General features: G+C 42.1%; 6 protein-coding genes across 10 annotated transcripts; 3 read left to right on the forward strand and 3 right to left on the reverse strand.

Moving 5' to 3' along the window:
- The first annotated feature begins 19,613 nt into the window (after positions 1-19,613).
- Gdf11 (growth differentiation factor 11) lies at positions 19,614-29,351 on the forward strand. 2 transcript variants are annotated; one of them, XM_063254899.1, is made up of 4 exons: positions 19,614-20,129; positions 25,182-25,258; positions 25,412-25,579; positions 26,084-29,351. In XM_063254899.1, exons 1-4 carry the CDS (start codon positions 19,652-19,654, stop codon positions 26,462-26,464), a joined length of 1,104 nt encoding a protein of 367 aa, XP_063110969.1. In that variant the 5' UTR covers positions 19,614-19,651; the 3' UTR covers positions 26,465-29,351. The 2 variants fall into 2 exon arrangements, with proteins under 2 accessions (XP_063110969.1, XP_063110968.1); XM_063254898.1 differs by having other exon boundaries at positions 19,619-20,129; positions 25,182-25,579.
- Positions 29,352-35,581: 6,230 nt separating this feature from the next.
- On the reverse strand, positions 35,582-89,669 carry Sarnp (SAP domain containing ribonucleoprotein). Its single transcript, XM_003475975.5, has 11 exons — positions 89,527-89,669; positions 78,308-78,407; positions 73,065-73,111; positions 72,683-72,750; positions 69,153-69,204; positions 68,163-68,236; positions 67,692-67,720; positions 64,765-64,790; positions 63,580-63,648; positions 38,671-38,760; positions 35,582-35,869 (listed from the first exon to the last, which is right to left on the reverse strand). Exons 1-11 carry the CDS (start codon positions 89,560-89,562, stop codon positions 35,828-35,830), a joined length of 633 nt encoding a protein of 210 aa, XP_003476023.1. The 5' UTR covers positions 89,563-89,669; the 3' UTR covers positions 35,582-35,827.
- Positions 89,670-89,819: 150 nt separating this feature from the next.
- Ormdl2 (ORMDL sphingolipid biosynthesis regulator 2) lies at positions 89,820-92,511 on the forward strand. The gene is made up of 4 exons (XM_005006424.4): positions 89,820-89,971; positions 90,745-91,002; positions 91,150-91,301; positions 92,024-92,511. The coding sequence occupies exons 2-4, from the start codon at positions 90,829-90,831 to the stop codon at positions 92,157-92,159; spliced, it is 462 nt and encodes a 153-aa protein (XP_005006481.1). The 5' UTR covers positions 89,820-89,971; positions 90,745-90,828; the 3' UTR covers positions 92,160-92,511.
- Positions 92,512-93,054: 543 nt separating this feature from the next.
- On the reverse strand, positions 93,055-102,672 carry Dnajc14 (DnaJ heat shock protein family (Hsp40) member C14). Of its 2 annotated transcripts, none has more exons than XM_005006423.4 (7): positions 102,538-102,672; positions 100,673-102,459; positions 96,173-96,279; positions 95,855-95,974; positions 95,370-95,530; positions 94,882-94,984; positions 93,055-94,012 (listed from the first exon to the last, which is right to left on the reverse strand). In XM_005006423.4, exons 2-7 carry the CDS (start codon positions 102,074-102,076, stop codon positions 93,802-93,804), a joined length of 2,106 nt encoding a protein of 701 aa, XP_005006480.1. In that variant the 5' UTR covers positions 102,077-102,459; positions 102,538-102,672; the 3' UTR covers positions 93,055-93,801. The 2 variants fall into 2 exon arrangements, with proteins under 2 accessions (XP_005006480.1, XP_003476256.1); XM_003476208.5 differs by having other exon boundaries at positions 100,673-102,125; positions 102,538-102,666.
- A 1,191-nt stretch (positions 102,673-103,863) lies between these two features.
- LOC100722191 (transmembrane protein 198-like) lies at positions 103,864-108,221 on the forward strand. 2 transcript variants are annotated; one of them, XM_003475974.5, is made up of 5 exons: positions 103,865-104,095; positions 105,071-105,338; positions 105,897-106,478; positions 106,858-107,015; positions 107,137-108,221. In XM_003475974.5, exons 2-5 carry the CDS (start codon positions 105,143-105,145, stop codon positions 107,272-107,274), a joined length of 1,074 nt encoding a protein of 357 aa, XP_003476022.2. In that variant the 5' UTR covers positions 103,865-104,095; positions 105,071-105,142; the 3' UTR covers positions 107,275-108,221. The 2 variants fall into 2 exon arrangements, with proteins under 2 accessions (XP_005006479.1, XP_003476022.2); XM_005006422.4 differs by lacking the exon at positions 106,858-107,015 and having other exon boundaries at positions 103,864-104,095.
- A 177-nt stretch (positions 108,222-108,398) lies between these two features.
- On the reverse strand, positions 108,399-114,472 carry Mmp19 (matrix metallopeptidase 19). 2 transcript variants are annotated; one of them, XM_063254903.1, is made up of 9 exons: positions 114,251-114,472; positions 113,871-113,956; positions 112,679-112,809; positions 112,212-112,427; positions 111,530-111,775; positions 110,981-111,103; positions 109,988-110,152; positions 109,638-109,702; positions 108,399-109,425 (listed from the first exon to the last, which is right to left on the reverse strand). In XM_063254903.1, the coding sequence occupies exons 1-9, from the start codon at positions 114,338-114,340 to the stop codon at positions 109,048-109,050; spliced, it is 1,500 nt and encodes a 499-aa protein (XP_063110973.1). In that variant the 5' UTR covers positions 114,341-114,472; the 3' UTR covers positions 108,399-109,047. The 2 variants fall into 2 exon arrangements, with proteins under 2 accessions (XP_063110973.1, XP_003476021.2); XM_003475973.4 differs by having other exon boundaries at positions 109,575-109,702; positions 114,251-114,470.
- Positions 114,473-121,896: the final 7,424 nt, after the last annotated feature.

The raw sequence follows: 121,896 nt of genomic DNA on the forward strand, positions 1-121,896 counted from the left end.
AATGTAAAATGTTTTGCCTATAAACTTTCTTTGAACGCTCTCAACCTTTATTTTAAGATCAGTTTCATGCCCTTTATCAATTAAGCTAAATTATGAACCTATAATGTTACAAGCAGCTGAGTTAGAAATATTATAGGCAGTCAGGGCTGAGCCCTCAAAGGAGCCAGTACAGAAGTTCAGTGACTGCTGAGGAGACAGTCACCCCCTGCTGTGAGCCAGATTTCAAGACAAAAGGCAAAGTCAGTACAACCACATCCTAAGGATGACAGTCCAGATAGTTCTCTGTCAGCCCCAAGGAAGTCAGGAGTCAGCATGCCAACACCTACAAGAAGGGTCACAGTTGTTAAGCATGCCCGATTACTACGTGACAGCTCCCCCTATTTGTTCCTGATTTAATCAATTTTACCTTAGTGATTAATCTTATTGGTTGGCCACAATTCTGTCCTACCTTATGCCCACCTTGTGAATTCCCATTTTTCTCTACCTTGAACCCATCTCAACCCATGATTTTACCTAGAAAAGTCCCCAGAAAAGACAGAGTCCTTGGCAACCCACTTGGGACCGGTTCAGTCCCTCAGACAGAAACTTTCTTTCTCTCAATAAGTATATTTTGTTCTTAATCTCTGTTGTTCCATCCCACCAGCCACTGGTGATTCCCAGTGGTTCACCATAGGACCAGCCTCCACACTCCCAGGCTGAACCCCACCCCTTAGGTTCTTAAAGTCCTGACTCTAAGCCACTTCCTGAGTCTTGGGACTATGTGCACAAAGAAAGGAGGAGACTGTAAAGGCGTAGGGGAGGTGATCTGGGCTGGGCTGAGAACTGGTTTCTAGGAATGCACTTTCCAGCAGAGTACACTAAGCTCTTTCTGGGCCTTACTCCCCTTTATCTGGCAGACAGGCTGTGGAGGAGGAGTCAAGACGCCAAAGAAAGAAGTATTCATCCGCTTCCTTTCATTGCTGCCACTAGATGCCACACATGTGCTTGGCACGGGGACAGCAAGGAGAAAGGCAATGGCCTGCCTTCTATGGGGAGCAACCAGGTTCTGTCCACATTAAAAAAAAGGGTGGGGGGATACAGAAGCTCCTGGTAGCCACCAAAGGAGCTCAGAGGAAGGGACAACAGAGGAAAGTGGACTTTTCAAAGATGGGAATGGGGTTTTCTTCCTAAGTGACCTTGAAGAATAAACTGACAAGTTTTCAGTAGCAGGGATAAGAACAGCGAACCATAAAAAAAAAACAGCATTTTAAAAAAGCTCGGGAGGCTAAGACAGGAGGATCAATACAAGTTCAAAACCAGCCTACGTTACAAAGTGAGCTCAAGGCCAGCTTGAACTACATAGCCAGACCCTGCCTCAAAAAGACAAAAAAAAAAAAAAAAAAAAAAGCATATGGCAGGCAGGGGTTGGCTGGCTCTGGAGGGCTTGGGAAAAGATGAGGCAAGGACTGTAGGGAAGCTGATCAGAAGATGTAGACTGGCAGACCTGGGTTGGAGGTGCAGTGAGTGGTAGAGTGCTTGCCTGTCATGCTTCAGGCCCTGAGGTCCTCCTCAGTACCAAGGGGGAAAAAAAAAAAAAAGATTGTCAGATCTGATATACCAAACACAGGAGTATAATATCTGTTTCTTTGATTGGACTTTTGACCAAACCAGCTGTAAAACACATTTTGGGAACAAGTGAGGAAATGTGAATACGGAACATGAGTCAGACATGAGGCCAGGCGTGGTGGCACATTCCTGTAATCCCAACCTATGGGAGACTGAACCAGGAGGATCACCATGAGTTCCTGGCCAGCGGGGGCTGCAAAGTGAGTTCAAGTCCACCCTGAACTGCATAGTAAAACTTCTCTCAAAAAAACAAACAAAAAGATGTAACAAAATTATGTTGTTGGGCTAGGGTCGGATACTTTGCAACTGTGGGTAAACAAGCACTGTCACTGAAGTCAGACAAATGCACTCACATAATTCTTAAGGATAAACAACAGTCACTGAGATTCTAAATAGGTATCATCACCTTGAGAAAGCCAGGAAAAGCCACTGACCCAACACCTCCAGAAAAGCCCCTGTTCTTTTTCATCCCAGCTTGCTAGGTGATCCACTTCCCCATATGATCCCGATTTAATCAATATGACCTGAGCAATTATGCTCCTGATCTTATTGGTTGACCATAATTTTGTCCCACCTCAAGACTATCTTGTGATTTCTTATTTTTCCTCACCTTGGACCTGCCTCACCTCATGGTTTTGCTCTATAAAAATTTCCAGAGAAGGGCTGGGGATATAGCTCAGCAGCACAGCACCTGGCTAGCAAGCACAAGGTACTGAGTTTAATTCCCAGTACGAAAGAAAAAAAATTCTTAGGAAAGGCAGGGTCCTCAGCACCCTCTCGAGACCACTTATCTCTCTCAGAAGCTTTCTTTCTCCAATAAATATATTATTCTTAGAATATTATTCTAAAATTCATTGTTTGATTTTAGAAAACACACACCAGACATCTAGCAGGTTAGAAGTTTCTTTCCTTTATATCAGTATGATCATGTAGGGAAATTTCTGTATTTCTTTAAAGATGCATCCTAAAATATTGAAAGGTGGGGCCAAGAATACAGCTCAGCAGCATAGCGCCTACCTGGCAAGCAGGAGGTTGTAAGTTTGATTCCTGGTACCAAAAAATAAAATAAAATACTGAAAGGTGAAATGTCATGTGTGTAATGTGGAACACTTTCCAAAACAATAGATGAAGCAGAAATAAGGTGGCTAGGTAACAGGAGCCCTGTGGGGTATGTTCTGTAGACATGGGGGAGGGGGAACACTTTTGAGAAGGAAGCAGGATCCTGGCGCTGGCCCTCCTTTGAAATGAGGACTTAACCCAAAAGACAGCTGATATCATGCTCTGGGGAAAGAGGGTAGGAGCCACTACCCAGGAAAGCATGAGGTAGTCACCCAAGGCAAGAAGCACATGAGGGACATTCAGGTAAGACATTCTACATGCACCTGGGGTGTTAAACTCAGGAGAGAAGAGGCAGAGAAGATGAAAGTGACACCTAAAGCTGAGCCTGGTGATGTGCAACTGTAGTTCTAGTACTTTAGGAGGCTAAGGCACGCAGACTTCTTGAGCGCTAGGACTGGAGGTCAGCTTGGGTAATGTAAGGAGATCTTGTCTCTTTAAAGAAAAAAAAAGTGATGGGCTGGGTATACAGCTCAGTGGTAAAGCACCTGCCTGGCAAGTGCAAGGTCCTGAGTTCAATTCTCAGTACAAAAAAAAAAAAACCTGGTATCTAAATCCATGGATGGAAGCCAGGTGTGGTGGTACACAGTGTAGTCTTAGCTACTCAGAAAATAGAGGTAGGAGGATCCTATAAGTCCAGGAGTTCATGACTAGCCTGGACAAAGTAGCAAAACTTATTTCTTAAAAATTAACTAATTAGTTAATACATCAACAGGTGGGTGAGAGCCAAAGAAAGGGGAAAAAAGAAAACTTCAGGGAACCTTTATGTTTAAGAAATATGGAGTTAATGAATATAATTGTTATGTATCACAAAAAATACACTAATTTTATAAAATAAAAAGAAGTATGGGGGCCAGGCATAGTGGCACATACTTGTAATCCCAGCACTGGGGAGGCTGAGGTAGAAGGATCACCATGAGTTCAAGGGCAGCCTGAGCTACAAAGTGAGACCCCCACCTTGAAAAAAAAATGGGTGTCAGTGCTGAGTGTGGTGTTGCATGTATGTAATCCCAGATGCTCAGAAGGCTGAGGTAGGAGAACCACAAGGTCAAGTCCATACTGGGCAACTTAGTGAGACCCTGTGCCAAAATAAAAAGGGCTGGAGATTGGGCTGGGTAGCTTCTGAGTTGACTCCCCAGTACCATCAAAAAGAGAGGGAGAGAGGGAGAGAGAAAAAGACAGACGCAGAGACAGAGACAGAACAAAGAGGACAGGAGGGGAGGGAAATAATGAATGAAAAAAAAATGGAAAGAAAAGGAATGGGATGGAATGAAATACGGGGGCCCAGTAGCCAGTAAAGAGGCTGAAAGGGAAGGAGCCGTAGCAGCTAGGCCTCTACTAGGCCAGGCACTATGCTGAGCACCTATCTCCATTAGCTCAGGACTAAATTTCAGCCAGGAATTTAGCTCAGCCGCACAGCACAGTGTCTGCCAGGCAAGCATGAGGTTGTGTTTGGTCTCTGGTACCAAATCAATCAATAAATAAATCTCACAACAATCCTATAAGATCAGCATTATTTTCCCTGTTTTGTTGCAGTTTTTTGTTTATTTTTAGTATTGGAAAATGAACCCAGGACCTTCATCTTCAGTCTTTCTTTCTTTCTTTCTTTTTTTTTTTTTTTTTTTTTTTTTTTGAGATAGGGTCTAAGAAGCTAAATTGCAAGGCTGGGCTTGAATTTGAACTTCAAATCCTTCTGCCTCAGCCTCCCAGAGTTCTGGGATTTCAAGCATGCACCATTATGCCCAGTTTGGTTTTCCTGTTTTACAGATAAGTGAGCTGAGGCTTAGAAATGAGGAGTAATATGCCCAGCCACTAAGAAGTGAACTTAGCATCTAAACACAGGTCCATGGGGGTTTCCAAACTCCATGCTTTAGCAGAGCATGGTGGCACATACCTGAAATCCCAGCACTCGGGAAACTGAAGCAGAAGAATAGCTGCAAGTTTAAAGGCCAGTCTGGGCTACATAGTGAGACCCTGTCTCTCAAAAAACCAAAAAATATAGGGGCTGGGGGTTTAGCTCAGCGACGTAAGCACCTGCCTTACCAGCAAGCAGTTGTGAGTTTGATCCCTGGTACCGATAAAAATGAAAAAGACCAAAAAAAATTCACCAAAAAAAAAAAAAAAGAAAGAAAGAAAGAAAAAACCAAAAAATAAAATAAAATAAAAATTAAAGTCAATAATATGTCTTTATACTTAACTATCTTATAATTCAATTTGTCCATTGTATATTGCAACCAACATATTAAATGTGTTTCAATGGCTGACAATATTTTTTTTTAAGGCAAGGTCTCACTGTAGCCCAGGTGGACCTTGAACTTTACGTAGCTCAGGTTGACTGCTAAGTTGTAGTGATCCTCCTGAGTGACAGGATTACAGGCTTGCCCTACTATGTCCTGCCCTTGACTGGCAGTCCTGAGGTTTATTTTAGGGATACAGTTTATATTATAAGCATCCTGAAAAATCATGCTAGTGCTTATTTCCTGGTTAAGTCTTATTTTGGAGAAAATACATTAACAAAAAAACCTTCCAAACTTGAGAAAAAAATTTAACATACAGATAAGTGAAGCACATAGAACCCCAAATACCAATGATTAGAAAAGAGTACTCCAGGGGCTGGGGATTTAGCTCAGTGGCATAAGCACTTGCCTTGAAAGCAGGCAGTTGTGAGTTCGATCCCTGGTACCGATAAAAACGAAAAAAAGCCAAAAAAAAAAAAAAAAAAAAAAGAAAAGAGCACTCTCCAACACATAGTAGTCAAAATACCAGAAATCTAACATAACAACACAATCTTCAAAGCTGTTAGCCAAAAGTGATCACTTACTCATAAACAAAAACTCATCAGAATTACACCCAACTTCTTAAAATAAACCTTAGTCAAAGTGAGGTTTAAGTGAAGTGTGCAAGTCCTAAGAAAAAACAACTTCCAACCCAGACTAATACATCCTGCAAAGTTATCTTTCAAAATTGATGGAGAAACTAGCTATTTCTATGATAAAGATCACCCTAAGAAATTTATATTACACAGCTACAGTGATAAAACACACACACACACACAACAGAGTTCTGGCACAAAAATAGAAATGAATATTAATGAAACATAATAGAGGATGCAAAAATAAAGCCAAGCATGTTCAACTATTTGGTCTTTGAAAAAGGCACCAAAAACATACACAGGAAAAAAGATAGCTTCTTTAACAACTGGTGCTGGGAAAACTGAGTATGTGCATGCCAAAGACTGAATCTAGAACCATAAATCTCACCATGTACTGAACTAAAATCAAAATGAATCAAAGATATAAATGTTAAAATGTAATCACTTAATCTGATGGAAGATAAAATAAGTAAAACTCTTGAAGCCATAGACATAGGCAAGGATTGGGGGGGGGGGGTGCCAAGGTTTTGCCATGTAGTTCTGGTTGGCCTTGATCCTACTATGTAATCCAGGATCGTCTCAAACTTGAGGGAATCCTCCTGCCTTTGCCTCCTAACGGCTGGGATTATAAACCTGGGCTACCAAGTACCATTCTATTTTTTAGTAGAATACTGGTGGCGCACGGAATAAAACTGAGATTCAACAAATGGGATCATATCAAAGTAAAAAATTTATGCAAATCAAAAAGGTAAGCCAACAGAGTAAACAGACAACATACAGAATGGGAAATAATTTTTGCCAACTATTCTTCAAACAAAGGGCTAACATCAAGAACACATAAAGAACTCAAAAAAATTAGACTTCCTCAAAATGAAAGACCCAATCAAAAAACTGGCAACCAAAATGAACAGATATTTCTTAACGTACTGGTAGCCAATAAATACATGAAAAAATGTTCATCATCATTAGCCATTAGAGGAATGCAAATTAAAAAAACACTGGGATATCACTTTACTCCAGAAAGAATGGCTATCACCTTTAATCAAATAACAGAGCTAGGGGTGGCACATGCCTGTAGTTCCAACATTGGAGAGGCTGAGGCAGGAGGATCACCACAAGTTTAAGGCCACCCTGGGCTACATAGTGAGTTTAAGTCCAGGTTGAACTGCATAGAAAGAAGAAAGAGGGGCCGGGGAATTTAGTTCAACGGCATAAGCAAGCACACAGTTTTGAGTTCAATCCACGGTACAAAAAAAAAAAAGAAAGAAAGAAAGAAAGGGAGAAAGAAGGAAAGAAAGAAAGAAAGAAAGAAAGAAAGAAAGAAAGAAAGAGAGAAAGAAAGAAAGAAAGAAAGAAAGAAAGAAAGAAAGAGAAAGAGAGAAAAAAATTCAAATAACAACATAACAACAAATGGCAGAACAGGGGAGAACCCATCTTCATTGCTGGCAAGAATGTAAATTAGCACAACAACTGTGGAGATTCTCAAAATACCAAAAATAGAAATTTCACTCAATCCAGCTATCCTCTTCTAGAAATCTTGAAAGAGTTCAAGTCATCATATCACAGTGATCCATGCATACCCATTTTTATAGTAGCAAAATTTATAATAACTAAATCTTTTGTTTGTTTGTTTTTAAGTTGTCTTGTTTTGTTTTGTTTTGTTTTGTTGAGACAGGGCCTTACTATGGAGTTCTGGCTGGCCTTGAGCTCACTTTGTAACCCAGGCTGGTCACAAATTTACAACAATCCTCCAACCTCAGCCTCCTGAGTGCTGGGATTACAGGCATGCACCACTATACTTGGCTACAACAGTGTATTTTGGAAGCAGCCTGTATGTCCATCAACAGATGAAAGGATAAAGCAAATATGGTATTCATTCATTCGTGGAATACTAATCTGCCATAAAGAGGATAAATTTGAAGCATTTGTGAGTAAATGGATCCACCTTGAGACCATAATGTTTAGTGTAATAAATAAGACACACTAATCTATTTTTATTTATTTATTTGTTGGTTGGTTTTGGTACCAGGAATCAAACTTCAGGACTTCGCATTGCTAGGCAGGCACTTACGCACCTGAGCTAAATTCCTGGCCCAAAACACACTATTTTAAATATCACATGGCTTTTTTATATGAGAAAACAAAAATATAAAGAGCAATATATATGAAATAGAAATATATGTATTATATAAATAAATAAATATATATATGAAATAGAAAATAAGGATGTGTTTTTCTTTTTTTTTTTTTTGTCTTTTTCATTTTTACTGGAACCAGGGATCAAACTCACGACTGCCTGCTTGCAAGGCAGGCACTTATGCCGCTGAGCTAAATCCCCAGCCCCAGGATGTGTTTTTCAAATGAGAAGGGGAACAAGACATGAGGGGAGGGAAGGAAGGGGGAAAAGGTTGTAAAAAAAGAATCAAATACAAAATGGAAATAGAGCTTTTCCAATGAGAAGGGAAACAAGAGTTGGAGAGGATTAAAGGGGAAAGGGACAAAAAAGAATTAATGTGGATCAAGTATGGTGGCACACACTTGTGATCCTAGCACTCAAGAGGCTGAGACAAGACTGCTGCAATTTTGAGGCCAGCCTGGGCTACATAGTGAGTTCAAGACCAGCCCAAACTATTCAGTAAGACTCTATCTCTAAAAATAAAAGCAGAACAAAACAAAAAAAGAGTAAGATGTGTTACAAACATTCACAAACTCACCACAATAAATGTAATCACTAATAAGCTGCAAATATGTACTAACAAAAAAACAAAATTAAAAATTAGTTAAAATGGTAGATTTCATGTTCTATGTATTTTACCATAATAATGAATAATAATAATAACAGAACACTCCAGTCTTCCAGCCTGGGAAGTCAACACAGAACCCTGGCTAAGTGGGAGCAGCCGAGCTCAGACCTGGTCCCTCATACCACGTCCTTTAGAGCCTCCAGCACCTGCCTGCCTCCCTGACATGCCACCTGGCACGTGGAGAGCAAGATGGAGCAAGGATCTCTGTTCCTCTCCTCAAAGCAAAGCGAGGCCTCCCTAAAGCTCTGCCAGTCTCCACCCAGGGCAACAAGCAAGGCACACAGCAGGTTGCAAGTGTCCCCAGAAAAGGTGCCACCTTCTGACAGCCCATAGGCATTGACCTGATGCAGGGCCAGCATCCCAGGCCTCCTGAAGGCCAGACAGAGGCAAGGAGTTAGGGGCTTGCTGCACAGACACCTTGTCCTCTCCACTCAGTGGAGCTTGGGACACCTACATGTGCCCTGAAGTAGGTGTAGGGACAGTCCAGGCCTGAGGATTGGGTGGCAATGGAGAGCAGTGAGAAAAGGAAGAAATGGGGAGGGGAGAGAAAGGGTAGAGAAACAGAAAAGAGAGAATTTGAGGGATGGGGTGGATAAGGAGACCCAGGGGAAGCAGAGGGGGTAGGGGCACAGGGAAGGTAGAGAGATGGGGAGAGAAGGCACAAGGAGGTGGAAAATGGGGAAGGAAAGGGAGACACAGCTGGGAGTGAGGAGGAAGCAAGGTTGCATCAGTAGCAAGGCCATTACCCCAGTACAGAGGGCAAGAAGACACTGGCTACAACTTAAGGTCAACAGAGTAGAGTCTGAGCCTGGAAGTCCCCAGTTTGGCAAATGAGGAAAGCAATGATGCTTGATGCAAGACTCCAGGCTTAGGTCAAACAAGGGTGAAGGAAGGAATCTCCGTTGGGTCTGCAGGTCTTTCTGGGAGAAAGACTCACAGACCACAAGGCTCCCTAGGGAGTGTCTCAGCCTTCAGCACCAGCGCTGAGTGCAGCCCCAAAAGGAAGAGACTGAGCCCTGGCTCCTAGCAACGCCACAGTGACATACAGTGTCTGGGGTGGCAGTGTCTGGGGGCATGAAAGGGAAGGGCGGCCAACTCTCACTGTCCCCCATTGTCTAGGGAGGCCACACATTTCATGCGGGCAAGATTAGGTCACTATAACAGGGCATGGTGGTGAGGCTGAGGCAGAATGATCATTGTGAGTTCAAGGTCAGCCTGGACTGCATAATGAGATTCTGTCTCAAAAAACAAACAAAAGGGGGCTGGGGATTTAGTTAATCAGCATAATTGCCTGTCTGGCAAGTGCATGAGTTCGATCCCCAGTACCAAAAAAGCAAACAATCAAAAAATTATAGATCACTGTAGCACCCATCAGTACACTGCCAAAGTGTCTGCCATGCCATGAAACTGAAACTCAGCCAGCTGTGGTACACACGTGTAATACCAGCAGTCTGGGAGGCTGAGGCAGAATTTTAAATTCCTGCCCAGGTTGTACAATTTAGCAGTTCAAGGAAATCCTGTCTGAAAATAAAAAATGGACTGAGGATGTGGTTCAATGAGCTCTGGGTTCAGCCCTGGGTTCAGTCCCCAATAGGGAAAAGAGGGAGGGAGAAAGAGAGCAGGGTCTGGAGGGGAAGAGCCAGGCATGATAGCTCATGCCTATAATCCTAGCACTTGGGAGGCTGAGGCAGGACGATTATCACAAATTGAGGACAGCCAGGCCTCTTAAAAAAAAAAAAAAAAAAAAGCAGAAAAAGGAAGGAAGGAAGGTAAGCTTAAAGAGATGAAGTCACTTATTCAGGATCCACCTGCAGGTAAGAGGCAGGGCCTGACACCCAGCCTCAGTGCTGAGTTCTTACATTGGCCCTAGCAAGAGGCTCTCAAAGTAGATGCCATGGGGTGACCTGGTTCTGCCAATTTGCCAGTGAATGATCTTGGTTAATCCTCGCTTTCCCTGAGTCTCAACTCTTTCCCAGTAGAACAGGAGGAAAAGAACCCCTTCTTCATCTCACAGGACAGTTATGAAGACCACAGAGGAAATGAAAGGGATTGGTTTACTTACCTGAAAAATGATGATGGTGGGGACCAGGATGTAGCAGCACAGTGCCTACCTAAAAAGCATGAAGTGGAGTTTAATTCCTGGTACCTACCCCCTCCCAGTCAAAAAAAAATGATAATGGTAATACCACTTACCGAAGTGTACACTTAAAAATGATTAAAGTAGCTGGGAATTTAGCTCAGCGGCATAAGCGCCTACCTTGCAAGCGCATAGTCATGAGTTCGATCCCTGGTACTGATTTAAAAAAATGATTAAAGCAATAAATTTTATTTATGCATATTTTTCCACAACAAAAAAAATCACATACAAAAATAAAATGATAATGGTAGCTGGGTATGGAGCACGCTCCTGTAAATCCCAGCACTCAGGATGCTGAGGTAAGAGAATTGCTGTGAGAGTTTAAGGCCAGCATGCACTATATAGCAAGACCTTGCAGGGTTTTTGGGGTTTTTTTGTTGTTGTTGTTTTGTTTTTAGATAGGGTTGTGTTTGGGGTTTTTTTTGTCTTTTTCCTTTTTATCCGTACCGGGGATCGAACTCACGACTGCCTGCTTGCAAGGCAGGTGCTTATGCCACTGAGCTAAACCTCCAGCCCCTTAGATAGGTTTTTGCTATGTAATGCAAACCTACTTTGAACTTGTTACGTAGCCCATGCCAGCCTCAAACTCACAGCAATCCTCCTGTGTTAGCCTCCCAAGTGCTGGGATTACAACCATGCATCACCACACCTGGTAAGACCTTGTTTCAAAAAGCAAACAAAACAACCAGGAGTTTTTCCCTTTCAAATACTCCTTATTTGGGGATGGGGATTTAGCTCAGCGGCATAAGCGCCTACCTTGCAAGCAGTCAGTCATGAGTTCAATCCCTGATACCGATAAAAAAAAAAAAAATACTCCCTATTCATCCAAAGTAGCTGCCCACCATATCTCTGCTCTTCATCTTTCTCTCTCTGTCTCCCTCTGTCTCTCTGTCTGTCTCTTTCTCTCCTCCCTTTCCTCACCTTCAAATAAGGTGTCTTCTGCTTTAATTTAAAAAAAAAAAAAAGGTTTAGGCTGGGTCTATAACTCAGTAATATGTGCTTGCCTTGTTTTTGATCCCCTAAAAAATATGATTCGGGTTGATTATACTCTGTGTTTAGACTCATGGAACTTAGAAGGATTTGGGCTTTGAGAAGTACTAAACATCCCAACAGAGGGATGTTGGAGACCACAACAAAGCAGCTCTGAGCAGAATTTAAAATTAACTAATTAGGGTCGGGGATTTAGCTCAGGGCATAAGTGCCTGCCTTGCAAGTGCAAGGTCATGAGTTTGATCCCCAGCACAAAAAAAAAAAAAAAAATGGAGGTCAGGGTTAGCTCAGCGGTGTAAGTATCTGCTTGGCAAACTCGAGGTTGTGAGTTCAATCCCCAGTACCAAAAAAATTAAATTAAATTAACTAATTGGCTTCCTATGTTTACCTGTGAGTCTGACTTAGGCCTCAGCCCGTTGTCTGGCGATGAAAGCTGATTCATAGTAAGTGAATCTCTATGAATCACTGGTCCTGGCTCAGGCCTATAGTGAGGCCAGAGATACCTCAAAGGGCAAGATAAGGCCACAACTGTGGACACTTGGCTCCAACACTAATTAAGTAAATACAACTGCAGCTGTAATAATTACTCCTACTGTCTCACTTCTACCATGTCTTCATGGTAAGACAGTTCTACTAAATTGACTTGATTCATTACTTGGAGACATCCTTAAAGTGACTCCAAGGTGCTGCTCATTGCCTTGGCTTTCCTCAGTTTCCCTGCCCTTTGTTGTTAGACCTAATAAAATGTATGGTCCAGAGAAGTCTTTGTTTTAGCTCTCAGAGTCTCGAGCTCAGCTGAAGGGTTTTGACCCTCCTGGAGCCCTGAAATCATACCACTTGTCTCATTTTATTTAAGCCTTTGCCATACACTCATTTGAGAGATCTAGGTCAAGACCCGATAGGGGTAGCCAAGGTATAGGTTAGGAGGGACAACTCAGCCTCTTTCTGCCTCTCCCACCTACCTTGGCCTTGGCCTAAAGCCCCAATTCAAGCCCTAAAGGCCCAGTTCCTATCCCAAACTCACCTGCCACCCTAACCAATCACCACCAGAAGGTCCTTACAAACTCATCTCCATTCCTCTCTAGTCCTGGACCCCCAGCCCTTGACTTCTGACTCCACATTCCCCCATCTTCCTGGTTCCTGTCACCTCCATTAACACAGACAAATTCCAATGCACAGCTGGGAAGCAGGCAGGGTGGGCAGCTCTGGAAACTCCAGGTAGGATCCTAGCCAGGCTCAGGCTCCCTGCACACCACCTGGGTCAGAACCCGAGTGCCAGATGGTTCTGGTCCAGGACTTGGTGCAGGAGCAGAGCAGTGTTCACCTAAGGCACAGAGCCTCACAACTAAGGTTTCCACTGAGGTAAAACAGAGACAAATGTAGAAGAAATGAGAAAAACGAGATAGTAGAAGTCTGGAATTACCTCACATGTCTGTCCCTTGGAACTGAAAAGCCTAGGAGGGAATTGCAGAAGAGTTCATTCACTTATTCATCCATGTAGTGGAAGCCTAACTATGTCAGGCACTAGAACTACATGAAGATGAGCATAACACTGCTCCTGTCTTCAAAAATGCTTACAACCAGGGCTGGGGGTTTAGCTCAGCAGCATAAGCACCTGCCTTGCAAGCAGGTGGTCGTGAGTTTGATCCCTGGTACCTATAAAAAATGAAAACATGAAAAATGCTTACAAACTTAATCCAGGTATGATGGGGCACTCTGTAATCCCAGCACTTGGCAGACTGAGGCACAAGGATCACTGTGAGTTCAAAGCCAGCCTGTCTCAATTTTTAAAAAATGCTTACAACCTTTTAGGCAAAAGGGGGATGAAGTTGAGGCAGGAGGATTGCAAGTTTGAGCTCAAACTGGCCATTTAATGATTTAGCAAGACTCTTTCAAAATAAACCAGGCATGGTGCCACACACCTATAATCCTAGTACTCAGGAGGCTGAGGCAGGCGGTTTGTCTCGAGTTTGAGACCAGCCTGGGCTACAAAGTGAGCCCAACGTGAACTACATAGTGAGACCCTGTCTCAAAAAAAAAAAAAAAAAAGGCTTTCAAAAAGGCATGAAGATGTAGCTCAATGCAAAAGTCCTGGGTTCAATCCCAGATAGTTGGGGGGCAGAAAGTGAGGTGAAGGCTATAATAAACACAAGCTCTGGATGCTGCCCTGTGTTAACTTCCCTCTGATTGGATTTCCTCCCAGGACTTCCACCTCTAGCTGCCCTCGGCTGTTTCCAGCTTCCTTCACCTGGCCTCGGGAGGGCAACCTCTGTCACCTCCCGGAACTGCCCAACTGCCAGGATGTCTCCGAAGAAGCAAACATTGTGCGCACACCCTTTCTTCTCCTTGACCAGCAGCTGGAATATGGCGCCTCCTGCTGGCATGCTGAGAGGTGCAATCGGTTGTAGCCACGGCCCCAACCACCTTAGACCAGAGGAAGCAACAGGAAAGGCTTGGGAGATGGGAAAGAGATGGGAACACCTGGGAAACCAAAAGCGAAGGGAGGAAAGAGCTCCTCCCCGCGGAGTTAGGGCTGCCCTTTCCTCCTTAAGAGGGCGAGAGGGGACTGACTGGAGGTAGAGCAGGCATTTTTCAGGGAGGCCAAAGCAAAGAAGTGAGCCCAAATAATGTTTAGAGTCCCCTAGCAACACTTCTTTCACTATTGCCACGCCACGACAGCCCCAAATACAAGTTCTTTGACACTTTTCTCCCAACTTGTCTTAGAGGGCCTTGGGGGCAAAGAGGTTAACAGGGCTGGCAAGAGACCCAGGCAAGATGATTACAGTTTAGAATATGGTGTGGGAGAGGATGATAATTATACAGTGAGAGCTTCTCAGGCGTGCGCTGCACGGTTTGTGGGCAGGAAGCCTGCGAAGGGTCTATTTTACCAACATTCGTACCTCCCCTGTCCCAGAAAACCTCCCCAGTCCCGAAAGACACATGGGGGTCTCCAGGGAGGCTCCTACTACAGCCTCACCAGCCGGCCCCCTCCAGCCTGAGAAAGCCCCACAGTGCCAAGGCGTCGCTGGCCTCGAACTTTGGCGTCGGGCCTCCCAAGAGGGTAATAAACTCTCCACCTAAGGACACCAAGCCAGCACCCCGTGTCCTCAGTCCTGGCACGTCCTGAACTTCACCCCCTCCCCCTGGAACACTACCTCCTTCCCCACAGCGCATCCTTCAAACCTAAATGTCTCCCTTAGGCCCCGACCCACATTTGCTACGAACCAGTCAGGACCTTGAAGGAGGCAGGCCTTAAGGTTGCCTGGGTAACGCCGGGAAAGGGGCACTGCAGGCTAGAAGACAGTTGCCTGGGAGACCAGGACAGTGGGCGGGACCCCAAGCCACAGCACCCACCGGGATGAGTCAAGATCTTAATGTCAAACCGTCTTGCAACTCCTTTTCTGAAAAGCCACCCCGCTCAGAACTGGGTCTGGGGCAGCTGCAGTCCTGAAGCTCCTAAAAGAAACCTCGGGTTTAGTTCCTGCAACTCAGGGGAACCCACCACGATCAAGCCAAGGGACCTCAAGAGACAAAGTCTAGAAGAAATTAAAGAAAGGACAAGGTTTAGTGCATTATGATCCAGAATTTTTCCGGCCGAGTGTGTAACTCAAAGGCAGAGTGCTTCCCTAGCATGCTCGAGGTCCTGGGATCTTATCACCAGATACTTCTCAGACTAGAAATGTAAAATGAAAAATAAGGTATAAAGTATAAGCGGAAAACCCACTGTGTGTTTATTTTACCGCTAGATGGCAGTCTTGTCTTCCCATTGGATTGTCTTTAATCCTAAAAACTGCGGAGAAAACCAGATGGAAATCCTTTGGGGTCTCACAAGTTGTTCCTTGTGTTAACTTCCTGGTATTTGGCAAACGACAGTAACACTTCATGGACACAAAAATACAATTTTCTCTTCCCCACCCAGCTCTAACTAGGTGCTCTTAGTAAAGTCCAGCTCTGTCTGACTTGGTGCATTTACCAAAGCCCCCCCACACACACACACCCACTGGCCCTGAACCTTGGCAACATATCCTCTGTCAAACTTTCAATCCTTCTGCCTCAATCTCCAGAGCAGCCAGGATTACAAGAGTGCACTGCCACATCTATTTGATGATTCTTTATTCAAGGCAGCTGAGAAAAACTGTGGTGAAAAATTTCCTGCTTTATAAGGGTCTCATAGTGAGAGTTATAAATCTCAGTGAGACTAATGACATTGTTTAGAATGGTGTGTCAAAGATAGGTGTGGCAGTGTACATTGTAATCCCAGGATTCTGGGAGGCTGAGCACCAAGCTTTCAAATTTGAAACCAGCCTAGGCTCAGTGACTTAGCAAGACTTTACCTAAAAATAAAAATTAAAAAATAAATAAATAAATAAAATAAAAAATAAAATAAAAAGGAGCCAGGCATGGTGGCTCATGCCTGTAATCCCAGCACTCAGGAGGCTGAGGTGGGAGGGTTGTTGTGAGTTTGAGACCAGCCTGTGAGACCAGTGAGCTCAAGGCCAGCCTGAACTGCATAGCGAGACCCCGTCTCAAAAAAGACTAAATAAATAAATAAATAAATAAATAAAAAGGGTGAGGATGTAGCTCAGTATGAAAGCCTGGGTTCAAGTCTCAGTAGGACAGAAAAGCAGAAGAGAAGAATGGTGTGTTGGAACAAAGGCCTGTGTGGCAAGTACAAGGTCCTGAGTGCAATTACGGGTACCCCACCCCCCAAAAAAGAATGGTGTGCTGGGATTTAACCCTCACAGCCCCATGAAATGGGTACAATATTTTATCTCTGTTTTACAAATGAAGAATCTGAGGTATAAAGTGACTTAATAATTTGCCTGAAGCCAGGTGTGGTGTCACACGCCTGTATCCCAGGACTCAGGAGGCTGAGGCAGGAAGATTGCTGCAAAGGGAGTTCAAAGTCAGCCTAAACTACATAGTGAGACTCTGTCTCAAAAAGACAAAAAATAGTAATAATAAAAATAATTTGGTCAAGCTTGCACAACCAAAGGATGAGATTCCTGGGACTTAAAGCCAGACAGCCTAATTCTAATCAAAAAGCTAACCACAGGAAAGGACTCCTGGATAGCATTTCTAAAATCTCATCTATACTGAGGCACAAAAAAAATAATAAATTTAGCCAAGATGCTGGGCATAGTGGTGCATGGCTATAATCTCAGTATTTGGGAGGCTGAGGCAGGAAGATTGCCACAAGTTCAAAGTCAGCGTGGGCTGTATAGTGAGTTCAAAGCAGGTTTGAACTATACAGTGAGACTCTACCTAAAAAATCAATTTAACCAAAAGATTGCAGAGTGGGAGTAGGGTACTGGGGATCAAACCTGGGACTTCACTTGTTACATATTCGCTATACCATGACTGCTACCCTGAGCCAAGGAGTTGTTCTAGAAAGAAAAAATAAACCATGCAAAGGATTCAGAGATGATGAGAGAACCAGGAGATCAGAAAGAAACATTCAAAGAATGATTGTTATTCACTGAATGAAAAACGCCAAGGTGGGGCACATTTTAGGGGATAAAAAGATCCTAGGTTATCATCAAGATGGAGACACTATGACCTGGAGTTTGGGCTGGTACTGTTTGCATATGGTCTCATCCAGTCTACGTGTTCCCTAAGAAAAGGACCTGGGTCTTATGTATCTTTGCTTTTAATTTCTCTTTGTACCTGCCACAGGCAGTGAAGGATGGGATACCTGTCCTAAAGGAGTAGACACAGGTGACACTGCCTCTGTCTGAGAAACATTTTAGAGGCTAGGACACACCAGAATATGAAGTGAAGACAATCAGTGTTCTGGGACATCTGAAGGAAAGAAGAAGCATCTTGAAGAGAGGCCTATGATTGATTGATTTATATGTAATCCTCACAACCATTTGAGGATTAGGTAATGTGATCCCATATTAAAGATAAAGACAAGAAAATACTGAGATACCCATGTCTTGGTCTAAAGCAAGGAAGGGAACTATCTGTCTTGAGTTTTGGTTTCTGTTGTTACTATTGTTGCTTTCTAAGTTCCTGTTCTCTGTGGGAATGTATCACCTACTCAAAGCTCCACAATTTACACCCAATTTTCTCACCTCACACCTGGACCTTCAGTTTTGTTGTTTCTTGTTCCACATTAGCTTCCTGCCTCAGCTCTGTTTTTAAGCTTATTTCAAGCCAACACTAAGATATTTTGTTGAGCTCTAATTCCAGAGAGGAAACCAGTGCCTCTCTGTTTGATCTGAGATGCCCAATAATGAAAGACTTCCATTTACTCAGTACATGCCAGGAAATGAGCAAAATCTGACCCTTCAAATATTTTCAATTTGTCTAGTGACCTCTAGGGACTTAGGATGGAAAAGAAATAAGCCTGGGGCTGGGGATTTAGCTCAGGCAGCATAAGTGCCTGCCTTTGCAAGCAGGCGATTGTAAGTTTGATCCCCGGTACCTATAAAAAGGAAAAAGACAAAAAAAAAAAAAAAAAGAAAAGAAAAGAAATAAACCTGAGGAAACTTGTTCCTAGAGATATATCTAGCACCAGAAGTTAATCATCTTTAAAGCAGTTTGATTATTGATTGATTTAGACAAAGTCTTACTATGTAGTAAAGACTAGCCTTGAACTCACTATGTATGTAGCCCAGGGTGGCCTCAAACTGGTGGCAATCCTGATCCTCCTGCTTTAGCCTCCCGAGTGCTGGGATTACAGGTGTGCATGACTTTCTACTCTGTCCTCTGACCGTGTTCAGGGTCATTCTTCATAACTAAGGCTGGTTCCACACCTGAATTTCTCCTTTTGCAATTTGTCATCTTGAGCTCAGGCATCTTCTCTCCCATCCCCACCCCTGTAGCTTCATTCTCAGAATCTAAGACCCTGCAGATCTAAAGACATAGCTAGAAATCTAGCAGTAGAGATTTCTCTCTATGCACAGTGGTCTCCAGCCTTGCCTATCAAGGCTCCTCCCCACCATGGTCACCAGGTCCCACCTTTTCCAACCTGCTGATTCCCTCTGCTCTCTTACACCCCAACTTCAAGCTCACAGCCATCCCAGCTGCAAGTCTTTCTATTGCCTCAAGGTTTCCTGTCTCCTCTGTACCTTCTCAGGTTGCCCCTGGCTTCTTTCAGAATCTCTCTGATTCCTCTAATAAGCCAGCCAGATGCTTCCTCCAGGGCTTCCTTAAACACCTTGCAACTTATTTCAATAGCTGGTGCTCCTCTGAGCCCAAGTCACCCTTACACACTCCCAACATGACCCCATCAAGGATGACTGTATGCTTATGCCTTCCCTCAAGAGCCTCTTCCTTCACCACACGTGACCCTCCGCATCTGCTTCCTTAGGGGCTTCTTGGTGTCTTCTGTCCCTGTCCCTCTGCCTTTCTCAAGATACTGGTCTCCTCCCATCTGTTCCTCAGCCCTGTTCCCACTCTATCTACTCCCCAACCCCATCTCTCCAGGTCTGCTCTGTAGAACTCAGTCATCCACCTAGGTCTAATTCTCTGGTCTCTGACACTCTCTCCCTCTCGGTCTCTCTCTCTATTCTGACTCTCCCAGCCTTTTCCCTTCTTTCTTGGTCTCTTTGCTGACTCTCTCCTCTGTCTTCCCCCTTCTGATTCTTCTTTTCCCTCCTTTGTCTTGCCTTCTCTCCTAGTCCAATCTCGGGCTCTCTGGGTCTCTCTTCCCCCTTTCCTCTCTGTCTCTTCTGGGTCTGACTCTGGACTTTTTCCTCGGTAGCTTCCCCCCTCCAGTTCTCGGTTGGTCCCTTCATTTCTTCATCTTTCTCTGGGCCCGGGTTCCCTCGCTCCCTCCCTCTTCCTCTCTTCCTTGGCTCTCTCCGGCTCCCTCTCTCGCCTCGGATGACAGCGCTACCTCTTTTGTTGGCTCCGCAGCCAATCGCAGCCGCTTACGACACGGGGGCCGGGGCTATAAAGGGCCTGGCCCGGGCTCGGCCCCCCCAGCCGCCCGCCCCGGCCGCTCGCCCGCCCCGCCCGCGCGCCCGCCGCCCCCGGCCCCCCCGGCCCCCCCTCGGCCGGGCAGCCCCCAATCCCGCGCCGCCCGGACCCCCTCCTCCTCCCTCCCTCCTCCCTCCGCCCCCTCCCCGCGGGACTCCGGCGTCCCCGCCCCCCAGTCCTCCTCCCCTCCCCTCCAGCATGGTGCTCGCGGCCCCGCTGCTGCTGGGCTTCCTGCTCCTCGCCCTGGAGCTGCGGCCCCGGGGGGAGGCGGCCGAGGGCCCCGCGGCAGCGGCGGCGGCGGCAGCGGCGGCGGCGGCGGCGGTCGGGGCCGGGGCCGGGGCCGGGGCCGGGGCCGGGGTTGGGGGGGAGCGCGCCAGCCGGTCGGCCCCGTCCGCGGCGCCCGAGCCGGACGGCTGCCCCGTGTGCGTGTGGCGGCAGCACAGCCGCGAGCTGCGCCTGGAGAGCATCAAGTCGCAGATCCTGAGCAAACTGCGGCTCAAGGAGGCGCCCAACATCAGCCGCGAGGTGGTGAAGCAGCTGCTGCCGAAGGCGCCGCCGCTGCAGCAGATCCTGGACCTGCACGACTTCCAAGGCGACGCGCTGCAGCCCGAAGACTTCCTGGAGGAAGACGAGTACCACGCCACCACCGAGACCGTCATTAGCATGGCCCAGGAGAGTAAGTGGGCAGCGGGACGCGAGCGGTGCGGTGCTGGCGCGGCTCTGGGAAAGGCGCCTCTCGCTTCCTAGCGGGGCGCTCCTGGCTGCCCTCGCCCGAAACCCTTACTTCGAAAACTTGATGGATTGGGGAGCGGGGGCTACTTCACAGAACTTTTCCCGAGCGGTGAAGACGGGCGGCGGAGTTCTGTGTACGCTGGGTTCCCGGAGGTGGGATGAGGCAAACGGGGCGGGACGTGAGACATTGCCTCTTCTGCCCGTTGTGTGTTAAAGTGTTGAAGGAGCCCGGGGGAGCTGGGACCCGCGACCAAGGGAACCGGGCAGCGACTGTGCCCTGAAGGGTTCAGAAGGGGAGGCTGGAGAACAGAATCAGCGCCTGGACCCCCAGTCCCAGCTGACCCGCAGTGCTCTCTGCCTCCCCACTGCCCTGGCAACCCGCTTCCCGACCCGCGTCCGAAACGCACCCGCCCGACTGCAGGGAACTGAGTGCTCCTTTTCCAGTCCCAGCACCCCGTGTCCCTCCTAGCAAGCACAGCTGGCTTTCTGCATCCTGAGCCTTGTGACTCTCACTGGGTATGCCACGGGCTCAGAAAAGCTGCGCCTTCTTGGTACCGACCAGGCTCAGATAATTCAACCCCCTTTCCCTAGGCGTTAAGGGCAACCATTTGACTACTCAAACCTTAGTGTTTCTTCGTTTATTCAGTTTATTCACCCTCTGTACCATCTTTTAAGAGAAAGAACTAGGTGGGGATGCTTAGGGTTCCCGGCATCCAAGCCCCCGGCCAAACGGAAAATGAACATGTTCATAGACATGAGCTACTTTGAAATTTTATGGCCTGGAAAATCCAGGCCAATACTACTACCCCCACCCCAGCTCTCTCTAGGGTCAGGTGACTTTCCCTTCCCCCACGGGTCCCCCCCCCCACTCTTCAACACTGGGGAACCAGGTTACTCCTATTCCCTAGTGGTTTGGCAAGGTCCCCTTCCATGGTTTGGTTTTATGACTTTGAACAGAAGGGGGGGGGCGTTTATTGGCAGATGGGTCATAAAAAGCCTGGGCTGAAGGGAGTCCTCGTGGCCCACCCCTGAGGAGAGGCATAGAAACTCAGGTGTGCTTCTGGGAGGAGACCCTGATACTGCCACTCATATTTCTGCAGAACTCACTCCACAGTACTTTGTCAAGACTATAAAGAAAACTCAAAAGAACCAGGAAACTAATTGGATATATTTCCAGTGTGTGGGAAGGATCGTGGGTGTGGGTGTATGAAGAAATGGGGATTTGTCTTGAGTTCCTCAGTCTCCCCTCTGTACTTAGGACTGCTACTTCATGGAAGCTAGGGTCAGTCTGAGATTGACCGAAGGCAAGGGTGGGGGGTGGGGATTTTAGGAAACCGTAGTATGGGAATTCTGACTGAGTTTGCTGGGAAAAGCATGAAGGGTACGGTGCGTAGAAGGATACTCCCAGGTCTGTGTGGTGCACTATGAGGATTTCCTGGATGGGTGATCCAGCTGTGGACTTGCCCTGACTCCTCCATATCCCTAGCATCCCTTAACCATAAGACAGTAGAGCCGAATTAGCTCTAGTTATGGGGATGCAGGAGAAGGGACTCCAACATGCATGTTTGGGGCAGAACAGGTTAGGTCTGGTGAGGGGCACCAGCAGGTGGAGATCTCATGCCAAGTTCCACCTCTGTGCCACACCAGTATTTGGGTAACTAGGGAACAGGGTCTTCAGCCAGGTATTGTACGTCCCCTTTAAGAGCTAGCTGAGCTCTTAAGACCAGGAGGGGGAGTAAAGGGGAGGGGAGGGAGAGAGGGGAAAAGCAAAAAGAGACTTTTATAGTCTAATCCCCAGGGACCCGCTTTAATAAGAGACTTGTGCTCTGCTAATCGGGGGAGGTGTTTGTCAGCAGAGATGGCCTCTGCTCCCCTCCCCCTGCCTCCCCTCCCCCAGCCCTCCACCCTGGACCCCAGCCCCCACCACTCCTAGGCTGCTGTACAGCCTGCCCTAGTTCCCTCTACCCTCTCAGTCTTTCCCACCCCAGGCTTCATCCTGGGAACCCAGCCCCCTGCCCTTCAGGGAGCCAAGCCCAGCCCCTCAGTTTGTCTCTCCTCCCTACTCTGTGAGGCCCCTGCCCTCGCAGCCCAACCTCCAGCCCCTAGGCCTTCCAGCTAAGGTTGGAGGGGGGGGGGCTGACAGGGGAGGCAGAGGCTGTGGTGAGTAGGAGGGGGTTGGGCTTTTGCTGAAAATAGTGCAATGACCTCTCTCCCCAACCAGCACCGCCTACTAAACCTGACCTGCTGCCTGCCACCAACCAGATCAATCCAACACAGATGTGGCCCCTTCCCCTCCCCAATGGAGCTGGGCCTGTGTGTGCTGGCGACTCTCTCAAGCCCAGTTTCCCTCTGTAGATATACCTGCTTCTTTGTTCCTCGTTCTATATCCCCTTCTTTTTCTTCCTTCCCCTGCTAGGTTTAGTTCTTTCCCACCTCTTTCTCTCACCCCCTGCCACACACTCCTTTCCACCTAATTTTGATGTTTTCCAACTCCCAAACTTAATTCTCTCCATGGCGTGATCTTCCCACTAACTCCCCATTCCTCTGCTTATCTCGTCTTCATTCCTGTCTCTTCTCCATTCATCCCTGACCATCTCCAAACTCTTTTTCTCTATCCTTTCACTTTGTCCTTATATCCTGTCTCCTACTAGCAGACTGTTACCATGTCCTCTGAGGGAAAAGTGTATGAAGATTCCCTATGATAAGGATGGGGGAACTTTTGTCTAAAGGAACCGAAGATTTAGAGCACTGACACCAATCCTTCAAAGCTTTCAAAGACATCAACGCCCTGCTGCAGCACACGTGCCACAGGCTTACTAACACTGACTTAGAGGGATGGTGTCCATCCTTCACCTCCAGAGTCTAGGTTAGCTTAGCAGTGAGGTACATTTAGAATTTAGAAAACAAACCAATCAGCCTTCATTGAAAACCTCTACTGTTTTCACATTATTTAATGCTCATTTAATGTTCCCATGGATAAAGAATTACCTTATTGGGGGGCTGGGGATTTAGCTCAGCGGCATAAGTGCCTGTCTTGCAGGCAGGCAGTTGTGAGTTCAATCCCTCACGGGATTGAAAAGGAAAAAGGAAAAAGACAAAAAAAAAAAAAAATTACTTTATTGGGCCAGGGATATAGCTCAGTGGCACAGCACCTGCCTGGCTAGTGCAAGGTCCTGGGTTTGATTCCCAGTACAAAAAAAAAAAAGAAAGAATTACCTTATCACATTGCTAAGTCTGATATTGGTAGCCAACAAGGTCACGTATAGGTTAATGAGGAGTCAAGAAGCAGTCAAATCTAGTTCAACTATAGGCAAATAACACTTTGGGAAGAACTCTCAGGCAGTTGCCTGGGTAATTTTAAAACTATGAGTTCATTCAGATTGTATTTAATTAAGTATTGCTTAGCAAGGAAGCACTCAATGGTCAGCAAAGTAAACAAGTTATCAACAGTGTCCACCCTCAAGATGAATATCTAATGGCAAGAAAGTCAATTCCTATACTGAAATTAGGCATAATGTGTCATTTTTTTTGTTTTGTTATTTGTTGTTTTTTTTTTAACAATATATCATTTGGATTGTTGTTTGTCATTCCTGATCTCCCCAGTAGCTTTTCTACCCCAGCTCCTCTCTTAATCTTTCTCTCAATTTTCACTTCAAAAACCCTAATCCATTGCACTACCACTGAAGTTTCAGCCAGTGGGGTAACTTGAGAGGACTACCACAGCATTGGGGTCTCAAAGAACCAAGAAAAAATATGCTGCACAAGGACTCTGTACGGTGTCCTGAATACATAAAGATGACTAAGCACTTTCCTCCTTCCTACTTCTTTTGGAGGTTCTCTGTGTCCTGAGGTGGGATGGAGTGATGATGGGAAACATTCTAAGTCCTCCATGACTGTGCTGTACAAGAGACCAGTGCATGATACACAAGGACCTAGACTTCTCAGCAAACTTACAGAACTCTGGAAGCTCATTCCAGATTCTTCCTATATAGAATGAGGATGAATATTCCTATCCAGAGGAGACATGATTTAGGGCATTTCTCAACTAATTTAAGAGATTAGGAAGGGGAACTGGGAGGAGCTGGAACCAAAGCAGAGGGATATATTGAGAATCACTGTTCAGACCTAAGGGACAAGATACAGACAAGAATATGGAGGTGGGGGTCAAAATGTATAGTTGGGATGCTGAACCTTTGTGAACACTTACTGGCTGTGGGATGAGAAACCAAAAGAAAGCTCTGAGGAGAAAAAACTGACCACAGTTGACTTGGTGTGTTGAACGTTATTTCTGATACTTTGAGCATCAGATGTTTTTTGCTTTCTCAAAAGCTAAGGTGTTAATGGTGAGGAAACAAGTTTTTCTTAGGAGAGAATGGAGAGTCAGATGTACAGAAAACAGTTTAGTAGTTCATTCTGGAGGGTGTGCTCCTAGGAATGAGACAAGAAGCCTAAATCTAAATCCTGGTTTACTTTCTGAGATTAGACCACTCTCCTCTGGACCTTGAGTTATTTTCTTCGATGCCATCTTGCTTTGAGGGCAGGCTTACCTATCCAACAAACAAATCAAGAGTATTCTGGGGCAAGGTGACCTAAGGAAAGCAGATATGATGAAAGATATGTTAATGTAAAGAACATTAAAGATTCAGAAAAAGTCTAAGCCTTATATGCTGGGAAACATTGGGAAAAAAGGATGCAGGTGGAAGGAGGATTCAGGTAACTGTCTTTGCAGATTATCTGGTAAACAAGAACTTACACATTACAGTAAGTGGACTAGGGAATGGGTACGGATCAGGAAGAATTGATCAAGACATTATCCTATAGAAAAGTGACACTGTTTGGTTATCAAAGACACAGTAACATAGCCAACCATACAGGCATGGGAGAAGGGTAAAGAACTGGAAAACAGCCCGAATCCAAACTGCCAATGCCTCCCAGTGCTATTGATCCCCTCTACAAACACCCTTTGCTGATGCTCTGCCCCCTTCTCTCTTATCAGCGGACCCCGCAGTGCAGACAGATGGCAGCCCTCTCTGTTGCCATTTCCACTTCAGCCCCAAGGTGATGTTCACAAAGGTACTGAAGGCCCAGCTGTGGGTGTACCTTCGGCCCGTGCCCCGCCCAGCCACAGTCTACCTGCAGATCTTGCGACTGAAACCCCTAACTGGGGAAGGGACCGCAGGGGGAGGGGGTGGAGGCCGGCGTCACATCCGTATCCGTTCACTCAAGATTGAGCTGCACTCACGCTCCGGCCACTGGCAGAGCATCGACTTCAAGCAAGTGCTACACAGCTGGTTCCGCCAGCCACAGAGCAACTGGGGCATCGAGATCAACGCCTTTGATCCCAGTGGCACAGACCTGGCTGTCACCTCCCTGGGGCCAGGAGCTGAGGGGCTGGTGAGCAGGGGGCCTGAAGTGGTGGTGGATATGTATAACCTGCCCTGAGGAGGTGGGGAATGTTAGTAGACCAGAAATCTGAAGGGGGCTGGGGACCAGTGTCATTTTTCTCGGACCAAGAACTGATTCTAGAGGAGGTGGTGGGGATGGGTGGCAACTATCACTTTTCAGGGGTTCAAGCCAGGCAACAGCTGAAAACAATTTGGGGTGAAGGTGTCAGTTAATTGGAGATCCGTGAGAGCACAAAAACTGGCTATTGATGAGGCCCTGGGCCAAGGGACTGTTAAGGGTCAGGTTGCCAGGTAAGAATTAGAGAAGGTGAGTTGAAGGACAGATGGTTAGATAGCAAGCAAAATGAAGAAGGTCTGTGGGTGGGAGAAATGAAAAACTGAGAAATCAATGGATTCTATTCTGATGCCTGTTGAGAGACAGCTGGGAAAGGAACAGGGATGAGGAACTATACAGGGCTATGTCACATCTCTTTCCCCTCTCCCTGACCCTCAGCATCCTTTCATGGAGCTTCGAGTCCTAGAGAACACAAAACGGTCCCGGCGGAACCTGGGCCTGGATTGTGATGAGCACTCAAGCGAGTCCCGCTGCTGCCGATATCCCCTCACAGTGGACTTTGAGGCTTTCGGCTGGGACTGGATCATCGCACCTAAACGCTACAAGGCCAACTACTGCTCGGGCCAGTGCGAGTACATGTTCATGCAAAAGTATCCACACACCCACTTGGTGCAACAGGCCAATCCAAGAGGCTCTGCTGGGCCCTGCTGCACCCCTACCAAGATGTCCCCAATCAACATGCTGTACTTCAATGACAAGCAGCAGATTATCTACGGCAAGATCCCTGGCATGGTGGTGGATCGCTGTGGCTGCTCCTAAGGTGGGGGACAGTGAATGCCTCCCCCACAGACCCTACCCTGAGATCCCTAGCCGTGCCCTCCCCCCAAGCCCTAGAGCTCCCTCCACCTCTTCCCATGAACATCACACCTTGTTCCCTGACCAAGCAGTGTGCAATACAACTGAGGGAGGCAGGTGGGGACTGAAGGGTGTGGGGTTGGGAGAAGGAAAAGGAGGGGCATGGTCAGGGTGCAGTGTTTGAGGTTTGCAGGTAAGAAGGTTTGGCAAGAAGACAGAGAGATGTAGAGACAGAGATTGAGACAGAGGAACAAATAGAGCAGCATTGAGAAGGCAAAGGAACAGAGAGGCAGAAGAGACAGACTAGGCAGAGACAAACACTGAGAGAGACTGAAATGGAGTAATAAATGAAAGCCCCACACCATGCCTCCTTTCTTCCACTGGCAAGGTGAGGGGCTTGGTGCAGTTTGGGGAGATCCCCTGACTACTCAGTAGGAGAGGAAATCTATCCATTCTAGGCTTCTTCCCTTTCTTCCTCCAACCATGGCAGGGGAAGGGAAGTGAGGGCAGGGGCAAAAGGATTTGGGAATTTTATTTATTTATTTATTGTGACTTTTCATTTTTGGTATTTGGCTTTACTGGAATAGGAGGGCGCCTGCCCATATGCCCCATTTGTCCCTTATTCCCTAAACCCTCCTCTTCCCCAATGCCCACCCACTTAAGCACTTGTATAAAGCCTCCAGGGTTGGGAATGGGAGTAAAGGGCACACATGTAAGTTTCTAGCCCATAAGTACCCTAACTAATCTTGTGCCAAACTGAATGGCCATGGAAACAGTAAAAGGTTAGGGTTTGAGCTGAAGAAAGGGGGAGTCCTCAAACACCCAGGTCTTACAGGGACCTACTCACCCTCAGGCCAGTTTTCTTCACAGTACTGATGTATTTAGCCAGAGGGTACAGCCTGCTTAAACCCAAATTCCCCTCAGCAGAGAGAGACCAAAGAGCCTGTGGAATGTCCCTGCTTCCAGCCTCTATCTTCAGGTTAAAGAAGATAGGAAAAGAGAAAAAAAAAAAAAAAAAAAAGAAAGAAAAATCCCCAGAGCACCCAGGTCTGGGAAGGATTTGGAGGGGTCAAGAAAGGAGTGGTTAAGTAGGCTGAAGGTTACAGGGCATCTGAATCCAAATCACTCCCACTGCTCTGGGCTAGGGAATAGAGCCAACAGATCAAGGTAGAAGGGATTCTGGAGGGGGACATTTTAGTCCCCCAACCCCAAAGCTCAGGGTAGGAGGAAAAACAAGGGAGCAGAGTGTCTATAACTTTTATTTTTTGAATATAGCAGTATCTGGCAGCAGGGAGGGAATAGTACGTGGGGAAAGTAATCTAACAAGGCCAGTTACAGCAGAGGATGGGAAGGACAGAGACTCCCTGGTTTGGAAGACTAGGAAGCAGGCAGACTGACTGCCACTTCAGGTCATTAGCTGGGTCCAATCATTCCTCCCACAATCCCAATGCACCCTCCTCTGAACTCACTGAGCCTCAGTTTCTTCCCCTCAATGGAATGAAAAATAGCAGCACCCGCCACAGCCAAGAGATGAATTCTGAGCACTTACCACGGGCACTTTATGGACATAAAATACCTCTCGCTGTGGGACCAGATAACCAGGGCACCAGAGCAGTGGTGAAGAGATTTATGAGGCTTAGAGGAGTCACAGGCTTCAGAGAATACAAATTCCCTGCTGCCTGCCAAGTGGAGAGTGCCTGAACCCAAGGAGCTGAGAATCTCCACACCTTATCCATACCTCACCAGCTCACCTCTTAGCTCCATGTAGAGCCGAGAGGATGTCAAGAGAGAAGGGGGTGAAAACCTGCAGCAAAATTCCTGCTCTTAAGTAAATCCAGCGGTTATGGTCTGGTAGAAACAGTACTGAAGTAAAGCCCATGCTGGAGAGCAAACCTGGAAGGCTTTTTCTTCCTAAGCATCTTTCTTCTACTTGGACCAGACCATGGAAGGGGCAAAGGTACGTGGCCACCTTGGGAAGGTAAAGCTGGTGAGCTTGAGTGTCTTACTCCTATTCTCAGTGAGACAATGAGACAAGACATCTCATGAGCAGGAGCTGTTAAGCTTTTCAACTAACTTCCCATACAGTAGCTATGTCAACCCCAAGCATCACCTCTCCAGCCCTGTTCTGCATCCTTCTGCCTCAGTGGAGAATAAGCCACCTGCTCACCCATACCATTCAAATTTCTTTGGTGGAAGGAGAGGGGCAGGAGAGTGAAGGTACTTCCATCAAGGTCAAATACCTACTGATCTTGGACAGGGTAGGGATTGGGCAGTAGGCATCAGGTAATTTTTCTCTATAGAGCTGGGGCACTAAACTTGGGGAACACTCAAAATATTGCCCCTTTAGTACCACCAAATAAAGACCTTTGTGGGACAGGAGGGAGAATTTCTTTTATGAAGCTAAGTCTATGAGTTGAAGTCTAAAGAGTCCCCTCTTCTTCCTATCTTCCCAAAAATACGGGATAAAGAGGCTTGGGGATACAACCCAGCAACTCAGTGGGAGCACTCCTCTTTAACCTTATTTGTGTGAACCTGGCCAGCACCCCTGCGAACATATTACTAGTGTGATTATTTACTTTGTGTATTTGTTACATCATGTACATGATTGCCTTTGTTTGTTAAGGGTGTCTGAGGAATATGGGGCTGATAGGGCATTGGAATGTTCGGGAAAGGACTTGTTCATTGAAAAGGCTTCCTGGAAGGAACCATTGCAAAAAGGCCATCAGGCAGTTTCAAGTTATGTGACAGAGGGCAAAGATGGCCATAGGGTGCTCTGAGTTTTGGGATGGTCACATGACACAATCCAGCACTTGAACCTGAAAAAAAATAAAAGCAGTCAAAGAGTTTAGAATTCAGTGCTGAACTCTTCTCCCTAATCAAGCGCCATATTTACACCTCAGAGACCAGAAGAGGAGCTAAGAGAGGGAAACTTTTGCTTTACAACTAAGAAAATGGGGTCCTAGGAACAAGGAAAACAAGAAAAACCTAAAGACATGTGGGATAAGGGTTAAAAAATGCAGTCCAAGGAACAGGTAGAGGATGGGAAAGGGGAGGGGAGTTGAAACAACTCTTATCTGGACAGTGAGATTCAAAACAGTTCCTAAAGTACAAAAACACTCTGAGCCTCTGCAAAATGGAAAATCTAAAAGTTCTCTTGAGATGACCCACCTAATGTCCTATTCTTCTGAAGTTCATGATTCTAGATTTCTTCAGCATAAACTGAATCCGAACCATTCACCTTGACCATGTACAACAATGAAGCAAACACCTTGAGTTCACTGTAAAAACTACCATGTACCTGGAGCACAATGCTCAGGGCTCAAGAGGGGTTTACATAAGAACCTTGCCTTTTTTTCTTTGTTTCTGGTTGAGACAGGTTCTCTCCATGTAGTTCACGCTGGCCTTCAACTCACTATGTAGCCCAGGCTCGTCTCAAATTTGCAGTGATCCTTCTGCCTCAGCCTCCCAAACAGGGATTACAGGCATGCACCACCACGCTCAGCTGACTTTTTTTTTGGTAGTACTGGGAATTGAACTCAAAGCTTTTGCCCCTTAGCTATGTTCCCTAGCCTTTAAAAAACGAGTTTGAAAAACTTTTTTTCTCACTAAGATACTTTGCCTAGGGTAGGCTTAAGCTTGTTATTCTGCCTCAATCTCTGAAAAGGCTGAGATTACAGGTGTGCGTCACCATGCCCAACTTGCCCAGTGTATGATTTCTTAATTATGATACATGTTTGTGATATACAATAGTAGTTATTTTGGGATGCTGGACATATTTAAAAAGAAAAATGGAGCCAGGTGTGGTGACGTATGCCTGCAATCCAGCATTTGGGAGACTGAGGCAAAAGGATCATTGCAAGTTTGAGGCCAGCCTGAATTGTTTAGTGAAACCTTGTCTCAAAAAGAGAAAAAGAAAGGGCCAAGAGTTTAGTTCAGTGGCCAAGCACGAGGGCATGAATTCAATCCCCAGTACATTAAAAAAAAAAAAGAAAAGAAAAGAAAGGTAAGAAAAGGTAAGCTAAGTTTCTAGGATAGCACCTCGACCCAGAATAACGTACAGGGGGTTCAATGTGCTACTATGCTTTCCTTGTTCTGTCAGTTCTACCAGCACATGCCCAGCACATGCCCTAGACCAACTGCAAAACAGGATGAGACGGGGTGAGGTTGAGACTGAACATGACCTGCTTTATCCAGATCCCCCCGAACTAACAGAGGGTCCTTTCCCCTATTGCTCATTTGTCTCCTGCATTGAGGAGTTATCAAGAAAAAACAGAATTCTCCAGTCAGCCTTTCCTTTTGCAAAACACCCTCCATGCTAGTACATGAGCAGCTATCCTACACTCTGCCTTTGCCAGTTTGGGGATATAAAGCATGCTTTTCAATGTAAGAACCAAATGGCAGTGACATTTAGTTTCTGGTCTACAGCGAGTCAGAAACAAGAAAGCCAATGCCCCAGTGACAGTTTTTCTGCCAATGATCTGGGGTTAAAGGAGTAAAAAGGACTCATCCCACTTCTTCCTGGTCTCCAAAGACAACAGCATAATCAAGTATGCTGCACAGTATGGTGCACAGATACACCTGCATTTCCTCCCCCTGCCCGTCCTCTAGCTGGAAACCAGGGAAAAAATTTTTCACTTGCTCTAAACCTTAATTTTACCTGAGTAATATTAAGAACTACTATGTATTTAATGGCCATGCAAACTATAGCAAGCTTTACTGGTTAAATAACATATCACTTAATTTTTATAGGACCCTTCACAATAAGGTTCCTTATTGACAGAGTCTGGAAAGAATCAGGAAGATAGTAATTAGCCCAAGGTCTCAACTAGATTAGTAGAATGAGGAATTAAAGCTAAATAGCTGCTACAAAATGTCTCATTTTATCTGGGTTTGATGGCACATGCCTGTAATCCAAGCACGTGGGAGACTGAGACAGATCACTGTAGGTTCAAAGCCAGCCTGAGCTACATAATAAGCTCAAGCCCAGCTACAAAGCAAGACTCAGTCTCAAACAAAAACACCCCACAAAACAAAACAACAAAATCCTATCCTATACTGTAATCTAATCTATTAACAGTGGTATGAAAAGTAGAAAGCTAAATGCTGGGACAACAGAGGAAAGCAAAAATGAGACAGGAACATATTTGGTGAAAGGGTCTGCAAAAATGAAATGTTTTCCCTTTGGACGATAAAGCCAAGAGTCTGGATGTTCCAGAGAGAAAGAAAGGTTAGACTGTCAAAGAATTTCAATGATCAGAAGTCGTACTATGTATCAGATGCCTCATGTAAGAGAACATGGAGAACTGGGCATGGGGGTGCATACCTACAATTCTAGCACGCAGAAAGCTGAAGCAGGAGAATCACCAAAAGTGCAAGGCTAGCCTGGGCTACATAATGAGTTCAAGACCAGCATAAACTATATAGCAAGACCATGTCTCAACCTCCCTACCCCTACTAAAAAAAAGAACAAGGAAAAATGAATGAATCTCCTTAATTTTTTCAGTTCCTTCCTCTTTCCTTAATTATCTAAGTTCCTTCCTCTTCCCTCATATGTTTCTCAAGGCAGAGAGTAGACAACAAAACTCAGTTTAACACCAAAAAGAGGCCACATGTGGTAGCATATCTCAATCATAGGAAGGTGAGGTGGGAAGGAGACCTGCCAATTCACGATCAGCCTAGGCAACATCCTGAGAAACTGTCTCAAAAACAATATATTGCCAGGCATGGTGGTGCATGCCTGTCATCCCAGCACTCATGAGAGGCTGAGGCAGGAGGATTACCATGAGTTCGAAGCCAGGCTGGGCTATATAGAATTCAAGGTCAGCCTGAACTACAAAGTGAGACTCTATCTCAAACATACAACACTAAGAAGTTCTGCCTTTATTCACACCTTCTTGTGGCCTTTACCTCTATCATCAGTTCTTAAGAGCTGGGGCAAGAAGCAGAGCAGTTTAGCGTGATGGTAGAGAAAAAAAAAAATACCAGAGAACCATAAAAAGGTAAGATTTATAGCTAAATAAGCTAGTTTCCTCTGCCGGTTTTATAGACTCCCTCATTAAGACCTTCCAGGTATGCAGAGAATGTCACAGCTTCAGAACAAGGATCGAGCCCACTAACCATATCTGGATGCTAGATCAGCTACAGGAAGAGGACTAGGGGACTGGAAGGAAGGGTACTTGGATCTCAGATAAAGAATCATAAGCCTAGATGTCTGTTTTATTTAGGCAAACAATACACTTTGAAGACTAAATTAGTAAAAAGAGTCCAAGGTCAGCCTAAACTATACAGACCAGGTCTTAAAGATAAAATAGTAAAAAGACATAAATTTTGAGCGTCCTTAAGTATATGTGGAATGACTACAAGACAGAAAAAAACAAAACTTTAAATGTCCAATGTGAGCCAGACTTGGTGGCACACCCCTATAGTCCCAGCACTTGGGAGGCTGAGGAAGAATTATCGCAATTTTGAGACAAGCCTGGGCTACAAAGTGAGCTCACAGTCAGCCTGAACTGCATACCGAGACCCTGTCTCAAAAAGACCAAAAAAAAAAAAAAAGTTCAATGTGCAAGGACCTGGGTTTGATCCCCAGCACTGATGATAAAGTGAACCTCAAACACTATATTGCCAAAGACTATATATCAAAGACTTGGAGAAGCTTGTGGCAGCACAAGCTTGTTATCTCAACACTCTGGGAGCTGAAGCAGAAGATTCCAAGTTCTAGCCCCAGCCTGGCAACTTAGTAACTTAGTGAGATTCATCTAAAATTTTAAAAAGGGGTTGGAAATGTACTCAGTGCAAAAAGCCCTGGGTCAATCCCCAGTAAAAAGCTGAGTAAAGAGAATGATTAGGCTTTAATAAGAGAATCTCACGGAGTAGAGCTGAATACATTTTTCAACAATTATGAAGACTAAAGAGACAGGGTGAAGAAAAACTGAACGACCTACTGTTCCACACCATTTGCAGGATCTAATTTTTTAAAACCATCCTGGGGTAGAAATCCTTACTGAAATATACTGATTCATATTTTAAAACCGGAATGACTGATTATCTCTGGTTATCAGATGAAGACACAGACACAGTAGAGACAGGAAAAGAAACTAGTTCTGCTATCAAAGTCTGAAGTAAACAAAGACAGGCAGACATAAGAGACTAGCAGGATAAGAGGGAAAGTTACAACATAAAGTTTCTTTATTAGCCAGAAATGGTGGTACATGCCTGTAATTCCAGCACTGGGGAGGCTGAAACAGGAATATCACTGCAAGACTGAGGCCAGACTACACTACACAGTGAGATCATGTGTGTGTTCCCCACCCACTCCTCCAAATTATTAAGAAGATAATACAACTTCAACCAACATTCTGTTGTTCATCTCTCCAAAGTCTCAGGACAAAATTCACAACAAATGGGTAATCTTTGGATCTGCTCTCAATGGCACAGTTTTTCTGAAGTGTCTAAATGTAAGTCCCTACCCTCCTCATGAATCAGAAAGTTTGCAGAAATAATGAGATTCTTGGGACTGGGGATTTAGCTTGGCAGGCATAAGCACCTGCCTGGCAGGCACTAGGTCATGAGTTTGATCCCCAATACCAACAACAACAACAAAAAAAGAAATGAGATTCTTATGTTGGGGAAACTAATCAAATTGTTACCTTTTTATTAACCACAAAACTAGGTAGGTTTTGATGGAAATAAGAACCACAGCAATATAGGATCTCACCATAGTAACAACACCTTCTATAAGGAACAAAGGTAAGTTTTATAACCCTCTTCCCCGAAGAAACAAAACAACACATAAAGGTTAAGAGGTCAAACCCTTCACTAACCCTTTTAAAAAGACTACAGGTCTCAGATCTATACAAAATTTAAAATGCAAACAAGCATTTTAAAATGTCAGGAAATACAGGCTTTTTCTAAGTAGTAACCTGAAGCAAGAAAAATCAATGTTAGTGGTAACTAAGAAACATTACCATCAAAACTACAACAGTATCTTCTGCAGTAGAAAGGGACAAATTAGCACAGGGTTTGACTAGAAATCACAACCAGGGCTGAGTAAATAGCTGAGTAGTAGAACATTTGCCTATCAGGTGCAAAATCCTGATTTCAATAACCATAAAAGGAAAATGAATGAACACAAGCAAATATTTAGTCTTGCTGCGTATGGTTCCCAGTGATGAATGTTTAATACCCCAGACATGCTTTGTTATCCCTCGAATCTCTAGTTCTCGCCATCTCTTGAGGAAGTATCTAGCCCCCCTTCCTAAATTGTATAACCAACAAGATCCCCCCAACAGAACTGTTTGTAGTCTCACTGTTTGAATGTCTACTTTGTATGCTTTAACTTTGTAACTTGAACAATTATTTCTAAGATGACATGTAATTTATCAACTAGTGATTTCTTAGTGTTTTATTTATTTATTTATTTTTGGAATTCTGTATTTTGCTACCTTTTTTTTCTGTTTTGCTTTTTTTCTCTTTAAATAAAAAATTTTTTTAAAAAATTCCTCCAACACACTGACCAGACAGTATCTTGCCAGGCTAATCTGAAAAGTAGGGACTTTCTTTTTCTTTTTTTCAAATAAGGTCTTGCTATGTAGTTCAGGTGGTCTTGACCTCATTGTGTAGCCCAGACTGGCCTCAAATTTGCAGCAAGCCCCTTGCCTCATTCTACAGAGTACTGGATTACAGGTGTGCACCACCACATCCAGATAGGCCTTTCTTACTGTAGGACTCTGGATTCTATTTTATCCAACAAGACTTCAATGTTAGCTTATAACAAATAATATTAATCAGTAGCCCCTATATTTATATCCTTTGAATCTCCTCAAACTTCCTGGGTTCTCCCTATTTTATCTCAATGGGTCACTCCAAACTGTTTCGGATAAAGAAATAAAAAAAGGATGCCCGTGAGTACGACAGAAGGGATATAAAGGCTTAAAAGGGCGACCTGATCCTCTTCCTTGTTTTCTAAGGGATATAAAGGCATTATGGCTAATTCCCTGTAATGTTTACCCCTGAAGTTCTGAAGTTCTTACTTGGTCTAATCTGGCTCCAAGAACTTAAAGGAGAACCTAATAAAACACATTGTTGTCTTTTCTATATTTTTTTTTTATTAACAAGCAAAATAATTAAAAACAAAACCACAACAATCTTAAAGTTGGAACAGCAGTAGGTCAAATCACTGCTGGAATTCACGGATGTACCTGGGGTACATGCTCCCTCACTGCGAAGCAGGACGCAGGCATGTGACTGTGCACTTAGGTATATATGTGACAAAGAAGAATCAGAAATGGAAACCACCAAAGAAGAGAAAGCATCAAGAACTTTTCGTCACGCAATTCCAAAGCGCTCTGCTCTTTTCCTCTTCTTTGCCTGTAAGGAAAAAGCATGAAGAAAAATATTAAGACTGTAGGACAATAGTAGCCTAGTTTCCTGGCTGCTTTAACCCACTCACATGAACTATCACAAGGTCCAAAAAGAAAGGATGACCTAGACTTTAAGCTCTTAAGACAGACATTTTATTCTCAGATCTCTACAGTTAGCCAGTTAGAGCTGAGGAGGTATAAAACAAGAGTGGAAGGAAAGATTACGGATGCTGGACAGGTTTTTTGGTAGGGGCGGAGGGGAGAATAATGGTAGAAAGATTTCCCAGACAAGAGGGCCACTCAGTTTTACAACAAGCTAGCCTAGAAATAATGACTCCTTAACAGGGTGGGCAAAGTCTTCTGGTCAGTGGGGAGATGGGAGACTTTAGAGGACAAAGGGTTAACCAGTAAATAATTATGGAAGTGGTGAAAATAACCATATGTGCAGTCAGGCCAGGTAGTAGATATTTCTCACTCAGGCCTCTAATCCAGAGAAAAGCATATAAATCTTCAATGTGAACAGAATAAATTGGAGAGGGAGGCATTTGCAAGTCAGTCCTTGTCACAGATCTCTTGAGGAAAGGAAGCACTGAAAGGAGGGTACAAAATGGTGGAGGGGGTGGACATAGGATGACACTTTTTCTTCTAAGTGTGACTCACAAAATAGCAGTCCTTTATATTCACACCAATTGCTGTCTTGGCAAAAGAGGACCTTTTTTCAGCCCATTCATATAGTCAGTTTAATACAGATTTAAATAGAAAAGTGAATATGCATAAGCCCAGTCCATTCTACCTGAACCTATGACTGAAATTCTTAGGAATCAAACAAAAATTGTCTGCTTCATCTAAACCTATTAGCCTCAAAAGCCACTACTATTTACACCAACTCTTCCAACAAAACCCATTGTTACTGTCACCCAATTCTCAACCTCCTTAACTTGGAGAGGTCAAATGTACCTACAGTAGTTTCCTTGTTAAGGATGGAGTAATTTTAATCTGAATTAGAACAAGCCTACATCTACTACAAGCTCATCCTGGTAAATAAGTAAGTAAGCAGATATTTATTCCTCCCTCCCACCTACTGGGGATTGAACTCACCATCTCAAGCTTGCCAGGCAGGCACTTACACCGTGAGCTAAATCCCTGACCCCAGATATTTACAACATGCAGCATTTTGCTCTCTGTGGCACAAATAATATAAAGTCGTCTAAGTTTTGTTTTCTTAGTACAGAATGTAATCTGTACTGGCCAGATTATAAAATTGGATTATGAAAACAACACTGGATTACGCCAGGAATGGTGGTACACATTTATAATCCCCACACTCAGAGGCTGAGGCAGGAGGATTAGTGTGAATTCAAGGCCAGCCTGGGGAACATAATGAGTTGAAGGCCAGCCTGAACTATATACCAAAATCCTGTCTCAAAAAAACAAAAACAAATATAAATATAAATCTGATCATAATTTATAAGACTGACACTTACTCATAAAAACTTTAAAAATTTATTTTGTTTTATTTTATATGTTTGTTTTCTAAGACAGGGTCTTATGATATAGTTCAGGCTGGCCTTGAGCTCAATATGTAGCCTAGGCTGACTTTGAACTTGTGATGATCTTCCTGCCTCAGCCTTCTGAGTATGGGGATTACAGGCATGTGCCACTAAGCATGGCTAAAAGCTTTACAAAACATTATGGATATGTAACAAAATTTTAGAGGCTATATCCAGAAATAAATGGAAAAAACAGTAAAATTTTGATTAAATGAAAGCAAGAAAGAATATCCAAGTTCCTTGCTACCCAAGAAGTTTTCTGTAGTTCTACAAATACTAATAATTTACACTGTTCTCTGTATTCACCCCAGGTGATACCTGGTCTCCATTACATTATAGATATTCTCAATTCAGCAAATCGGCATTATCCGTCAATGTTCAATCTCAGAGAATATGAGTTACACTCCATGAGAACCTGAGGTATAGGTGAATACAAATCTTAGGAACACCTGCTCTTTCATTTAAAAAAATTATTTTTAAACAAGAAGACACATCTTAGCATGTTATCCTATTCCAGAGGAGAGTGGGCACAAATATAACTGTGGAGGTAGCTGTCTTCAAATGATCAAAGGAAATATGCCCCACAGATAATGATAATAAGCATTACTACAACACAACAGGCATTATTTCAAATATTTTTTGCATAGAATCATTCCTTTTTTACACAGAATCACTTCATTTCATCCTCAAAATCCTGCTTTGAAGCTCTGCCTGCCAGATGATGAAATGAAGGATCAGGAAAATAAATATAAACTTTTAAATCATAAAAACTAGAAGAACCATTTTTAAATCCAAGCCTACCTAATTCCAAGTCTTGTGTTCTTTGTTACTAGGCTCATGGACTCTAATACTGAATTAAATATAAATATACTGATGCAATTCAATATGACTACTTCACATAGAAAAAAAATTATCAAGCAAAAAAGGCAAATCTTTTCATCAGGGAATTTAAAAATTGCATTGGTAGCAGGGCATGGTGGTACATGCCTGTAATCCCACACTTAGGAGAACACTGTGAATTCAAGGTCATCTTGCATTACATAGTGAGAGTCTGCCTCCAAAAAAAGAATTAGATTAGAGAGGGCCAGGAATACAGCTAAGCAACACAGTGCTTGTCTGACAAGTGCAAGGTCCTGAGTTCAATTCCCAGTACCAAAAAAAAGAGAATTAGATTGGGGAAACAGAGATATTTTCTCCACTCATAGTATTCATCCTTTCCTTTCAAGAGCACTATAAAGCTTCACAGGTAATAGTTTACCTCTGTATCCTCTGTGGTTCCAATTCCAGCTGAACTTGTGACAATCCCAAATCGTTCCTTCCTCTTTTTCAGCTTTTCATCATCTTCAGACTGTTTAGGAACAAAGAAAACTGTTGAAACAAGATAGCTATTCATAAAGCAAACAGGAATGAAGTTATTACCAGGCAAGATGGGGCACACAAGTAGTCCCAGTTGCCAGGGAATCTGAGACAAGAGAATCTCATACTTGGGGACAGACCCTATCTCAAAACTGAACATGTTCCCTCTGGCTTGAACCACTGAGATGGAATATATATGACTGTCCCATCATTTGACCTGAACCACAGGTGATAGAAATGGATCTAATCACTTTTATTAGACCAATCTTTTAGTTGCTTGAATTTGAATACTGTTCAAATATAATCAATACTATTCATAGCAATTAAAATTATAATAATCAACATTTATTTCATTAAATTAAAAACATTTTATATTTGTGAATTAAAAACATTTTATTAATAAAGTTGGCTAATTTGTGTGGCATGCACAAAATGTCATAATATCTATGTCAATATCATACTAAATGGACAAAAACTGAAAACTATCTAAAATTTTTGTTTCTTCAAGACAAGGATGTCCACTGTCTCCACTCTTTTTTTTTTTTTTTTTCCTGGTGCCAGGGAGGGAACCAAACTCATGACCGCATGCTTGCCAGGAAAGCACCTGAGCCACTGAGCTAAATCCCTGGCCAATTGTTTCCACCCTTATTCAACATAGTACTGGGAACTTTAGCAAGAACAATTAAACAAGAGAAAGAAATAAAGATAGGAAAGGAAGAAGTTAAACTATAATTATTTGTAGATGACATGATACTCTACATAGAAGACCCCAGAAATTCCACTAAAAAACTGCTAGATTTAATGAACAAATTCCGTAGTGTAGCTGGATACAAAGTCAACACTCAAATATCAATAGCCTTCGTGCACACAAGTAACTCACTGAAAGAAAAATTAGGGAAACAATACTTTTCAATATAGCATCCAAAAAAATGAAACACCTAGGAATCTATTGAACCAAAGATATAAAATACTTCTACATTGAAAACTACAGTACTCTGAAAAAAGGACATTGAAGGGGATATTAGAAAATGAAGAAATATCCTGGGTTCTTGGGTAGGAAAAACCAGTATAGTGAAAATGGCCATATTTCCGAAACTGTTACACAGATTCAATGCAATTCCAATCAAAATTCCAATAGCATCTCTCTCAGAATTAGAAAAAACTCCCGAAATTCATCTGGAATCAGAATTTCTGAGCCCTAGAACAGCAAAGGAAATCCTGGGCAAGACAGGGGGCACCACAATCCCTAACTTGAGATTATAATATAAAGCTACTGTGATAAAAGTGGTGTAGTACTGGCAAAAAAAAAAAAAAAAAAAAAAAACCAGGCCTAAAGATCAGTGGGACAGATAAGAAGATGCAGAAACTACTCCAGACATGCTAAGGCACCTCAACTTTGACAAAGGTGACAAACACATTCACTGGAATAAAGCCTCTTTAAAAAATGGTACTGGAAAATCTAGCTGTGGTGCTGGAGAATCTGATTAAAGCTGGACTCATATCTTTCACTATGCACTGAACTAAATTTGGAATGGATCAAAAATCTAAATATTAAAACATAAACATTAAATCTGTTGGAAAACAGAGTAGGTAAAACTCTTGAAGACACTGGTATAGGCAAAGACTTTCTACACAAAACCCCAACTGCACAGGAACTATCACAAAGAATCAACAACTGGGATCTCGTCTTATTGAAAAGCTTTGGCACAGCAAGAAAAACCAGCAACAGAGTAAAGAGACAACCCACAGTGTGAAAGAAAATGTTTGCCAGCTATTCCTCAGAAAAAGGATTACTATCAAAAACATATAGAGAACTCAAAAAATCAGTCTTCCATGTTTAAAGACCCAACCCAAAAACTGGGTATCTGCTAAAAGTTTTCAGATGAAGAAATACAAACAGCAAATAAATACATGAAAAAATGGTCAACATCACTGATCACTCGAGAGATACAAATTAGAACTACACTGAGATTTCACCTCACCCTAGAAAGAAGGTCTATTATCAAGAAATAAACCAATAACAAATGCTGGAGGGGCTGTGGGGAAAAAAGAACTCTTCTCTACTGTTGGTAGAGTACAGAATGGTACAACCACTGTGGAAATCATGTGGAGATTCCTCCAAAAACTAGGGTTGGAAGTCTTGTTTGACCCAGCTATTCTCTTTCTGGGTATCTTCCCAAAAAACTTAAAAATATCATACCACAGTGATATATGTGCACCCATGTCTATAGCAAACCTAAATGTCCATGGACTAAGGAATGGATAAAAAAGATGTGATACTTCTATATAACAGAATACTCCTCAGCCATAAAGAAGGATAGAGATGAGACTTCTATAAGTAAATGGATACAACTCGAGACTATATTCATGAAATAAATCAGACATGCATGTGTAAACGTATTCTCTCATTAGTATGAGAATCTGAAACAATATATGTACATATATATACACAATATATATTACACAATATATATACTATTGCTATCCCCTAATTATTGTGTATTGATATTTTATTTTTTCCTGTGTAAAATAAAATAGATTGGAGGGGGGCCCAAAACCAAACCAAAATAAAACATAAGCATTGCTGATTTTTAAAAAAATGATTTGGCTTTTTTTTTAAAAAAAAAAAAATCAGTACTGGGGACGAACTCACGACACACATGCCACTGAGCTAAACCCCTAGCCCCTATCCGGCTTTTGTTTTGGAAACATTAGCAGCACCCATTTTTTCAGATAATTTTTCATGACATTCTCTACATTACTTGTGCAACTCTACCTCCCTCTTTCTCCTCCTTCCTTCCCCTCCCTTTTTTTTTCAGACAGGGCCTTGCTATGTAGTTCAGGCTGGCCTTGAACTTGTGGTGATCTTCCTGCCTCAGCCTCTTGAGTGCTGGAACTATAGGCATGTGCCACCACATCCAGCTATTGTGTGTGTGTCTCCCGATCTTTTTTTTTTTTTTTTTTTAATTTAAGGAGAAAAAGAAAAAAACAGAAAAAGGGTACAAGTAATACAAAATTTTAAAAATAAACAGCAAGAAATCACTAGTTAATAGATTACATATTCTCATTTTAGAAATAGTCGTTCAAGTTACAAAATTGAAGCATATAAAGTGGACTTTCAAACAGTGAGACTGCAAACAGTTTTGTTCAATGATCCAAAAAACACTCAGCAATATGGTTATCTATCTTTTTTTTTTTTTTAATTTTATTTAAGGAGAAAAGAAAAAAAAAAGCAGGGAAAGGGTACAAGTTATACAGATTTACAGAAAAAAAATGAACAGTAGGAAATCACTAGTTAATGGATTACATATTGTCATCTTAGAAATAATTGTTCAAGTCACAAAATTAAAGCTTGTAAAGTGGACATTCCAACAATGATACTGCAAACAGTTCTGTTCAATGATCCAATAAAACTCTGTGATATCATTTTCTATCTTATACACTTAAATATACATGCAGTTATATAGTTTGGAGCACTTTCTTTTCCTCTCTTTTGTACCATGACTATTACACATTTTGGGTTTCATTGCTCCCACGGTTCTTATTACTTTTTTGGAAGAGAGTAAAACCAAATGTGACATAACAGAACAGAATCGGTCAAGTCAAAAGGGTGGACATAATAGATAATGTAAAAACATGATACAAGGTTATCAACAATGGTTACCATAATGCCTCCCGCTATCTCTAATAGAATTGCCTATATCGTTAGTTATAATACAATTGAACAAAACAGTAAAGAATAAAACCGACAAAACCAAAACATTGGAGACATTGTAGGTCTTCAAAAGTAGATAAAAGTCAACAAGAATGGGCGTCATAATGAATCTCATTATCTTCACAGCTGATGCCTAAACTTTCGAACCTGATACTATCCAGCAAAACAGAATAGGGGAACATCAGTTAAAAACCAGATGGTGAGAGTAATACAGGGCTTTAAATCAAGGTAATGAAAAGTCAAAGTGGGTTGCTATAATATATCCTGCTATTTTTTTCCTTTAATTAAAAGGATAAAGATAAAAAAGTAAATAATGGAGTGGAGATTGAGATAAAAGAGGGCATAACAGCAAAACAGCGCACATCAAAACATAACCATTTAAGCAGAATAGTGATTCACCACCAGATAATCCTAACCTAAAAGTAGTTACCATATTGTCTCTTTCTTTGAAATCCTTGAGTACAACTTCGTATACTGTAGCATTAAGTATATCAAAACAATGTAAAACCATTCAAGAGAATGACAGCATTACAGGGTATTTAGAATCGACTAACAGAAAATGAATAATGGTTTCTGTATAATCTCCTTGTCTTTACAAGGTTTTTGCTTATACTATCGTACATAATAAAATCCAGTAAGATACAACCTATTTAGACCATTGGAGACAGAAGGACAAAAGTTAGATGAGACTTCAAAACAAGATGATACTAAATCAGTATTACCTATTAAGATGTCATTTTCTCCAAAATAGCTGTTCCTATCATCCAATCTTCTCTGCCTCGTTTCTGTTGAGCTCTTTTTCTGTCAGTAGCTGTCAGTTTGTCTTCTTCATTTTGTTCTCTGCTCCATTCGTTGTGGCCTCTCTGCCATTATTTCTGGATTCTTTGTATTTTTCTTTTTTTAGAATATCCTGCAATACTCTCTGTAGAGTTGAATTGGTGGTTGCAAATTCCCCCAGTTCCTCTTTATCCTGGAAGCACCTTGTTTTTCCATCAATTTCCAGGGACAGTTGTGCAGGATATCTCAATCTTGGCTGGAGATTATTATCTTTCAAAGCTTGAATTATTTCCCCCCACGCTCTTCGTGATTTGATGGTTTGTGCAGAGAAATCTGCTGTAATTCTGATGGGTGTTCCCTTGTAAGTGGTCTGTTTCTTGTCTCTTACAGCTTTTAATATTCTGTTCTTGTATTGAATTTCTGGAATTTTGATTATTATATGCCTGGGTGTTGCTCTGTTTGGGTTGTAGGTAGCTGGGGTCCTGTATGCCTCATACATCTGAGTATCTTTACCTTTTGCTAAATTAGGAAAATTCTCCTGGATTATTTCTGTGAGTAGCTTTTGTAGTTCACTTGTTTGTGTCCCTACTTCTTCTTTTATGTTCTTAATCCTTAAGTTATGGATCCTCTTATCATCTTCTTGTCTTTGTATTATTGCTGTTTGTTTCTTTGTTATTTTTAAGAAGTTTTTCATTTCATTCTCCCATATTACAAGTCTGCCCTCCAGTTCAGATAGTCTGTCCTTAGTTTCTTTCAAGCTGTTATGCCAGTCTTCTATAGACTTCTTAGTATCTTGGTAGTCCCTTTGAACCTGTTTCATGTATTCTATGCTTTCTCTGTTTTCTCCATCAAACAATTCTCCCCTTTTTTTCTGTTCTTCCATTCCACCGCCTGTTTTTTCTTGGGTGGTACTTAGCATTTCTCTAACTATTCTGCATACTTCTAGCTTCAGGTCGTTGATAACTTCATTCCTGAATTGGTCTATGAGGCTCTCTATATGGTGCCTTATGTATATTGGTGCGGTGTCTGCTATTGCCTGTTTCTCAGAATTGGGGGCCGAGGGGCCTTTCTTGTTGCTGCCTCTTCCCATGCTGCCTCTTCTTCTCTGTTCCTTATATATGCAAGCTTATATAAGAGGCCCAGCTTCTCTCCCAGTCAGCCACAGCCTGATCGAATTGCGCCAGTTAGGTGTTCCCGCTCACCGCTGCGCACCAGGGAGTTACGGACCAGGCATCCTACGCATCTCCCCTCCCGGCCACCGTCAGGCTCTGGGATCTGGGTTGGGACAGTCTACCAGGTCCGCCGGCAGCGTCACGCAGGCCAGGCACTTTTCACCAATCCCGCCCGAGAGGGGGATGTGTGGCTGGAGTCGCCACCGCGCCCTGCTCCCGCAGGACTGCTCGGGCCCAGAAAGTCCTCTGCTGGAGTCAAACTGTGGTAGAGTGTCAGTTTCTCTCACTCACCTCACCACAAGTCAGTGCACGCCTCTCTGCCGTTCGCAGACTTCCGTTCACAGAGCTTCTGCGCATCTCTCTCCTTGCCGAGCCACTGTAGAGGCAGCCAGCCGCCGCGCGGCGGGAAACCCAAATCGTGGCTTACAATGGCGCGGGGTCCAGCCTCCACACCGAGGCTTTTCTGTTCCTGTTTTAGCACCAGGACTGCATTCCAAGTTGGTTTCTCTCAGCCCAGTTCGTTCCTGAGTCAGCAGAGCATATCTCCACCTGCTTATGTCTCCTTAGTCCGCACCATTCCTGGCTTCTGAGCCGAGTCTTTCAGAGAGCCTCCGATAGTTGCTGTTATCTGTCCGCCATGTTCTCCCGGAAGTGTGTCTCCCGATCTTAAAGAAGCCTTCATAGTGATTTTTTTCAAGTAATTTGCACCTATGGCTTTTTTTCATGTGTTAACAGTTTATCAATAATCAATTCGCTAAATTTTGCCAGGTGTAGTGCTATAACTGGCAATAATCCTAGCACTGTGGAGGATGAGGCAGGAGAATGGTTGTGAATTTGAGGCCAGCCTGGGCTACACAGTGAGTTACAGACCAGCCTGAACTACACAGCAAGACCGTTTCAATTCCTTCACCAATTTTCTAAATTTTTCTCATTCTCTAAATCTTGTAAGTACTCCACTGCTGATGTATACAATATACACTTAAACTACCATACCACACATTAGCTGTACTACAATTTTTAGCCAGGTGTGGTGGCACATACCTGTAATCCTAGCATTCAGGAGGCTGAGGCAAGAGGATTTCTGTGAGCTCAAGGTCAGCCTAAACTACACAGCACAATGCTCAAAAAGGAATACAGGGCCCAGGGATATAGCTTAGTTGCACAAGTGCCTGCCTGACAAGTGTCTGCCTGACAAGCGTAAGGTCCTGAGTTCAATTTTCGGTACAAAGAAAAAAAGAAACACGATTTTTTTTTTTTCTTCAGTTTTTTAGTACCAGGACAGACTCATGACCTTGCACTTGCCAAGTAGTTTACATCACTGAGCTAAATATCTGGCTCTAGAGTATACAATTTATTAATGCTTTTTTTTTTTTTGGTCTTTTTGAGACAGGGTCTCGCTATGCAGTTCAGGCTGGCCTTGAGCTCACTACAAAGCCTGGGCTGGTCTCTGGTATCCAATCTACAACTATTTTCCTGCCTCAGCCTCCCAAACTGGACTTGAGCTTACTTTGTAGCCCAGGTTAGTCTCCAACTTGCAAGGATCCTCCTCCTGCCTCGGCTTCCCAAGCATTGGGATTGCAGGACTACCTGCCCAGCTTTTTAATACTATCTTAATGTTTTGCTTTAGTAACTATATAATATGATGACATCTGGTCTGCTAAATCAATGCCTTTCTTTGTTTTATTATAATCAAAGACCCCCTGAATAGTACAAGCTGCCCACTTGGATAGTCATGTATGTACCACTGGTGGTTAAAGCTGCCCAATGTAATAGTCAATTCAAATCAGAGCTGCCTGGCCCTAAGATACTGTGTAAGAATTATGGCTCTGTCATGAACATGTTGATAATAGAGGCTCTGTCTCCAAAAACAAACTAAGTAAGTAAAAAGATCAAAATTTAAAAATTGAAGAAAAAATTGTAAGTTATTGGTTACAATATGCAAGGTAATATTATACCAAGAACTAAAGGCCACACCAGCAGAAAAGAGACATAACTCACTGAATAAAGCTTGTACTATGGTTTGGATCAGGTTTTTCCTCCAAGAGTTCAAGTGCTGGAAGCTCGGTTCCTAGGGTGGAGATGTTGGGAAGTGGCTAAGAAGGGATTAAGATAGTTTTCCTAGGATTCTTTTTTTGTCTTTTTGAGATAGGGTCTCTCTATGCAGTTCACGCTGGCCTTGAGCTCACTTTGTAGCCCAAGATGGTCTTGAACTTGCAACGATCCTTCTGCCTCAGCCTCCCAAGTGCTGAGATTACAGATGTGAGCCACCACGCCCGGCTCTCCTAGGATTCTTACAAGAGCAAATTAAAGAAAAAGTTTGAAAAGTCAGGTGTTGTGGCACACTAATACAGTTTAACACATAGTATGTTGTTTCTAGAACGACTGAACACCCCCTTTTTTTTTTTGTGGTACTGGGGACCAAACCTAGACCTAGGATGCTTTACCACTGAGCTATATCCCTAGTCCTTATTTGTTTGTTTATTTAGAGAAAGGATCTCACCAAATTAACACAGGCAGGTCTTGAACTTATGATCCTCCTGCCTCCACCTAAATGTTGGGATTTCAGGCATGCACTATTCCAGCAGGCATCAAAACTTTTTGTGTGTGTGTGTGTGTGGGGTGTCTTTTTAAGACAGGGTCTCACTATGCAGTTCAAGCTAACCTTGAACTCCCAGTGACCCTTCTGCCTCCTCTTCTAAGTGCTAGGAATATAGGTCTATGCTACTACATTTGGCCTCAAAACAATTTAAAATAGGAACTCCATAATCATAAGAAACAGTAAGAAGTACTCATAAAACAAATTTCTTTATTCAACAACTTTTGGCCATTCAGAAATGTAAAAAACCGAGGTTTTAACAACTGCAGAGAATAGGTAGGTACAATGTACCCAAACTACTTGTTAAGGACTACTTACAAGCTCCATTTACCTAAGGAGAAACAGAAGGGAATGCGAGTCATAGTGGTATATCTGAAAACTTACAAAGAAAGTCAAGTGTTTGCTTGAAGTCACAGAAGGCTCTGAACAGTATAAAATAATTTTGAAAAAAAGGTGATGGCTATAGTCCTCTCTCCAAGAGAGAGATAAATTGGACTCTTTCCAAGAATCCATGAGATCTGTGATATCTGTCTATTAACTGAGGAAAATGTTTTAGCTATGAGTTATCAAGCTGTCCATTCTCTTAATGCTATTTCAGAGACCAAACTACTGTTCATATCTAACACTGTTCAGTATCAGATTACCATTAGGACCTAAATGTTATTATTTTATCCCATTTTAAATTATTTTACATTACATCCCTCCCACACCCCGTCACTACGCTCCCTGACATCAGTAATCAATGGCTCAGCCTTAAAATGAGTCTGGGTGTTTTCTCCTAGAAGGATTTTCTAAAACTTGGCATACCTATTTAAAGACCTCAACCTCTCATATCTCAAGAAATCCTTTACTCCATAACATTCATAACCACCCTTACCACAGAAGATAGTTTTGTTTTGTTTTTTGTCTTTTTCCTTTTTATCGGTACCAGGGATCGAACTCACGACTGCCTGCTTTCAAGGCAAGCGCTTATGCCGCTGAGCTAAACCCCCAGCCCCAAGATAGTTTATTTCAAATGAGCCTCTCCTGTGGTGCTTCTGAGCTACTCTCCCCCATACTCCCAGGAATCTGTTTCTCAAGTCTATAGGCAGGCAATGTTTTTGAGTATCCCAAGACGACAGTCAAAAATGCAAAAGTAATAAAAGAGATTGACAAAAACATGAATTTTTCAGTACCCGTACTCTCAACCCAAAGAAATTACCTATGTCCCTGTAACTACAGCAGCTACCTCTACAGTTAAAAGCAGAGCAGCTATCCAGCAGTAAGAGCTCATCTGTTTAGTCCAGCTCTGTGAACACAGGAATCAGGAGTACGCTGATGTTCTCAGCGTTCTCAGTCTCTGGCACTGTCAGTTTATTTTCTCCCTTTTACTACATCTGCTTTCTAGTAATCAGGAAGGGAGCCAAGAAAACTTGAGATTTTGAAGGAGGGAGGGATCCTATACATGAGTTATTTATAATAATTACTATAATAAACTACTGCCTACAAAATTTTCCACCTTTTTTTATTACAATCACCAGCAACTCTATACTATCTGTCCAATTAATGTCATCTACGTTCCTGAAATAGACTAAGCCAAGTTCTAAGAAAAAGAAGTGCTCCTGTCTTTAGATCAAAAAGTAAAATAACAGTAATATTAATGTCACAAGCATCTGAGCGTTTCATATGTGCCACTGCAGTCAGTATGTGGAGTTCTTCACATGCAACATTTCATTTAATTCTTATAACAATCATATGAAGTAGGTATGATTAAATTCTTTTCACAAATACAAAAATTAAGGTTGGAAAGATTAAGTAATTTGCCCAAAGTCTCACATACAGTGGAATAAGTACCACTGTTAGGATTAGAATCCAGGAAAGTAGTACTCAAGAATTCACTTTTCTAATGTTACCATCTCCTCTGCTATCTCACATAAGCATTTCTTTGGAGAAACAGTAGCAGAATAGAGGGTGGAGAATCAACACAACCTTTAGCTAAAAGTATTTGAGTTATTTTAACCATTTTCATATCACTCATAATATTAGGTCAATACTTTCCACCACAATACTTACCTTCACTGTACTACAAATCAGGGATTTAGAGAAAAGATTTTAGTTAATAATGGAGCTATGGGGCTGGGGATTTAGCTCCGTGGCATAAGTGCCTGCCTTGCAAGTGCACAGTCGTGAGTTCGATCCCTAGTACCAATAAAAAAAATAATAATAATAATGGGGGGGGTTTAGCTTAGCGGCATAAGCGCCTGCCTTGCAAGCAGGCAGTCCTGAGTTCAATCCCTGGTACCGATAAAAATGAAAAAGACAAAATAAATAAATAATAATAATGGAGCTATACTGGAAAAGACTCCCAACTATGTCCCCAGTCCTTTTAGTTTTGAGATGAGCCTCACTAAATTATCCAGGCTGGACTCAAACATGCAATCCTCCTGTCTCACTCTGAGAATGCCTGGATTATAGACATGAACCACCCCATGTCTAGCTCCAAATTTTTTTTTTTTTTTGTCTTTTAGAGATAAGGTCTTGTCATGCAGTTTAGGCTGGCTTTGGGCTCACTTTATAGACGTGCACTGCCACATATGGCCCTTTAACTGTTATTTCACTCACTAATATCCCCCATAAAACAAAAAACACCTCACTCAGGAAAAGGCCTTACTCCAAGAATTCGACTGGAAAACCACCAACAGTATTTAAAAGTAAAAGAAACTCAACATGTTCCCAGGCTGTTTCCTCTTGGGCAAAAGTAGAGATTACAGGGCTGGAGATTTGGTTCAGCAGATATGTGCTTGCCTGGCAAGAGCAAGGTCATGAGTTCGATCCCCAGTGCCAAAAAAAAACCCCCTTACACATCAAAAGTAGGGATTACAGAGGTATAAAAAAAATTTTTTTTAAACCAAATTCATCAATTTTGGCATTAAAAAAAAAGGAATGCAAAGATACTAATGTAAGTAGAGAATTCATCAGAAAAAAAGAATTACTTTTTTAACTACAAATTTTCTTAACTGTTGTTGCTTACGTTCAAATTGAATAAATGAAATTAGAGTAAAAAATAACAAACAGGACCACAGCATAGTGGTTTTAATCATCTACATTTTCCGGCAGAGGGAAATCTAACCCTCTATGAGAAACTCCTTGAATATTCAGTTTATGGTCAACAGGGTAAAACACCAGTCATGAACGGTGATGTAGCATCAAGTATTTCACTTTGCATTCCCAAATTTTAAAAACTTTTCCTCTTAAAGCTTTTAATTTCTACTCTAACAGTTCTTGTTTATTTTTTTCTCTTAATTAGGTGAAAAGTATATCTGTGATTTTAGGGCCTGGTAGAAGAACAGAAGGAGAACCTAAGCAAAGAAAAACTCCACTCCTGTTTCTTTAGTTAGAATTAGAATACATTTTCAGCAGCCTTAGGCAGAGGGGAGAAAAATTCCATTCTGCCCCTTTGCTCTTCCAAATTCCTATACGCCAAGTGGTTCAACAGCAGTTGAATGGCACACATAATGACATCATTGATTGGGACCATAATAGAAGGGAGTGAGAAGAGTGGGTGGAGGAGGGAGTGGGAAAAGAGGGAGGTGAAGATGTATTTGTGTTACAGACAAAAGACGACTTCTGTTCCTCAGCAGGGACAAATGAAGAACCAGATGACAGGATAAACTGAGGTCAGAGAGTTTCCCCTATTGTTTGCTCTTTAAACAGCTCCTTTACTCCCTTAAGGTTTGTTCCATTGGGCAGATAGAGGAAAAGTAGTGTGTATTTTTATCTTAAAGAGGAAGAAGAGGAAGAAAGAAAAAAATTACACATTGTGTCTACCTTCTTGAAAATACTACTTATGTTCAAAGTATTGTGAATTAAAAGAAATTTAAAGGAGAAGTTAAATTTTTGTTGAGCCTTCAAATGTTCTGAGAAATACTACTCAAGAAATCCTGAATGCTATATAAGGTCTGGTCTTAAATCGTCTTAAAATCCATCCTCTATAACACCTACTCTCTACAGTTATCTGTCTACCATGTACAGATGCTTCCCATCTTATCCAGGGTTACACTCCTCAAAAGTCCATCATAATTAAACACATTTTAAATAAAAAGTACAGTTAGTATCTCTAACCTATTGAATATATTGCTTTTTACCCTGGTGATCACATGGAGGAATGGGAGCTGCAACTTGCTACTAATGACAAGGGTATCCTACCACATAATACTAGTTCAAGAAAGACCAAATTTAAAAATCTGAAGTACTGCTTCTACTGATTGTGTACTGCTTTTGCATTGTCATCAAGTCAAAAATTGTTCAAGCCATTTTAAGTTGAGTACATTCTGTATATAATCAATTCTTATTTTTTTTTGCTTGTTAATTAGAATAAGAACACAATTCTCAAGTGCAAGAAGCATTTTTGGGAAAACTGACAATAAGGAATGAAGGGGGAGTTCTCCCTAAGTCCTTATCAATCAGATAGAACTAATAGGGCCCATAGTGACATTTTTCTCCCACCTACAATTCTATTATCCACATTTTCTTGGCTCCATGGGGCTCTATGAGAAAGGACAACGACGTATTAAGTTCTGTACTTGGTCAACGCACTCCTTTTTGAGCATTTTTGGAAAGAACCCAAACCTACTTAGCAGGTTACTTCCCAATTTATTCTGGGACGTAGGTTTTTTGTGTTTTGTTTTGTTTTGGTTTAATTTTTAAGAGTAGGAAAACATATTGGGGACTAGGAATGGGGAATAGGATAGATCTGGAGGGACAGGAGGGGGTCTCAGATCGGTTGCCATGGGACCTAATTCTTCTACCACTATTCCCTTTAAAACTCCTTACCATAGTTTAAGCTTACAGTTCCTTCTTAAATTCCACGCTGGAAATGTCCTCCCATGCAGGATCCCAGTTCTTTTTTAAAAAAGGTTTATACATGCATACCCAACTAAAAAGTTCTAATTGTGTGTCATCTGAGGTTAGTGACTCACTTGGAAATCTACAGTATGAACTTAATTCTTTTGTCCACATTTTCATGGCTAACCTCTACATCAAATTTGGCAATGAAGGAGAAGAAAAACCAAAACTAATCTTCATTTATTTCAGATGATGAGAAAAATCAATATAAAATGAAATAAAATAGGCCTCTGTTAGCCACAATGAAATTTGTGTGGGAGAGACACGTGCTTTCCTGTGCTTGGAAGTGACTTTATTTCAATTTTCTGGGAGGATCACAATACATATCAGTGATAAGCTGTTCACATACAAGGCAGTCTATCTCTCATTCTGAAAGAGTCCATCTCCACCCAATTTAAGAAGTGAAGATGTAACAAAAAGGCTTATGAAAATTATTACTACAACTATTCAAGAATATTCTGGCTATAACCTCAACAAGAAACAGCTGGTCAGTGGAACAATATTTTCAAATTTTTTACGTTATAATAGTTTATTACAAGGGGCTGGGGATTTAGCTCAGCGGCATAAGCACCTGCCTTGCAAGCAGGCAGTCGTGAGTTCGATCCCTGCTACCAATAAAAAAGAAAAAGACAAAAAAAAAAAATAGTTTATTACAAAGACTACAACCATCAATCATCAGGGAAGGAAACAGGCAAAAATCACAAACCAGAGAAAAATAGCTTTTTTAGGGCATATAGGCCTTAAGATAACTTATAAGACAGTTACTTATATGAAAGCACTACAGGTATAGGGGAAACCTGGTAGTACTCTAATTAAAAAAAAAAAGGAAAGATATTATGATCAACAAAATACCAAATGCCTAAATCTTCTAATACTAATCAAGAATCAGTAGCAAATGCCCTATCCAGCAAAGGCGAACCTTTTAGAGCTTTCAATGATACAAACAGCCTGCTGCAGCACACGTGCCTTAGGTTTGCCACCACTGCTCTACATATTCCTGGGAAGGAAGAAAGGGTATCAATCACACTATAATACTTGAGTGCCTGGGCTAAGGTTGTTTTTTTTTTTTTTTTTTTTTTCCCCAATCTACTCAACTAGATGGATTTCCTGTAACTTCCTAAAATATAAAGTTTCATCTTTCCAAGTATGCCGATGTTTGGGGAAAAAAATGATGCATTCAAATTAGCTACATCAGTCAATATTATAACTCTAAGTATATATTTCGTTTTTACTAAAACTAGTATCTTTTGACCCATGTGTATCAATTTAGCTGGCTTACCATCTTCATTTTCTCTATCCAATTCTTATTCCATTTTAAAATGTTTCCTATCTGTCAGGCCAAGTCTTGTCTTTTACTAAAAGAACTGACTCAAATACTAACTTTTCTTGGGAGGCATGGAAAATTGACATAGAAGAGAAAAAACAAACAAACAAAACAAAACAAAACAAAAAAAAACCCACCCAGTCAAGCTGATTGAAAACAAAGCTGGTGATCAATCAAAACCAACCAGGCAGATCTTATTTATCTGGGTTTTGTTTTAATTGAGAAGGTAAGAGGTTTGTTAGCCCATAGTCACCATGAGGCTTACATGAGAAAAGGCATGCCATTCTATCCTCAAATAGTCCCAAGAGTTGGAAAGGACAATTTACAGCCTCTTCTGTTAAAAATGTCTATAAATGCCAGTGCCATTCTTTGCCCTGTCACTTCTCATTATCCTAAACCAACAGGATCCTATTCACTGAGAGCTGAGCTAGAAACATGAACAGATTTTTACTGGGCAGGGAAAAGGGAAAAATAACAGCAGAGGAGGGAAGGTGACTATGGGAAACCAGATTTCTTTAAAGTTTCTGTGTAGTGCTTAATGTATATAGGATACTAATGGAACTGAAAACTGAGCAGTCATGCAAAACTCAGCCTACAGAAACAGCAGGTACTCATGTTTTCTCACATCTGTAGTGTATGCAAGCTATCAATCCAAAGTTTCAAAAGATGCAGATTGTGATCATCTTTTTTTAAAAAAATTACCAGGCATGATAGTACACACCTATGATCCTAGCACTTGGGATGCTGAAGCAGGAGGATCACTATCAGTCTGAGGTCAGCCTGGGCTATATAGTGAGCTCAAGGCCAGCTTGAACTACACAGCAAGACCCTGTCTCAAAGCACCAAAATAATAACTAAAATTAAAAATCAGTCATAAATACTATTGATTCTTGGCTCATTTGCTTTCTATTCACGTATACTGCCTAAAGCAAGCCTAAAGAGAACAAAGAAAGTAAGCCGGGCTTAAAGTTGGATCAAACACAAACTGTGCAGTATGTGTCTGTGAAGACACAAACAAGACATGGGTCTCTCCCTGTCTTGTTTAGAACACTGCAATGGAGAAGAGAGATCTCTGTATTACTCTCCATTGTTTCATACCCAACTGAAATTTGTGTCTAGAGAACTATAAAACTGTAAGAAAAGTGGCCAAATTATACAAGCTGTACTAGAACCCAGAACTCCATGATGAAGTGAACAGAAATGTGCTGATCTAGCTATTGTACACACATACACATAATGAGGTCGCAAGCTTTGGCCAATCAAACATGAGGTAGCAACTTATCTCCAGTGATAAGACAAGCTCAAGATATGGAACCAGATAACTCTCAATGGAGAAAGTAGCCAGTTACAATTTCTAGATTTAGCTACAGTACACTAATTTCTATAGGAAAAGTTACTTGCAAAGAAAAATTTTATCCCTTACTCCCTTTCCAATTTCTGTCCTTCCAGATTCACTCTTGAAACTGTTTATATATATTGTTATGGCTTATATCTAGATGTCTCCCCAAAGTCTCAAGCTTTCCAGAGGTGGTTGGATCTAGAGTATGTGATGCTGGGATTTAGGATGTGATACTAGGATTTATTCACATTTCGATGCTAGAAATAGCACCCTCACTAACGTGTCACCACCTTGGGTGTCAGTGCCCCCTCCCTAAGGTCAGGTAACCTGGATAGGATATAAAGGACAGAAAAAGAGATGCTGCTATTGTTTACTGCTTTTGTGCCTGTCCTGAACTGTTTCTCCTCTGTGATGTTCCTCTGCCACGCTACCCTGCCTTGAAGCTAGCCAACTATGAGTTAAAACCTCTACAAACAGTGAGCTACAATAAACCTTTCCTCCTTTAACTTCAGGTACCAGATATTTTGTCTCAGTAACAAGAAAAGTAACTAAGACAGATTTTTGGTACTGGGAGTGGGGCCACTGCTATGACTGTACCTGACCATGTGGTTCAGGAGTCTTCGGAATTGGCTTGTGGGAATTTTGGAGACGCCAGGTAGCCTGGGTTACCTTACGCTGTGTATAATTGAAGATTCTGATCACAGCTCGGTAGACCAGAACACTATAGAAATGCTGCCAGGCTTGAGAGGTTTTTGCAAAGGCTGTTGGACTCCAGATGATTTATGTTGTGCCTTGGCAAAAAAGTTTGTCTGCATTTTGCTTTACCTGATTCTGAGATTAATGGCAGAGGACTAAATGATACTGTAGAAGAAATTTCAGGACAGTCAAATGCTGAGGCAAAGGTACTGGCTACTACTGGAGGTGGTTAGCCAGATCTAGGGTGAGAATCAAGAATAAAGCCCCCAGCAAACTGATTCAAAACATTTTGCGTTTGCCCAGAAAGGAAGCTCCAATAAAGCTGTGGCCTGCAAAGATAGAGCAGAGAAGAACCTGGTTGCTGAGAAAGAATAGAACAATGGAAAAGATGGCCCGAGGACATCACAAAAACCCAGAACTCCAGCCTTTGCAGCCTCAAGCTTGTACTGGTGAAAACTCTAAAAGAACCCTGAAGCACTATGTTCCAGTATGGCAGCAGCCTAGAGAATCTGCTCTTCAGAACTAAGTTCAGAGTGTTCAATGTACAGGCACTAACTCCTATGGTCAAGAGAGAAGGAAGCTTGGTTACTGCACCAGCTGGTGACAGATCCATGTGGTAGCTACAGAATGTGATAGTTGGGATAAGGAAAGCTTCTACCCTGATTTCAGAAAAAGGTCTGGGAGGCTTAGCAGTGTGCCCAAAAGGGCAGGGTGTGAAGCTGTGAGTACAAAGTCGAAGGTGCAGTGGACAAACCAAAAGCCCAGAGAAGCCACAAGTGTAGATCATCTGAGGAAAGCTCTGAGGATCGAGCAAAGCTGGTGAAAGAGAAAAGCCATGAGCATTACAACCACCAGAAATGCTCCACTCAAGACCTCTAGAGTTCTCATCTTGGGACAGACTGTCTCAGATGCAGGACATGGGGTTACAGGACTAACGTTTACCCTGCTGTATTTGCACTTGCTTTGGTCCTATTCCTTTCTAACTTTGTATTTGGAATGGGAAATGTTTGTGTTGCGCCATTGTATACTGGAAGTGTTTTAACTTTCTTTTCACTTGTACACAGGCTTGAAGTTAACAGTTTGCCTTAAACCTCAGAGGAGGCTTTAAGACTTGGATTTTGGCAACTCTTAGAAACTGACTAAATGCCTCATGCATAAAGGGATGCACATCAGTCTTGTAGAGGCCAAAGGCAAAGTGCAAGGGCTTGTATTTAAATGTCTCCCTCAAAGCCTCCAGTGATCATAGGTGGAAATTTTTCAGAGGTGGTTAAAACTACGGTGCAGTGCAGTGCAGTGCAGGTTGCTGGGATTCATTCATGGTAGGATGCTATGATTAAGGGCTTGTCACCTTGGGTGTGAGTGCTATCCTCCCTTGGGGTATGTAACCTGGATAGAATATAAGGTACAGAAAGAGGGTTGCTGTTGTCAATTTTCTACTTTTGCCTGTCATGAATTGTTTCTCCTCTGTAATGCCCCTCTGCTGTATCACCCTGCTTTGGTGCCAGCCAACCATGAAATGAAACCTCTACAAACAATGAGCTACAATAAGTCTTTACTACTTTAACTTTGGGTGATGGGTATTTTTCTCAACAACAAGAATAGTAACTGAGACATATATTTTACACAAATATTAGAAAATTTACTGGGCAAGGTGATCCCAGTACTCAGGAGGTTAAGGCAGGAAGATCACTTAAGAGTTTGAGGCCAGTCTAGAAAGCTAGTGAGAACTTGTCTCAAAATTTAACAATAACAAAAAAAGTAAATAGCTAGGGTGTGTGGGCCAGTGGTTAAACCCCTCCTAACATATAGGAAGACCTCTATTCAATCTCTAAGGCTACAAAAAAGGGAGGTGAGGGAGATAGATGTGAAATAGGTACTCACAGATTCAACATACCCATCCCCTTCACCATCTAGCACAAAATCAATGACTTGGTTTATAATAACTTTTCCCAGTTAAGTTACATGTGATCTCAGAATCATATACTAAACTGAGTACGGCAACATACTACCTGTAATCCCAGCTCTAGGTTGGCTGAGGCAGCACTGTGCAGTAAGGCCAGCCCAAACTACACAGCAAGACCCTGTCTACAAAAAATAAATAAGAATCATATATTGTTTTGTTTTTGTTTTTGTCTTTTTCTTTTTTTTATCAGTACCAGGGATCGAACTCATGACTGCCTGCTTGCAAGGCAAGCGCTTATGTGGCTGAGCTAAATTCCCAGCCCCCAATGTATTGTTTTTAGACTCCACTGTGAAGAAGAATCATTGAAAAGGTTCATAAGAAACAGCTATGCAATCAAAAAGTCTCCTCTTGAAACAGGTACTGGTTTCCACAGAGGTTAGTGTTGAACATCCAAGTTCATCAGCAGTATTGTTTAATTATAAAGCAGGCAGTGTCAGAGCAAATAGAAGACTTCTTAGATTTCATGAGAATTAAAGGAAGCATGTAAGCAGGTTCAGTCACAAGATAAAATTGCTGAAATAAATGTTAACCCTGAACACACCTGAGCTCATCTGAAATAAATCCAAAGCAAAAAAATTCTCACAGAATGTAAAGGAAAAGAAAGAAAAGGTTTAAAAAGAGAAGAAAAAGAGAAAAGTAGAGTCCATACATGAGATAATACCTATATCTAACAGGAATACCTGAAACAGAAGCCAAAGCAAATAAAGTTGAAAAACCCCTATTTCTCTGAAAATAAGACCTAACCAGCAAAATAATCAGTTTTGAAAACTAAAGATCAAAAAAGCCAGCCCCAATCAACTTATTCTTACTTTATCTGCCTTACAGAGTAGGCACTAAACAAGAGAAAACTAATGGTAGACAGGGTAACTGGAGCTGGCTTCTTAATTAATTATTTTAAAGACAGGGTCTCGCTATGTAATTCAAGCTGATCTTGAACTCACTATGTAGCCCAGATTGTTCTGGACCTTGAAGTATCTTGCCTTAACCTCCCAAGTGCTGAGATTACAGGCAAGTGCCACCATGCCCAAAGGTGGGACTGGCATTTTAGATTTCTAGTATTCAAGGCTGATTATTTTCCAATCAGGTCTTATTTTGGGGGGAAACATGGACTTAAGAAACTGAAGAATTTTCCAGAGTTGAAGAACAAGCAGGCTTGCAAATAAAGAAGGGTCATAGGATACTTTTACATTTAATGAAAAGAATACAACACCTAGATGTATCCTGGTGCCTTTTTAAAAAATTTTACATTGGGAGTAGTGGTGCCCACTTGTAATTCCAGATCTCAGGAGGCTGAGGCAAGAGGATTGCTGCAAGTTCAAGGCCACCCTGGGCTACATAGTCAGTTCAAAGCTACCCCGAACTACATAGTGAAAACCTGTCTGGGGGTGTGGGGGAGGAAAAGAAAAGAAGCAAGTATACAGACAGAGAAAGCAGATTACCTATAAAGGTATGAAAGAAGTCAGACTGACCTCACATTTTTGTCCCAGAATACTAAATGCCAGAAGACAATGAAACATTTACTGAGTTTTAAGGGAAAATATTTTTGAACCAAGAATTATATACTTTGCCAAATCACTATTTCTGTACAAAGGCAACTGGAAACATTCTTAGATACCAAGGGGTTAAGAAAATATATTGACCTTTTCTGAAAAATTTGCTAAATGATGTATCACAGCCAACAGAAAAGAGTAGTGAAATAAAATGTATGAAAGATTATTATGACAACCATTAAAAATTGTTAAGAACCACAAAGTCTAAAGCTATTATGTATAGAATAATAAACTTAAATGAAAAGTAGATGTGTAAGCTAGACCAAAAATTTTCAGTTTATGTATTTTAAACTGCCAAAGTGCACCAACCTGAGCTGCATACTGATAGCTTGTTTCAAAAATACAAAAATAAAATGTCAAAGTACATGTCAATATTCAATGTACCAGGAAAATAAATACTATTTTATTTTTGCTATGTAATACTATAAAGATGTTAAGCCAATGTATGTTCAATAAAAGTGCTATGTCACTGTGAACAGAACAACCACAGTAAAGACAGTCTGACAAAATTGGAAAATGTTGTTTTATTTGCCTTAGGAGGCAGGGGAAAGCTGGGAATGGTGGCACATGCCTGTAGTAACAGTACTTGGGAGGCTGAGGCAGGATGATTGCCATTGATTTCAAGGCCAGGATGGGCTACAATACGAGACCCTATCTCAACTTCAACAATCAACCAATCAAACACCCCACTCATCCCCCCCAAAAAACTAGCAAGTTCATAATGCTAATACCAGTAACAAAGAGAAAATTTCTAAAGCGTTGGCTGGAGAAAAGTGATATTTGAAATACTGAATAGGGAAAACCAGTTATTACTGCATCAGTATTACTAGTAGTTATATAAGTCAACTTGCCATTCAGTTGTAGGCAAAAATAGAATATATATTCCAAGTTTCTAGAACTAAAAGTGAATAACCATGAAAAGCAAAAAAACCCCAAATTGTAACACTTGAGTGTTACAATTTACATGAAAGATACTGATAGACACAGAAGTAAATTATACTCAAATAGGTTAAATTCCCAATTTTAAAATCCAAATTGAAGTTTAAAATTAATCTCTTAACTGAGACACTTACTCTTGTATCAAATAAAGAAGAAAAAGGATTAGTGCTGGATGTGGTGGCAAACATCTATAATCCCAGCATTTGAGAGGTTGAGGCAGAAGCACTGCTGTGTATTCAAGAGCGTACATACTATTCAGTGAGTTCAGCTACATAGCCTGAATTATATAGCCAGACTCTTCAGAAAAAACAAAGACCCTCCTGCCAAAAAAAAAACCCAACTAAAAAATAAAGGTTTAGGTGACAGAAATGGAAAGCAGAATTTTTATTAGATAAAAATAACAATACTACAAAACATTTCACATTTAATAGACCATGTGGCATTAAAGTTAGATTTTTGTTCAATATCTTAATATGGGTGGTAGTTTTACTGTCGCAAACACCAATACATATATCTCAAAACACTTTAAACATTTTTTTTTCTTTTTCCTTTTTTATTGGTACTGGGGATCAAACTCACGACTGCGTGCTTGCAAAGCAGGCGTTTATGCCACTGAGCTAAATCCCCAGCCCCCTCAAAACATTTTAAATTAGTGCATTTTATGTACTTAAAATGTATTCAATACTTTGATTACAAAGAATACATGCAGCCAAAAAAAAAATTACATACTATGCCACCTGCAACTCTTTAACATTTTTCTCTAATTTCACGCAAGTCAGCAAATATTTCTACTAACCACTTATGGTCTTCTCAGCAACATGCTAGGCACACAGAACCGAGAGTATATTCCTTGTAAACCACAACAAATGTAACCTAGGGCTGGAGAGGTATGGCAAAGTGCTTCCCTAGTATGTTCAAGGCCCTGATTGGATTCCCAGCACCTACCCAAAAAACAGTTACCTAAAGAAAGAGTACAACTGTGCGCAAGATTGTACTCCATAGTGGTGCCCTAATTGATTTTAGCACTCAAGGTTTTCTTTCCCTAAGATGAAAATATAACAAATGGTGAGATTTTCTCATTGTAGGAATAATTTTTAGCATTGTAGTAGGTTCAAGTTTTGTATATAATTGACTCCATAAATACTTGAAATTATGAGGAGTGCTAGTCCTAGTCATAGGCTAGGACTGCTGCTTCACAGGCAGCGAACACTAGCATGATTAATGTGTTTAGCAAAAGATACTAGGTAGTGTGAGTTAAGTATGACTAGGGTTCCAAAGATAAATGACGATAATATCATACCTTTAAGGCACAGGAGGGATATTATGTGGGACTGGTATATTATTTTACCTAGAAATGATACACTGGAATCTACAGTCAAGTTAAAGTGAATTGAGGAATATTTTTGGTAATTACGAATTAAAATGTAATCTAATGAGTTGAAACCATTTGTTTTGGTTGTTAAACTAATCACCATCTTTTTTTTTTTTTTTCTTTTTATCGGTACCAGGGATCAAACTCATGACTGCCTGCTTGACTGCCTGCTTGCAAAGGCAGGTACTTATGCCGCTGAGCTAAATCCCCAGCCCAAACTAATCACCATCTAACGGCTTTCTAAATTCCACACTAACATCAGAAATAATGTGAAAATGGAGGAAGGTATTGGAGTCATGCTGCCACAGCCCAAATAACTATAAGTCACTAGAGATTGAAGAAGGCAGGTCTCCTCCAGTGAGCCCTGAGAGAGTGTTGTCCTGTTAATAACTTGATTTCAGACTTTAGGGATCACAATGGAAGAGTTTTCATCAGGACTCCACCGATACTGGATTTGTTTTTTTTTCCAAACTTTTTATCGGTACCAGGGATCAAACTCATGACCACCTGCTTGCAAGGCAGGTGCTTATTCTGCTGAGCTAAATCCCCAGCCCCACTGATACTGGATTTGTAATGTGACTTTCTTCAAGGACTGAAGAGGGTGTTGGCAGAAGTGACAGTGTATCAGCTCTTTAGAAAATTAAAGTTGTCACATATTTCTGACGGCCCCTTGAAACGCTTCTACCCTCCCACTATAAGAAAAGATCTTGAGTAACTAATGTTCCTCAAAACTACACTGTAGAATAAAAGACACAAAAGTCTTGAACATAACCCATAGCTTGAAGAGTACTGCCCAAGATGACCTATAGACCCATGACAGAGAACACATGCCGCTGTTGTGAACCACTGAGATTTCTGGATTGTTTCTTAAATTAACTTTTGCAATAGAATCTTGCAAATGCAGTTATTCCTTTATATTGGTTTTGTTTTTATTTTTTTTGAGACAGAATCTCGCCACGTTTTCAAGTCTGGTCTCAAATTTATAATGATCCTCCTGCCTCAATCTCCCAAGTGCTGAAATCACAGCTGTATGCCACCATACCAGGTTAATGTTTTTTTTCTGTCTCTTTTTTAAAAAATAATTTTTAGGGGCCAGGGGTCTAGCTCAGTGGTATAAGTGCCTCCTTGGCAAATGTGAGGTCGTGAGTTCAATCCTTGGCACCAAAAAAAAAAAAAAAAGTAAAAATAATCTCTTTTCCTTCCTTCCTCTCTTTCTTTCTTTCCATTTTATGGTACTGGGGACCGAAATCAGGGCCCTGTGCATGTTAGGCTAGCACTTCAACACTGAGTTACATCCCAAGTCCTTCTATCTTTTTGAGACATAGTTTCCTATGCAGCTTAGGCAGGCCTAAAACTTACTATGTAGCCCAGGCTGGCCTTGAACTCACAGTGACCCTCCTATCTCAGTCACCCAAGTGCTGGGATTATAGATGTGCACCACCATGCCCAGCTGTGTTTTTTTTTTTAATGATAATTTTTCTACTTTCAAATACTCTGTCACTATTTCAGCAACCAAGAAATATGCTCACATTCTCAAAAAAACAAAGACTGAAATCACATGCTAAAGGCAAATAGGAAAAACCTTATCATTTTCTTCAATGTCATTAGCAAAATGTAAAGGCATCAATAAAGAACTAATCAGCCCAAGATGAAGTTAAATAAATCATTTTGCTTAACAGACAAAACCATTTTGTCCCTATGAGTTAGCAATGGGACAGGAAAAATGAAACACTTTCTTAAATTTGTCCCCCCTGGGCTGGGGATTTAGCTCAGTGACATAAGCACCTGCTCGGCAAGGGAGAGGTCATGAGTTTGATCCCTGGCACCAAAAAAAAAAAAAGAACGAAAGAAAGAAAAAAAAATTGTTCTACCTAAACCCAAATTGTGTCTATACACTATTGATCTAAAGAAATTATTTAATTTTCCTTATGCCTTAACAGAAATTAAAGCATATATAATAAAGTTTAACATTACTGTATTCAACATCTTAACCAAGCGAAATACAGATTTCAGTGAAAGTACTACAGAACACAATAATGCAGCTGTTCCTGTAATGTACTTAAGTCGGAGAGAGAAAGTAACACAAGTGGTCAAAAGATCATGTGAGCCAGACGCAGCAGTGCACACCTGTAATCCCAGCAACTATGGTGGCTGAGGTAGGAGGGTCTCATTGCAAGTTCAAGACCAGCATGAGCTACAAAGTGAGCCCAAGGCCAGCCTGAACTGTATAGTGAGAGCCTATCTCAAAAAGGGCGGGGGGGGGGGGGATCATGTGAGGGCTGGGGATTTAGCTCAGCGGCATAAGCGCCTGCCTTGCAAGCACGCAGTCGTGAGTTTGATTCCTGGTACCGATAAAAAAAAGATCATGTGAAATGAAGAGCTAAGTAGTCGGTCATATTCCCAGGAGTGTTAATTCCAGTCTATGACAGTCCCTCAAACTGTTATAGTATTGCAAAAACAGCACTTTCATCCAATCTACATTACCTTTCTAGAGATTGAAGAGACATTCAAACCAAATCTTTGTGCTCTTTCTTTTAGCTTATCCAGGTTAACCTATAAAAACACAGGGACACATTTAAAAATCAACAGAAAAAGCAGAGAAGGCAGAAACTGCTGTCTAAAGCTGAGTTCAAATAAGACTACAATATTACAGATAGCTATGTTCCAAACTCAAAAACTAAGAAGTACTCATCCATTCCACTGATTATTAAAAAGTCTCTTTTGGAATGTAGTCCTGTCACCTTCATTCATCAAAGGTAATGACAGCCTACAGAAGGTTTAAAATCTAAGTATGCAACCAAACATTGCTTGAAAAAGCAAACATATGCATAAATCATCACCTCTAAATAAGTCCATTATCCCAGTTCAAAATCACTAATTCCTACAAACGCCTCTGCAAACAGTTAACTCTACCTTCCAGTAAAGACAAATACAGTTGTAGTTTTCACATTTTCAGATGTATCACAACTAGCCAACTCAATTCTCTTCCCTTCCTTTTCTTGTAAGCTTGGTATATAAGACTTTTAATCATAAGATTAGGCATATTTTAATTAATTTAAGTAATTTAATTAACCACTGCATGTTTCCATTTTCTAAACATGCAGGCTGGTTACAATGGCCCAAATCATTCTATCATTCTCTGATCTGTGATTTTATATTTAATAGATAATTTTTAAAATACCAAAATATTATCTACAAATAGAACTCATAAATTGCTTCTACCAATCCTCTCATGGTAATTAAAAATAAAATATTAACTAAAGCCATTGGAGACCTGAGGATATAGCTCAGTAGTAGAGTTCTAGTCTGGCTATGGGTTCAGCCTCTGGTACCACAAAAATATACAAATAATGCCTAAAATTCCAGCACCAAAGATGACAGAATTACCTTTTAGCTAACAAAATCTAGTCATCTTTTCAAAAAGAGACATGGTAGAATAAAAAATAACTGTAATAACTGAGTATGAAGCAATTTTCCAGACCTCTTTATACCCCAAAATATATATATTTTTAAATTTAGGACATATGATATTATACTGAAAATAGTCACCAAACTCATGAGTCGGAGTTCTTTCTGCCCTGAAGAAAAAGAGGAGTCTCTAACTTTAAAGCTAACTGTGTAGCATTATTATTTAGCTCTGCAAGGGAGAAAAGAAAAAAGATTTCATACCATAGGTTTGGTGTCAGATGACAGACCTAAGAAATCAAATGCAAGAGTTATTTAATATTTTTTAAAGTCATAAAGGAAATCAATAATCTTCAAAGCAAATCAGAACAGCATAAAAACAGTACATGGGACAATGTCCTTTATTCTATAATAATTAAAAAGGGACAGAAAACACATGTTGATCCCATGTATGCATTCACTGCTGTGAACATGTGGCTATTTTTAGTTTCTCAGAAAGTTAAACACAGGGGTTGGTGATAGCTCAATCTCACAAACATCAGCCTGGCAAGTGCAAATTCATGAGCTTGATCCCCAATATAAAAAAAAAGTTTTTAAACAGTTACCATATGACCTACTAATTCTTCTACTAGATACAAATGTCCAAGAGAAACAAAAATATAACATTCACACAAAAACTTATAAGCAAAGGTACACAAAGAGTGAAAACAGCTGGGTATGGTGGCACATGCCTATAATCCCAGCACTTGGGAGGCTGAGGCAGGAGGATCATCACAAATTCAAGGCCAGCCTGAATTACCTAGGGAGACACTATCTCAAAAAAAAAAAAAAAAAAAAAAAAAAAAAGAAAGAAAGAAAAAAGAAGCTTGCAGGCCTAATCCTAAACTAGTCAGTAATTTTGTTTTTTGAGACAGGATCTTGCTGAATAGTCCAGGCAGGCCTTGAACTCATCATGTAGCCCAAGCTAGCCTTGAATTCACAGCGATCCTCCTGGCTCAGCATCCCCAGTGCTGAGATTATAGGCATGTACCACCTTGCTTGGCTACTCGGTAATTATGAAATAATCTTAAGTAATTTCAATCTTGTGACTGGTACCCTAGCACTCTGAGAGGCTAAGGGAGAGGATGACAAGGGTGAGCCCAGCCTGGGTAATTTATTGAGCCTCTATCTCAAAAACAAATTTAAAAAGGGTAGAGGAGATGTAGCTCAATGCAAAGGCCTTGGGTTCACCCCCCAATTAAAACTCTCAGACTGCTTAGTGTGGTGGCACATTATGGTAATTCCAACACGTGGGAAGTCAAAGAAAGAGGATTTCTGCAAGTTCACAGCCTATACAGACTACACAGTGAGACCCTCTGTCTCAAAAAACCAACCAACCAACCAAAAAAACACTACAAGATCAGTGAAGGACATTTTTTGCATGAAAATGTGAAAAAGGAAGACCAGATTAGATTAGGAGACAATATTTAAATTCCTTTTTTAGACAGGGTTGCTATGTAGCCCAAGTTGGCCTTGAACTCTCAGGGATGCTCCTGCTTTAGTCTGCTGAACGCTGGGATTACAAGCATGCACTACCACATTCAGCTTTAAATTTTTAATGCAGAACAGAGGCTACATTTTTAAAATTTGCTTGTTTTGTTTTGCAGTACTAGGTTTTAAACTCGGGGCCTCTGCACTGAGTTACATCCTTGGCCCTTTTTTATTTTAAGACAGGGTCTCATCAAGTTGCTAAATTGCCCAGGCTAGACTCAAACCAGCAATCCCACAGGAACACAGCACAAACAAGCCAGGATGCTGTTATTTTTTTTTAATAATAACTTTCTTCTAATTAATTATAAAATAACATTCACTGTATACTTTTAAAAACACAAGCAAATAAAAAGACTTTTAAAATTTTACCAGATATTGTGCACTAAGAATTTAGTATATGTCCTTTTTATCCTATCCATACATGCACACCTTTATGAATAAAATGGGAATGTACTTCTTAATATAATTTTGGAAGCTGTTTTTTCACTTAGCATCTTTCTGACAAATACTTTAAAATATTGTTTCTAAGATAGTATTCTCTGCTATACTATGGCACACATTTAACCAATTCTTTATTGCATATTTGGTTGTTTCTAGTTATTGATGATTTCATAAATAATACTGTGACAATCTTCATGGCTAAATAAACACACCCAAGATTATTCCCTTGTAAGCTCCTTAAGTAAAACTGTTAATAAAAAGGTACCTTTTTTTTGGTCTTTTTGAGACAGTATTGCTATGCAGTTCAGGCTGGCTCTGGGCTCATTTTGTAGCGCAGGCTGTTCTCAAATTTGCAATGATCCTGCTGCCTTAGCCTCCCGAGTGCTAGGATTACAGGAGTGCACCACCACACCTGGCTAAAAAAGGTACTCTTAAAAAAAAAAAAAAAGGTTCTCTAGGTGGGCATCGTGGTGCACATTGTAATCCCAGCACTCGGAGGCTGTGGCAGAAGGATCTCTGTGACTTGAGACCAGTGTGAACTACAAAGTAAGCTCAAGGCCAGCCTGAAGTGCATAGTGAGATCATGTCTCAAAAAGACAAAAAAAAAAGGGCTGGGGATTTAGCTCACTGGCGTAAGTGCCTGCCTTGCAAGCATGTAGTCCTGAGTTCAATCTCTGGTATCAATTTAAAAAAAAAAAAAAAAAGTTCTCTTTCCCTTTTACCACTCACAGCAGCCCACAACACTAAACAGGTACACAATATTTTAGGCACCTAGGTATAGTGGTGCATGCTGATAATCTTAGCACTCTGAAGGCTGAGGCAGGAGAGTTGCTATGAGTTTGAGATCAGTACACAGGTCCGTTCAAGGCCTACTTGAATGTATATCGAGACCTTGTCTCAAAAGCCAAAAAAAAAAAAAAAAACACAAAAAAACAACAAATGCTGCTGAGACACTAGAATAAAGAAGTAAGGTACTGGAAACATCTCTGAAGATGTCTAAGGAAGACAAATGTTGGCACCTTCTTCTATTTTAATTTCAGAACCTTTTCTTCATTGTCCAGGAAGAGTTCAATACGATTTTACTTAAACCAAAAGAGCAAATGCTATAAGCTCCTAAAAGCTTCTATAATTAATAACATTACCTTAATTTGGAGAAATGAAATCTGTTACATCAGAAAAGAATGAAGATAACTTTCTCAGAAGTTTATCTGTATTCTTACCTTTTGTTGGAACTGAAGAAATTCCAAACCTGTAGGAAGAAAAAACAAGTTAAATTTTAGGAAGCTGTTCACACTCTTGATGGTACCTTCGTGTCAAGTGTACATATGACACTTTACGCTTGTGATCTCATGCTTTGCAATTGTTAGCTAATTCTAACAACCTCATGAAAGAGGTTCACTCTCATTCTCACCAAAAGTCCAGAGAATAAGCTACAAAAAGCAATATCAGAGTGAGGAGCAGCAGTCAGTTTCTGACTTTCATCTACTGCAAATATCTTATTTAATAATAAAGACTATTCTATCTATAACTACCTTACCATGTTACCAGAAATGTGTTAAATAGGATCAAAAATGTTCATTTCCTTTTTGCAGGGCCACTCTTCTACTAAAAATTAACAGATGTATGCAAAAATGTAGATATAGGATTACATCTGTACTTTCACACCATCAGTATCTCAGGTCCACACTCACCTAGCTGCCCGAGCAGCTTTCTTGCTTTCCAAACTCACAGGTACATTGAATCGTTCAGCCCTCTTCTGCATTCTCTAAATGATAACAAACAAAAGAGGAGAAAAATTCAATCTTTTGTTTTAAAAAAAGTTGATTAGAGGTGGTACCTTAACATCTGGAATGTTTTTTCTTCTTTTTTTGTTTTTTGGGGGATTGAACCCAAGATCTTTGAACTGAACTGCATTCCTGTTTTTATTTTTTAGACAGATCTCATGAGTTGCCTAACTGGGCTAAAACTTGTGATCCTCCTGGCTCAGCCCTTCATAGTCCTGAGTAATAGGTATGTGCCACCACACTCAGCTGAAGAAATTTCTTAAAGTATACACTGATTCCCTACTTTGAAGGTACAAAACTGAGGACAAAATCTCAAATGAAACCTGGTTTCAGAGATCTTGAGATAAAATTCAAAGAAATCTGAATCTTATCTGCTAGCTAGCAATTAATAATTTAGGTAAGAGATATATCAATGTTACTTTTCCAAGGCACAATTCACTCAAACTAACCTAGATTTATGGATGTATTAAAATTACCACTAAGACTACAGAATTATATACAAAAAGAATACAGCTTCAAAAGTAGTCCAACTATTTGTGTGTGTGTGTGTACCGGGGATGACCTTGTACTTACCAGGCAAGCACTTGAGCCACTAAGCTAAATCCCCAGTCGGTCCAAATATTTTCTTAATAGTAGCTGGTAGAGAAATGAACACCAAAATTTGTTGATAGAGTTATTTGGGTTTTGTTTTGTATACAAAGAAAAATTTTTAAATGCTGGTGTAAGCTGGGGATTTAGCTCAGCGGCATAAGTGCCTGTCCGGCAAGTGTGAGATTGTTGAGTTTGATCCCCAGTATCAAAAAAAAAAAAAAAAAAAAAAAAAAAAAGACACAGACCTAATAAAGGGTAAGAAACAGAAATGAAAGACTATATTCTATTAAGGAACAAAATACATACCTCAGTCTGTGGCATCTCAGATGTAATTTTTACCACTTTCTTCTCTGCTGCCCTGGAAAAGATTTTTAAAACTCAGTCAACTGACATTCTAAGCCAAAACCTTAGAAATATATTAAAATTCACCTGAGTCTTATCCTCTGCCTCCCTGTGCTATCCCTTAATCCAAGGAAACATGAAGTCCATTAGAACTCTATAGTTTCCTGAATTATCATCTCCTGAGATGAGTTCAAACAGTAGTAAACTGTTACAGCTAATGTGTAAGAAAGAAATCAGGAGAGAAGCCTGGTTAATAAACTGTATTGAACAGAACATTCAAAGGATACCAGAAATCATTTCATTTGCTTTTAAAAACTTTAAATTTACTTTTAGACTAATGACTGTTCCTTCAACTCTCAATTTTCATGACAATACCATTTAATGAGTACTCTACAAACTCTTGATTTCCTTCTCTTACAAAACTCTTTATTTCTCCCACAGAGACTGTAGCTCTAGCTGAAACAGTTAAAGTGGAACAAATAAAAATGCCAAAGGGAGTGGGGAAAGTTTGGGGGTGGGGGGGTTGAATTAGGAAAACATGGTTAAGTTACTGGTCAAAAGGTTTAAGACAAAACAAAAGAGACCACAGGGACAGGAGAGAAGACAAAGTTCAGAAGTACCCAGAATAAATGGAAGGGCATTAACTCTCCACCAAACAACTCTCATAAAACTGTGGGTCATAACCAGTCTCATTAAGGTCCCTCATTTAACAAGACATGGTGGCTTTTGTTCCAATATCCCAGACACTTTTCCCATTTGATGCCCTGAAAGGTAGTAATGGTTTAATGACATTTTCAGAGGAAGCAATTCTGCAACAGGAACTTATGCTCTCTATTCTTTTGTTGAAGTTTCCTTGACAGACAAGCAATGGGTGCCCCCTACTGATCATAACTAAGTCCTACAACATACTACTACCCTGGCTAAAGGAAAACAAAATTAAAACAGAAATAAGAGTTCTGTTCACACAGAACTTCCGGCCAAAGATAAAGCAAGGAAATTTTCTTTGGAATATTCAAAGGAGCTAAATCAGGTCTGAAGATTCTGACTTTTAAAGAAATCTCTATATTCCACTTTCTATTTTTCCCAGACTTCTCTGTATTGTTTAGGCAAAAAAAGCTCAGAAGTTTAATGTTTTACTTGAAGTCCAATGTCATTAAGAGAGCAGTCCTCTCCATCAATCCCAGGCTAATGACTTCCTCCACATTCTCATTTTGAAACACAATGACTGCAGTAGACTGCACAACAAAAAAGGAATCCCAGGAGGGAAGCAGCTTTCTACCAGATTCTAGTCCTCTTAGGTATAGTATATCAAGAAATAAATACACACCACATTCTGGGGACTTGTGGGATAATTTCCTCTCTTTACTGACAGTATTTTCTCCTACCCAGTTATGCACAAAAAATACTCTCCAAACTACAGGAACCCAGAATTTTGCTGACCATCCCTCTAAAAATCAAAATTGCCACTTCCACACACTTTTCATTTGTTTCAAAATTTATCAATTAAAATGCCCCGAGTAAGGGAATTACAAATTTCATATATGCTAAGCATAATTAACTTCTACAGATTTTCAGATCTCATTAATTTTAACCCAAACAACCAGGGATATAGTTCAGTGACACAAGCACATGCCTGGCAAGCACGAGTTCAATCCCCAGTACAAAAAAAAAAAAATTTAAACCAAACAAACAAATTATCATTATACTCATTAGCTCTTCCAGCCCAAGTCCTCAAAACACCTCTGTTTTAGTTTTGGTCTTTTGAGACAGGACCTCACTATAGGCTAGCTGCAACTCACGGATCCTCCCGCCTCAGCATCTAGACTGCTTTTCCTTTTTCCTTTTTATCGGTACCAGGGATCGAACTCACAACTGCCTGCTTACAAGGCAGGTGCTTATGCCGCTGAGCTAAATCCCCAGCCCCAGGACTGCTAAGGTTACAGGTAAGCACCATCTTGCCTGACTAGATACGTTCCCACCAAGTCACTTTCTCATGGCATGGTACTGAATTATAATCCTATAATGAGGAATCCTATAAAAAGGATATAGTCCATTATTAGAGCAGATGCTTACCATGCATGAGACCCTGAGTTCAAAGTCTAACAACAAAAAAGTTGAAAATAATAAACATGATAGCTTTACAAAATCCATCAAAATGTTAAACGTTCATTCTCTATGATTTAGTAATCTCATGTTAGGAATTTAGGAATTCCATGGACCTACTGCATTAGAATAAATATAGTGGGATAAGGACATACAGCACTGATTTTTGTTTCTCTTTTTATGAGTAATCTGAATATCTACAAACAGAAGACTGGTGGAATGTATTACTGTACAGAACAGAGTATTGCTAACTTCTGGAAAGAATAAAGTCCTAGTCAGGCATGGTGCTGTATATTCAGCTATTCCAAATGCTGAGGCAGCAAAATCACAAGTTTCAGACCAGTTTGTATAACTTAATCAAACTGTTTAAAAATAAAAACTAAAAAGGGCTGATGATGACAAGCATAGTAATTTGTATTTGTAATCCCAGCACTTGGGAGGCTGAAGCAGGACTGCTATGAGTATAAGGGCAGTCTGGACTACATACATATTGAGACCCTGTCTCCAAAAACATAAAAAGAAAAAAACAGGGTTGGGAATGTAGGTCAGTGATGGAGTTCCCATTTAGCTAGGTTCAAATCCAAAGCACCACGGAGAAATTATTACATGAAAACACACACGCATGTTAAATATCTCAAAAAGGAACCACTAAAAAAAAAATCTCAGAAACTCTGATGGAGATAGACACAAGAAGCACTTAATTGTCAACTTACAGACCTCTATGTATTATATGACTTTTATATACCTTGCCTTTTATAATTACATGCCTTTAATACAGCCACAAGGAACAAAAATGTTAAGAGGGACTTAACTTGTCTTTTGCTGTCATACAAAATGGTAAGACATTTGTGCAAAGAGCTCCAAATAAATGATGTTTATAATTAACCTTGTGAGACAGCTTAAACAAACAGCTCCACTTTCCACTCTAGTATGTGTCCTTCCCTCCTCCACTATAAATCAAAGAGAGAACATAGGCACAGGGCTACATAAAAGACATAATCCCTAACCCGAAACACTCCTAACAAATTTCTTTATATACAGTTTCACACTTTTCTATAAAGACAATAGTTTATAGAATTTAGTAGAGTTTATAGAGACTACAAATTCTAACAGAATAACCTATTACAGTGATCCTGCAAAAGACCTAGGCTAGGAAAAGGCTAGGAAAAAATAAATTGTGTCTGGGCTTCAAGTCACCTGGTTCTAATTACCTATAACAAAATTTGAAAACAACTTTGCTTCATGTACTTGAAGTAAATGCTTCTGAAAATGTTTCATTTAATCAGAAATGAAAAGATCAATGGGAATAAAAGGTAAAACAAAGTGAACTTTAAATCCAGTAAACAAGAACTGTCTGCTCTGTATTTAGATTACAAAAAAGAGACAATTACACATCAACAGTTTTTTCAGGGGGTTCTTCCTCTTTGACAGGCAGTTCTATAGGCTTTGGTTCTTCTTCCTAAAACCAAATAAAACAATAACGTTAACATAAATCAAGAGTATATACTCATCTCCCAGCACTCAAGAGGCTGAGGCAGGAGGATCACAAGTTTGAGACCAGCCTGAGATAGTCAAACCCTGTCTCCAAAAAAAAAAAAAAGAAGTATACTCTTTAATATGACATTCTCAGAACTCCAAAATGAACCAGTCTCATAGAACTTCACTCCTTAAACTTTCCTAATAAATTACCATCTAAGCAGTCTAATAATTGATGTTAAGCATGGTCAAGGCAGTGGCACCTTGCCAGGCAGTGACTAACTCTTTCCAACTCACCTCTGTTTCATCTCCCAGTACATCTTCTTCATTTGCCTCCTCTTCGGCTAAAGAATATTAAAATATTCAGGTCAACTCTTGCTATAAAACCATACTAATCACTGTACTAAGGCTAAAATCATAATCAACTTGCTCTCCAAAAATAATAATGAAGGAAGAACAGCAAACTCACTACATTTGGAGAAGATAAAACCAGATCTCTATCTAACTTCAGTACAAAAGATAAATTTTATTTGGTCTGAAAAACTTAATGTGAAGACATCACATTACAAAATTAATTTTGAAAGTAATTAGGAAACCATACGTTTGAGATTTAGTGATGGGGAAGGATTTGTTTAAAAAATAAGCCGCTAGGCATGGTGGTATACACCTGTAATGCCAGCACTCTGGAGACCAAGGCAGACGGACCCCTGAAAGTTCAAAGCCAGCCTGAACTACACAGTGAGAACCTGTCTCAAAACAAACTTTAAAAAAATGCCAGGCAGATAGCTCAGCACAGGGCCTGCCTGTTAAGCACAAGGTCCTGAGTTTGATTTCCAGTACAAAACAAAACAAAACCCAACAAAGGCAAGGAAACAATTGCTAAAATGTGTGTGTGTGGGGCGGGGGGGGAAACGGGACGGGACTACATACTGACAAGTGAATGATGGAAATCAAAAGAAAACTAGGCAAAGAACCATGAACATCAAAAATATTTAAACTATTTTCAGAGAAACATAAAGTAACAAATTAGCAAAAATAGTTCACTTTATAGGATAATGCCAAATTTAGGCTTGTGAAGATACAAGAACCTTGATGCATAAATCTGGTGATATGAGTGAAGGGTTTTTTGTTTCATTTTGTTTGTACCAAGGATTGAATTCACAACCTTGCACTTGCCAAGCAGGTGCTTATGCCATTGAGCTAAATCCCTGGCCATTAGTGAAGATTTAAAAGGAAATTCCAAGCCAGGTGTGGTGACGCAAACCTATAATCCCAACACCTGGTAGGCTGAAACAGGAGGATTGCTGGGAGTTCGAGGCTGGCATAAGCTACACAGTGAGCTCAAGACCACCCTGAACTACATGGTGAGACCCTGTCTCAAAAAAGCAAAATAAACAAAAATTCTGGGAAATAATTTGGCAGTGTCTAGTCATATTTAATACATATACACTTCTGAGTATGTAGTAATTACCAACCCCATTGCAGGCATATACCCAAAAAGATTCACACCAGGAACATGAGAGTAAAAGTAATTCAGAATAATGTTATGCAATAATAGCAGAATATATAGCTTATATACCGACAGTATATTATATACACATACAAGTACATCGTTAGTATCCTGTATACTATTACATAAACACAGGGTTAATACACACTATTTTTTTATTATTGCTATTATCAGGAGTAGCATTACTTATAGTAACTGAGCCTTGGAGATAACACAGGTGTCTGTCACTGGATGAATTATAAAGTGTGGCGGCTATACGGTATTACCTCAGTTTAAATTTCTTTTACAATTTTGGGAAAGATGACCATGTTTGCATTTGTGAGGGGAAGATGGCTGTGGTTATGTTGGTCTTCCAATTTGGAGTCTGTGGACAAAAGTAAAATTCTGCCTAATATTTCTGTTTGTAAACCAAATTGCTTGAAAACAGAAACATTTGTGAACTGAGCTATGACTGTATTTATATATCAATGATCAGAAAATACAGGGAATATTTTAAAATTTATTATAGTAAAAGTCACACTGCCATTAACCTCCTTCAAAATATTCTCCTCACTTTGAACACATTTATCCCATTATGCTTAGTACTTTCTGAAGCAGCTCTGGAAGTCCTCTTTCATGTCTTTTGGTTCACTGACATGGATGCCTCAGTGTCTTTTTTTTTTGTTTTGTTTTTTGTTTTTTTGAGACAGTCTTGCTATGCAGTTCAGGCTAGCCTTCAACTTGCTTATGTAGCCTAGGCGGGCCTGGCACTCATGGCAATCCTCCTACCTCAGCCTCCCAAGTGCTGGGATTATAGGCATGCACCACCACACCTGGCTTCAAAGTCTTAAATGTATTAAAATTCTGACTTTAAGTCATTTAGACTTTGGGGGAGAGCTAGAAGTCATAATGTGCTACACCTGGTAAGTAAGGTAATAAACACACTATAATGTTTTCGTAAGTCTGCCTTTCCATTAGATGTCACGCAGCAACAGCATTGTTCATATATCCCAAGACATTCATGAAAGATGACATGCAGAACTGCTTCGGAAAGTGGCAAAAACAATGAGATAAGTACATCTGACATGGGAGTGGGGGGGGGGAGGTGACGGTCTCTGAGGGCAAACAGTGGCAGTATGTCTTTTAATGTAAATTTTTTAAAAAAAATTTAAATACCACATATTTTGATCACACTGTGTAGAATGCAGAAGTGCAATAAACTAGATGACCATATAACGTCACCTCACAGATACAACTTAAAAAAAGAGAAATATAATAAGACTATGGCTTTATTACCCATTATATAAATGGAAACACCATACTAAACACTACATGGCTTATAAGAATTAAGATAAAAACTACATATAAAACTCACTAGAGTTGAGCATGGTGGCACATGCCTATAATCCCAGCACTCTAGAAGGCTGCAAAGTTTGAGCCTAGCCTGAGCAATTTAGCAAGATTCTGTCTCAAAATAAAAGATTTTTGAAGAGCTAGAAACAGCCGGGCGTGGTAGCTCATGCCTGTAATCCCAGCACGGGAGGTTGAGGCAGGAGGATCATTTCGAGTTCGAGACCAGCCTGGGCTACAAAGTGAGCTCAAGGCCAGCCTGAACTGCATAGTGAGACCCCGTCTCAAAAAGACCAAAAAAAAAAGAGCTAGAAACAAACAAAAACATAATTAGAATGGAAAGCTAAGTGGATTGGAAGTGAAATATGTAATGGTGACAATAAAATGGATTTATATAATCTGGGATGATAATATGCCTTAATGAAGATGGGATTTTTCTTCTTTCATAAACTGTGGACTAAACCTAGAGGATACACATGTGCCATACAAGCACTCTACCACTCAAGCTATAGCTTTGTCTTTCACTATTTTTAAAACAGAGTGTTAAATTGCTCCGGCTGGCTTTAAACAACAATCCTCTTGCCTTAGCTTCCCAAGTAGCTGGGATTTCAGATGACCCACTGTACCCAGTATTTTAGAGTTTTGTTTTGTTGTCTTTTTGAGATAGGATCTCACTATGCAGTTTTGGCTGGTTTTGAACTCACAACAATCCTCCTGCCTCAGCCTCCCGAGTGCTGGGGTTACAGTTGTGAGCCACCACTCCCAGGTACAGAACTAAAGATGTCACATCTAGAAGGAATCAGAGATTATGGTTTTTGGATTTCAAGGGTCCACACATTTGTCTCATGCCACAGGGACGGACATTTAGCCATGTTGACAGTTACTATACTAAATTACCTAAATAAATTTCTAGCATAAAAGGAATTAAAATTTAAACTTTTCAGGCTGGGGATAGAGCTCAGTGGCATAGCACTTGCCTACCATGAACAAGACCTGGGTTCAATCCCTGGGACCATCAAAACAACGTGTAAAACTTAAGTCTTCCAATTCTCAGCCTGTTATTTGTATTATCATGCTAACATTTAAACAATACACTGAAATATTCAAACCCAAGCTGGAGAATCTGGTAAAATCCTTTCTTTAAAAAATAAAACACATACAAGTTGAGTTAAAACTATGTCTTTTTAAAAAGGGAGTATCAAAAACCTTAGACTGCAAGTAACTTATTCCATAAGTATTCTACTAGACAAGCAAACAGACTGCGTATGGTGGTACTGCCTGTAATCCCAGTACTCAGGAGGCTGGAGCAGGAGGATTGCCACAAGTTTAAGGCCAGTCTGGGCTACACAGTGCATTCAAGACCACCCAGAATTACACAGTGGGACCCTGTATGAAAAAAACAAAATAACAAACAACTCCCCCCCCAAATGAGCCACAGAGCCAACAGACAGCAGTTGATACCATTAGTGACAGTGCAAATCACCCTATATAATAACTCTCTCTTATCTCATTGACATCACCCACTAAGGTTTTCAAAGGTAAGAACAGGATAATTTGTTTTTGTTTATATTTTGTGTTTTATTATTCTGTATTACATTATAATATATAAATTTTTTTTAATTTTTCTTTTTTATCGGTACCAGCGATTGAACTCAGGACTGCCTGCTTACAAGGCAGGCACTTATGCCGCTGAGCTAAATCCCCAGCCCCATAATACTATAAACATTTTTATATGAGTATTTTTACGTTGTGAAACCAGTCATCTGAGCTTCTATTATTTCTTGTGGGGAAATTTGCTTTAACATACTTACTGTCAAGTGTATTGGATTACAAGCATATTTCTGAAGTGAATTATGCTTGCAAATCAAGGTTTTACTGTATATCTTTGTACTATAATAACTACTTTGATAAGCAAGAAGTTTCTGTGATGTTGTTAATCAAAAGTTTACATCAACAATGATCTAAAAAAAAAGGCTTCAAAAACGATTTTAACACACAATGGAGTTCTACTCAGCCATAAAGAAGGATAAACTGGAAACTTTTATAAGTAAACAGATGCAACTCAAGACCATATTCATAAGTAAAATAAACCAGACTAAAATGTGTAAACATCATACTGCCTCCCTAAAGTAAGAAGCTGAAATAGTAAATAAGATCCAAAATGCAACCATTGTCACCTCATGGAAAAAAAATAAATAAAATAAAATAAAATAAATATATATACAAATATATATCTAAATCTTAACTATCATATATGTGATAGTTAAGATAGTTATACTACTAATTTTTCTTAATTCACTGCAAAGAAAGGTTTGTGCTAATATTGAACAATTAAATGCCTACATCTTGTACTCTTAGTAACTAAATACTAAAGATAACAATATGCAATATATTAACCACTGATACTCTATTATCTTGTTTTAAAATTTTTTCTTTAAAGTAAAATTTTTAAAATCATAAAAAGACCTCTTACAAAAAATCTTTAAGCGGCAGAGGCTAAAAATTGTTTCACATCACCTTTTTTTTTTTTTTGAGATAGGGTTTTACCATGCAGTTCAGGGCTGGCCTTGAAATCACTATGTAGCCCAGGCTAGCCTCAAACCTGTGGCAAGCCTCCTGCCTCAACCTCCTGAGTCCTGAGATTATAGGCATTTGCCATCACACCTGGCTTCCTCACACCATTTTGACCTAGAGTACTTACCATGTTCTTCAAGATATGCCTGGAGCCTGTTGATGAGATCTTGTTTTATTCCTTTGGTCTCTAAACCACGTGCAAGACATTCTTGCTTTAGTTCAGCAAGCTGAAGGAAAAAAACATTGAAACTTTTCCTTAGTTAACACAGTGAATCCAAATGAATAAGAGATAGTACAGGAAAAAAACATATAAAGTTCAATTCCAAACAATTTCCCTTAATCCTAACAAGATTTTAGGTCTAAATATTAAACTTAACAGAGAACTTTTCCAAAAGAGACTTAAACATCACACTTTATTTGTATGTCTATTTATTACCTCATATCTTTACCTATTTATGAATAATTCAGAGTGAAAAGTTTTTTTCCTTAAAATTACTGTGTTAACTAGTATACTCCCAAAAATGAACTTTTTCAAGCAGAAAAATTCAATGACCTAGAAGTAGATTTTTCCTGCCACTTTGTTCTGGTATAGCTATGATATGAGTATATCCCCAGAGGTTTATGTTAGAAGCTTTGTCCCCAGGGTGAGAATATTGAGAGGTGACAGAACCTGCAAAAGATGGAACTTCAAAGAAAATGTTTGAGTCTTTGGGGGACACAGCCCTTAGAAACAATATATATTTCTCAGTGTGAGTTCTTGAAATGGTGATTCTTACAAAAGAGAAAGACTGGCCCCTCTCTGCTCTCTGGCTTCCTGTATGTCTATGTGATTTCCCCTCAAATTTGCTTGCACCATGATTTCATCTACTATGAGGTCATCATCAACACTATGCTATGTGGACTTTTTTTTTTTTTTTTTAATACCGGGAATTGAACTCAGGACCTTTCCCAGGGAGGTGCTTATACCACTGAACTTTATCTCCAGCCCTGCTATTTGGACTTTAATCTCCAAAACTGTGAGCTAAGAAAGTCTCTTTTCTTTATAAAGTACCCAGGCTCAGGTATTTTACTATAGCAATGGAAGCAAACTAATACACACCTATTATCTCAGCCTACCGTATACAGGCATACAAGTCTAACCACCGAAGAATTAGGTAGATGTGTTGGTTAGCTTAATGACAACAATGAAATGATTATGGAATCTTCAACAAAATGTAAATAAATACCTAACATGCCATCAAGTCCTACTGAAGTTGTTTTTATTGTTTTATTGTTACAGTGCTGGGGACTATGCAGGATCTGGTACACGCTAGGCAAGTATTCCACCATTGTGTTATACTCCCAGCCTCTGTTAAAGATTTTTAAGTCAGTCACTTGACTAAAGATATAAAAAGTATGTTTATCAACCTTATAGACAATAGGAAGAAGAATTATTGGATTATAATCAGAATTAAAGGACAAAGAGACAGGACACACAACAAACCCTCTTCAGAAATAATGAGCCAAAATGAAGATTATATTTAAAAGGAAGAGCTAGATGTATAGCTCAGAGGAAGAGTGCTTTCCTCCCATGCATGAGACCCTGAGTTCAAACCCCAACACCATACACATACACAAAAAGCAATAGGTATATATATGCAATCCTACACTTAAGATTCAAAACCTCACCAGATGTGGTACTGCATGCTTATAGTTCCAGCACTCCATGAGGATGAGCCAAGCCTGGCTGATTTGATGACTTAGGAAGATACTGTCCCCCCCCCCAAAAAAAATGGGGGATGTAGCGTAGCACAAAGGCCTTGTACTCAATGCCCAGTACTTGAATAAATCACTAACAAAAGATTAAAGAATTTTTTAAAGTGCTAGAAATGTAGCCCACTGCAAAAGTCCAGGGTAGTTCAAATCCCCATACCACTATTAAAAAAAATCAGTATTTCTATTGAACAAAACTGGATGAGGTTCTGGTTTGACTATTGTCTCCTTTGGAAGTCCTGTAATGTTCACAATGCCTAAGTTTTATTGGTCTTGTTCTCCACTGTTTTGTCCGGCTTTATAATATCTAATGAGATGGACAATTCCTTTTAAGGAAACAAGAGACAATGTTGATAACCATTGTTGATGACCTTGTACTCTGTTCTACATCATGTGCTATGTCTATCCTTGGTTTGGACTTACAGCTTTGTTTTGCCATATTTGACTTTATTCTCTCCCCCCCAAGAGAGTAATGAGAACTGAGGAATAATAAAATCCAAAATGTATAAATTTTGTTATAAAAATGAGAGGGAGGGGAAAAAAAAAAGAGCTCTAACGGATATAACAACAAGTGTGTTTAGGGATGTTAAATAGCTGACTATATTAATGTTTTTGGATCATTGAACACAGCTGTTTGCAGTCTCTCCGTTTGAATGTCTACTTTGTATTCTTTGATACTGTGATTTGAGCAACTATTTCCAAGATGATATTATGTAATCTATTAACAGGTGATTTCTTACTGTTATGTTTTTTTTTTGTAGTTATGTATTATGTGTAACCTTACACTGCTTTGTTTTGTTTTGTGTTTTTCTCTTTTTCCTCTTAAATAAAAAAAAAAAAAAAACTGGATGAGGGAGTCTAATTCAATGGTCAATCAAACAACAAAGACCTCAGGGTTTTAGGCAAAAAGGGTTAACAGTATGGTTGGCTACCAAAACAATTCTACATTAGCAGTAATGCGAGCAGGCAAGGTGGTGCACATCTATAATTCCAGACTTTGGGAGGCTGAGACAGAAGGATTGCTGCAAGTTTGAGACCAGTCTGGGCTACAAAGTGAGCTCAAGATTAGCCTGAACTGCATAGTGAGACCCTGTCTCAAAAACAATTAATTAATTAGTTAAATTAAGAGGTAATAGAAATAATGAAGCCTTAATGAAAGTCTCTACTGGGACCTATATGTTCTTATTTTACGAAGCACAAAGTGTCCATTCAAGAACAAAAAAGAAAAAGAAGGTTCCTCATCTTACAGGCAGATCACCAAATAAACAGATGCTTGGTCTTAAAGATAAATTTCACCATTTCTAAAATGCAGATCTCTGTCTATCTCTATCTGACTATCTCTACTGTTGTTTTTGCTGTCTTTTGCTGCCATAAACTGTTGCCCCTCTGTCATGTGCTACCCTGCCTTGGAGCCAGCAGTTATGGACTGAAATCTCTTTCAACTGTGAGCTAAATTCCCCTCTTTAACTTTGGGTTGTCAGGCATCATGTCTCAGCAACAAGAAAAGTAACTAAGACAGAATCTGGTAACAGAGACCTGGGGTCATTGCTGAGACTCTTACTGATATTGTGGTTCAGGAACCTTTGAGAAAGGATTGTGGGAAGTTTGGAATGATTCAGAGATCCCAGCTAAAAGAACAGAGCTGGACTACCTTAGGATATTTAGGCTATTCTGAATGAGATTCTAGTCAGAACTCAGAAGAAAAGAAAGCCAGTAAATACTAGGCTCCACATCTTTCTGTTGGAAGGACTGAATTGACTGTTGGACTCAGACAGGTTTATGAGTTGGTGGAAAGTTTGTGTGCATCTTGCTCAGGTCCAGAGACTTTGCCTAGGACTGAGATTAAGGGCATCAAACTAGTTAATCTTGTAGAAGAAATTTCAAAACAGTGGAACGTTGAAGTGGTGGCATAGCTACTTTTGGAGATTTTTGGCTAACTCTATCTCAAGAATCAAGAGAAAGAATACAACCGAATAATTTAAAATATGAGCTAAAGCTGTGGACTGAAAAGATGGAGCAGAGGAGATCTTGACTGCTGAGTAGGAACAGAATAGAAAAGATGGCCTAAGGACGTCACAAGAAGCAGCAGGACTCTACCCTTTGCAGCCTCAAAATTGCAAAAACTGAAAGACTAGGGGCTGGGGATTTAGCTCAGTGGCATACGTGCCTGCCTTGCAAGCAGGCAGTCGTGAGTTCGATCGCCGGTACCGATAAAAAAAGAAAAAGACCAAAAAAAAAAAAAAAAAACTGAAAGACTGCCGCTTTGAGAAGAGAGTCCCAAAGCACCATGTTCCAGGATGGTGGCAGCATAAAGAATTTATTCCTTAAAATTGGATTGTCCAGCAATCCAGGTACTTGACCTCTACAGTCAAAAAAGAGTGAAGCCCGACTACCAGCTCCAGCTGGCTGCAGACCCTGGCATCATCCACATGGTGCTCGTTTCAGGCACACAAAGAAAGTAAGAGTTGTGGGGTCAGGAAGGATTCCAGCCCAATTTCAGAAGGCCTAAGAGGTCAGGCAGTGTATGAAGCTGTGCGAAGCCAAAGGTACAGAGGATATCCCAGAGGTTTAGAGAAGCCAGGAACACAGACCATCTGAGGAACACTGCAAGGAGAGCACAAAGCAGGCCAAAGAAAAAAGCCATAAAAGCTACAACCACCAAAAATGCCCAAGGGGCAGAGCTGCTCAAGCCTTTTGGAGTTCACACCTTGCCACAGATTGCCTGGGATATAGAACTACAGGACTTAATGTTTCCCCTGCTGGATTTTGGCCTTGCTTTCGTCCCATTCCTTTGTATCTTCCAGTCTGTAACATCTGGAATGGAAATGTCTACCTATCTTGTGCCAATGAATGTTGGAAATGTTTGGGGATTTTTTGGTTTTTGTTTTTTGGGTTTTTTTGTCTTTTTGAGACAGGGGTCTCACTATGCAGTTCAGGCTGGTCTTGAACTCGCAATGATCCTCCTGCCTTAGCCTCCCAAGTGCTAGGATTACCGAGGTGAGCCACCACACCCGGCTTAACTTTCTTTTTATTTGTATAGGAGCTCACAGTTAAGTTTGCCTTGAATCTCAAAGGAGTCTTTGAAGTCTCTGATTTTGATCCTCAGTACCACCAAAAAAAAAAAAAAAAAAATTGCAGAGTGACTGTCAATATAAGTTAGAAATGTGGCCAACTACTTAGGTTCACATTGGAGCTTTACTAGTTACAGCTATGTAACCTTAGGTATGTAACAAACTTTTCTGCATCACAGTTTCCTTTCCTATAAAATGGGAATCATAATAGTACCTATTTCAATAGTGTTATTATGAAACTTAAATCAGTACATATTTGCAAAACATTTAGAATAGTGCTTGGCCACTGGATAAGGGATTAGATTAGCATAGACAAAACTTACTGATTCTGAGATTTCTGGATTTCACTCATTGTTTTTTAAATAAAAAGACTGATGCTGTTGCTTTTTATATTTCATTCAAATCATCAAAATTTTGCAAAAACAGGGCCAGATTTAGCTCAGTGGCATAACTCCTGCCTGGCAAGCGTGAGGTCAGGAGTTTGATCCCCAGTACAAAGAAAAAAAAACCCACAAAGTTTTGTAAAAATAATTATCAGTAAATATCAATTACTAAAAAATGAGCACACATTTGGTTTTATCAGTGACATTACACTGTGAGAAAAGTTTCTAAAAACTTTCAATTTTTGTACTCATCACTAACAGTAATTAGTTTACTACTAGCACTAGCCTGTGACTCATACTTGCACAACTGAGATAATCTACAAACTGAATTTTAAATTACTTATTGACTAACTGGTTAGGCTTTATTTTTGAAGACAGCATGTAGTCCAGGCTGGCCTTAAACTTGCCACCTTTCGGCTTCAACTTCCCAAGTACTGAGATTACAGGCATCTGCCACCATTCATCACTCTAAATAACCTTTAAGATCTGTTTCTCAAGAATTTTGATTATCTTCATTTGTTTTGTTTTGTTTTTTGGTACCAGGGATCAAACTCACGACTTTATGATTGCCAGGCAGGCACTTATGCCACTGAGCTAAATCTCCAGCCCCTCACTTGTTTTGGTTTCCCTTTTTTGGTGGTACAAGGCATCAAACTCAGGGCCTTCACAACTGAGTTACATCCTCCACCCTCTAAAAAAATTTTTTAACCAAATGATTAGTTCCAGTTTCTTTTTCTTATTATTTATTTATTTTGTCTTTCTTTGGACAGGGTTTCTTTATCCTGGCCTTGAACTCACTTTGTGGCCCAGGCTGGCCTCAAACTTGCAGAGATCCTCCTGCCTCAGCCTCCTGTGTACTGGGATTATAGGTGTGCACCAAACATTTATTTTGACAGAGTATCTCACTAAGTCATCCAGGCAGGATTGGAAATTGTGATCCTCCTGCCTCAACCTCTTAAGACAGTGCTGAGATTATAGGAACATGCCACCATGCCAAGCCTATAATTGGTTTTCAATAGCAAAGAGAACAATCATCAATGTTGATGGTGCTACTATTGCTCAATATTATGGCCCCAGCCCGAGTGCTTCATTGTGTTCCTCTTAACACCTTCATGTACACCTCCCATTTGTGCCATCAAATGGAACCGCACACACAGTTTTTAATGTTGTATTACTTCCTTTGGTCTATCTACTGCATGTTCCAATATATTTGGACATTATTTTATTTTGGGGAACATTATTTTAAAAGGGAAACAAAACCAAAAAAGAGGTGCAAACAATTTCTTTCTGCACATAGAGTACAACTATCTAAGCAAAACAAAATTGTTAAAAACTTTAAATAAAACTAATATCTTGCCTTATTTTACATGCATTTGTGTTTTAAAATATTTTATTTGGAGGGGGGTTTGAGACAGGGTCTCACTATATAGTTCAGCCTGGCCTTGAATTCACTATGTAGCCTAAGCTGGCATGGAACTCATGGTAATCCTCCTGCCACAGCCTCTTGAATGCTGGGATTACAGTTACATACCACCACACCCGGCAATTTAAAATATTTTAAAAACAAGTTATAGTATATTGAGTAAATTATGCAGTAAGGCCTATTTCAACAGGCTATTTTAAAAATAAGTACAACACTGTATATAGTATACTACATTAATGTAAAAACCACTACAACCAGGAAGGGTGGTACATGCCTGGATGAAATTTCAGGCCAGCATGAGCAACATACTGAGGCCCTATTCAAAAAATAAAAACAAAACACCACACACATCTCCCTGTATGATATACAGTATATACACAAGATGCCTAGGTAAGAAATAGGTTAACAGTAGTTGAATCTGAAAAGAAGCTAGTTGGTGACAGTGTAGGAGATAAACCTCTTATTCGCTTTAATACTTTTAGAATTGTGAATTACAGAACTGCACAAATTATACATTCAAAAATGTTTTAATTATTATTTATTTTTAAATCTTTTACTTTTTAATGCTCAATTTCATTCTACCTATTTGACTCATAGAGAAAGGACAAGCCAACTGACATTTAACATTAATCATTCATTTCTCTATGATTTCTTCTTTTCTAATCATGAATTCTGTTGGTTTTTTTCCTAATTGTGAATTTTGATAAATACCTTCTACTAGAAACTTTTTTCATCAGCTAGGTACAGTGGCATACGCCTGCAACCTCAGCTACCTGAAAGGCTGAGGCCCAAGCATGGAAATTCAACAGCAAACCTGGGCAACTTAAAGACCTCCTTCTTTAAAAATAGAAATAGGGATATGGGCTGATGGTTAAGCAAACACCTATCCTGTGTGATATCCTGGAGGCCCTAGAGAGGGAACATAACAGGTGCACTGCAACCAAAAGAAAACCACAGGTGCTACATGCAAGAAGTTTTAGGGTTCTAAGAGAACGCAAAGCAGTACACCGTAACAATAGAACAAGAACTCTGGGCACAGATATTTTGGACTTGATACCCAAGGCAACTTACTCAATTACTTACTACCTCTGGGATTCAGTTTCTTGTTTTGAAATAAGGATATAGAGGTAGTTACTTTTATTCTATATGTTTAATATGAGGATTAGATCAGTTAATGCTCATAAATGGTTTCAACAAGTGCTTGACATACGGTAATGAAGATTTAGTAAAGGCCATTGTAATTGCAGTGAGAAAGTAACCTAGAAAGATTGTCAAGGATAACAATGAAGAGCTCTACTGAGGCTAATGCTGCTTGCTCACCTATAATCCCAGCTACTCAGAAGGTTGAGGATGGAGATCACCAAATTCAAGGGCAGCCTGGGGTATTTATTTTTTTATTTGATTTTTTTTTAAGACATGGTCTTGCCATGCAGTTCAGGCTGGCCTCAAACTCACAATGATCCTCCTGCCTCTGCCTAATGAGTGCTGGAATTACAACCATGTACCACCACACCTGGCCTCAAACTAGGAATGGTATAATCCCAAATATTCTGGGAGGCTGAGGCAGGAAGTTCACAAATTCAAACCCAATCTGGGCAATTTAGAAACTTGGACCTTGTCTCAACAAACTTTTAAAAAGCTGGGGATATAGCGCAGTGTGAAGGCCTTGGGTTCAATCCCTAGTACCAAAAAGCAACAACATAAACAAAACTAAAAAGGACTGAGAATACAGCTCAGTGGTAGAGTGCCCTTGGGTTCAATTCCCAGTACGGGAAAGGAATTCAACAAGGAAAATTACTATAAAAATCATGTAAGTGGTGAAACATCCCTTCCCTTCCACATTGCCAGTAGAACACAAACTCATCTTATCAGGCTCCTCCTCTCAAATTTTCCAAGACTCTGGTCCTGCTTATATAAAGGCCTTTTTCAGTATCACTCCAATTTACCTTTACAGTCACTTGACTAACCTATTTTCTAAATTCTCTTCAACAAATATATGTACTTCATATTTTGTAGATATAAATATCTCAGTGTTGTCAATACTCTGATAATACTACACCTTTCTGGTTCTCTCCTTTTCTCATGTTTAACTAGAAATCTAATATTGTTTGTTATAGTTCAAGACATCCTAAATTAGTTTAGTCTCTTCCCAACTGCACTGCTACAAAATCTTCAGAAACTTGCAGATGATAGACTTCTATATCAATTCAAACATGTATTTTTCCTCCTCCTATTTCAAAGCTTATCCTTTCCTCTAAAGTGCTATGCTAAAGCCCCAAATTCCCTTTATAAAATGGAAAGATTTTTAAAGGCACAGTGGCATGTGCTTATAATCCCAACCACTTGGAAAGCAGGGGAAAATTAAAAGTTCAGTTTTGTTTTCTTGTTTTTGTTTTTATTTTGTCATGCTAGGACCCTATAGGGAAGAGCTCTACACTGAGCCACATCCCCAGTCCCAGGGAAGATTACAAATTCAAGGCCAGCCTGGACAATTTCTCAAAATTAAAAAAAAAAAAAAAAAAAATGTATGTAAGATTCTGGGTTCAATCCCCAGTACCAAAAAAAAAAAAAAAAAAAAGTTTTTAAAAGCAAAAAAAACCTAAATCAAACCAAAAGTCAAGATCACTCCATCAGGACCACCACTATAACCAAACATTAAATATCTAGCAGTCGGAATTTAAAGCATGGATTCTTAACCAGCGGTCCATGGATTCCTTAGGGCTACAAGGTAGTTTTATAAATCCCCTCAAATTGCATGCAAAGTATATGTACATGCCTTTTTTGGGGGAGGTGGTCCATACCTTTCATCAGTCTCAAAGATATCTGTGACCTCCAAAAGGTTAAATGTTCTAGAGAAAAAGCAAAGACAGGCAAATGTGATTAAAGAATGAGTCCTGTTTGGGTCCTAAGGAATGCCTCATGTTCTTTGTATCAAAATCAGGTCAAAGAATAGTAAAACTGACTTACCCAATCAAAAGCAAATTTAATACAGACCTGATTACTACTGACTTGATGGAAGGACAAAGTCCACAAACCAATACAAGAATCCATAAATACAAATTATAGGGCTGCTGACTTTCTCCAAGATTTCAAAAATGGGACAGAAAACTTTTATCTCATTCATCTAAAAATTCCTTTTCTATTTATGTTTTATACCCAGCAGCTCAAAAGTATGAAAATTATATAAATACATATGAAGTAGTTGCTCAATTTTTCTTCTTACAGTAAATATGAGATCATTCATGTAACCTACACATTCCAGTACCAAGAAGTTCATAGTTACTCTGGAGTAACACAAAAAGTGCAGTTTAGAACCCATCAGTTAAATATAACTGTTTTCACAGAAAGCTAAATTACTATCCTCCAATGATTAAAAATAGGATCTCCTGTCAGGTGTGCAAGACACACCTGTAACCCCAGCACTTGGGAAGCTAAGTCAGGACAACTGCCAAGTTCAAGGCCACTCTGGGCTGTACAGTGAAACCAAGCCCAGCCTGAATTGCATAGTGACACCCTGTCTCAAAAACAAAAAACCAGGCTGCGGATATAGCTCAGCAGCCTTAGTGCCTGCCTGGCAAACACCAAGTTTTTAGTTCTATCCTCTGTACCAAAACAAAACAAAAAAAAAAAACCTCTTCCTACAATTATTCCACTTTTTGTTTGTTAAAGGTCATCAAGCATTAAAGTTTAAAAGACAGATTTTTAATTTCACCTAAATCAGCCTGGTTTGTCAAAGGTTCTAGGGATAATGTAACCAAAATATCCAATGGGAAAACTACTTGTGATACCACAAAGAGCCAACTAATCAAGATACTCTCTTAATTTTTCCTAAAAGAATCTACCCTCCAACAGAATAATAATCTAAACATAAGAAAGCTACCCAGATTTCTAAAAGGCACAATTTAAAATACAGGTAACTCCTATGAGTTCAGTGTCACCCAGTGGTGACATCAAGAGATGCTGGGTCTAACCACGATATCAAACAGATATCCTAACCTTGGAATTGGTTTTCCAAAATACTACAGTTATGATTTCTCTTTCTCTGGTGATTGAGGGCGTCCTGAGAAGGCTGGTGGGTAGCCTCGTGAGACAATTAAAAACTTTTAAAGCGGAGGTATTTACATTTCACAAATCCTTAAAAGTAGCCTCAACTCCTGACTTTTATGAAGAGGCCGCTCTTCTTCTCAGGCCTCTCTCCTTGGCTTCAAAATTCACCTAGGAGGCGTAACCCCACCTAGAATAAGGGAATAAAAGCGTTTTCTGGATGTTTGGGTTGTATTCAAATATAAACAGGCAAAATACTATCATCTGCTAACAAGGAAATCTCCACTTTGGACAACATACAGAAAAGCATCAATCTGAGAAGAAAGCTCGAGTCCTGCAGGGGCAAGGAGGAGAGACCACTGACGTAACGCAGCTTTGACAAGAAACGAGGAGGATAACAGGTAGAAGGCGCTTGTATAGTCCGCTGGAGAAAGGTACCAAACAACACAATGGTGAGGCGAGCCGAAATAAAAAGTAAAGACGGGCAAAAACAAAAAAGGGGAGACGAAATAGGAAATTATGGAAAAGCAGGCACCAAAGAACTACGGTGGAAGCCGGGAAACGAAGTGGGAAAGGCTGCAAGGAGAACCCGTAGAATAAGAAGCGGCAAGCTACCCCCTACAATTCAGTCCCCAAAGAAGCCCACCTCAATCCTTTCCCTGCCTCAGAGTACCTTCAGTTTATGAAGCTCCACCGTCTCTGTCGCCATCTTGTTGTCCCGCCACTCCGCCGGCCCCCACTCGTTTCCTCCGCCCCCAAGCGCTCCCGCCTAGGCATAGACCCAGGTCTCACCAATCGTTGCCGCTCTTACACCCACCACAATATCATTGGCTCTTCCCATTCGTCAATGGCCTGCGTCAATCCCACGCGTCTGGGCGATTTTGCCCAGCCCAAAAGGTAGGACTGAGAGAAGGGCGGGCTCTGCATGTTCCGAAGACAGAAAGCGTGACCAATTGTACTTTCCCACTGCCGACCGCGAGCCAATAAGTGGCAGCAGCGATAAACCTGCTCCTCCAATAGAAAGAGCATGCAGAGCAGAGAGCCGATTACTTCCTTGAGAGCACAGGTGTAAGAGAAAGCTCCTCGCCCCTGGCTGCACCTGCTCTTCAGGCTGGCAGGTAGGGGGTACCAATAAACTGGAAAAAGTTACTGGGGGTAAATGATGGGAGGCAGAAAGTGCGGCAGGAAAACGGAGAGTTAAACACCAAGAAGAGTGCCAAAGGGAGTGTGAAAGAAACTGAAGTGAAAGAGGGAAGCTGGGAGGGGCATGGGGCGGGGTTTAGGGAATTTTAGGGCGGGCGCATGTGCTTCAGCGATAGTGCTGTTTTTTTAAAGAGACAAGTTCAGAGAACGGCCGCGCTGAGTTTGGGTGGCTTTCTTCAATTCAGAAGCCGTGGGTAACTTCTTGTAGCGCCCCGCAGAAAAGTGGCAGTTTTACTTTCTCATCCCTTCTCATTGGTCTTGATTGGACCCGACTCTTTTGTAATTCTGGCCATATGGGATCTTTTCATGGTTCATTCCTGACTTCTTCAGGAAAGTTAAGTGAGATACTATTTACCCTGCTCCTTGAAGTGGTCGTCCTCAAAGCCCAAGCTTTCTCCTTCACGTTGCTGCTCAAGTATACGAATCAGAGTACGTACCCCAAAATTAGGAACAACACTTCTCACATTTCAAGCTTGTTTTTTGAGACAGGATCCTGAACACACTATATACTCCAGGCTGGCCTCGAATTTGGGGTGATCCTCCTGCCTGGCCTTCGGAACGCTGAGATTACAGGCATGCACCACCATGCCTAGCATCTTTTACTCTTTCCAGAACCTTTAGTTTTTTCTTTCCTTTCTGCATTATAGTGAAGTTCCCACTGAAGTTCTGTTCTTTTTTGGTTCTTTAGGGAGAAAACTGGGGGAAACACATTCCAACAGGGACTAAGAGGAAATTACGCTGGACTCCTACCTGATCTCCTAATTGTGATAGGATGAATGTGGGGGTGGCACACAGTGAAGTAAATCCCAACACGCGAGTGATGAATAGTCGGGGCATATGGCTGGCCTACATCATCTTGGTGGGACTGCTGCACGTGGTTCTACTCAGCATCCCCTTCCTCAGCATTCCTGTTGTTTGGACCCTGACCAATGTCATCCACAACTTGGTAAGTACAGACCCACACCCATGTACCCATCCCAAGCTTTTTCCCTGCCAAAAACAAAACCACCAGTTGTTTGAGGGTTTGTCTTCCTTTGGGGATTTAGTATAATTCTTGTGCTGTCCCTGACACAGACCCTTTCCTTCTTCTCAGGTAATGTATGTTTTCCTACACACTGTGAAAGGAACACCCTTTGAGACCCCTGACCAAGGAAAGGCTCGCCTGTTGACACACTGGGAGCAAATGGACTACGGGCTCCAGTTTACCTCTTCCCGCAAGTTCCTTAGCATCTTTCCTATTATACTGTGAGTTTGTAGAGGGTAGGGGAGGTGCTTGGTTAGCAGCAGCTCCAAAAATCAGGTGGAAAGGTCCATAGGAAAGCTTTGAAAAAACAGCCAGGCATAGTGGCACATGTCTGTAATCCCAACACTTGGGAGGCTCAAACAGGAGGATCACCTGGAGTTTGAGGCAAGCCTGAACTGCATAGTGAGACCCTGTCTCAAAAAACAAAAGAAAACTAAAAGCAACAGACTACCCATCTAAGTTCCTTTGAAGAATTGTAGTATATAGTTCTGAGCCTACAGAGTACAAGATGGTAATCAAGCACTCCTTGGTGTCCCTTAGTAATAAAGAAATGGAGAAGGGACTGAGAAAAGATGAAAGTAAAACCAAGTTTTACCTTCCCAAAAGAAGTGAGTAAATAAAGGTAGAACTAATAGAATCTTCAAAAACTGATTGTAGAGAGTGGAAGCAAAGAGGACTCCAACAGTTATATATGCTGAAACAGCTTTAGCTGTCATTTGTCATTAACTATTAACAAATACAGACTGGTTTATAGTCTTCAGTTAAAGGTGCTCTCTGATTATCTCAACCCCAAAGTAAAAATGAGGTTGATATAGCTGGAATATTTTCAGATATTCAAGAGCTACATGCAATAAAACTGACCCTTTGAAATAGAGGGTCACAAGAAAGCTGTGAATGTGTATAGGAAGGCCAACCTCATTTGACCTATTTTTTTCTCTCCCAGCTACCTTCTGGCCAGCTTCTACACTAAGTATGATACTGCCCACTTCCTCATCAACACTGCCTCACTATTTAGTGTACTGCTGCCTAAATTGCCCCAGTTCCATGGGGTCCGTCTTTTTGGTATCAACAGATACTAAGGGATCAGACTGAGGACAACCCCATAGACACAGAGAAGGCACTGGAATAAAGGACTAAACACCTTTCCCTTCTTCAAACTATTTTTTGTTTCTTGAAAGCCTGAGAACAGTACAATCTTTCCCAAACTCAGAAAGAGAAGAAATCGGAAAATGCTACCATTGGATCCAGCCCTGCTAAGGGCAAGACTGAGTCAGGAAAGACAAATGAAGTTAAGAGGCACATCACTCCCTTATAACAAGAAGCCATATTTGGGCAATTTGTTTGATTACATTTTCTATGTTTTTTATCCCTACCACTTTCCTACTCTGTTTTACTGTGTATTTTCCTTATAATAAAGATAATTTTTTTCAACTATGACTGCAATTTGATCAGCAAGAAGGGTTGAGAAGCCATGTGATAGTGCATATATGTGATCCCATCACTCTAGGTAAGGCAGCAGGATTGCAAATTCAAGGATCCTCAGTGAGACCCTGTCTCAAAATAAAAAATGGCTGGAGATGTCAAAGGCTCTGGATCCAATCCCCAGTGTTGGGGGAAAAAAATAGGGAGGATGTTCTCATAATGCTGAGAAGGAAAGATGGAATACTAGCTTACTACACAAAACTTCAAGCTTTTTTTTTTTTTGTCTCTTTGAGACAGGGTCTCTTTATGTGGTTGAGGCTGGCCTTGGGCTCACTTTGTAGCCCAGGCTGGTCTTGAACTTGTAGCGATCCTCCTATGTCAGCCTCCTGAGTGCTTGGATTACAGACATGCACCACCACATCTGGCTTCGAGCATTTTTTTATCCTTTGGCTCAGTAGTAGGTGCTCTTCACTTTCAGCTAACAGTAGGGAAGGATTATAAAGTGAGAAAAAGGGCCCCAACTATATGCACAAAAGAGAGGGAAGATACAGGTTGCCAGTTATATGTTTATACAAAGATAATCCCCTGGCTTTAAATAGCTATGTACATACAAATATGAACAAACTTAAAAAAATACAAACCCTTGGACAACAAGGAGGCTTGTGAGAACTCCCCTGTCATTCTCCCTTACCCAAGGGCAGAGGACATGAGTCTGCTTTTTAAAAATTATTAATTTTGGCCATTCTTAGAACAATAAGCCTGCAGTTGGGTGATTTACCCACTATGTGAAAGCCAAGAAAAATTCAGTTTCTACTCTCTGAATTCTGTGCATCTCCAAAATCAGGGCTACATGCTTCCTTGTTCTGCTTGTTGATTAGTGCTATCAGAATAATGGAGACTCTTCCCTAAAATGGACCAAGAAATAAGAGACTCATAATTTAAAATGGATCATCTGCTCTAAAGGCAAATGACAAGACAAAGGCATACCAACCCCAGAGAAATAACACACTTCCCATCCCTCAGAGGAATATATTCTCCAGCCCAGGTCTGGGCCCCAGTTCTTTGCTCTAACCATCCCTATTTCTTTGGTAATGTCAGAAGACAAGATTCAGTTCCTGGGTGCCTGGGTTGGAGGGACTGGTTCAGGGGCCTCCTACAAGTACAAGTGAACAATTTAAGCTTAAATTTTTCCCTTTTTAAAAATCTTTAAAAATAAACAAATCAAACTCCATCCATCCTGTGCTGTACACATCCCTTTTGACTCCCTGACATTGATTTGAAAAAAGTAGAGACAGGGAGTCAACGCTGGAAGGGCCGCCTCACTTTCTTCCTCCGCTTGGGTTTGGCTTCTCCCTTGGGTACTGTGCTGCTGGGCTTGGAGGTTGCAGAGGACCCAGAACCAGGCCGAGGAGCTGCAAAGAAGTTCCCATTGGACATCTGGCCTGGGGGTACTTGAAAAATTCTGCTCAAGAAATCCTGAAGGTCAGCAGGAGGGGCATCTGAGGGGGCTCTAAGAAAAAAATAAAGCAAGAGATGTTTAAAAAGTTGCCTCTGTTAAAGATTATAGAGTGAATTCTTAAAACTTCTTCAAAGTGATACACTTACTGTATTTCCCCAAAATAAGACTGGATCTCGTATTAATTTTTGCTTCAAAAGATCTAACAGAGCTTATTTTCAGGGATGTCTTTTTTCTCGTGTAACAATCTACATTTATTCATGTACAAAAATTTAAATTTATTCAAATACAGTCATGTCATCTCCTGGAACATCGTAACTCTAGACACCTAATTCAAGCTTGAATTTCTTGCCACTCATAGAACCATTGGCCTCAATCTCTTAGATTCAGATAGACCTCATCTTTCATGAGTCCTACTTGTGTATGTAGCTTGCTTGTGGTGCATTATTAAAACTCACAACGAAGTGAATTATAAAGATTCACACGATATAACCATGTCCATTCACTACCAAATGTGCACGTTGTGCACTGTGTGTACTCCATTCATTGATAATCTCAAGTTCATCTGTTTATATAGGCATTTACCTCTCATCCAAAAATGTCCACTTGGGTATTTACAAATGATTATAACTTATATTACTATTTTTTAAGTATTAATGTCAAATTATATTTAATCATGCATTACTATTGTTTTGTCATACATTATGTGTCGCAACAGACATACTAAATGTATCCATCTGGCTGACAGTCTTAACTGAGACTTATTTCGGGGGAGAGCTTGTATCACCAGTATCCTTAAAACATCATGCAAGGACTTACTTTCTGATTAGGTCTTATTTTCAGGGAAATACTATTTGTGTCCTTAACAGAAGGTCACCTGAAACTAGAACAGTGCATGGATAATTGATAGAAATAATGCTTACCTCTGCCGACCACTGGTGCCTGGGATCCGAGAGCCAAATGAGATGTGATAGGGAACTTTGTGGGTATCAGGGGAGATTCCCACACGTTGACATCCAGCCCACTCTGCAAACAGAAAAGATAATTTGTCAAAATATAGCTTTGGGCCAGGTACGGTGGCACACGTAATCCCAGCACTTGGAAGACTGAGGCAAGAAGATCACTGTGAGTTTGAGGCCAGCCTGGACTACCTAGTGAACTCAGGGCCAGCTTGAACTACATAGTGAGATCCTGTCTCAAAAACAAAAAAAAAAAAAAAACACTTGGAGCACTTGAGATGCAGGAAGTATGATCCCATATTTCTCTAGATATGAAGTAATACCCCTGAGCCAGGTAGGCATAGTAACACATACCTATAATCCTAATACTCAGAAGGCTGAGGCAGGAGAGTTCAAGGCTAGTCTGAACTACCCAGTGAGACCTTGTCTCAAAAATACAAAAAAAAGTATACCTGTGATGTCATAGACCTTTCCATCCATTAGTGCAAAGTAGGTAATCTTGAGCCCCAACATGCTTGACTCTGCCCAAAAGTCTCCTTCTTCAGCAGGATGCAGCCTATTACACTCAGCACAGTATCTGGCACTCTTAGGTTCCCGGTCCATTTCAAACCTCCTACAACATAACAAAGGGTAGTTCCTTATTACTTTAAGTCTACTTAGGTCACTACTAGTAGTTTCATCATTACTGTGAAATATTACCAAAATATTTTAAATGAACTCCACTGTCACATATGCTTATATATATTCTGCCCTCAACTTTGTCTTAAAGCTAATCTTTTTTCTTGGTGCTAGTTTGAATCCTCAATCTTGAGAGTAGGGCAAAGTACAAGTCTTAGGATCTTTCTCATCATGCCCCACAATTATAAATAAAAGAAGAAAGGTCTTGGGTTATCTAGCGTCTAAACTGTGATCATCCCACCCTTGTCCTGTTTCATACCTATGCTTCCCTTGGCATCGACTACACATCATAGTATTCATTGCTTCCTTGAGCTCATCTTGCAACTTGGACAGAAACTCATTCACTGACCGGCTCAGCTCATTCTCTGCCATTCGTTTCCTAAAAGAAGAAAGACTTTGTTAAGTCAGATGATATTGAGGAAGCAACATATAAAGAACTCTATTCACTTCTTGAGGCTCCTTGATAGCTACAAAGACAGACATCAGTCTTCTCTGCCTCAGGGTTTCTATCCACAAGTTCATTGGCTTCTACTGAAGATTTCATTTCCCTCTCCCAACAGTTTCTCATCTAACTTACATCTCATATTCTTTCCGCCTTTCAGGGTTGCTGACAATGTCCCAAGCTGCCCTTAAAACCTTGAAGGCCTCCTCAGCCCCAGGATGATGGTTTTTATCAGGATGAACCTACCAAGACAAAGAGATTTAATCATAGATCACAAACAGATCTTTTCCCAGATCAAAGGGTTCTCTTTTATCACCATTTTAGAGACTCACTATAGCTTGATGATTAGTTACTGTGGCTCTGCAGACAGATCTGGGTTCAACTCTGAGCTGTCACTTAGCTCTGTAACTTTGAGGGGTTTTTGTCTTGTTTTGTTTCTGTTTTTTTGATGCCAGGGATCGAATTCACTACCTTGCATTTGCCAAGCAGGCACTTAGGCCACTGAGCTAAACCCCCAGCCTATAACTTTGAATATACTACCTATAATAGATTTTTGGGAGAATTAAATAACAACATGTATGAGGTATGTAAGACAGAATCTGGCACAAGAGTGATCCACCATTCCACTTGGCCTGCAACTGTCCAAAATTAGCACTGCAAACTCCCATGTCAAGAAACTCCACATCCCCCGGTTAACAGGGATGGTTGTTGTCATGGTTTATGTCTGTGTCCCCCAGGCCTCATGAGTTTGATTTGTGCATTTGTTATTCGTTCATTGTATAGTGCTTGGATTGATGGTGTTAATGCTACACCCACCTAGGGGTGGAGCCAGGATGTGATGTAATGGCAGAAAGGTGTGTCTTGCTCTTTGCTGGTTCAAGCTTGCTGTTTGCAGTCACCATAAAAGGCGGGGCAGGCATGCCTGCCTGCCTGGGAGCCAACTGAGTGTGGACTAAAACCTCCAAAAACTGTAAGAAATAAACCTTTCCTTTCCCAACTTGGGCTTCAGGTATTTTGTCTCAGCGACGAGTAAAAAATAACTGAGACAGTTGTGTACCCTAACTGGTACACAAATACTAAGCCCTCACATTTTAGTTTTATTATCACTTATAAAGTAACAGTTTCAAAGTGCCATGTTCAAACTCTTCTATTTTCCAACTAGAAAATTTTCATATCCAAAACTTTCTATAAATCCCAGAAATGAAATCGTATATTGTGATCTCAAAGGCTTACCAAGACAATTTTGTCTTTCTAAATAACAATTACAGCTTCATTTTCTTACAGCTTTCTTACAGCTTCATTTTTCCCAACCCTATGCCCAAAAGTGGATACAGGTGAGTCTGCTTCTTAAAACCAAATAAAAAGCATGCTGCCAAACGTCCTACATTCTCTGCCAGGTGTGGTAGCACATCCCTGTTATCTCAGCACGTGGGATGCTGAGGCAGGAAAATCGCAGTAATTTTGAGGCCCACCTGAACTATATATCGATTTCTCTCAAAAAACCAAAACCAAAACCCTAAGTTATCAAGCTAATATAAACCAGGTACAATGGTATGTGCCTGTAAATCACACAACTCTGGAGGATGAGGAAGGAGAATTACCAATTTGATTCTAGCCTGAGAAACTCAGTGAGACCCTGCCCCAAAAAAAAGCAGCCAGGAATTATGGTGCATGCCTATAACCCCAGCACTCAGGACACTGAGACAGGACGATCACAATGGTTTTGAGGCCAGCCTAGGCTATACAGTTCAAAGCCAGTCTGAACTAAGATCATGTCCTGAAAAAAAAAAAATTGTTTTTTTTGGTACCAGGGATCAAACTCACAACCTTGCGTTTGCCAGATAGGCACTTATCCTGCTAGCTAAACTCCCAACCCTCAAAACAAAAGTTAAATAAAATGAAAAAAAAAAAAAAAAAAAAAACCTCATATAGGTATAAGAGCTGTTACAGTTGATACATTATGTCAACTCAAGTCTAGAAGCTTAACTAAGTAATTTAGCAGCTCTCTATCCTGAGGTGTAAAGGACATGCCTTTATCTCTCTAGGATATTGTCCAGTGTCAATCTGAAAAAGTCAAAAGTTTAAGTGATTCAGTATGGGGCCAAGGTCCTTTGTAAACATCCTCAGCCTGTGCATCAGGAGGACATGGTGAGATCCTGTGAGTGCTGTACCCATCCCAGGGGCCTAGTCTGCTTACAATATAAGGGAGGAAAAAAAGAGGCTTGTTCTCCCCGCTTCTTGCCTTTGCTGTTTTCTGCTGCCTTGAAGTGTTGCACCTGTGCCATGCCACCTTGCCTTGGAGCCAGCTGATTACTGTGAGCTAAATCTTTCCTTCTTTAATTTTAGGTGTCAGTTTGTCTCAACAAGAGAAAACTAACCAAGACAATAACCTTTTAGATATGTTCACACCAGGATAATAAAATCAGCAAGCGGCGCTATAAAAAAAGGCAACAGAAACTATGGCTGAGAACAACGGAGAACTTTAGGATACAGGGGCAGGTGTATAAAGGTTGGGGGACCTTAACTACATTTCTATTCTAAGTGAACTAAATTGAAAAATGAGAATTTGTGTCATAATGACATTCACCAAGAGATACCTGTTAAAACACAAGATAAAAATATTCGTAACAATTTGAGGGTTAAGTACTTGATAGCTACTCTTAAGAATATCCCAGTTCTCCACTAAAGAGTATGTATTTTCCACCAAATTAAATCAGTTCTTTGGTAAGTTATAGGCCTGGGAGTTTACTGTACCTTTAATTGGAAACCTTGGTTGCCCATTTCTCTTCAGTGTCATATAGCCATTGAGAAAATTTGTGTACTGTGATGTTTTATCAATTCAGCTCTATACCTTCAATAAAAGTAGGCATCCAATGCTACGTATACACATTACTTATAGTTTTACTTGTATAGAAATAGCAGAAACAATTATGTATCTAAAAATAACAACCTAATATCTACTTCTAATATTAATTTGAATGTTTATATTAAATTACAGTTATCTCCTTCAAGCCTATGGTACATCATGATTCCCCCCTGCACATGCCCCATCAATTTTTTTTTTTTTTTTTTTTTTGAGACAAGACCTCAAACTTACAGTAGTCCTCCTGCCTCGGCCTCCAGAGTGCTGGAATTACAGGCATGTGCCACCACACCCAGCGCAACCATATTTTCATGTACAACATACACAGGTATAAATAAATCTCCTTATGATTTATGTTCCTTTTTCCTTCCCTCTCCTACTCTGGGTTGCTGGCCTCACATAGGCTGTTTCCTCTACCTCATCCTAATATAATCATTCACATGCATTTCCTGAGCCCTTCCACACTAGGTCCACAGTTGCCTCTCTACGGGAAAAAAACTTGAGTTTCCCCATGTTTAAAAATCTGTTCTTTGTTAAAGGGCGAACCTCTGAATAAACCTCTTCCCCAACACAAAATTAAAGGGACTTTGTCTAGCTATCCCAGAATTAGTTCAACACTGACTGCTACATCAGGTTCCGAAAAATAAAATTTTAGCCAGACATAAAGGCACACGCCTATTATCCCCAGGACTTGGGAGGCTGAGGCAGGACGATTGCTGTGAGTTCCAGGCCAGCTGGGTTACGTGTCCTGTCTAGGCCAAAACCCTTTCATATCCTGTCTTATGATTATTATTATGAAAAGGGGCGAAGATTTCTCTCTTTAACTACTTCCTGCTGGCAGAGGGCAATGTACTGGAGCCTAGGGGAATCAACGGGATGAAGGTTGATGCCCAGGTAGACGCTGGTGCCATGTGTTTTGGCCAGGACAACTTCACTGGTGAATGCACGTATGTTAGACTGGAAAAACAAAGAGACAAGATGTTATGAGGAGACATGGCACTGTCATACTTAAGGACCCAGGACAGGTAGAGGGAAAGGTGCCTTTGATTTAGACATGTTCCACGGTAAGGCACAATTCTGAAAATTATACGTGGGGTTAGGAGGAGTGGAGTTATGAGAGGTGCTTACTCCCCCATCTGAAAGCATAAAAGTTAAGACAGTAGGTTGGTAAGGCTTGTCTCTGGTATGCATGATGTTGGAGTCTGTAGGCAATACTGTTAAAGAGATATGAAAGGGTTTTGGCCCAGACAGGACACTGTAGCCAGGAAAACCTCAACTGGAAGCAGGAAGACCTATCTTCCCCTGCCCCTAGGAAGTTACCTGTGATGCCATCTTCCTGCTCCTGGAAATTTACATATGGCGCCAAACCTAGGACCAATGGGCTACCTGTGTATCCCTAATGCCCGCCTTAGGTTCCACCCCAAACCAAGGCTATTTACAGGCCCCCACGCCACGTGTCCGCCCGGAGAGCGGACACCAGCGGTGGGGGTGCCAGTCATCTCCCTCCGTGTTCTCAGAATAAAGGCCGCTTTTTATTTTATATTTCTCATCTTTTGGAAATATTTTTCGTCTTTTGGAAATAATCCTAGCAGAGGGAAAGTCAGATCCCACAGTAAAGGAAAAAATCTTTATGACTGGTACAAATGTTATCCTTCAGTTTCTAGTTGACTTTTCTGTTTTGCTTTCCCTTTATTCCACTCTCCCTATAACTAGAGTAGAAAATAAAATAAGGGAACAAAAAGGAACAGGAAACTGAGAGGAAGTGTACTCACCATCACTGCCAGCTGCCTATAGGCCTTCTTTAATTCAGTATCTGATGCTGTGGCTTCAACCCCCAGCACATGGAAAGGGTTTAGCTCATCCTCAGGAACCCCAGCCATGGTCAAGAGTCGAGCCACTTCCTCTTCAGGCTGGCAGTACCGCCCACTAGCTACAGGTACATTCCCCTGGCTACTAGTCCTCTGCTTGAACCATGGCAACTCCAGCCAACCCCAATGAACAATTCTTACCAGCTGCTGCCACAGCCTGCTATCTCTCACCAGAGTCGAGCAACGCTGCAAGGTGGGAGAATCCAGCCAAGAAAAAAGCCAAGTGGCCTTATCCCTCCAGCCTAATCGGTCACCCAGGCCCACCAGAAACTGCCAGCCCAACTGGAGACAGCCCAAAAAGAGGGCCAGACCCAGGAGCAGTAAAGCACCCACTAGCCTAAGAAAACGGGTGAACAGCCCTGCCCCATAGTAAAACCCCTGGTTTAGACATTGGAATGCTACCTGCACCCAGCTGCCCAGCCACTTAGTCCAGGCTCCCACCCAAACTCGAAAAAGGTCCAGATCACCGCCTTTCAACTGCCTGCATGCATAGATGAGATGGCCACACGTTTCCACATACTCTCCCACCAACACCAGCAGTTCAATCAACCACCAGAAGCCTGCTTGTCCAAGCTGACACAGTTCTTCTGCTCCCCATAACCCCAGGCCTCTGCGCTTATCTGTCTGACTTCGTTTCCGGCCCAGCCGATGTCGACCAGCGGACCTGGGATCTCTACGTCCACCCTCCCGATTATCCTCCTTGGTCAGAAAGCGGTGCCGCTGTTTCCGGGATGGAGGTTTCTTTCCGCTGGACACCCGTGAAAATTCACTTGGAAATTTAAGAGGTTCCTCATTGTCATATTCCTCTTCCAATTCTTCATCTTCCCCCAAGGCTGTAGAGGTACAATGGTGGCAAAAGTTACTAGAAGAGCCATCTCTTCCCTCTGAATAAGGCTCTTGTGGAATTCCAGGAGTTCCCCGGCAATTACAAGCAGATGGAATGGAAAGAAAAGGAGTCCCATCCTCATGGTACCCGGCCTCACTCTTTGAGAGATTCTGGTCCACTCCTGACTCTACTGAAGATGCTTCACTTTGATCAATGTCTTCCCCTTCCCTAGGTGGTCCTGGACCCCTTGGGGGGCCATGGCTTGGATCTGACCAATGAGCCGGATTTGGGAGCTGTGTGTACTTAGAACCAGAGTGTTCTGTGAGGCAGCCGGTACCATTAGGAGCAGTTCCCGCTGAGTCCCTGAGTTCTGAGAATGCAAGTATTTCAGGATCCGCGGAGGGTCCTAAAGTCCTGAGGGAAGCACCACCACTGTGAAGAACTCCACACAACACTCTTTCTTCCGGGTGCTTCTGGGCCATGACCCCGGGGCTTCCAGAGGGTTTTAGGTCACAGCCGGCAAGGTAAATTCTGGTTCCAGGAATAAAGGTATTAAAGTGGGAGTAGTCAAGAGTGGGACCAAAGGGGAGTTCATCTTAAATTCGGGATACAGTTAATGTACTCTCCTCCCTTATTACCCAAATCCCCCTGGGGCATTCGCTAACTCTAACAATAACCCAGAACCACAGTAACCACAGGGACCCTCCCCCTTCTCTAAATCTTAAATTTTTCTGCATCCACCAGGAAGCCATAATCTTCAATGGGGGGGAAGGGTGTGATCCAAGGGTCACGCTTAGGAAAAAGGTAAAGAAGCTGGAAAGCAGGTAGCCGCCGACTGTCAGGAAAGGGTGGGGACTGCGCGGCCCTAAAGGAAAAGCAGGAGACAAAGTTTAGGGTTTCCTCAGAGCCCAAGGGATGGGTAGGAGGGACGAAAGTAACGTACCGCAGAGCGGCGGTAACTCCTCCCTCTCGAGCAGCTGGGCCTTGGGGCCAGGGGGAGCTACGAGAGCAGCTCCCCCGGCTCCGCCTCCCGCTCCCGCTCTGCTTCCGCCTTCCGTCCCCGCCGCGGGCCCCGACCTGCACCCACTTCCACTTCCGGGGTCACCGGGGAAGAGACGGGAAGGAAAAGAAAAAGCAGTTGGCCGGGGCGCAAGCCAGTCCACCTAGCGGTGAATCAAATCAGAGGAGGCGGCCTCTAGAGCACCGGCCCCGCCCCTTAAAGGGCCCTCTGATGCTGCCCTCCGCGTGCCCTCCGGGTGGTGTGCTCGCAGATAGCGCGGCTGAAGGCGAAGCTAGGCCACTGTGCCGCAGAGCCGGTGGGCCGATTCTCAGTATTGGTCAGACTCTACTCCTGGACTTTGTGGACAGTGAGAGATTGGAGGACAACCACCGAGCCACACATAGTCTGTTTCCCTTGCAGACAAGACTAGGGGTCGCAGAGAAAACACCGCCCTGATCCCTTCCCTACCGGCTGTGGCAAGAACAGAGGACCCTTTGTATCCGCGGAGAGGATGCCCAGGGCTAGCCCCCGCCCTGGCTCTGCAGCGCTGCCCCTCCTCTCCCAGCAGCCTTCGGCCTCCACCGTGGCTGACCCAGCTGGCGAGCTTTCCCTTATAACCGCAGCTTCCACGCCCCGGGCCCGCCCCCTCGGGACGCAGTTCCCAGGCCTGGTCACAGAATGAGGCCAAAGGACTGAGAGCGTAGTTCCGCTGGGCTTAGAACCAGAGCCGAGACTAATAGAACGCCGCACTCATCTGTATGCTGCTTTGCATCTTATTTGCATACCAAGCCTTTCCGCCGACGTCGACATGCGCCCCCGCCTATGCGGACCCTGTGTTCCCTCCCCAGTACACTTTCCAGTCTTACAGTTCTCTCATGCCCCTTTTCCATCCAGACCCCGTTTTGCATTGCAAGTTTTTCCACCCGTAAACCCCTCCCAGCTCCCCCAGACCAGTAAAACCCCCTTCCCCAGGTCCCCCGATCCCGACCACCCAGATCTCCAGAAGACAATACTCCAATTCTCTGGGAAGTGGAAGAAACCAAGCTAGAGCTGGGGGGAGCTGGGACCCTAGTTGGGACTTTGAGATTTCCAGTTACGGAGTTTCCTCCTAAGTATTCAGAGACATTTCCCCAAAACTCTTGCTAGGTCCCTAAAGACCTTTCCCTGCTATGATTGGGAGTCCAGTCCTGGAGTAAATCAGTAAGCCACTATGTCCCCCCCACATACAGAGGAAAGGGTTGTAGGCGCCCGCTCCGTGATGTCACCCCCCCCAACACACACACCCTGTCCCCTTCCTCCTCGCCTCTCCCCCAGGCTAGTTGCGTTTAGCTCACAGGGCTTGGGCTACGATTTGCAAGAGTTTTTAGGGAGCAAAGAACTGAGTGACTCTGGGGATGCTCACGCTCGACACCCGCCCCAGCACCTAGGACCTCTGGGCTGGGATGCAGCTGGGGGTCTAGGGACGTACTTCCAACCTCCTCTCCTTAGCTCTGGCTGGGTGGTGAGTAGTTAACATCTTTTACCAACCTTCTCTCGTTAGCGTCCCAGACTTCCATACCTTTTAAGAGCCTCAGCAATTTCCGAGGCCACTCCTCAGTCTGTTAGGACCCTGATGTCCGAAAGACTGCGGAAAGAAACTGCCTGCATCTGTTCCACCCCATTCCCGCAATACCCCAGTTGCCATCCCTTCCTTGGTGATCTCCTTTCAGGATCTGAATTCAGATCCCATTGGCAACTCGTACAACCCTGGGAAAGAATAGGAAAAGTTCAGCAATGTCCTGAGAGGAGGAGCAAATGGATACCAGGATGTGAGATGTCTGTGAGCTAGGTGCCTTTTATTCTATGTGGGGCTATGGGATTTATACAGCAAAGGCAAGCCCCTTCCCCTCAACAACTCTGTGTCAGCCGAAAGCCAAAGCTTCAAATCCCTGACAAACAGGGTGATTGTCCCTAATTAATTCCTTGTCGCAAACTTTTTTGGTATCTGTTTTTTTTTTCCTCTTGCCTCCTTCCTTGGGGTTACAGCAGATGTCCTGAGACCCCAGCATGACGCATTCTCTCCTCTTCCTTCTCCTCCTCCCCTTTTTATTATCCTTGCCCTTTCCAATCCAGTGGAGGAACATTGAGTCTTAGCTACAAATGAGCTAGCCTTTCTTTTTAGAGAGGCTGCTGGGGCTTTTTACCCTAAGTACCCTTGCACCCTTCTCCTTACAGACCAGGGCTTTCTACTGCAACCTTCACCCTGAAAAGTACGCAAAGGCTCATTACCTCATGAGAGTTCATTTAGGTTTTCCTTAGTGTCCTCATTTTAAAGAGTGAAGACATCCCACTCCCCTCAACAAAAGCTTTAGATTTCCTTAGTTACCCCCAACAGAGTCATTCTTCTGCCTAAAATTGGCCATTCTTCTAAAGAAAACAGAGATAAGAGGCCTCAAGATTCATGAACACATGAGTTCTTTCCCTTGTCCTCTTGCAGATTTCCCAGCACCCTCGAGACATTCATGGTTACATGCATGGTTAAGAGGACCTGACCCTGACCTCCTGCTCTATGACCATCTCCTCTTGGACCATGGAAAAAGCATTTCTGCCCCTGACCATAGAGGCTGATCCCAAGCCCTTTAATCAACAACTCCCAGAGCCTCCAGACCCAAGATGTATCTTGAAATCCCAGGACAAGCCTGAACTGGCACCTGCCCTGGTGTGTGCCCTTTGCTGCTGCTTTGGAATCATCTACTGCTGCTTTGGTGAGGGCAGGGGCAAGGTCCTGGGGGGGCAGGTGCTCAAGACTGTTACACTCAATAGTGCTACCAACTGTCTTTGTTCCCACTTCTGTCGGGGAATGCCTACCTTCAGAATGGGCCATTCTGCCCTTACCAGCTTCTTGCCCACCCCCTTGCCCATGCCCTCTAGCTCTGATCTCTGTCATCTGTTGTTTGCCTTCTTATGCCTTCCTACCTCAAAACTGCATTCCCAGTTATCCTCCATTCTTGAGATTTGTCATCTTTCCCCAGAAACCTGAATCAGCCTGTGGTGATTTCTTCCTGTGGCCCATCTCCAAAAGGGCTAGACCTTCCTATACTTACTTTCCTCAGTGCACCCATCTTGTCTACGGATTTTCCCTCTTATTCCCTCACAGTTCCTAAACGCCCCTCTTCCAATCCTAAGCTCATCCCTTTCTTCTTGCCCTTGACTCACTGCTTCTGTCTTTTGTTCTGTTGGTCAGCCTTCCTTTCCCAGTTTTCCCAAATCATCCCTGACCAGCCCCCTTTCTTCCTCTCAGTGCCTTATGCCTCCCTTTCCAGGCTACCGCTGCTTCAAGGCAGTGATGTTTCTGTCCGGCCTGCTGTCAGGAGCTCTGGTGATCTTCCTGCTGTGCCACAAGGAGCGGGTGCTAGAGACACAGCTGAGCCTGGAGGTGAGCGCAGGCATCGCACTGGGAATCGGACTCCTCTGCGGCTTGGTCACCATGCTGGTTCGCAGCGTTGGGCTCTTCCTGACTGGTCTCCTGCTAGGTCTGACCCTGGGCGCTGGGGCCCTGCTGGCCACTGAACCCATCTACCAACCACCTTCAGCTTGGGTACCAGCCGGAGGGCTGGTGGGCCTGGCACTCCTGGGAGCCCTGCTGACTCTTCGATGGCCTCGTCATTTCACAATTTTGGGCACAGCCCTTCTGGGTGCTGCAGTGCTAGTGGCCTGTGCTGACTATTTCCTGGAGGGACTGGCATTGGGCAGTCGGCTGGGCCAACGCCTGCAGGCACTTACAGCTTTGCCTCCTCTCTGCTGGTATAGCTGGGTCTTACTGGGGACCTGGCCAGCCTTGGGGGCTCTTGGGGCCCTGGCACAATGGAAGCTCATGTCTGAGGAACGTGGAGGCCACACCAATGGTGAGTTAGTGCTTTGGTTAGATACAGCCAACTGTGCCTACTTGTGACCCTGCTTCCCAGATTTGAGGAGGAAAAGGGAAGAAATTAGATGTTAGCAACGTGAATTAGGGGAGGATACCAAATTAAAAGTAACCAAGGGTATATAGGTGAAGATGAGAAGTTTTCAGGGGATGCAGGGACAAGTTATTTGGGGCTCCTATGAAAAGACATGAAGATCCTAGAAGGAAAAAGTAGAATTCCAATAACTAAGGGTGAGTTGAGGCTTGAGAGAACATAACAGAGAATTCAAATGGGTTTCCATAGAGCATGAGTATGTTTGGGAGTGGAATTCAGGACCTTAAGAGGCCTCCTTAAATCTGAATTACCCCTTCCAAATCAGTGGTTTTGAGTCACCAGCAAAGGCATCTCCAGCTTCTCCGGATCCATTCACAAGAGGCCAAGTGGCATCGGACCCCCTCTGGGGTGGGACTCTGTGAGGGCAGCTATCGGCGCCAGCTCCCCCCCAGTGCCCGGAGCCCTGCTGACAGCCTGGCTCCAGTGAGTGGGGGGAAATGGGGCACCATGAGGGGTGGGGCAGAGGGTATATGGGGATGTTCAGAGTGAGAAGAGTCTCTGACCCAGGGCCCTCTTTATGCCCTTTTGCCCTGTGCCCTTTCAGAGTTATCTCCAGAGTCTTCAAGAGCGCCAGCTGGGACCAAGTACCCTGGCCACAGCCCCCAATACCATCCTGGACCTGGATTCTGACTGTGGTTCCACTGTACCCCTCACTATACCCTCTGATTCAACTCAGACTTGAGCCTCATCTACTGGCATCCCACCCTAATGAGGGTCCACAGCACCCATACACAAACTTCTCCACCTCTGGATTTGGGGATAGGACCTGTTCTCCAAACCCATCTTGTAGATATGTTTCAGGGTCAGGAAGAAAAGAATCTTGTGTGGAGGGGAGAGGACTAAAAGTATGATCACCTTACCGCTGCCCGGTAATAGAGGCGACCTGATCCCTAGAGAAACTGACTCCCTAATTCTCTCCAAAGCAAGAAAGTATTTACCCAAGTAAATATCCATCTCAGCGTACCCACAGTGCCCAAGGTGGCAAATAAGGGGCTGTGTTTTTGTAGGGCCTATGGGAAATCAAGGAGCTTCCTAACACATTTGATAGCTATTGATGAACAGAATAACACAAAAGAGTTTCGGAATTCCCCAGGCTCCTCGTTAACAAGTAATTGGGTTGATGGTTAGCCTTTGCTCTTGTGCCCCATAGGCTTGAGCCCCCTTTTCCTACCTCAGGGGAGAACTCTAATCTCCATGGTGCTTCCCCCTCTCTCCTCAACCTGGGGAGCACCCCAGCACCTGCCTCAGCGCCCACCTTTCCAAAAGCTGGCTTCTTGCCCCAAGACAGCATTGGCCACATATCAGAGTCTTGCCCCTTTGCCCAAAGGAATCTGGTCTCTAGGGCTGCAAGGAAGAAAAGTGCCTTCTCTGCCTGTCTCTGTGGGTGATACAACTCTCTCCTTAACCAAAATTTCATTTCAGCCACTAATCCCTTCTAACTGCCCTCTCAGTGTGCTTGCTTCAGCAGCACATATATTAACTACCCCCTCAGCTCTCCTGCCCCACAGTCTGGCCCCTGGTTCCCCAGACAGCATGAAGGAAAACATATCTCTCCTCTGGGCAGCAGGGCTATGATGGGAGGGAGGAAGAACAAAGGACCATGTAAATAAAATAGCATTGAAAATTGAACCAGGGAATTTGCTTCCACTGTTGCTTCTGTCTTTTTTCCCTCCATATCCTCAAAGAAGTAGACGTATTAATGAGTCTTCTGTCTCCTAAGTGATCTGATAGGGGTGCTTTTATCAGACAAAGCATTGTAGAAGCTATACACACAGATAGGCAGAGGGAGCACTGTTCAGTCCTCTCTTAGAAGCATAGAATTAACCTTTATTAATCACAAATGTGCCATACACTTGCCAGACACTTTGCATGTACGCAAATATTTCATTTAATGCAACAACTGCAGGATTGGTATTAACTTTGCTTTGCTAATGGACATTCCAGGAGTCAATGAGGCTTTTAGGATGTCCAAGTCACACGTAGGCAAATGTAATTCTTGAGGACTCCAAAGCCCTTGCTCATTTTTACTGGCCATACTATTTTCTTGCACTTTATCTAGGATGAATGGAATCCAGGTATCCAGCTTCCTCAGCTGCTGCATCCTGTCAACTAAAGACCTGATTGATGCAGCCTTCCACCACTGTCTTCCAGAGAGATGACATAGTTGGAAGTGATATCTAAGACTCTCTAAAATGAGGAGAAACTGGGTAGACTGAGGGCTGAATCAGGATCAGGGAAGCACCTCTCACATGAGTAATGGCTGGAGTTGAAACTTTCAGGGGCTAAAGATCAAGTTCATAACCCCACTGTAGTTCTTTTTTTGTCTTTTTCATTCTTATCGGTACCAGGGATTGAACTCACGACCACGTGCTTGCAAGGCAGGTGCTTATGCCATTGAGCTAAATCCCCAGCCCCATCCCACTGTAGATCTAATAACCAGACATTTGGCTCAGTCTTAGGCCTCAGGGAAGGTGACATTAGCAAGTAATGAAAGTGTGGAGTCTGCGGAAGTAATGTCCAAGACTGTGTCAGTATTTGAGATGGTATCCATGACTGAGGGAGTGGTGTCCCCAGCTGATGAAGTAGTGCTTGGTGTATGAGGATGACAGTGCATCCAGTTGTAGGCAGTGCTCTTTGGATGGCCTTTTTCTACTCGAAGCTGCCGATTGAGACACCAGTACTTTTTGTCCTTGAAGAAATAGACTCGGCCATCCTGCCAGCTCATGGCAGCCGATGGCCGGTTTGGCACTCCAGTAAACAACTCCTTGATTGGTTTAGGGTAGCGGCTGAAGTCAGTTGGTGCCAGCTCATCCCATTGCCAGTACCCAGATCCCTGGATATAGGGTGGATATGGAGAAGAGCACAATGAAGACAGAATCTAGAAACCCTGAGAGGTCTACCCTTAGCCCATGCAACTTCAAAGATGTATGAGATACCTTGCCCCTCTTAAGAAGGGTTGCACCCTCCTTTTGAACTTTATACCTTAAAGAGGAACACCTTTTGGTTGACAGGCCAATAGAGAGCTGCATCCAAGTTGGGTTCTACCTTATTTAGTTTCTTGGGGAAACCGGGAGACATCTTGAAATTAATGTAGCGCCACACCTTGTCCCCTAAGAGTGTATAAAGAAAGAACAGGTTACCTCTATTGTCAGGTGGTAGCTTTTGGTCCCTCAATTCCACCCTTTTGTTTGTTTTGTTTTGTTTTTTGAGATAGGGTCTCAATATGTAATCCAGGCTGGCCTCGAACTTGCAATGATCCTCTTACCTCAGTCTTCCTCCACATGCTGGAATTACACTAGCAATTTCACTCTTTTAGAAACTTCTCAGCTCTCCCTTTTGTGGTTTCTTTATGACAAGGCCCTCCTCAGATAAGACACTGTAGCTCTCCCCCTTACCCTTAAAAAAGTGAATCCACTGTGTTCGAGGAGAGTAGACAGCAGCATCCAGCTTTCCTGGCAGCCCCTCCCAAAGGTCAGACACTAGGAACAAAGGACCCAGCCCTGACTCTGTCACAGTCCACACGTAGTCTCCCTTGAAAGCATAGGTCTTTCCACGGGGCCCTGAGAGCAAAAACATATCAACAAGTCAAAACAACAAAGACCTGTGAGTATCTCAGGTAGGCCGCTAACTTGCCCTCCCTCCCACAGGCTGATGCTTCAAAGCTTCATCCAATTAAAGAAGAAAATTAAAGGTATAGAAAGAGGACCTAGTGTTGAGCTTTTCCCTTGTTTTTCAGAGCATTTTAGCCCTGAAAAACACTGTAGATAGTTGTTCCATTTTGAGAAACTCTTGTTCCAAGTGCTTCCAAATTATTCTTCCAATCAGGTGCAGAACCCTCTCTAATAGTCTCGCTAATTCCATTTTGTTGTCCCTCAATTCCACCTTTTTTGTGTGTTTTGTTTTGTGTTTTGAGACAGAATCTTGATACGTAGTCCAGGCTGGCCTCAAACTTGCAATGATCCTCCTACCTCAGCCTTCCTCAGCCTTTTGCATATGTTCCAATATCCCTTACAAGGTGACAATCTTTTTTTTTTTTTTTTCTGTCTTTTTAGAGAGGGCCTCATTATGCAGTTCAGGCTGGCTTTTAGCTCACTTTGTAGCCCATGCTGGTCTCAAACTTGCAACAATCCTCCTGCCTCAGCTGGGATTACAGGCTTATGCCACCATGCGTGGCTGCTATCTTGATAAATGCCTGCTTTGCCCCTTTAAATTTAGCTCTAAAGCCTCCCTATCTATATTACATATCTTCTTTCACAGTCACTAACTTCTCTTTGGGATCTGACCTCCATTGCTCATGCTGTAGCCTCATCTCATTCCCATATGTCCAGGCCTTAGGGTCAATGAATGGCCCCACTGCCTGTTTATGAGTTGGAGGGGAAAGACCTGACCCAGCATCATGGCATCCAGTTCTCCACTGCAGGGGTCTGGCATAGGACTGGGCTCTCTGTGCACTGGGGGTACAGTGGGCACCTTCATCTTTTCTTCTTCCTTTGTCTGTGGGCTCTTCTTGCCTGCAAGATAAAATGATGCTGCTGTGGGAGAGACATACAGTAGGCACCTGCCTACTGTATACTCTTGTCTAACATTCCCATAGAAAGGACACAGGAAACTCTCAGGGAGTTTTTCTTGGTAATGGACAATTTCATGCTGACATCAGCAAGAGACACATTTTTTTGTTTTGAAAAGCAACCAAAAAGGGAGGAGGCTCCCTGGATCCGTATTTCCATCTCCAAGGGAAGATAAATGGAGAAAGGCCTGGAAGGAAGATTAGGCATAGCAAAGTTAGCAAGATACCGTTCCTGAAAGTGAAGAAGCCTCTGCATCTAGGACAGAGAAAGAAGAAGCCACATAATTTCCATGGATGAGAGACCTGTCTCTTAAGTGGAAACAGATGGCGATCAGACTGATCTTTATACTCAAGAGGGAGAAGGACTGACCATATAGAGCCTGGATCCCAGCCACATCATCTGGGTGCAGCCTGAAGTAGGGACGGTATCCAGCATAGATAGGGGCCATAAGTGCTTGGGTGTATCGGGAGTGGCCAAGTCCCAGGGCATGGCCGAGTTCATGGGTGGCGATGATGCGCAGGTTCACCCCGCGATAGGTCCCCTCAGTCCAGAGTTCATCTTCATCGAAGTGTACGCTGCCTAGCTCAGGGATGTCAGCATGGGCCAGCACCCTCCCTGCATGAAGACAAAGGTATACAGAATGGTCAGTGCCCAGAGTCTTCGAGTGTCCTGCCTGGCCTAAACTTGGGGTACTCCATTTTCTTAAATATCTCTAGCTATATTCTCTATCTATGGGATGCTTCTTTCAGATTCCTTTGTTTTCATCCACTTCTCTCACAGATGCCCATCACAGTTCCTTTACCTCTCTCCCAACCCTCTCTCATGTGTTCTTTGATGGAATTTAAGCCAGGAAAGGAAATATCAGCTTCAAACAGGAGGCTCCATGCATGCAACCAAAGCTCCTTTAGGGAACATTAGAAGGGGTCAGATTGCATAAGGTGCCAGTGTGGAAGAGAGGCATCCAGACTATTAAGGTTCCAAAGTTACCATCTCAAAGGAACAGAGGTAATCTCAGAAGTTTGGGCAATAACAGCTGAGAACTGCTACCTACCAGGACCATCAAAGGTATTGGAGCAGTATGGGCTTTCACGGCCATGGAAGGAGAGGCGGATGTCAGCCCAGCCAGTCTGCACCTCCTGGAAGGTCAGGGGAGCCACACTGCTCCAGTACTTGAAAGCTTGAAGCAGGGCCGCCCGGGCTATGTGGGGTGAGAGGTTGGAGGGCAGATTCAAGATGCGGAAGGTCAGGTGCTTTTTCCTCCATCGCCCTGGTTAATGGACCAGAAGAGACATTTGAAATACACATCCTTATCTATGCTAGAAGCAAAGATCCTTCTTCTAACCCCAGAGAGCTCCTCTGGATGTAGGTACTCACAACCCCTCTAGACAGATAATAACCAGGTAATCACCAGGTGATCATCCATTCAACACTGAGTTGGTCCAGGTCGTCCTGATGCCACCACACTCCAGAGCTATAACGTCCTCTGCTTTCCCTCCTCTTCCCAGGCTCAATTCTCACCCAGCAACAGGTATTTGAGGGTCTTCTGGTTGAAGGGATCCTCCAGGCCACAACGAGGCAGCTGCATGTAGGCCCTTGTGGTATCATCCAGCTGACCTGAGATTGGCAGCCCAAATGCTTCCTGAAAAGCTCTGGAAAGAGGGAGAGGGATGGGTCCACCAAGGCAGGTAAGTCTAAAATGACTAAGAACTGGAGATAGTTCTTTTGTCTGCTACTGCCCAAGGCGGCTACCAAGAATGGCACAGAATCTCTGAACTTAAACAGAGTCACTCCAGCCTCAGTCCTCATAATTAGGACTTTCTCTCCTGTTCTGTAGAAATGGCAACTGTCTAACTTCATTTTTCATTCTTTCTCTCTCTCTCTCTTTCTCCCCCCCCCTTTCTAGTACTGGGGACCAAACCCCAGGCCATCCCTTCAAGCTATATTCCCATTCCTTTTTTGAAACAGGGTCTCACTAAGTTGCCCATGCTGAGTCACAGTTCTCTTCCCTCAGCCTCCCAGAGTGCCACCACCATGCCATTCCCCTCAAGCGTAGGCTTCCTCCTAACCCTAACTCTACTACAATTTTTAACCTTCTCCCATTCTGGAAATTCTCTCTTGCTCTCCATTTCTCCACCAGGACCTGTCCTCCTCGGCCTTCTCTCCTTCTGGTTGGACCCACCTCCAGCCCAGCCTATTCTAGGGCATTTCATCTATATATAGACTATCATAGAGCTTATGTATTTTTTCTTTTCTTTTCTTTTCTTTTCTTTTCTTTTTTTGGTATGCACTTCAAGAGACCCATAAAGAAAAACAAATCATCACAAAAACATAAAAAAAAAACTACAAATAGAAATACAAGCTGACTAGGTTTAGTGACCATAAAAGGTAACATCACTATAACAACCCAATTCATAATTTGACATGTAAATCATACTTCATTTGGACTCTACCTAAATAATAGTATATGGAATGAGATGTGGGGTAGACCCTCCAAAGGAGAGCTTAAGGCCTAGCAGCTCCAATGACTGTACTCCTCATAATGAATCCCTGTCCCACTCCATGTGCCACCACCCCAACATTGCTAGCACCCATCCAACAGATCCCCAATACAGATTTGGTTCAGGCAGAGGTGGGGCTGTGGAGAGGAAAGAATTAGAAGGGAGAAGATCTTGCAACTTCAGCTTTGACCTTATGGCTTTGTGATTCTCACCTCAGAGCCTCTGTGACATCTTTTGGCCTGATGTTATCAGGTCCTTCTAGAGGCTTCTGCAGGTACCCGAACTGCAACAGGTAATCCTACGAGGAGGAGGAGGTGAGCAACAAGAAGTTAGTCTCTAGGCAAAGGTTCTAACTGATCTAAGAGACCCATTAGGAGAGGCAGGGATAGAAACAAAGGACTAAAACAGAAGCAGCTTAGAGATCAGGCTCAGATAGAGCGAGAGGAAGGTGCAGGGAGTGACAGGGTGGCCACGAAGTAGAGGAAAGAAGGGAAAGGCAGGTAGTCTGCAGGTAGAAGACAGGCTTCGGTGGAGCTGTGGAGTGACTATCCTGTCACTGCCCTGGCTGACTCTTCTTTCCCAAGGAACTCACCATAGCTGCCTTCTTCTCTGCAGGCCCCAAGGCTCGGCACAAGACTGTCACAGGGAGTAGGAAGCCCAGCCATAGCTGCTGCCGGTACATGACAAGACCTCCAGAGGCTGTCTATGCTCTCTGACCTTGGATTTTTGGGAGCCTGAGAGAGCAGAGTTAGCAGGGGGCTCTTGCCTCCTGTTCTTTTCACTTCCCAGCCACTGGGAAACTCTTTATGAAACTTCAACCAAGGGTGACTCAGCCCAAAGATGTGTTGCAATCTACTATTAACCTCTACCCTACCAGGCAGCAGAAGCCAAGAAGAGCCCCTCACACCCACTTCCTTTTCAGGGTCCTCTATGGAGACAGGAAGACCTTTTTCCCCAGGGTGGGCCTCCTGTCAGGCTGAGAAGCAGCACCTCTGGAGTTAGATATTCCTGTGTCCCAGGGACACCTCAGCATCAGCCTTCAAGTCTCTCTGATTACTAGGAAAAAGTAAATAAAAGAAAAGAGGTAAAAGACAGCTGAGGTAGTGTGAGTTTCAGATGATGGAATCAAAAATAAGATCTTAGTTCCTTTGCACCCCAAACTGAGTTGGGAATTTAAATAGCCTTGAAGGCGACTTATGTCTGCTTTAAGAAAAAGTCATTATTTCAAGTATTAATCAGCCTGGAACAAGGTGGGAGGGCACAAAGAAGGGCCAGAGCCTGTCTTTGAAGAGCTTATGTTAGGTTAAGGGAGATCCCAGGAAAGAGGGAAGCCAGGATGCCAGATAGGAGGTGCCCACTGGGTAATGGGGCTTTGAGAAGTTCACTAAGAGAGCAGGATTGGAGTTGGGCTTTCCAGACTCCCTAAGAGTCAATGGGGCAAAAGGTATTGAGGGCCAGGACAGTGCAGAGCCAAGAGTATGATATGTTTCCTAAGTGAAGGATTGTGACTGCTTCTTTATACCTAGCCCAGGCTGGCTCCATGCATTAGAGGGGCGCCTAACCTAATAGGTCTTTATCAAATGATGATGGGTGGGTTAGGAACGAGGAAGAGGAGGGAGGGTGAGTGAACTTGTGTTCTTGGTGGAACCCCACTTCTGAGCTGGCCCCTGCACCCGGGGGAGAGGTCACACACTAGGACCTCACACTGCAGGATGAGGTGGGGGATTCTCTTGACTCATGTTGCTGCCGTCAGTGATGCCCCATGACCCACCCAGTACTGGGTAACAGGTGGGTGACTAAGTCCCAGATGATCAGTGACAGGCAGGAAGCAGAGAGAATCTCTAAGCTGTGAATGACAGAGACAATCACCAAAGCTGAAGCACCCAGGAAATGATAGGGACTGCGGTTAGCTCCTGCTTGGCCTCCCGCAGGGTTCTTTCTCATCCTTTTTCTCCTTTTTCTGTCTCCAACCCCAGTACTCAAAAAGCCTGAGAGGGCTGGGGTGTGTGTGTGTGTGTGTGTGTGTGTGTGTGTGCGCGCGCGCGCGCGCATGTGCATGCTCATGTGTAAAATGCTAAAAGCTGTCAAGTTGTCTTACTCATTTAACCTCAATAACCCGGTGGCTAAGGAGTTTCAAGGAAAAAGAATGCATCTGCAGGTAGAAGCAGAGTCTAGTGCTCTTCGGTCTCCTGGGAGCTCCCGCAGACACCCAAACAAAACTCCCTCCAGCTGCAGACTGGGCACTTGTGCAAGGCCTGCATGACTAATTCTGCTCCCACTGTGCCTCATCATTACTGTTCCTGCCACCCTACCTCACCCCCAGCTAGATTGACCTCAATCTTTTTCTCTCTGAATTTGTCATCTCTCACTGGGGAAGATGTGAGACTGTGTGCAGAGGGTTAGGACATGTGTTCAGCCTGTCCTCAAAAGGGAACTTAATTCCAAGAGAAGAAACTCCTAGGCTCTTCAGTTTGCTCACTCCTTTCCTGCAGGCTGATTTCCCTTTCTGCCACCAGCTATGAGAGAAGAGTTTGTATATATTTTAATGACACTGTAGCAGGAAGTAGGGAGACTGCTGAGAGTGGTTACTAATCACCAGGGACCATGAGCTCTGAGCTGCGGGCACATGGGTATGAGGTTTCTAGGTTAGGAGAAACCAGCGTCCTAACCATCACCTACCTCCTGCTTGACACACAGTTACCCTTACCCAGTGGAGGTTGCCTGGCCTGGACATCCGACTATATAAAGGTCTGAAACAAGAAGTAGTGGAATAAAAAACATGTTTGAACCAAGTTAGGGACTGACCCAGATTATGCTCTTGGTGTAGAGAAAGGTAAGAGGTTACCCTCTGGCCTGTTTTTCCCTCAGATGCCTGAGGAGGTCAGGAGAGATGAAGCTTTCCCTGGCTGGTGGAGCTGAGTTTCCCAGTTGTTACCGTGGAAACTTCTGTTTTTAAGGATACACACCACACATGTTCACACACTCATTTAATTACTCATAAATTCCTAGAGACCATATGGTAAGTGATGGCCAGAGCAGAGCACGGCTGGAACTGGTTAGTGACCAGGCAAGTTGGAGGGGCTTGGGGATGATTCAGGAATCAGGCCAGCACACTCTGTTACCCTGATACCCCACACTTCCTGGGCACCCCCACCTCTGAGCACACTTTCTGGCCTTCCCACCTATCTACCGTCATGCTCACACTCACATACTCCAGCCCTGGCCTGAATCAGTTCAATGGAGAGGACATCAAATGTACATCCTGAACTTCTTCAGTTCCTGCCAAAGCCTGAGGGAAGCCAAAATCTGACTGCCTTCTCCGATTTATAGAAAAAGGAGTTTTCCCACGAGATGTTCCCAGAAACTGCTAGAATCGTCTTCTGGGTGTCTTATTACATAGCACAATAGTTGTTTCATGAAAGAATAAATTCTAGCTGCTGGAATAAGGAGGAGATTGGAGTTTCAGTGTTTTCTTGGCTACTTGGATGATAGGGAAATAAACAATGGCAGCACAACGAGAGTTTGCTCATTGTGGGGACAGCAGCTGTTTAATTTTTTTTTCTCTAATTCCCAACACCCTCCTGCCTCAGCCTATCCTATTCTATCCTATCCTATCCTAGTCTCCTCAGTGCTGGGATTACAAGGCTACAAGGCATGAGCTGTCTTTTATGACCGAGATTAGGAGAAAAAAAATTGATCCTGCTGCCTCAGGTCAGCTCATCCCCCTGATTACCAGGAATATTACATGTGTGAGCTGGTGTCTTTTATGACTGAGATTAAGAAGATCTGTTTAATTTTTTAAAATTGATTTTTATTGCTTTACCAAGCAAGGTGAGATGGGGGGGAGAACTTTGGCCTCCTGTCCTCGCATTGTGACCCCAGGAAATAGATATGCCCTGATGTTTGGGAAGTGCCAAGGGCATGGAAAAATATGCTTGGCCCCTTTTCTATTGACAAAGGCCTTGGTAGGGAGTTGGCAGGGCAAGGGTCAGCACTGAATTCCTGTTTTGAAGAGAATAGTAAATGCATGGGGGAGGGAGACCTGGGAGAGACCTAGCTCAGTCTCTGCCAGGCCAGTGACTACAGCTTTTGGGAGATAGGGCTCCTGGAGTGGGGTGGTCCTTAATGGGGGATGAATGTAGGGAGGGACCCATTTTGGCCCCATTTTGCTCTACACATCACCTGGGGGTACCAGGTATCAAACTCATAACCCCTAGCCCTACCTAAAGGATTTTAAAGTGCTAAAAAAGTACAATTTCAGTATGAGTCTGAGCTACATGCAACTTTCACATGAGTGTGCACACACTTGCACACACACACACACACTGAAGCTGTGAAAGAAGTATTTGAAGTGGGGCATAAGAAAAGGTAACTAAGAAAGAGTGGATGCAAAGGAGGACTATATTCTCAGAATTTTTCCCCCAGTCCTGGAAATTAAACCCAGGGAGCACTAAGCTACATCCCCAGCCCTTTTTATTATTTTATTTCAGGACAAGTTCTTTCTAATTCACTAAATTGGCCTAAGATAACCTTAAAATTAGGATCCTCCTCCTTCCATCTTTCTTCTTCTTCTTCTTCTTCTTCTTCTTCTTCTTCTTCTTCTTCTTCTTCTTCTTCTTCTTCTTCTTCTTCTTCTTCTTCTTCTTCTTCTTCTGTCCCAGACTTTTGAGTAGCTAGGATTACAGGCTTAAACTTTTCTACCAAAATATCCCAAGTATATCATGAAAATTTACGCTTCAGGAGTAGAGGAATATGCACAGTAACTATAGTGGTTACCTCTTTGGTTAGGTTATTTCATAATGATTACTCTTTCTCTGTCTCCCTTCTAAGAGGACAAGTGGATGGCTCTCTGAAGCCATGTTTACACTATGTAAAAAAGTCTCCCCCACTGCACCAGCTAAACTAGACATAGATAGCTAAGCCCAGCAGATTTATTTCTCCCAACCCCAAGGAACTTAGAATTGGGTCTAAGGCAAGTTCGACTCTTAAATAAGTAGATCTGAAATATGTGACGTTCAGGCAGTGAGTTGTGACCATATTCTCCCTTGAGGATGGCGAAGCAAAGAAGCCCAAAGCAGAGGGTCTCACACAAGAGGAGTGATGAGAACAGGCCTGAATTTGTTCTTCATTGAAATTTCACTTTACCCCTTCCAGAGGCCAAGTGACATTCTTGCTCTTGATCCTTTGTAACACTGTGGACCTTGGGAACTTGTTTGTAGGTTCTAGAAAGAAAGCACAGCTCCTCATATGCCCTTGGTGGAGGAAATAGTCCTCTTCTATCAGGGAAGGTCATCCTCCTGGCAATCAGTGGAGTGACAGATGTCACAGCCAGATATGATAGTGTTACAAATCCTTTTGTAACACTATGATAGGTTTAAAAAAACACTGCCCTAAAACATATCCCTGTCCTAACCTCCAAATCTGTGAATATTTTACCTTACATGATAAAAGGGGTTTTGATAATATGATTAAAGACTGAGAAATGAGAAGACTGCCTTAGTTGCTTTTCCTTATGACTGAGACAAAATACCTGACACCCAAAGTTAAACGAGGAGAGGTTTATTTAGCTCACAGTTCATAGAAGTTTCATCTATAAATGGCTGGTTCCAAGACAGGGTGGCATGGCAGACAGGGATCATAGAATAGAAATAGTTCATGGCAAGCAACTAGTGACAACACAGCAGCCTTCTCTCTCTCTCACTCATAATTTTTCCAGGCTACCCATCTTAAGAGTAGGAAGCACTCACACCCTTAACTCTAGCATCACATCCTTTACCAATTCAGCACACACCCTAAATCCAGTCACCTCCAAAAAGTCCCACCCATAACTGCATGTGGCTTTGGGGGAGTCATAGAGATGCAAACCAAAACAGAGACCATCCTACATTCCTCAGTGAGCCCAAAGTGGTCAGAAAGATCCTTTCAAAAGGGAAGTAGGAGAGACAGAAAAAGAGGAGATGTGAGGACAGAAGCAGAGGTCAAAATGATGTGTAAAGAAACATGGGCATCCATGAGAAGCTGGAAAAGATGAAGAAACAGATTCTTTTACAGAGCCTCTATAAAGAGAATGGCTGTGCTGAACCCTGGTGTTTGCCTACTGGGACTAATTTTGGTTTTATGACCCCTACAGAACTGTAAAATAACACATATATTCATGGTAAAACTGTAAGATAAAAATGTATTTGTGATAAAGGGGAATATAAATGTTCTTGTGGCTTCATAATAAATTCTCTTTCCTTCTCTAAGTGTCTCTCCCTTAGCCAAGTATGGTGGCACATGCCTGTAATCCTAGCACTTAGGAGACTGAGGCAGGAGGATTGCTGTGAGTTCGAGGCTATCCTTGGTTACAAAGTGAGTTCAAGGCCTCAAGTGCAAAGATCTCTCCCTCATTTTCTTAAATTAGCTCAAATTGGCTTCTATCACTTGCAACCAATGATCCTTCATTCATAAAACCCAGAAGTATAATTTTTTGAAGTTTTGGGGCTCTTCATTTGCTTTTATAGTACTGGGCATACAACCCAGTACTTTGTACATGCTAGTTAAGTACTCTATCACAGAGCCATATCCCAAGCTCTGAAATTTAGTATTAATCTTTAAAATTCATGCATATGGGTTGGGATGATGGTGTATGCCTGTAATCCCTGCACTGAGGAGGCTGGGACAAAAGAATCGCTGAGAGTTCAAGGTCACCCTGAGTTACAAAGCAAGCTCAAGCCTGAACTGTATAGTGAAGCCCTGTCTCAAAATGATAAAAATAAATAAAATTCATGCATAAGACAAAACTTTACAAGAGTCAACAATTTAAATTTTTTCCTTCAGAAAAGATCCCAGTTAAGATTGATAAACCAGAACCAGATATAGTGGCCCCATGCCTATCATCTCAGCTATTTCAGAGACTCAGACAGAAAGATCACAAGTTTGATCTGGCCAACTCAGATCCTGTCTCAAAAAGTAAAAGAAGAGGGGCTGGGGGTTTAGCTCAGCGGCATAAGCACCTGCCTTGAAAGCAGACAGTCGTGAGTTCGATCCCCAGTACCTATAAAAAGGAAAAAGGAAAAAAAAAAAAAAAAGTAAAAGAAGGCTGGGAATATGGCTCAGTGGCATAAGCACCTACCTGGCAAGTGCAAGGTTGCGAGTTTGATCCCTAGTACCAAAAATAAGTAAAAGAAAACAAAGACAGAAAATCTAGCTCAGTGGTAGAGCATTTTCTTTCTTTTTTTTTAAATTTTATTTTGAAAGTATACAACAGAACAAGTCAGAATAAAGCCAACTAAGACCGTACAGTGAAATTGGTACAGAACTTCACAGCAGGTTACCGGGAAAACAGTAATAGGTATCACAGTATATTTTGTTATCTTTATAATAGTTGTTCTTTCAATCACCTATATCAAAATGAGATGAAATATAGAACACTATAGAACTTATCAAAACAGAATATTGAATAGAGCAGTACCATTAATCAGAAAAGAGCAAAACAGTAATAAAAATATTTGCCTTCAAAGAAATGGTAGAAGGAGGGGCTGGGGATTTAGCTCAGTGGCATAAGTGCCTGCCTTGCAAGCAGACAGTCGTGAGTTCGATCCCTGGTACCGGAAAAAAAAAAAAAAAAAAAAAAAGACAAAAAAAAAAAAAAAAAGAAAAGAAATGGTAGAAGGAAATCCCCCTTATTTGCTATGCTCAATGTCCCAGGAGATGCTCAGATTTCTAGTTCCCATTTGCTAATGGGCGGGGGGTGGGAGGAGAGAAGGAGGATAGGGGAAGTGGGATATTTGACTTTAGGCCATGTAGCAGTAGGTTCACTGTTGCTTAGCAGGGAGGCAGGATGGTTATCTGTTTTCACAGTGTCATCAGTTCCAACATGGCGTGGATCTCAGGAGACACTGCTGGTTCTCCCCCTGGAAGGGCTGCAGTGGGACACCCTGCCTCCGCTTACCAGGGAGGGGAGGTGCTTGCTTGGCTTCCCAGAGTCCTAAGTTCCAACATGGCGTGGATCTCAGGAAGAACATTTTCCTAGCATGCAAATGGCTCTAGGTTCAATCCCCATTACAAAAAAAAAAAAAAAAAAAGCATTGATACCTGAGAAAGATGGTTTATTCCATGGCTTGAAACCCCACCATTAGTCAGTCATGGTGTTCATGCCTGCAATCCCAGCACTCAGGAAGCTGAGGCAGGAGGATCATTGCAAATTGAAGACCAGCGTGGGCTACAAAGGGAGCTCAAGGCCATTCTGAACTGCAT

This window comes from Cavia porcellus, unplaced genomic scaffold, assembly GCF_034190915.1.
Source record: "Cavia porcellus strain 051 isolate PalLab524CR breed Dunkin Hartley unplaced genomic scaffold, mCavPor4.1 scaffold_8, whole genome shotgun sequence".
Classification (NCBI taxonomy): domain Eukaryota; kingdom Metazoa; phylum Chordata; class Mammalia; order Rodentia; family Caviidae; genus Cavia; species Cavia porcellus.

Excerpts from the sequence above, each read along its gene's own strand:
- Mmp19 (XM_003475973.4), bottom strand. The coding sequence starts at position 114,340 with ATGTACCGGCAGCAGCTATGGCTGGGCTTCCTACTCCCTGTGACAGTC. Across the intron at positions 113,957-114,250 it reads CAGAGAAGAAGGCAGCTATG|GATTACCTGTTGCAGTTCGG; the intron begins GTGAGTTCCTTG and ends TCCTCCTCGTAG. Across the intron at positions 111,104-111,529 it reads TGGGATCCAGGCTCTATATG|GCAAGAAGAGCCCACAGACA; the intron begins GTCAGTCCTTCT and ends TTTATCTTGCAG.
- Sarnp (XM_003475975.5), bottom strand. The coding sequence starts at position 89,562 with ATGGCGACAGAGACGGTGGAGCTTCATAAACTGAAG. Across the intron at positions 67,721-68,162 it reads AAAGCTGCTCGGGCAGCTAG|GTTTGGAATTTCTTCAGTTC; the intron begins GTGAGTGTGGAC and ends TTCTTCCTACAG. Across the intron at positions 38,761-63,579 it reads TCTCTTCAATCTCTAGAAAG|TCTGAAGATGATGAAAAGCT; the intron begins GTAATGTAGATT and ends GTTCCTAAACAG.
- Dnajc14 (XM_005006423.4), bottom strand. The coding sequence starts at position 102,076 with ATGGCCCAGAAGCACCCGGAAGAAAGAGTGTTGTGTGGAGTTCTTCAC. Across the intron at positions 96,280-100,672 it reads ATAGGCAGCTGGCAGTGATG|GTTCATCCTGATAAAAACCA; the intron begins GTGAGTACACTT and ends TTGTCTTGGTAG. Across the intron at positions 94,013-94,881 it reads GGCACCAGTGGTCGGCAGAG|AGCCCCCTCAGATGCCCCTC; the intron begins GTAAGCATTATT and ends TTTTTTTCTTAG.
- Gdf11 (XM_063254898.1), top strand. The coding sequence starts at position 19,652 with ATGGTGCTCGCGGCCCCGCTGCTGCTGGGCTTCCTGCTCCTCGCCCTG. Across the intron at positions 20,130-25,181 it reads CATTAGCATGGCCCAGGAGA|CGGACCCCGCAGTGCAGACA; the intron begins GTAAGTGGGCAG and ends CTCTCTTATCAG. Across the intron at positions 25,580-26,083 it reads GGCCAGGAGCTGAGGGGCTG|CATCCTTTCATGGAGCTTCG; the intron begins GTGAGCAGGGGG and ends CCTGACCCTCAG.
- LOC100722191 (XM_003475974.5), top strand. The coding sequence starts at position 105,143 with ATGACCATCTCCTCTTGGACCATGGAAAAAGCATTTCTGCCCCTGACC. Across the intron at positions 105,339-105,896 it reads AATCATCTACTGCTGCTTTG|GCTACCGCTGCTTCAAGGCA; the intron begins GTGAGGGCAGGG and ends CTCCCTTTCCAG. Across the intron at positions 106,479-106,857 it reads ACGTGGAGGCCACACCAATG|TGGTTTTGAGTCACCAGCAA; the intron begins GTGAGTTAGTGC and ends CTTCCAAATCAG.
- Ormdl2 (XM_005006424.4), top strand. The coding sequence starts at position 90,829 with ATGAATGTGGGGGTGGCACACAGTGAAGTAAATCCCAACACGCGAGTG. Across the intron at positions 91,003-91,149 it reads CCAATGTCATCCACAACTTG|GTAATGTATGTTTTCCTACA; the intron begins GTAAGTACAGAC and ends CCTTCTTCTCAG. Across the intron at positions 91,302-92,023 it reads AGCATCTTTCCTATTATACT|CTACCTTCTGGCCAGCTTCT; the intron begins GTGAGTTTGTAG and ends TTTCTCTCCCAG.